Raw genomic sequence first — 143,650 nt, forward strand, 5'->3', positions numbered from 1 at the left:
ACAGGCAGCCATCAGCTTCCTTCTGCAGAGACCACAGGACATGGCGTTGGAGGTGAAGGGCCGCGGAGCTGAGACGTCAAAACTCCCCTGGGCTCCACCTGGTGTCTCTTGAGAACCCCTTCCCGCCCCGCCTCTCTTTCAAGATCTGGAGCGTGGGGCCAGGGAATCCCCCATAGCAGTGTGGATGAAGACGTGATGAGGGGAGAAAGGGAGCCACATCCCTGTGGCCTCGCAGTTAACATGTGGGGGGCGGGATTGTCAGACCTCTCTCTCCCACCACTCAGCTTCACAGCCACACTCTGTCTCCCTTCTGTCCTGTTGGGAGCCCTGTTGTGTAGCCATCTCTCAGATGTGCCCTTGAAGCCAGATGTGTCTGGCTCCTCTTCTGGGACCATCACTAAGGCTGGACCATCACTCCCACCCCGCTGGGGAGACGCCGTGGCAAAGGGAAAGGAATAAAGTCTGCGGGTCTAAGTCAGATCCAGAAACCACCACCCAGATCTATCCCTCCAAACATCATAGGTGAAGGGAATCTAGGAAAACAGTGTCGTGTGCTCCTTTGGTCTTCCAGTAATTCTGACCGCAGACCCCATGGGGCACATCGGAAAGGCCCGGAGAAGGGGCCGTGTTTCCCCCAGGTGTGTGACATTACGGGACGCAGCCGGTGACAGGCAGGAGGGAAGAAGGTGTCCTCTCGACAGCATCCATCCTTAACGTCCATAATCTTAGCACAGCCCAGAACCACACCCTAACGCCACATAGTGGGGATCCTGAGGCCCATTTTACAGATGAGGACACTGACACCAGAATGGTGAGGTGGACTGCTCCGGATCACACAGCTCATTACCAGATTCAGTCTCAGGACGACCCAATTCTTGGTCTCCACCAGCTGAGGGACATTTGCCCACTCCCTTCCAATGCCTGTATTCAGCATTGGCACTAGACGCCTTAGGCTTTACCCCGGAGCTAGGAGAGGTAGGCAGCTAATTTCCATCAGAGCTAATGGAAAAAAGAGCGAGCCCTTTTTTTATAACTGGAAGAGAATTCAACCGTCACAGCCAGAGTCTAATATCTCAGATTACGTAACAAAAGAAAGAGAACAGCAAATAGATTTAGTTAGGGAAGAGAAGAAACCATTTGGATTCCTGGCCGCAGAAGTGAGGAGGTGAAGGTATAGTGCGATTCCAGACAAAAGTACTTTTCTGCTAGGGATTTCAAATCCGCATCACGGTCAAAGCCGCCACCTGTAGAGGACCCGTGGGGTCCCAGCTCTGCACAATAGCCCTGGGGACAGGCTATTCCTATGCCCATTTCAGAGATGAAGGACTGAGGTTCAGAGAAGTAACAGGCTTCACCGATCAAAGCCAAACGCAGTCTATCATTCAACACCCACCCATCGGGTGCCGGATGTATGCCAGGCACACGCCAGGAGCACCACAGGCGCTCAGGACAGCAGAGACGATCCGGGAGCCAACCCTGCACCTGTCTCACACCCAATCCGCTCCCTTCAGAGCAGGAACTCAATCACTGTTTGTTGAATGGATGAATTCCTTCCAAGTGTTCATTCCACAGCTACTTTATTGCTGGCAAGAGCTCCTGGCCGAGGGCAGCTGGAATGAGGTGTCCCAGGCAGCCATCAGCAACTCATGCCCCAGAGACGGCTGCTGCTGAAGGAGCGGGGGGCTAGGTCCTGGTCCTGCAGCCCCAGGGATCCGCCCCCCACCCCCATCCCCTGTGGCCTGCGTCAGGCAGCCCATGAAAGGTGTTACCTCATGGAGTACTGACTTTTATTTTTTTAAGAAGCCAAAAGCACAGCTGTTACAGCAATCGATAGCCAAGGAGAGGGGGTGAAAAGGCAGCCCCCCGAGATCCTCCAGCATGCTCCCCCAGCTCTCCCAGCCCCCTGCGCTCCTCTCTCCGGGTGAGGTCCTGGGAACCAGACGAAGCAAGGGGCAGGAAGTGTGGCAGCAGAGAGGCGGTGCAGACGATGTTCCAGCTGCCCCAATATAAACAGCCTTAGAGTGGAGTCCCACCTGTCTTAGAGATGAGGGAACCCACGTGGGAAGGGGCTGGTCCCCTGCCCAAGGTCACACAGCCACCGAGTGATGGCAAGCCCCAGCACGCAGACCCTTAGGAGAGCTTAAGAATAGCACGTGTTGTCGGGGCGCCTGGGTGGCTCAGTCACTTGAGTGTCTGACTCTTGATCCCAGGGTTCTGGGATCGAGCCCTACATCAGGCTCTGCACAGAGCATGGAGCCTGCTTGGGATTCTCTCTCTCCCCAACCTGTGCCCCTCCCCACCCACCATGCACACACATGCTCTCTCCATAAAAAAAAAACATTTAATTAAAAAAAAAAAAAAGGCTGCTTCTAAGGAAGACCAGCACAGCCAAATCTGAGCCCTGCAGGCAAACAGGCAAGATCCAAAAGCTGGAGGAATAATAAGCACAGTGCATATATCAACAGATATTGACTGCTTACTGTATGCCAGGCACAGGACATGCACTGGAGAGACAGGAATAAGCAGAAATAAACACCCTCCCTGCCTTTGTGGAGCTCATGGCTCAGTGGGCGACACCAGTTAATCAAAGGAGGACACGAATGAATGTAAAATACCAACCATTACCAGGCTCAGAACGGAGAAGTACGGGAACCATCAGAGCAGGTACCAAGGCAAACAGACCCCATTTGGGGTTTCCTTGAGGAAACGACGCTTGAACTGAGACCTCTAGGGTACAGTGGAGTTAACTGGGCCAGAGAGCATTTGGCACAAAGGGAGACACATGTGCAAAGGTCCTGAGGCAGGATGTGTGTATTGGCGAGGGCAAGAATTTGGAAAAAGGCCAGTACAGTTGGAGTTGAGGGAGCAAAGTGGAAGCTGGGCATAGCCTGAGGCTGAGAGGTAGGCAGGGGCCAGATCACAAAGGGCCATGAAGTCCTTTGAAGACATTTTGTCTTTATCCCAAGAGAAAAGGGAGTCCATTGAACTGTTTCAAGCCAGGGAGCGGGGTGGGAATTTCCATGATCGAACGATCCCACGATCAGGCTGCTGAGTTGAGAGGGAGCCCAGTGACCCGGAACAGAGATAAGAGGGAAAGAGCAGAAATGCTAACACAGGGGCTCAGACAGCCTTATACCACGCTCTCCGGGCCCACCTGATGGGCCCAGGCGGTGAGGGGCGCCAGCCACATCCCACATCCTTCCTCGGGTGTACACGGAGGTGTCACTCTGTGTTCTGTGGTTCCTCCAGAATCCCAGCAAGGCGAGCCCGGGGCGCACAGCACCTCACCAGCAACAAGACCTTGTCCTGGTCACTTAACCTATCTGTGCCCAAGCCCCTGCAAGTCAGGCTCCACTTTGGGGAATGTTCAAAGCTAGTCAGGTCATGGTGTGAGAACTGGGTTTGGAGCAAAAGCCCAGAAAAGCAGGAGTTCACCAGCATTGCTGACTCACTCACTAACTGACCCATTCTGTCCTCACCTTGTCACTCAATCATCCCTGCACCGCCTCACCCCTCCTGCCATTCCCGAGGGGATTCCTGTCACTGAAGGAGCATTCCCCTTGGGCACAGGGTATGCCCTCCAAGTCACATCTCCATTTTATGCAGGAAAAATCCTCATTCCAGTCTGGAGGCAATGAAAGTCCATTAAGGAGCCTTTGAGAGAGGGGCTTAAAAGCACAGATTTCCCCAGGAGTCTGGAGGGGAGTCTCAGCCCGGTGTAGCCTGCCTGACCTCAATTAAATAATCAAGCACAGCCTCCTTCCTGCAGGGCAGGCGGATTCTTGAGAGCGTGAGGTTGCATTTCCTACTTCAAAGTCCACTGCTCACCTCCTCTCAACTCCGAAACGCCTGTAAAATCTGAAGAGACATCTTGGCGAGATCAGAAAACCATTCTGTTTCTCAACGCACAGGTTTGAATCTATCAGCTTGAGTGTGCTCACCCTACCCACCGTCTCCTACCCCCTCTACCCCCAAAGTTGTAAGAGCTGCATTTATTGAGCACCTACTGTGTGCTAAACGTTTTATGTTAACTCATTCACTGAATCTGTAAAACAGTCCCGTGGGTACACGCCATGATCACTGCCCCACCCGTCTTATTTTGAAGGGGCAGGAGGCTGGCGTTTGAACTTGAAGTTCAAGGTCCTGGTTATGACACTGCTCTGTGCTGGGGGCCAGGGGACCCAGAATTGGGATCCAGACCCACACGACTTTACTGTATGACTGGGGGCAGGTCACCGGTTTCTCTGGTCGTCAGCATCCCCAGCAGACTGTCCAGGCTGTGGCCCTACTGACCCATCCATCCTCCTCCCCCTTCCTCTACTCCCTCCGTCACACTGCGGAAACACTGTGCCTTCTTCATTGCTGGTGCCTGGTGCCTCCCTCCCAGCAGTGCCTGTCACCCGCGATGCCACTCCCCAGGCTTTATCTGAGCTCATTTTTCAAACCACTGCTTGGGTATCACTGTGGACAACTGTCGTGGAGCATCATAAGGAGGTCTGACTTTATTTTATTTTTATTTTTTTAATGTTAATTTATTTTTGAGAGAGAGACAGAGGGTGAGCAGGAGAGAAACAGAGAGAGAGGGAGACACAGAATCCAAAGCTGGTTCCAGGCTCCCAGCTGTCAGCACAGAGCCCGACGCATGGCTCGAACTCACAGACGGGGAGGTCATGACCTGAGCCAAAGTCATGAGCCGAAGTCAGACGCTCAACTGACTGAGCCACCCAGGCGCCCCAAGGAGGTCTGATTTTTTTTTAACGTTTATTTATTTTTGAGACAGAAAGAGACAGAGCATGAACGGGGGCGGGTCAGAGAGAGAGGGAGACACAGAAACCGAAGCAGGCTCCAAGCTCCGAGCCATCAGCCCAGAGCCCGACGCGGGGCTCAAACTCACGGACCGCAAGATCGTGACCTGAGTGGAAGTCGGACGCTTAACCGACTGAGCCACCCAGGCGCCCCAGGGAGGTCTGATTTCAAAACAGAACTGGAAGGGGTGCCTGGGTGGCTCAGTTGGTTAAGCGTCTGACTTCGGCTCAGGTCATGATCTCGCGGTCCGTGATTTCGAGCCCCACGTCGGGCTCTGTGCTGACGGCTCAGAGCCTGAAGCCTGCTTTGGATTCTGTGTCTCCCTCTCTCTCTGCCCCTCCCCTGCTCAGGCTCTGTCTCTCTCAAAAATAAATAAACATTAAAAAAATAAAATAAAATAAAATAAAATAAAATAAAATAAAATAAAATAAAATAAAATAAAACAGAACCAGAAGTGCAGGCAACAGGTAAAAAACCCTCTTCTCCATCCACAAAGCCAACAATGCTGGCGAGACATGTCCCTGTTTGGAGTATCCATTTCTAAGTCACAAACCATTCCAAAACTCAGTGGCTTCAGACGAGATTTATTTATTTTGCTCACAAATATATAATTTGGGGGGGTTCAGTGCGGACGACTGCTCCATTACGTGCAGGACCCACTGGGGCAGGCAGACCAAGGGCTTTCATGACAGACGGGTGTGGGCTATCTCCCTGCTGGGACGCCAGCCAGGGCTGGGGGCTGGGGACGTCCGTTCCGCCTCACCTGGGCCTCTCCATACGACGCCCAGGCATCCTTCCAGCCTGGTGGCTCATTTCCAAGAATGAAAACAGGTGGATGTGCCAAGCATTTTTATGACCTCAAGTCATATACCACCCTTTCCGCCATCCTCAGTTGGTCAGGACAGCCACCCATGCCCATGCAGGGTCATGGGGCTGGCAAGGTTCTAGCAGAGTCCATGGGCCAGGGGATGCCATCTTTGGAAAATAAAACCTGCCACAGTTTGCATAATGGCTTTCCTGTGATTTCCAGTTAATTGCTTCACAATTTCTAGTTACTTCCCCGCATCTCTTTGATGGGAATCGTGGTACCATTCCAGTAACCCAGGGTATTCAACACACAATGCTGCACTCCCAAAGGTGTTGGGTCTCAGGGAATATCAAAGGATGTGACAAAGGCCCAGGCAAGATAAGATCAAACGCCAGTCCTCCTGCCTTTTTTGTTTTGTGGGTTGCCATGGTGATGGGAAGGGCAGAATTACGAAGAAGACTAGACATTATCATAATATTGGAGCTTAGAATATCTAGGTTGGTTTACACACACACCTGCCAGAGACAATTGCCAGCACTCAGTATTTAGGATAAACAAAAAAAAAAAATCAATTAAATCTTTTAAGATTCTACTGACTAAAAAGCCTCCTGCAGAACCCCCAAGAAACACAGCCATTGGGATCGTAGGTCACTTCCTCCGGGAGGTCTTCCGTGATGCTCCAGAGGAGTCTGTGTTCTGCCTCCTGGCTTCCCAGAGTAGCTTTCACTGGCAGATGTATCCAGCTGGAGTCTAAGACCTTGTTTATTTTTTTTCTTGTTGTTCACACGTAAGCTTTTAGTTTGCAACTGTCAATTCATTTTTTTACTTTTTTCTTATTTATCTAATGGTCCAAAGGCTTGCAAATCTGTACTTAATTGCATTTGAACTGCCCATTTTTACATGTATTTTAACACACACACACACACACGCACCGACAGGACAGAAACCTACAGGAAACAAAACCCAAGGGGTATAAAGTCAATTGTCAAATGTTTTTAAAACATTGTATCTATTTTGCACCTACTGTTTACCTATCGTTTGTGATGTTGGCTTTCCATTTATAATAATGCTCTCAAGTTATCTGTTTAAAATGCAATGAATATATTAACTTAACTAATATATATGATCTATGTTACAAAAATTCTGGTACACATCAAATGCATATATTCATCACATTTTTTTATTTTTTTATTTTTTTTATTCATCACATTTTAAATGGGTTGGCTTTAATTAAGGAAATAATAGAACATGCACATGGTCACAACAGCACGGTGATGCAGGAAGGACTCGAGTTTGAGGAACACGGGGAAGCTTGATTCTTCCTCTAACACTTGGCTTGCTGAATTTTAACTTTTGGCGACAGGGGCCACGTCCTGTCTCAGGACAGGATGACTCAAATGCAGCTGGCTTTCGGGGAGCCTGGGTGGCTCAGTCTGTTAGGCGTTCAACTTCGGCTCAGGTCACGATCCCAGGGTTCATGAGTTCAAGCCCCGCATCGGGCCCTGTGCTGAAAGCCCAGAGCCTGGTGCCTGCTTTGGATTCTGTGTGTCCCTCTCTCTCTGTTCCTCTCCTGCTTGGTCTCTGCCTCTCTCTCAAAAGTAAAAAATTTTTTAAAAAGTAAAAAAAAAAAAAAAAAAAAAAAGCAGCTGGCTTTGGGTGGAAAGAGGGGGCGGGGGTGGGCAGGGCCAGGTGGAGCTGCATCCCTGCCAGGCTCCGGGGAAGTTTCTAGCCCCTTGGAGCCAGCAGTCCGCTTGTCAGGGTCCCCGCTCTCTGTTACAAAGCTGGGAGCAGACAGGGAACAATCATATGGATCAAGATGGAATATTATAGAAGAGGCTGTTTAATGAGCAGTGGTTTGAATTAGGACCAGTTTTTATGCCTTTTTTTGTTTTCCACCGACCGTCATTGAGAATTGCCACGAATGATGTGTTAATTCTGTTCCCTAGCGGGTCTCCGATATGGCGAAGGATGAATTTTAAATTGTTTGATCAGAATTAGCAACATTAGTCACTGCAAATAGCCTTTTAATTTCCACAGAGCTGCCAAGGGGAGCAGAAATAGACTCGGTGAGGAAGGTTCCAGCAGGCAGATGTGCTGGCGGCAGATGAGGCCGCGTGACTTCGTGTCTCCAGGTGCCCCCACCGGGTCTGAGCCCCAGCTTTCGACCTCCTGGAGGTGGGAGGGTTTGCCCTCCCCCCGGGGCAGCTCTGGGGTCTGAGGGCGATTCCTCGTGGCTCCTGCCCTCCCTCCGGGCTCAGATCGCATCTCCCCAGGTCCCCGCAGGCATCGGCCGTAGGAGCTGCTGGGGATGGTCCGTTCTCCCCCAGCACTGCCACAGAGAGACCTCGTCATCCTAAACCGGACAACAGCACCCCTCTGCTTCAAACTCTCCAAACGGCTCCTCCTTGCTCTCAGACTAAAGGTCAGCCTCCCGGCCTTCGCACACAAGTCCCCACCCACCTCCACTCCCCAGCTCCGGCCTCCCCACTCCTTCTAGAACAGCCCAAGTCATTCTTGCCAGAGAGATCTGTCACTGTAAAGTCCCCCCTCCCCAGGCTTCACCTGAACATCCCCTTCTCCTTCTACAGGCTTGGCTTAAAAGCCACCACCTCAGAGAGCACCCCTCCACGGCCACCCCACCTGGAGGAGGGTCCCCTTCACGCCCATCTGCCTCGAGGTCTCATTTCCCTCACAGAAAATGCCAGCACACCTCGGCGTTGCTGGGGTGGTTGGTTTGCTGCTTTGCTATATTTATTTTGTGTCTATCTCGTCCCACTAGATTATGAAGAGCATCATCCTGGTGCCTTAGGACAGCACCAGGCGCACAGAAACCCTCCGTCGAGAGCCATGAAATGAACAAGTGAACGGATGAACGGATGAATGAATGAATGGGCGGCCTCACTCTCCCAGGTAAGTTGCTTCTCCGTCGGGGAGTGTGGTAGCTTCTTCCTCCACGCCTGGGCTTTGGCATCGGTTTCCAGGCTGGCCTCCCTGCCCACAGCCTCGCTCGCCCACTGCGGATCCATCCTCCACCCCGGGGCCTCCGGGGTCACATTTCTTACGTGCAAATCTGGCCTGTCGCATCCTTAACACCCTCCAGTGGCCACCCAGTGCCTTTAGGACAAGCACAAACCCTTCAGATCTCCACCCCACAACTGAGCCCCTGCATGGACCTGGGCGACCTTCTTCACCTCTCTGTTGCCTCCACTTCCTGGTCTGTAAAATGGGGGTAACGATGAAACCGACATTGAAGGCTACTGACAAGATTAAAGCAGTTAATCCTGTTCAAGGCTTCGAACAGTGTCTGATACAGTAACCAGAATCAGCAATGACTCTAATGGTCACAACACCATCACTGTCATTGTCATTCCGACCCCAACACAAAGCTGTTTACGGGATCCCAGGGCCAAGAGCAAGGACATGGTCTTTGATTTCAACAATGTGGGTCATTGGTTCTCAGCGGGGGGCAGTATTGCACCCCAGGGACTGTTGGCAGTTTGGTCATTTGGTTGTCACCACTACGGAAAGAGGCAAACAGTGAGTAGAGACCAGGGATGTTGCTAACCGGCCTACAAGTGCGCAGGACCCCCCCTGCAACAGAGAGTGACCCAGCCCCAAGCGAAGAGGGCACAAGACTGAGAAACCACGATGTGTGTCAAAAAGAAAGTGCTGGTAAGACATGGTCTGAAGACTGGCATTTTTGTTAGTGGTGACGCATACATTTTTAAGACTGTCTTATAGGGGCGCCTGGGTGGCTCGGTCGGTTGGGCGTCCGACTTCGGCTCAGGTCATGATCTCACAGTCCGTGAGTTCGAGCCCCACATCAGGCTCTGTGCTGCCAGCTCAGAGCCTGGAGCCTGTTTCAGATTCTGTGTCTCCCTCTCTCTCTGACCCTCCCCCGTTCATGCTCTGTCTCTGTCTCAAAAATAAACGTAAAAAAAAAAATTAAAAAAAAAAAAAAAAAGACTGTCTTATAAAAAATACCAGCCTGTTATTGAAAAGAATCTGTACACAACCAGACATCGATTCCTACTGATTCTACTCTAAAACACACCTGCACCTTGGGGCGCCCGGGAGGCTCAGTCGGTTAGGCATCTGACTTCAGCTCAGGTCACGATCTCGCAGTCCATGAGTTCAAGCCCCACATCGGACTCTGGGCTGACGGCTCAGAGCCTGGAGCCCGCCTCGGATTCTGTGTCTCCCTCTGTCTCTGCCCCACCCTCACCCGTACTCTCTCTCTCTCAAAAATAAACAAACAGTAAAAATAATTTTTTTCAATAAATAAATAAAACATACCTGCATCTTGAAGTTAAACATTGGCTCTCCATTTCTACCACCTCCAGCCACCATCACCCCACACCTGTAGGACACCTGCTGCCTCCAATCCATGCAATACCCAGCAGCCAGGGTGGGCTTTTAAAAGCATGATTCTGGGGGCACCTGGGTGGCTCAGTCGGTTAAGCGTCCACTCTTGATCTCATCTCAGGTCATGATCCCACGGTTCATGGGATGGAGCCCCACAGTGGGTTCTGTGCTGACAGTGCAGAGCCTGCTTGGGATTCTTTCCCTCTTCCTGTCTCTGTCCCTCCCCAGCTGGTGTTGTTTCTCTCCGTCTATCAAAAAAATAATCTTTTAAAGAACAAAAATAAAAAAATAAAAGCATAATTCTGGTCAAGCCACTCACCTGCTTAAAATCCTTCAATGCACTCATCCATCTTACCTAGAATAAAATCTAAACTCCCACAAGCCACTGTATGACTGTTCCCTGCCTCCTTGTCCTGCTTCATCTTACAATGTCCTGTCTTCCTCACTCGCTACTTTTTATCCATTGCTAGAATAAGCTCATGTGTGCCCAGCCCCAGGGCCTTTGCACATGCCGTCTCCCTTTCCCCAACACTCCCATGACTGACTGCATCTCACCCTCTAGGCTTCATGTAAGTCTCCCTTCATAAAAGAGACTTCTCCCGATCACTCCTGCAAAAGCAGTTTCCCACCCCCCTTGACTCTAACACAGGGCATGTTACCCCAAAGAGCACTTATTAAGACATTGTTTTTCTGTGCTTATTCATTGTTTTTGTCTGTTTCCTGCATTAGACCAAAAGCTACTTGCTGTGGGACTCTGTCTCCCCCCTGGAGTCCCCCATTACAACAACACTGCCCACCTCACACACGGATTCACTGAACGTTCCCCACACCACGTGAGGTAAGCAGTCTCCCCCCACACCATCGATGCGAAAACTGAGCCTCGGAAAGACAAGGAAGTCGTTCAGTGCCCACGGCAGAGCCAGGATCCAAGCTCAGGTGTCTCTGACCCCAAAGCCCAAACCTTTCCCAAAGCGTCCTGTTAGAAATGGAAGACCTTTTGACACGAGGTCAGACCCAACACATCTTCACTTTGAACCTCTCTTTCTCATCATCTGCAAACTCAAAAGTAACTACATGCCAGCTCTTCAAGGCAGCTTCTGGGTATACAACACCGGCCTCCATGAAGAGGGGGAGGCGGCTATGGGAAATGTCATCATCTTTCTCCTTTTCCCAGAAAGAGCGGGCTCAGCAACGCTGCTCTGTGCAGTGGCAGTCGCTGACAGTTATAAACCACGGCAGTTTCCAGCTCTTTGCAAAACACACGGGAGGATCAGTCTTGGGCTCTGCCCGTTATCTGCTGCTTCTAGAGCCACCTGGCTTGCGAGAGTCAAAACGTGGCAACGGCCTCCCAGTTCCGTGCCAGACAGCGGGGGGTGCTCCTGAAGGCCCAGCCCAGTCCCTAACAGAGCCCACTGGTCAGAAGGGCTCGACCATTGCCCAGGTACTCACCCCAAGCCATCACCTCTGCCTCCTAGATGACTGGCTTATTTATTTGGCTCCTGGTCTAGTGTCCTCTCTCCAGACTATAAACGCCACGGCAATAGGGATCTCTGTCTACTATGTAGCAGGAGTCTCGGCAAATATTTCCACAATGCACCAAATGACTAGTCCTGAGGTCCCACCATTACACCCAAGTATGAGAGCATCCCTGCAGAAACAGCCACTTGTTCCCACCCAACAGGCAGGTTACGTCCACGTGTCGCTCTGTGAACATGGCTTTCCCAGGAGCGGTGGCGACATGCCAGGTAGGGGACACAACGGGTGGTTATGAGACCGTCTGCATCAGAACCCCGGCTCCCACAGTCCCCGCCTACAGGCTGTGCAGTTCTAAGCAAGTCACATAACCTCTCTGGGCCTATAAAATGGATGTGGGAGACAAACTAACAGCCCCCAAGGGGTCCATATCCTAATCCCCAGAACCTACGAATATGTTACCTTGGTGGCAAAAGAGAACGTGTTGATGTGTTTAAGTGAAGGATTCTGGGATGGGGAGATGACCTCGGATTACCCGATGGCCAGGGAAATCGCAAGGGTCCTTGAGAGGAGGCAGGAGGGTCAGAGCCAGAGAATAAAGAACTGTGAGGGTGCAATGCTGCTGGCTTTGAAGATGGAGGAAGTGGCCACAAGCCAAGGAGTCCGAGTGGAGAAGCTGGGAAAGGAGAAGAAACAAACTCTCCCGGGGGGTCCCCCGGAAGGAGCACAGCACTGCTGACACCCTGGTTTTAGTCCAGGGACACATTTCGGACTTCTGACCTTCAGAACCGTATCATAATAACTGTGTGTTGTCCAGGCCGCCAAGCGTGTGGTTTCTGTCGCCACAGAAAGCTAAGACCAAAGGCAGAAATAACGGTACCTGCCTCCTGGTGGTGTGGGAGAAATTAAACAGCAGAGCGGCCACAGAGTGCTTAGCACAGTACCCGGCACATGGCAGGTGCTCAATCAGGGTTACTCAGTACTGTCACACCAAGGGTCTGCCTTCTCCACCCTTCTGCTGTCACCCACCCGCCAGGGACAATGCCATTCTCCAAGGAGGCCGGGACTCACCTCCCCTCCATCTAGTACCCATCTGGGCACCTGTGTCCCGCAGCTAATTAATTCCCTTAAATAAACACCGAGGGCTTTAAAGTCAAACAAGCTGGGGGCGCCTGGGTGGCTCAGTCGGTTAAGCGTCCAACTTCAGCTCAGGTCATGATCTCACAGTCCGTGAATTCGAGCCCCGCATCGGGCTCTGTGCTGACTGCTCAGAGCCTGGAGCCTGCTTCAGATTCTGTGTCTCCCTCTCTCTCTGCCCCTCCCCTGCTCATGCTCTGTCTCTGTCTCAAAAATAATTAAACGCTTAAAAAAAATTTTTTTGTTTTAAATAAACTCAAACAAGCTGGAGTTAAAGTCCCAGTGCTGCCATTTCTTTGTCGGGCAGTCGTGGGCAAACTTCTTGACTTTTGTCAGCCTCGTCACACCTCCCTCGAGGCATCACCGTGAAGCCAAGAGGAATCATGCCACAGAGGACCCAGCAGCCCCAAAATGGTGCTCTTATTATTATCATCACCCACAAAGAAGGGGCTGCTCGAGAAGGTGGTGAGTTCCCTGGCACAAGAAGGGGCTGACCTACGTCCTGCCACCAACTCATCCCCGGACACCCACACGTTAGACGGTGGAGGGCAAGACCGGTATAAAATGTCAGAGTAGAACGGACAAGGGAGAGGGAGGTATATTCCAAACCGGCACCCCCATCTTACAGAGCGTTAAACTGGAGGCTACAGTGAGGAAGCAGAGGCCTGGCCAAGAGCCTTGCCCTCCCACCTTTCTGAACTGTGAGCGCTGTGTTCCGTGGGTGCTCCCCCCACCCCACCCCACCCCCCGCAACAACCGCACCCACAGCCAACTGTCTCCTGTTAATATTAACGTGGTGGAAAATTAAACCAGGCTCACACACGTTGCTTTCCAGGCTATGAGCCCTGGGCTGTGCCTACCAAGTCCTGAGTTAGGGGAAAAGGCGAGGTCTGACCTGTCTGAGGATGGGCAAGGAAGACAACAGGGAGGTCACACACGGGGAAAGCTCCCGAGCCACAGCCAAGAGGGCTATGCTTCCTCTTGATAGAGGCCTCTGCACTCTGGATCCTCAGCCCAGAGGCTCCCCTCTCGCCTTCCAGGAAGAATCATCACAACATCTCACTACCATCACCATCTTCATGCCAGCCTCCCCTTCAAAGGCCCACTGTCCAGTGGAGAAGCTCCTAGAATGAACAGCGAACAGATGAGCACTGGGACAGAGACCCCCAGTGAGGAACTGAGCGCAGGGGGTGAAGGAGAGTCTCCCTGGGAGAGTCAATACTGGCACAAGCAGAGGGTACCAACTGACCACCTTTGCTTGGAATCACGTGACAGGCACTGTGCCAAGGCTCTGGAGTCCAGAACTCAGGTCCTGGCTTGGCTCTAAGCATGTGACCTGAAGGCAGAGTATTGCTGTTTGTGGCTGGGTCATTCTTTGTGGTGGCAGCATCCTATGTGCTGTAAGTGCTTAGCGGGACCCCTGGCCTCCACCCGCTAGTATCCCTCATCCTGCCTGCCCCCCAAAGTTTCTCCTGACATTGCCAAATGTCCCGGGGGCCGGGAAGAACGAGCGCAAAATCACCCCTGATGATTCTGAAGGTCGAGAACCTTCAGGAACTAATAAGTCACTTGCTGTGTCTGCTTTGGCATGACAGATAATAAGTCACTTAACCTTTTAGTCCTGACTCTTCATCTGTTAAATGGCATTCGGAGTGTGGGTCCCCCACGTGGCCTGCTTGATTCTGAATCATGGCTTCACCAATTAATTGCTACTTCCATGGTCTCCTCCTCTGTACGGCGGAGACAATACTCATGCCCACCACACAGAGTCACTGTAAGAATTCAGGAGATGATGCATGGAGAGTGCTTAGCTCCACAAGAGCCCCATAAGTGTGAGCTACTATTCTCGTTATTACTACGCGACTCCCAGATGGAGACCAAGGATTTATGTGAACACAGGCTCCCAACACAGGCTCTCATCTCAGATATAGACCTCTCTGCCCTTTCTCTGCAGCTCAGCCGAAACTTCCGTGGCCAAGTTCCCCGGGGAACCACGGCAGGGCAGACAGAGCCCCTGGAGTTCACCTCCAAGCACTGGGCGGAGATAGTCTCTGATCCCCAGAGCCCTGCTCCCTGCCGACCCGTAAGAGTTAACAGTGCAGTATCCCCAGCCTGGGCTCCAGCCCTAGGAAAGAGACGCGGCAAACTGTCCAAGGTTTGAATATCCTGTGTCTGTTCACTATTATCGTCATGGTGCCTTTGGCCAGTGTGTTAATGCTTTTTACCCAGAGACCTGACAGCCACCCAGTCTGGGCCCAGCCACGGTCCCACGCCATCGTGGATGTGATACAGGAAGTGGTTTCAAGAGGCAAAAGATGAAGAGAGAGAAAGAGCACACGAACTCTGGAACGTGGAAATAATCCTTCAGAGGCAGGATAAAAAAAAAAAAAAAGGATGCTGCTTTCTTCTCAGTCTCAAGGAAGTCTCTCCTGGTCTCTGACAAGGATGGATGGGTGCAGGAGAAAGGAAGTGGTTTTGTGCTCAAAAGAATTGGGCTCGGTATTAATCATGCCTTTTTTTTTAGTCTATATTCTTGATGTTTTGACATCTTCGAGCCTTGCTGATTCAGAAGGGGCTGGCCCTCCAGGGTTAGTTGATTCCTAAAGGTAGCCAACAACTCACCTTGGAACACACATTCCGCAAGCAAACCAGCCAGTCCCGAGCCCATCCCCCAACCACCCCCCTCATCAGGCTCACACATTCCCTCCAGGCCACCACCCCTTGCCCGAATCACTCTACAGAGCCCAGTGAAATTATGCCACTGAAATTATCCCAGCCAACACTAAGCCTACTTACCCTGCCGCACTAATCCAGTTAAATGACTTTGGACAATCAACTTCTCCCATTGCCTGAATCTCTCCATCTACAAATACCAGCAACAGTCCCCTCCTGTTGGTGATGTAGTTTAAAATGGATACTGGGGCGCCCGGGTGGCTCAGTCGGCTGAGCATCCAACTCTTGATTTCAGCTCAGGTCATGATCTCAAGGTTCGTGAGTTTGAGTCCCGCATTGGGCTCTGCACTGATGGTGTGGAGCCTACCTGGGATTCTCTCTCCCCCCTCTCTCTGCCCCTCCCCTTCTTGGGCATATGCATGTTCTCTCTCTCTCTCTCTCTCTCTGTCTCTCTCTGTCTCTCTCTCTCTCTCAAAATAAATAAATGAACATTAAAAAAAAATAAAACAAAAAAGTAAAAAGGGATATAAAGTGCTCTGCACCACACCTGGCAGGTGGGGGGTGGGAGTGAACAGTCCTCCAGGTCCCCACTAAGGAAAGGAGGCAGTACGGGGTATGAGGAGGTGTGGAGGGAATAAATGAAATGCCTCATGAGCAGGGCGTGATGACTGGCAGGAAAGAGGCATGAGATGTGATGCCTAGGGAGCCCCGGAATGCCCCAACCTGTGACCAAGAGGGGTCCTCCCTGTGAGTCCTTCCTGAGACAACAACACCTCCTCCTAGACTGGAAGAAAGAGGCCCAGGCCACCATTAGGATGTGGGAAAGGGAGGGTGGGGGGCAAGCGCCCACCCCCCGCCACGTACTCATCTAGAGAAGCCCTGACGTTACACAACATCACCTCTCCGGGTCTCGGTTTTCTCATCCCTGGAGTGAACCATAAAATCTGCAACTGCTTACGTCACAGAGATGCTGCAGGGCCCAGGGGTCACGGGTGCAAAATCAACGTCTCGGTCAACCCCAGGGCGCCACGCCGATGAGGGGTATGCTGGCACCTCGTCCTGGAGCATTCTGCCGTCCCCAGCCGGTCCTCGGGTTCTGACAGTTCCAGACGCTCCTTTCAACACCCCAAAATTCAACTGCCTTTTCTGTGCACTGTCTCAGACCCATAAATGCTCCAGAAACCATCTGCCCACACTTGGCATTCGTTTACTTTCAGACCATACCGCCAGCCCGTTTTTATGAATTAGGTCTTCCTGGCACCTGCCATATTCAACAACCAGCCACCTAAAAATGGCACAAAGGAACCAGCCACAGCCTAATCATGTGGCACCTACCAGATGCCTGGAAATATTGGATTAACTGGACCGAGCCTCAGACACGTTCCATAATCCATTTGATTCCTTGGCTTGGCAAAATCCAGAGGAAAATTTTCTTTGTTTAAAAAAAAAAAAATCACTGCAAATAAAAGGAAACAAAAATCAATACAGGGGCGCCTGGGTGGCTCAGTCGGTTGAGCATCCAGCTTCGGCTCAGGTCATGATTTCACGGTTCACGAATTCAAGCTCCGCATCGGGCTCTGCGCTGGCAGCTCAGAGCCTGGAGCCTGCTTTGGATTCTGGGTCTCCCTCCCTCTCTCTCTCTCTCTCTCTCTCTCTCTCTCTCTGCCCCTACCCCACCCAGGTGCTCACGCTCTGTCTCTCAAAAATAAACAAACATTAAAAAAAATCAATGCAAGAATGCATGCTCTTGACCCTTAGCCAGGCCACAAATGCCTCCTTGTGCCTACAAACTACAGCAGTGACATTTAGAGCAGAGCAGAAGGAAAACTTACAAGATACGTGTTTCCAGCCCCACACACATGCGTGTGTACATGTGTATATACAAACATGCACACACGCTCACCATATGGAGAGAGACATCCTGGGGGAAAAATCCTTGAGCCCCAGAGTTGTTGCAGACGTCATTAGTCGAATTAAGATGAGGTCATAGTGGAGGGGGCTGGAGTGGTGTCCCCTAAGACGAGCAGAGGAGAGAACCAGACTGGCAGGGAGGAGGTGGCCATGTGGTGGGGGAAGCAGAGACCAGAGTGAGGCAGATAAAGCAACTCAAGGAGCCCCAGGGATTCCCAGGAACCACCAGACGCAAACACGGGCTCTCCCAGAGCCTTCAGAAAGAAGACGGCCTGGCTGACCCCGATTTAGGACTTCCTGCCTCCAAAACTGTGAGACAACACATTTCCGTTTTGTTAAGCTACTCGCCTTGTGCTGATCTGTTATGGAAGCCACAGGAAACCAATACATCTCACCGTGTAAAGAGTCAGGACGTCTGGCCTCCGTGACTTTGCCAGTGCTGTTCCCTCCACCTGGAAAGCCTACTTCTCCCTTAACGCACCCAACAAAATTCGACTTCATTGTCCAAAGCACAACTTGGATGGCGCTCTGTTCAAGAAACTTTTTCTGACCACCCGTGCTCCCATCGCCACCATGGTTCTTGGGCTTTCCATCGCTGCATCACATGTCCCCAGGGTGGGACAATTCTCTGTTCTCAAGTTACCTTCACTGTTCACTGATGTGTGAGCTCACAGAGGCCGGGGAACTCACGTATTCATACCGGTGACCCCGGTACCCACAAAAGACCACACATCAGAACCAAAATTCAGCTACGTTCTCGATTAAATAGCTCATCTGAGCTGGAACTAGAATATTTTTTTCTTCTTCTTGTAAAGGAGGGATCTGAAGCAAATATGACAAAATGTTGACATCTGTTCACTCCAGAGGGTGGGTACACGCGTGTCATATTATTTCCTGTACTTTTCTGAAGATTTGAAATATTTCGTAACGCAAATGTTCTCAACCTTAGAAACAGAATGTAGCGGGCAATCTTGGGACACTACCAGTTCATTGGAGAGTGATTTCTTTTTTTTTTTTTTTTTTTAATGTTTTATTTCTTTCTGAGAGACAGAGAGAGAGCATGAGCAGGGAAAGGGAAAAGACAGAAGGAGACAGAGGATCCCAATCAGGCTCCACGCTGACAGCAGACAGCCTCATGCAGGGCTCAAACTCACAAACTGCGAGATCATGACCTGAGCCCGAAGTCGGGTGCTCAATGGACTGAGCCACCCAAGAGCCCCTGGAGCCTGGTGTCTATTGGAAAAGCATTTCTAGTTCAAAACACGGCCTCTGAACACAATTTTAGACCTCAGCCCATCACGTGTTTGGTGAGGAGTAGTATTTCTTGAGTACCCACTGTGCAGTTCTTAATGGTGGTGGTCATGTTTTCACTGTTCCCGCAGTCCTATGAGATTATAGGACTGCTCCCTCTTCTCAGCAGAAGAAACCGAAGCTCTCCAGGACTTGCCCAAGGTCATACAGCTAAGGAACACTGGATGGGGGATCGAAACTGAGTCTGTGTTATTCCTAAACTAAATAACAGTAGCAGAAACGTAGTCTTCACTGGGTCTCAGACACACACATTAGCTTCTTTCAGCCATGCAACAACACCGTGTGACAGGTCCAGCTGTCATCACCGTCCCATGTTGTGGATGAAGGACATAAGGCACAGAGAGGCTGAGCACCTTCCTGGTGGCACAGCTCGTCCGTGGCAGGGCTGGGATTCCAACTTGTGCAAGCCTGTGCTCCTTCCCACCGTGGGAACAGGCTGCAGCTCCTCCAGGAAGGGCCCCCAACACCAGAGATGATGTCCCCCAACTCCTGGGGGTCTCTGGAGGTCACCAACATCCTTGGTTCTGCCTCCACACCCAAGAGCAACAGCCATGAGCAAACCTGCACTGGGGAGGAGGAAGTCGACGGGACTCCAGGCAGGAGGGTATTTACAGAGGGAAACCACCCAGCAGCAAACCCTCAGTCCTTCGCTGGTTACAGAACCCCATGTGAGCACGTTTCCAGAATGCACAGGGAAGAGAGGGAAGGGACCATCCCAGGGTCTTTCCCACCTTCCTGCCTGCTCACCTCCACATTTTCTTTTCAGATCCCCTGCCCCACATCTAAGGGCTGCAACCTGTATTAAAACTCCAGAAACCAGAGCACCTGGGTGGCTCAGTCAGTTAAGCGTCCAGCTTCTGCTCAGGTCATGATCTCACAGTTCGTGAGTTTGAGCCCCATGTTGGGCTCTGTGCTGACAGCTCAGAGCCTGGAGCCTGCTTCAGATTCTGTGCCTTCCCCCACTCACACTCTGTCTGTCTGTGTCTCTCTCTCTCTCGCTCTCAAATAAACATTAAAAATTAAAAAAAAGAAACTATAGAAACCTAATAGTCTAAGACTTTCTAAATTAATCCCACCAGTCAGCAACAATATTTAAAATTCTCAACTACCCTCCATTCCCTGCTAGGGATTTAGCAGACTCGATTGAATGACCAGACATGTGCCATTCAGACATCCCTTTGGTCTGTTCCATTGGTCCTGGGACATGGCGGCTAACTCCTCTTCCCTTCTAGATATATAGCCTTTATTCACCAAGATAAAGACCTAGAATGCCCTCTGGCATGAAGAGATTAAGATTGCAAACATGAAATCCTTCTCTCTGAGAGAGAAGGAAGCATCAGGAGTCCAGATGCCGACCACAGTGTCATCAAGAATCTGACTCCTGAGAACATGGTCTTCAGAGTCTTTAAATGTGAGAGGAGGTTGTGGGATATATAGAGACCCAAGCCAAAAGGTGCCCCTTTAGGCAAACTTGAAGTTCACTTGGCTCCTATTCACAGAGATAACATTCCAACCCAGCTCTGTCTCTTGTCTCATCTGGGTTGTTCCTGGGTCATATGGGAGATCGGACCTGCCAGGGGAAGGGTCTATGACCCATGTACATTGGAGAAATCGCAGCCCCTGACAATGACCTCTCACTAAGGTTTTTGGGACTTACTGAATCAGCAATCGAAAAGTCTCAGAAACTTGCGTTAATACCTTCTTCCCCAGAAAGAACCACTCTTCTGACTTCTATCACGTTCAATTACACACCTGAGGGAACTTTCTGAGGAAGGGGGAAGTATCCCATAGGCCATCCTGATCTGGTCTGTGCTTGCACAGGTGTATACATCCGTAAACATTCACCCAGCCACATACTAGGAGGCATGCACACTACATGTGTTATCCCTCGATCTCTCTTAAGCTTTTTTTAAAAAATGTTTAATGCCTATTTATTTCGGGAAGAGAAAGAGACAGGGCACAAGTGGGGGAGGGGCACCAAGAGCGGGAGACACAAAACCCAAAGCCGGTTCCAGGCTCCAAGCTGTCAGCACAGAGCCCAACACGGGGCTCGAACCCAGGAACCATGAGATCATGGCCCGAGCCAAAGTCGGATGCTTAACCGGCTGAGCCACCCAGGCACCCTTCTCTTAAGGAAGGAGATGGGTAATCAACCTCAGGCAAAAGATCATTGAAAGGCTAGAAAATGAGAAATTTCTAGAAATACTTTCATGTTGCTGAGAGAAGGAGACTGAGAATGAAGCAGACATTCAACTGGTCACAGATGGGGGCCACATCCAAAGAAAGCCCAGTTGTCACAGATAGAAAATTTGGATTTCTTTTCTTTTCTTTTCTTTTTTTTAATTTTGAGAGAGAGAGAGCAAGGGGAGGAGAAGACAGAGGGAGAGTGAGAAAGAGAGAGAGAGAGAGAGTGGGGGGGGGAGGAGAAGACAGAGGGAGAGAGAGAGAGAGAAAGAGAAAGAGAGAGAGAGAAAGAGAGAGAGAGCGGGGGGAGGATAAGACAGAGGAAGAGAGAGAGAAAGAGAGAGAGGGGGGAGGAGAAGAGAGAAGAAGAGAGAGAGAAAAAGAGAGAGAGAGAAAGAGAGAGAGCGGGGGGAAAAGACAGAGGGAGAGAGAGATAGAGCGGGGGGATGAGAAAACAGAGGGAGAGAGAGAGAGATAGGTGGGGGGAGGAGAAGACAGAGAGAGAGAGACAAAGAGAGAGAGAGGGGGGAGAAGACAGGGAGAGAGAGAGAGTGGGGAAGACAGAGGGAGAGAGAGAAAGAGAGAGAGAGAAAGGGAGAGAGATAGAGCGGGGGGAGGAGAAGACAGAGGGAGAGAGAGAAAGAGAGAGAGAGCGGGGGGAGGAGAAGACAGAGGAAGAGAGAGAGAGAAAGAGAGAGAGAGAGCAAGGGGAGGAGAAGACAGAGGGAGAGAGAGAGAAAGAGAGAGGGAGAGAAAGAGAGGAGAGAGAGCAGGGGAGAAGACAGAGGGAGAGAGAGAGAAAGAGAGAGAGATAGAGAGAGAAAGAGAGAAGGAGAGCAGGGTGAGAAGACAGAGGGAGAGAGAGAGAGAGAGAGAGAGAGAGAGAGAGAGAATCCCAAGCAGGCTCCACACTGGCAGTGCAGAGCCTGACGCAGGGCTTGAACTCACGAACCATGAGATCACGACCTGAGCTGAAATCAAGAGTCAGACGCTTAACCCACTGAGCAACCCGGGGGCTCCCCACATTTTAGATTTCAGAGTAGCTTTTGACAAAGTCCAAAATGCAAGCTTCCAACCTCTGAGAGCTGCCAGCCAGAAAGGACCCATCGAGTCAGTCTCTCGGAGGCATCCATCCATCAAAGCGCACAAGGAAACACGACAGGATCTAGGCGCAGGGGCAGGGAGAGAAACATGCTGGGGCCCGCGATGGATGGGGGCGGGGCGACGGGGACGGGTGACCCCCTGCTGCACGTTTATTCAACAAGCGTTCTGTCACGACCACGCAGAGGAAGGGTGACCCAGTGTGGGCAGGCGGAGGGGGGTCAGAGGGAAAGCTCCTCAATGTCTGTTCTGGTCCCACTGCACCGGGGCTGTTTACACGGCCCAGAACAACCCCTCCGCCGTCTCCCCACCGGGATCCCCTGCTGCTCGGTCCGGCTCATCTCTTCCTGACTGTGAACCAGCAGAGCAGCCTTTTTAATTAACAAGTCGTGTCTCTATCCCACTGTACATTTATCTCACTGCTCGACACACCAACCAGGTGCCTTCAGGGAAAGAGGAGAATTTTAAGAGGCTGGGAAGGGGGGGAGGGGTGAGCGGGGAGCTGTTAAAAGGTGTCAAATGAACAGGTGCAGGCTTGTTAGTCACGGGGAATGCATAAATCTTTGAAATTAATTTCACCGATGGTTCATTTTTCATTAATATTTTCCTGGCCATAAAAAAGTAACCCTCTGTTCTCCTGGACCCCAGGGGACAAAAGACACATTCTTGGAGAGAAGACCAGACTCAAACACCACACACACATTCTGGGAGAAGGACCCCAGGGGTCATTTCGGTGACGGGTGGGACCCACTGGGGGAAGACCCTGGAGACAGCAACAGATCCAAGTGCAAGCCTCCTCCAGGCCACCTGCCAGCCAGGGAGCCGAGGGCAAGCCCCGGCCCGTCTGATCCGCAGGGCCCTCCCAGGGAAGGGGGAGGAACAATACCTCACACCAGAGCGTTGTAAACACGAAGCAAAGCAAAAGTGGGGAAGGAGTGCTTCGTAAACCAAGCGCTGAGCACATATGCGTTAGCTAAGGTTTGGGTTTTCTGCATGTTCGGTTCTGGCGGATAATAAATATTGGCCAAAATTAGAGCGATTCTTCAAAAAGAAATGTATTTGGGAAGATCCAGGACAGCCAAGGCATGGGAGCACCTTAAGCTCACTGATTCTTTCTGTCGTTCATTTATCTCTCCATCCCGCCCATCCTCAGGGCATACGTTGCAGGACCCCCGGTGAACACCCCAAACCGCAGACAGCACTGAACCCTATACATACTATGTTTTTTCCCTATACACACATACCTTCGATAAAGTTAAATTCATAAATCAGGCACAGAAATGAACAACAAATACCTAATACTAAAATAGAACAGTTATAACAATGTACTCTGCTAAGTTATGTGAATGTGGTCTCTCTCAAAATACCCGACTGATCCGCACTCACGCTTCTTCCTGTGATGATGTCAGAGGATACAATGGGTACGTGACGAGATGAAATGAGGGGAATGACGCTGGCGTGTGATGTAGAGTCAGGCTACCACCAACCTTCTGGTGAAACAGTCTGGTGGCGATCTTGGAGAAGTAAGCAGATCGTTATAATGTCTCTTGGTAACAGAGATCATGGGGTAAAACATAGAAGGTGCAGGAGAGCACAGGAAAAAAGCTCTGTATCAGCCAGCTACTGCCGCTGAACAAGCATCCCTAGAGGCACACGGCACTAGCTGGAGCAGATCTGCTTCCAGCCGCAGGACTACAAGGGCCAGAAGTGACTCTGGTCCACGTGACTTCCACACGTGCCGTTACCCAGGGCGTGTTTTTCACAGCCATGCTGGAAAGCCTTGCCATCTCTCAGAGGAATTTTAGATTATAAAACATATTAAAGAAGGGCAGGTTATTTTCTCTTTCAAGTGCACGCAGTGGAAATAAACAACAAGGCACTGCCGAGTGGGAGCTGGTTCAGGCCTGCTGGATCCGTAATAACCTATTTACGTGTCACGGATCTGTCCCACTTCACCAGCTTAAAGTACAAAAATGAGGTCACAGTCCTTTTTAATATTCAAATTAAATTACTCCGGGAGCAAAAATTGGTTCAACCTTTTTGGAGGGCAACTGGATAATGCCTCCCCAAATTTTAAGTGTGCTTCCCTTTGAACTTGGGGATCCTACTTCCAAGAAGTTGTTCTACAGAAATCCTTGCACAAATACAAAAATACCTCCGTGTTTGTTACAATGTGTATGGTTGCAGCATTGTAGGGAAGAGCCACAGAAGACAAAGAAGCAACTTAACTGACAATTAACAGAGGACTGGATGAAAAGTACGAGGCGGGGACAGATGTTCGCGTTTCAGAAACCGTCCAAGACAACCGTCTAACAATAACGCAAAGTTGCCAGACCACACAGACAACACAACGATATGTAAATCTAAAAATACACTACCTAGGGGTGCTGGGGTGGCTCAGTCGGTTGAGCGTCAGAGTCCTGATTTTGTCTCAGATCATGATGATCCCAGGGCCGTGGGATCAAGCCCCACATCAGGCTCTGCGCTGAGCATGGAACCTGCTTAAGACTCTCTCTCCCAGGGCACTTAGGCTCAGTAGGCTGAGCGTCTGACTTTGGCTCAGGTCATGATCTCGCAGTTGGTGAGCTTGAGCCAAGCATCAGGCTCTCTGCTGTCAGCACCAAGCCTGCTTCAGGTTCTCTCTCTGTCCCCCTTTCTCTGCCCCTCCCCTGCTTGTGCTCACTCCCTCCCTATCGCTTTCAAATTAAAAAAATATTTTTTAAATACACTACCTACGTCTATGTATACCTACAGATATATCTAAGTGTTTATCCAAACCTGTATCCACACACATACGTATGTCTCTATGTGTATATCTTATCTACAGGTGCATCTGTCTGTACCTGTATCTGTCTGTGACGGTATCTATATCCAAATCAGTTAATAGTCAAGAAAGGAAATAGCAACAGACAAGGTGAAGGGCACCTCCACCTTTTTTAAAGTTTATTTATTTATTTTGAGAGAGAGAGAGAGAGAGAGAGAGAGAGAGCCTGTGCGCACGCATGCACATAAGCGGGGAGGGGCAGCGGAGAGAGAATCCCAAGCAGGCTCTGCTCTGTCAGCACGCAGCCCAACGCGGGGCTCAAACCCACAAACTGTGAGATCATGACCTGAGCTGGAACCAAGAGTCGGACGCTCAACCGACTGGGCCACCCAGGCGCATCTTGACTCCAAATGTTTCCATGTTGTTGTTTTCATATACTTGGATAACAGCGACGTAGTTTTCAAAATTCAAATCAGCCTGTGCCCCAGCATCTCTCAGCCACAATAGCACCAAGGACGTCAGTCCTGGCAAGTGTCCCAGGAGAGAGAGAACTGGGGACAGGGGAGCATAGGGTGGAGGGATCTCACGCTGCCCAGCAGCCCCGTGCCCTGCCGCTCTGTCTCCTCCAGGAAGACACTGATCACAGCCATGCAGGGATTGGAACACAGAGCTACCTTTCCCGCACACGGGAGGTTGTGAACGGCGTCTTTCCACCACACAGCGCGCACACACACGCACATGCACACACACGCGTGCACATGAGCGTACTACTATCAAGGCCTGTCTCAGAAGCAGACTCTGAGAAGAAAATTCTGGTGCAGGTTGCTCATCTGGGACATGATCCCAGGAAAACACAGGGAGGAGATGGGAAAAGAAGGACAGAGGTCAATACAGGACACGCCTGTCAACAGGTCTTGCTCTGGGCAAGTGGGCCTCGGCCCACACCACAGCAGGGGGCTCTTGGGGAAGCAGAGCATCCCTCCAGGGTACTTGTCCACCAATTCCTGTCCGCCCCTCCTGGAAGGAGGTTCCGTGGGGGCAGGAGTGTGTGAACTCCCCTACTGGTCTCCTGTGGCCACAGTAAGGAAGCACCACAAACCGAGCACTTCAACCATAGACATCTACTGTCTTCCAACCTGGATGCTGGAAGTGTGAACTCAAGGTGAGGACAGGGCTGGGTCCTTCTGAGGCTGGGAGGGGGATCTGCTCTGGGTGTCTGTCCCGGCCTCGCGGGCTTGCTAGCATCTTTTGCGTCCATTGGCCGGTGGGGGCATCATCCTGATCTCTGCCTCCTGGTTCAAACAGCATTTTTCCTGTCTGCCTCTGTGTCCAGATAACTGCCCCCCTCCTTTTTTTAATGTTTATTTATTTTTGAGCACGAGCCGGGGAGAGGCAGAAAGAGGGAGACACAGAATCTGAAGCAGGCTCCAGGCTCTGAGCCATCAGCCCAGAGCCCGACACAGGGCTCGAACTCACGGACCGCGAGATCATGACCTGAGCTGAAGTCAGACGCTTAACTGACTGAGCCACCCAGGCGCCCCAATGTTTATTTATTTTTGAGCACAAGCCGGGGAGAGGCAGAGAGAGGGAGACACAGAATCTGAAGCAGGCTCCAGGCTCTGAGCTGCGAGCACAGAGCCCGACGCGGGGCTCAAACCCTTGAACCGTCAGATCGTGACCTGAGCCAAAGTTGGGCGCTTGACCAACTGAGCCACCCAGGCGACCCCAGACTTCCCCCTTTTATAAGTACACGGTCATACGGGGTTAGGGCCCGCCCCAGTGACCTCACCTTAGCTTGATATCTGCAAAGCGCCTATTTCCTGGGGGTTAGGACTTCAACATCTTTGTGGGGGACACGAGTCAACTCCACATGACCCCCCACACTTCCAGCCGCGCCCGGGCCAGTGAGGGAAACCCTGCACAGAGTCTAGGGTGTCACAGGTACTCACAGATGGCAGACCCCGGGGCCAGGGGGTCATGGGCAGGACACCAACACGTCTGCCACAGCCTCTGAGCTCATGAGCCGTCTCCGGGCTGCACTTCTGGTGCAGAGCAAATTGGGTGAAAGCCGAAAAGGCCAGCAGCGATCCCTCAAGCATGACTGAAAGATGCAGCGTGGGGCCTGAAAACCAGGACCCAAGTGCTCGTTGGGCACGGCTCCGGCCGGCTCGGCTCGGCTGCCAGCTCAGTTATCGGTTTCGATGAGCTGCCTAATAATGGCAAGTGCCTCCAAATGGCCCTCCAGATCATTTCATTAAAAGCTGCGGCGACGTCTACAGCTGAACCCAAGTGGTGCTGGGAAGGCCATCAGGTTAATCAAAACACGAGGACAGCTCTCAATGCCTCTTAATTAACAAATTAGGTCCTGCTGCCAACTCAGCAAAAGCGAGACTGGGCCGCTGACTCTTGGGACATTTGGATTGCTCAGCCCTCGCTCTCCTCAATCTCTGACAGCCCATTGGAACTTAGGGGCGGCCGCAGTGGGGGGCGGGGGGGGGGGCATTCTCACTGTAAGCAAATCAAGAGAGTTCCAGAACCGCTGGTTTCCCACCAAAATATCTGCATCCCCTAACACCTGTTCTCCCGTCTTCCCTGTGCTGACATGCAAGTTCCATGGGGGACCCTCCCCACCCTAGGGTGTCTAGGACCAAGGGACACTCTTCACGGGGCTCAAATGGAATGTCCCGGCACACTCCAGCCACCTGAAAGCAAGGACTTGGTCTGCTTTGTTCAGAGCCGTTTCCCCAGAGCTGCAGTGCCCCTAAATAAATATTAAGTGAGGGGTGCCTGGGTGGCTCGGTGGGTTAAGCATCCAACTTCGGCTCAGGGCATGATCTCGCAGTCGGTGAGTTCGAGCCCCACCTCAGGCTCTGTGCTGACAGCTCAGAGCCTGGAGCCTGCATTGGGTTCTGTGTCTCCCTCTCTCTCTGCCCCTCCCCTGCTGGCGCTCTGTCTCTCTCTAAATAAATAAACATTAAACTTTTTTTTTAAATAAATAACTATGAATTGAACAAAACCATGAACGAAACGAATGAGTGAATGGGTTTCAGCCCTGCCTGCAATCCTACAAGGTAACATTCTTCATATTCTTCCATGCTCTGCTTATCTTTATTGCCCCCTCCTCCAAACCCTGTACCACACACACAAATGCACATATAACATGGAGGCTCTTTTTCCTCAAAAGAAAAAAAAAAAAAGGAATCATGTCACAGGCATGAATCAGCAAGTTGCTTTATTGCTGAGCAATAGATAGTGTGCCTCCCAGATCAATACAGGGAGATCTACCTAATTCTTCGTAATGACCCATGATGTTCCATAATACTGAATGTGCCAGAATTGATTCTATTATTCACCTATTGGTAAAGTAATGTTTCCAATTATTGCCAGGGCAGACGACACACCAATAAATATCTTTGCACACATATCCTAACATTCTGGCCATTTCGTTTGTACCAGGATAGATTCCTGAAGGTCAAGGGGACCGAGCGTTTGTCGTTTGAACAGACACCAGGGCTGACCTTAGTTAAGACGATGCAGAGAAAGGTGATCCTAGCCCATGGCAGCCGGGCTGTAAGGGAAGAAATCTGGTAGCTGAGCCTCTCACATGCCCACTTCCCCAGCTCTCTCCCAGCTGTGCAGGGCACACGCGATGAATTATTCCCTGGGGATGCAAAGAAAACTAGGATGTGGTCCCTGCTCTGGAAAAATCCCAGAGTCCAACAGAAGGGAGCAGAGACGAACCATCATGTACTGAACTCCCTCGGGGCACCAGGTTTTGTTCTAGGTGCTTCCATACACAGGACGCTTTGCTCAGTCCTCAAACAAATTCTGCCAGGCAGGAAAGAGGATTTCAATTGTCCAGCACAGGAAACTTCCTGGGGACCAGGAAAGGGGTGTGCCTTGCCCAGGGTCAAACAGCCAGCAAGTGAGAAAGCTGGGATTTGAACTTGAGTCTGGCTGACCCCAAAACCACCTTCCAGGGCACCACCGGGCTTGACCTTGGCTGGCTTCGAATCAACCACAGGTGCCGGTCCCAAGCCTGGAGAGCCTGATGCAATGGGTCTGAGGCGTGGTCCCCTTGTGGCTTGAAAGCCAAGAGGTTCCAATGTGCAGCCAAGGCTGAAAACAGCTACAGGTCACCCGTGATTCTCGCCCATGGTGCATGCATCCCACTCACCTGGAGGGCTTGTCAGGGGTCAGCTGCGGGCCCCCAAATGCAGTGTCTAATGCAGGGGGCCCTGGAAGGGGCGGGGTGGGCAGGACATACACTTCTGAGCAGCTCCTACTGGTCGGGATCCTTGCTGAGAAAGCCATGCTGAACACCACGGACCTGTGATCTTTTCTCCCTGTTGTAAAATAGGGACACGAAGAATCACAGAGCAGACCATATGCAGCACGGGCCCAGCCAGCACAGGCGGCCATTAGAGGTTTTCAGATGGTCTCACCTCTCGGCTTTCTCTGAGGTTTTCAAGACTAAGAGAGTGTCATTTGTGGGTCCTCAGCACCCAAAACAGCCCAATCTGACCGTTTCCTTTCTGCCTGGTGTTTGCCATGTGTCTCCTGGGCCTGCCTGTAATTTGAAGAAAGCCCTGGCTTCCCCCCCATTCCCACCCCGCCCCCACTAATCCCTCCATCAACACATACATACACACCAAAAGCTGTGGTCGCTGCGATTCTGAAACATTGAAACTCCAAGATGACAGACAGCCCCCTGCAACATGAGACGTGTTCTCATTTTATTGCATTTCTGGGGACAGGGGGCTGCTCCTGCAGAACTCACGGCTGCCAGCCAGCTCCGGGAAGTTCATCCCTGTGGATTCCTTCCTCGGCACAAAAAAAAAAAAAGCCAAGCTTCAATGGGCAGAAAAGACACTCGGAGGTCGTCTGGGCCATCCCCAGCATCTCCCACCTCCTGGCAGGGCGCCGCAGACAAGGCTTCCCGGCTGCCCGGACACGCAGAGGAAAGCGGTCCTCTAGCGCCCCCTGCTGGCTGAGTGGGGAGTGGCTGAGGAGCCAGGGCAGCTTCTCCAGAATTGCAGCAACTTCCAAGGTTGTTAGCTCTCCCTGCCTTCTCTCCTAAGATGCAAATTCCCCCCGGAAGGGACTTCTGTCTTTCCAGAACAACCTTCTGTACCGGCAACATGCCATGTTCACATTCATATCTCCAGCCAGTAGCCACATTACTATCTCTAAGAGGTAGCAAGACGTTCTCATTCACCAGCCATTTGCTGGATCTGCAGGGAGTCCGCTGAGAATATAAAGGAAATTGCTCGCGCTATGGAGGCTTTCACAGTCTAACCTGCGGGTCAGCAAACTACAGCCCACCGGCCAAATCTAGCCCGCTGTGTTTTTGTGCAACCACCTGTAAGTATGGTTTTTACATTTCTCGATTGTTTTAAAAATCCAAAGAGTACCCTTATCTATTATGATGAGCACTGAGAAATATATAGAATTGTTGAATCACTATATTGTACACTTGAAACTAATGTAACACTGTATATCAACTATACTGGAATCAAAATTAAAAACGTAATTAAAAAAAATCTAAAGAATATTTTGTGACACGTGAAAGAAGCTCAGAGGTCACTCGACTTACCCAAGGCCACACAGCTACAAGGCGGCAGAGCCGGGTTCAAACGCAGAACTGACTCCAAAACTCACGTTTATTCTACAAGGCGGCTTCTGGACTCACGCACAATCTCAGCACCTTGTGCCGCTTTACAGAGGAGAAAACGTGGCTCATAGAGCTCAGGTGACCTGTTCAAATGGCACTCGGCCAGGGAGTGGAGAGGAGGGACTTGAGCCCTGGCATGGGCCTGCAAACCCAGCGTTCCACTCTACACCGCATCGGCTGACTCTGGACTGCACTGATTCTCTGGAGCCATGAGGCATGTAGCAGCACCGAGAGGAAAAGAAGTAACACATTTCACGTTTTTCTGCAGAAGTTACTCTTCTGCAAAATGAGTAGCACTCTTCTGTGCAGCGCTGTTTACAGGGTCCTCTAAGGAAAGCGCCCGGGGCTGCAAGGGGGGTTGAGAATAAGGATGCTGAACAGCACAGCCAGAACACTCCCGCTTTTCTGTTACACATTTGAGGAGCGACATAGGGTTTCATGTGGAAAAATCAGCCGTGAGGTCAAGGAAATAAAGCTTGCAAACAAGTGCTACGTCATCGTGGGCTGGCCCCAAGGTCCCAGGGCCGGGTGGGAGCACGTGCCACTTACCGGGCTCGGGCCATCCCTGACCTGGCAGCTTGAACAACAGGGATTTCTCCTGTCCCGTCACAGTCCTGGAGGTTGGGAGTCCAGGAGCAAGGTGTCAGGCAGGCTGGTTTCTTCTGTGGCCTCTCTCTGTGGTGGGCAGACAGCCATCTGCGTGTTTCCATGACATTCTCCTTCTACACGTGTCTATGTCCAAATTTCCTCTTCTTTTTTTGTTTCTGTTTCTTTTTGAGACAGAGAGAGAGAGAAAGAGAGAGTATGAGCGGGCAAGAAGCAGAGAGAGAGGGAGACAGAGAATCTCAAGCAGGCTCCAGGATCTGAGCTGTCAGCACAGCCCCCGGACATGGGGCTCGAACTCACGAACCCGCAAGATCAGGACCTGAGTTGCAATGCTCAACCGACTGAGCCACCTAGGTGTCCCCACATTTCCTCTTCCCATAAGGACAACAATCCTACTGAATTAGGGCCCACCCTAGTGATCTCTTGTTACTTAATCACGTCTCTGAAAACCGCACCTCAACAGACAGCCACATTGGGAGGTGCTGGGAGCTAGGACTTCTGCCTATGAATGAGGTAGGGGAGGGGGGCACAATTTGGCCCAGAACAAAGCATTAGGGCACCTGGCTCCTCTGTCCTACAGAATCAGGGGCAGGAGGGTCTGCAAGGAAGAAGGCCCAGGGTCCACTCAGAAGGGAGGAGGCAGGGCCCAGCGTGCCCAGCATCCAGACTTGGGCGGACAGGATTTATCACTGCAGTCACCAGGGTAATTGGAAAGAAGCAGGCTGTCAGGGGCAGAGCCCAAGAACAGTATTTTAGCCATGCCCCCCCTGCCCAAGCACCCGATGCTGCATGAGTTATCACCCGGGGACCCTCAGCCCCCACTCTGGGCCCTGCAGAGGCGAGTATGTTTCCATACAATGGGCTTTTCAAGGTCACCTATGTGAGCAATCCACCCTGGCCCCCCGGGGGGTTGGGGTTGGGGGAGGCTGTGCAAGCCTTGCAGGGACTGGACCTCCAGCTCAGCCGTGCTCAGCCTCCCCTGCAAGATGCAGCCACCAGGACAGCCCGCCCCACCCCCACTCCCCTCCCCGGCAATTCTGGTTGCAAAGATCTGAGTGTGGGGCTGAGAACCGCTGCACCGACAGCACTCCTCCATGACCCACCTCCAGATCCCAGCGGAGAACTATCCCCGCCCAGAGAATATTCCAGCTTCAGATCCTGCCTCTCTGTCACTCTCTCATCACAAGCAGGAGCCACATGAAAAAGTGTCTCCAGCTGCCCTGCTGGCTTCCCATCCTAGCCCTGGACTTGGACCTGGACCCCGACCCCACCCGGGCTCTCCCTTCTCATCCCCTCCCCCCACCAAGCTACCATTTCATGGTCATCCGGCTCCCAGGCCTGGATCCTTGTGCCGCTGGATCCAAATGACCCCTCAGGGAAGCCACCTCATCAAGAGCCCTTTGCCCTGATGGGTCACGGAGAAGATTCGGGATGGGGATCAGGACGAGGTGGGGACTGGTATGGGTCGAAGAGGGTCCCCCACCAAAATTCAGGTCCACCTGGAACCTTAGAATGTGACCTGATTTGGAAATAGCATCTTCACAGGTGCAAGAGTTGAGATGAGACCTAAATTGAGGAGAGAGGCCTAAATCCAATGACGGGTGTCTGTATAAGACGGGAGGTTGGACAGAGTCATGGGGAGAGCTGGGGTGGGGTAGCTACAAGCCAAGACACCAGGGGCTGGGGGCACGAACCAGGAGCTGGTGGGTTGGAGCCAGAGTCCTGGGAGGGAGGACGTCCTGTGGAGACACTCTGGCCCCCAGACCGGTAGAGAATAACTTCCGGAGGTTTAAGCCACCCAATGCCTGGTCTTTTGTTCAGACCACCCCAGGAAACGGATGCAGGGCAAAAAGGACACCCAAGTGGATCTCCAACAAAGCCAGCCTCAGACTTCTAGGAGCCACGGGGTAGGTAGGCAGCTGGCCCGGAGCAACTGGCCTGCCTGGGACCAAGAGCTACCAGGGAGCCCCACAGGCACACACACAGACATACAATTCTGGGGAATCCAGGTGTCCAAATGTGGGGCGCCCCGGGACTCAGGAGCTGGGAGATTTGCACTGGGCATCCAGACGCCGTTCACTTAACATCAGCGTCTCTTCATCCCTGAAGTGGGGTGTGAGCCTGGGCCGTGCCAGGCGTGGTGCAGAGGGGAGGCTCTGGGACAGGGGAGGGGAGGGGGGCAGGGGTAGGCTGGAAGGGTGGGGTCACGATTTGATCCAGGGTTACTCTGGGACAGAGCCTTTTCCCACGTCACCGCCCCGGCCTAGCCTTAAATGCCTGGCTGTTCTGTTCCTTTCTGTGACATGTGGACACTTGGTCCCCGGAATTTACTTTGAGGACTTTAATAAAAAGGGGATCTTCCGTGAGCTCCCACCGATATCCCCAAAGTAGAAAGGCTCAGAGAAACGCGGGTTACTCTTTCTTCCCCAGCAAATTACACAGAAAAACAGCATGAAGTTCGATTCTTGAACATTCCATACACCTGTCCTGTTGGAGAAGGGTTTCAGACGGGAACACAATGACCTACACTTGCATGAGGACCACACCGAAGATGAGAAAATGCAGAAATTCCCAAACAGGCCGTGAAAACCCTGTCAATGGAAAGGCCATTAGCCCATACTGACCATGACAGAGGCGTCATCCATCAAATGCCCACGACACACAGTGAGCGCGCTGGGTCCTTCCTGCGAGTGAACGCTGACCCTCAATCCACAGCCTGGTGGGACGTGGGGTGGCCCCCCGGGGCAGACAATAAGGGGGCTACCTCATCTTTGCAAATAGCATTGAGTTTCTGCTGGAGACAGAGGGGGATTTCAATGTATTACTAAAGTACAGTTGACATACAGTATTGTATTAGTTTCAGGAGAACAACATAGTGACTCCCCATTCTATACATTACTCAGGGCTCCGCTGAGTTTTAATAATATATACCTAAACTTCAAATCAGCACATATTTATTACTCACCTTTTAATAAACATCGCATTCTCCAGAAGTGAATTTGGAGAATGCCCAGCTACACAGCCAAACAGACCCGGCTCCGTATTTGTTTGGAGAGAAAATTCCTGGTCTCTGGGGGCCCTCGGCGTTCTGTCAGGGGGCAATGCACATCTCCAACACCCGCGTGGCGCTCAGTGTCCCTGGGTCTGAGCAGCAGAGTCAACACGCTCAAGGAGGGCACAGTGACAGGGAGACAGAGCTGGACTTACTCCCATTCTGTCACTCTGTGTTTACAGCTGAGGACCTCGAAATGGTGGGATCTTCGGGGTGAGCTCTTTTTGCTCGGCAAGTGCGAATTCCAATTCACATACGGAACAATTTAGTGAATTCGAGTAACATGTTTAAAACTGAACTGGACGCTTCTCTTTTAGCTGTTAATCCTTTGGTGTTTTGTTTTGTTTTGTTTTGTTTTGAAGAGAGCGAGCGAGCACGAGTGGGGCAGAAGCAGAGAGAGAGGGAAAGAGAGAATCGCAAGTAGCCTCTGCACCATCAGCACAGAGCCTGACACAGGGCTGGAACTCACAGACCACAAGATCATGACCTGAGCTGAAGTCAGACACTCAGCCCACTGAGCCATCCAGGCGCCCTATTAATCCTTTGTTTCAAAAGGAAAGAAGCAGGGGAGTGGCAGGGACGGGTGAAATAGGGGACAGGGATGAAGAGGTACAAGCTTCTGGTTATAAAACAGATGAGTCACCGGGATGAAAAGTACAAGAGACAGAATGCAGCCAATAATGGTATACTAACATTCTATGGTGACAGGTGGTGACTACACTTTTCATGCTAAGTATTTCGTAATGTAGGTAAGTGTCAAATCTCTGTGCTGTCCACCTGAAACTAATATACTATTATATGTATAGTATATAATACATAATATACTATATTATACATATAATATAGTATAATATACATATAATACATATATACATAATATACATATAATAATAGTATATTATATGTATATAGTATATAACTGTACTTCTATACATGTATAGTATACATGTATAGTATACATGTATACTATATATGTATAGTATATAACTGTACTTCAATTAAAAATTTAATTTTTTAAGTGTTTCATGATATGAAGGGCAAATCAAGTGTCTGTGATTGCTACTATCACAGATCATTTTGTCCCTAATGTAACTAATGCCACTGATTTGCACACTTTGAAATGGTCAGTGTGGGAGGGCACCTGGGTGGCTTAGTTGGTTGAGTGCCTACTTCGGCTCAGGTCATGATCTCGTAGTTTGTGGGTTCAGGTCCCACGGTGGGCTCTGTGAGGATGGCTCAGAGGCTGGAGCCTGCTTCAGATTCTGTGTCTCCCTCTCTCTCTGCCCCTTCCCCTGCTCGCATTCTCTCTCCCTCCCTCAAAAATAAATAAACATTGGGGCGCCTGGGTGGCTCAGTCCGTTGAGCGTCCGACTTCGGCTCAGGTCACGGTCTCGCGGTCCGTGAGTTCGAGCCCCGCGTCGGGCTCTGGGCTGATGGCTCAGAGCCTGGAGCCTGCTTCCAATTCTGTGTCTCCCTCTCTCTGCCCCTCCCCCGTTCATGCTCTGTCTCTCTCTGTCTCAAAAATAAATAAACGTTAAAAAAAAAAAAATTAAATAAATAAATAAATAAATAAATAAACAAACAAACAGACATTTAAAAAAACTTTTTAGGGGTGCCTGAGTGGCTCAGTTGGTTGAACGTCCAACTTCGGCTCAGGTCATGATCTCACGGTCCGTGAGTTCAAGCCCCGCATCGGGGTCTGTGCTGACAGCTTGGAGCCTGGAGCCTGCTTCGGATTCTGTGTCTCCCTCTCTCCCTCTGACCCTCCCCCGTTCATGCTCTGTCTCTCTCTGTCTCAAAAATAAACATTAAAAAAAAAATTTTTTTTAACGGTCAGCATGGTAAATTTTATGTGATACATATTTTACCACAAATATTTAAATCAATAATGTAATATGCTCAAAACCATCAAATTATACTTTTAGTGGGTGAAGTATATGGCATGTGAATTGTATCTGAATAAAGCTGCCCCCAAAAAGAAAGTAAAAGGTGTTAAACGATCCACTCTGGGTGTACATAAGCCACATACACCACTGGGTGGTATTATTGCTATACTGTGGAAGAGGAAACAGGGGCACCTGGGTGGTTCAGTCGATTAAGCACCCGACTCTTGGTTTCGGCTCAGGTCACCATCTCAAGGTTTTATGAGCTTGATCCCGCACAGGGCTCTGCAGTGACAGCACGGAGCCTGCTTGGGATCCTCTCCCTCTCTCTCTCTCTCTCTCTCTCTCTCTCTCTCTCTCTCTCTCTCTCTCTGCCCCTCCCCCACTCGTGCAGTCTCTGCCTCTTCAAAATAAATAAACTTTAAAAAAAAAAAAAAGAAGAAACAGAAGCTCAGAGAGGTGAAGTGATCTGCTTAAGGTCACACAGCTGGTGAGCCGCAGAATCTGGATTCCAAGCGGGGTCTGTGAGTCCCCTGTCTGCTCTGCCATTGTGCAGTCTTCAGCACCTGCCTTGGCCCCTCCCTCTGTGGTTCAGGAACCCGAGGGTGCTCACAACCAAGACCCTCAGACCAGCCACTTCCCACCTCTCCTGGGATGGGAGTCAGGGCCAGATGTGGCAAGTAAGGGAGCAGGAGGTGACGGTGCTCTGGGAATGCCCTTGGCAGGGAGCATGTGCCCGCCCAGGGCACGGAGCAGGCACACACTTGGGTTTCTGGGCCAGCATGGCTCACGTGACAGCCCAGAATTTACCAGGGCCAGGCCAGCACCCACACCATGGGGGACTCAGGAGACACTTGGCACTTGATTTGTTCAGATTCGGGTTCCAGCAAGAGACAGGACAGCCCCAGTGCAGTAGTTACTCGACTGCTCGGACATCTTTTGGAATCCTGGACACAGGCCACAGGCCACTATCATGTGTCTATCCAAGCCCAATACGGTGGGTCTCGAACGGACCACCAGAGGCTGGAGAGCAGCCTGGGATCCTCCAGGTTCCCAGGTTCATGCAAGGAGAGACTCCCAAAGTTCCCGCGGGCCTCTGGCCTCACTCCTACTCCTCCACCAGCTCACGGCCCCACCGCATGGAAACTGAGGACGAGGCAGAGCACAGCCAAGAGACAGGGCACAGCCTGGCTTCCCAGGCCTGGGGACAGTTCCCCCCTAACTACCGGCTCGTGTTGGCCAGAGACAGAGAGAGAGAAAGTTAATCAGAGACACACACAGATGAGAAGGGGACAGACCAGGGGTTCTCGAGGCAACTGTGTCCCCCAGGGGACAGGTGACTGTGTCTGGCGATGTGTCATATTGTCACAACTGGGGAGGAGGTGCTACTGGCATCTAGTGCGTGGGGACCAGGGACGCCATTAACACAGCAGCATCCAGTCCCAATGTCGATATTGGTGGAGTCAACACAGAGACAAGGAGGCAGCGAAGAAACAGGGAAGGACACAGAGATAAAGACACAGGAACTGGCATCATCTGGAGTGAACAAAACCAGGAAGGGGCTGGGGGGGAAGGGGGAGGGGGCGGAGAACAGCTGAGTCCAGTGGCCCCATCTGATTCCAGTTCCAAATTCAATGGACTGACATCTTAAAGATTTGGAGAATAATAAAAATGCGCTTCATAAGAATATATTATCCGTGCCGGTCCCGAAGGCTGGCAGTGTTTTCCTGGAGGGCTACAGAAAAAGCAGACGAACCAAGCTCAGCCATCATCGGGGGCAGAAGAAAAAGAAAGCCAGGCAAGCAGGGGGGCTTCAGCCACCCCTAGGGAAAAAAATAAATTAAGTAATTTCTTTTTTTTTTTCTTTTTAATGTCGTATTTATTTTTGTGACAGGGGGAGACAGAGCATGAGCAGGGGAGGGGCAGAGAGAGAGGGAGACACAGAATCCGAAGCGGGCTCCAGGCTCTGAGCTGTCAGCACAGAGCCCGACGCGGGGCTCGAACCCACAAACCGCGAGATCATGACCTGAGCCGAAGTCAGATGCTTAACCAACTGAACCACCCAGGGGCCCCAATTAAGTCATTTCTAATAAATAAGCCACAAGATGTTGAAAGGGTGTATTTGTCCACTTCCAAAGGCTTTCAGAACACCCATTTCTGGTCGCAAAATAAGCAGACCCAGATGGAGACCCAAGGACTCCCCAGAAAGCTGCTTTGCAAACCCCCAGTGGTTCCAAGTGCAGGGCTGAGCTCTTCGAGGCCCCAACACCCAGCATAATCCCTGGGGCAAAGCAATGCCCCCAAAACATGTGCAGTGTTTCCAATGACTACACTTGACCTCTTTGTAGGACCAAGGTCCTTCCAGCAGCCTCTGTCCTTTTCTGCATTCACCTCCTCCTTTCCACTCCCCTGTTCTGTTCCAGCCACACCGGCTTCTATGCCTTCCTTCAAACCCACCAGGCACACCCCTGCCCCAGGACCTTTGCACTTCCTATTTCCTCATGAGTCACTCCCTCTTCCCCTTCAGGTCTTTGTCCAAAGGTCCCTTCACAAAATTGCCACTTTCTCTCTTCCCCAGTCTCTGCTTGGCTTTTCCCTATAGCACTTATGTCCCCCCAACTTGCTAAATAATTGCCTTGTGGATGTATTCAATATCTAGACAGACCCTAGGGTGTATAGAAAAGGACCACAGGAAGTATGTGTTGAAAGAAGGAATGGTCTTTACGCTTCACAATGGCTCTCTATGATTAGTAATACCATCGGCCCCATTTAAAGATGGGGAAACTGAGCCTCGGGGACCTGAAGCTTGCACATCCAAGAAGGGGAGAGGCCAGCATTCTGCCTCAGCACACCTGACTGCAAGCCCAATCCCCCACCCCGACCCGAGGCCCCACGATCAGGCCGGGCAGGACTGCAGGACAGGTTCACGACAGGAGGAATGAATGACCCTGAAAGTGACAACACCAAGCTAACCCTTAGTGGGCACTGTGTGTGTGTAGATGTGTGTGCAGGTGTGGCACAAGGCACCCCACATGTGTCCTCTTTTTATAAAATCATTTAATGTTTTATTTATTTTTGAGAGACAGAGAGAGACAGACCATGGGCAGGAGAGGGGCAGAGAGAGGGAGACACAAAATTGGAAGCAGGCTCCACGCTCTGAGCTGTCAGCACAGACCCAGATGCAGGGTTCGACCCGCAAACCAAGAGATCATGACTTGAGCTGAAGTCGGGTGCTCAACCGAGACACCCAGGCACCCTGAACGTATCCCGTCTTCTAACCCTCACGAGGTAGGTACCATCATAGAGCCATCTTACACGTGAGGAAATGGAGACACACAGAGGTCACATGACTTGCTCAAGGTCATTTAGCTACGAGTCCCAGAGCCGGATTCCAGCTCAGGCAGGTGTCCCCGAGGCCCTCCTTCTCCACCATGTGGCTGTGCAGCCTCCCAAAGACTTTCCTGAGAATCTTGTTCCGTCCCTGGGTCCCTGGGTCCAGGGAACCTTGGGCAGTTTCCTTGTCCTCCACCTTTTCACCCAGAATGGGGGCCATCTGGACTGGCTCAAAGATCCCTCACTGATTCCTGCACTAAACATTGCGTAAGACTGCCCCCCCACCCCCCCACCGCCCTGCATGGATAAATAGGGAGCTCAAACGTTTAGAAAGACACAATGTGCAAATATGGAAAGCCAGAGAGTGCAGGGGGCACCCCTGGCCGGCCACGCACCTGTGGGATCTCCCTTTGAAGGGGGTGGATGTTATGGGTTGCACTGGGCCCTGCTCCAAAAAAAAGCTGTTGAGACTCTGGAACATGACCATGTGTGGAGCTATGTGATCCACACAGGTAACCGGGTTCAGATAAGGGCGTGAGGGTGTGCCCTGAGTACAAGTGATGTCCTTATGGAAAGAGGAAATTTGGACACAAAGACGTGCACAGAGAGAAGATATCACCTACGAGCCAGGGAGTGCTTGCAGGAGGGCGGCCTGGGACAGATTCTCTCTCACTGTCCTCAGAAGGAACCAGCCGGGTCAGCACCTTGTTTCTGGCCATGTAGCCTCCAGAACTGTGAGAAGAGAAAAGTTTGTTTCAATGTATTCATGGTGCTTTGCAGCAGCAGGAGTCTCAGCAGACCACTATAGACAGCGCAAAGAAATGTGGGGTTCTGTGGAGAGTGTAGGACAAAGGACATGGTCACCGAGAGCACTCATTGCATACACACTAAAATCATTTCAATGCCGCCTGCCAGCTCCACTCTTGGTCTTTGACATGAGGTCCTGCCTGTATGTGAACTTCAGTTTTTTTTTTTTTTTTTTTAAGTTATTTACCTTGAGAGAGAGAGAAAGTGCAAGCAGGGGAGGGGCAGAGAGATGGGGAGAGAGAGAGAGACTCTGTTCTGTCAGCATGGACCCCGATTCAGGGCTCGATCCCACAACTGTGAGGTCATGATCTGAGCTGAAATCAAGAGGTGGATGCTTAACTGACTGATACACCCAGGTGCCTCTTATGTTTATTTATTTTTGAGAGACAGAGAGGGACAGGGTATGAGCAGGGGAGGGGCAGAGACAGGGAGACACAGAACCTGAGGCAAGCTCCAGGATCTGAGCTGTCAGCACAGAGCCCCACATGGGGCTCGAACTCACGGTGAGATCATGACCTGAGCCGAAGTCAGATGTCCAACCGAGGGAGCCACCCAGGTGCCCCAAGCCTTTTTCTTTTTTTTTTTTTTAAGTCAGCTCTATGCCCGACGTGGGGCTTAAACTCAACACCCTGAGATCGAGTCACATGCTCTACCAACTGAGCCAGCCAGGCACCCCAAACACAGTCCATGAAGTTCTACAGTCCTGCATGAAGTGTTTTCCCTGTACTGTAAACCGGAGTGGTACATGTAGTCGGTCAAGCATCCAAATCTTGATTTCGGCTCAGGTCATGATCTCACAGTTTCGTGAGTTCGAGCTCCACGTCGGGCTCTGTGCGGACAGCACAGAGCCTGCTTTGGATTATCTCTCTCCCTCACTCTTTCTGCCCCTTCCCCACTCATGCTGTCTCTCTCTCAAAATAAAGTTGAAAAAATAATAAAATAAAATAAAATGGAGTTAACATATAAAATGCTGTTTATGCAATAATAAAATAGTATACGTTATTTTTGTATTTATTAATATATTATAGTATTTTATATTATTCAATATTATTAACAATATAATGAAGTTATTATAAATTATATCATTTTTAAAAATTATATCAATGTAAAGTAGTATGGGCATCATCTTCCTCCCACACGTTATATTTAATATTGTTAAATTTTTGTATTAAAAAAAATTTTTTTTTAATGTTTATTTATTTTTGACAGAGAGAGAGACAGAGCATGAGCAGGGGAGGGGCAAAGAGAGAGGGAGACAGAATCCGAAGCAGGTTCCAGGCTCTGAGCTGTGTGCACAGAGCCCGACACGGGCTTGAACCTACAGACCACGAGATCGTGACCTGAGCCGAAGTCGGACGCTCAACTGACTGAGCCACCCAGGCGCCCCAATTTTTGTATTTTTTTAAACATTAAACAGTAACCCTCCCAGGGCACCAGGCTGACTCAGTCAGTAGAGTGTGCAACTCTTGATATTGGGGCTAGAAGTTCAAGCCCCCTATGGGATGTCGAGATTACTTAAATTAAAAAAACTTAAAAAAAAAAAAAAGAGTAACCATCTTGATCTTCCTCTTCTCTTTTCTTTCAACCATTGATAATAAACCTTGTGACAATTTTCTTCAGCTTGACTGTCCTTGCTTTTTTACCCTCGGGATTCCTTAGGAATCAAGGTTTGTGTCCTGAAGACTGGCAACATTTTGCTGAATCAGAGAACCTGACAGTTAAACAGGACCTTAGAATGATGGAGTCAAAAGACATTAACTTAAGGTCACCTGGGTGGTTCAGTCGGTTGAGCATCTGACTTCGGCTCAGGTCATGACCTTGCAGTCTGTGAGTTCAAGCCGTGCATCGGGCTCTGTGCTGACAGCTCAGAGCCTGGAGCCAGCTTCGGATTCTGTGTCTCCCTCTCTCTCTGCCCCTCCCCCGCTCATTCTCATTCTCTCTCTCTCTCTCCCTCTCTCTCAAAAATAAACATTAAAAAAAATTTAAAAAAACAGACATTAATTAGACACAGGAGAAATCATTAAACAGTCGATAAAGGGGACCATCTTAGAGCATAAAGTTGAACTGGGGGCCACCGACTCCCGGAAAATGTTCCGACTTGTGTTTTGAAAGAGAGAAAACCAAGAAGAATGGAACCAAATTGTTTTTAGAAGGCTGCATTTCAAATGTGGAACAACTGAGCTGCGTGTTTGTAAATACAGCTATTTAAAAGAACGTGTGACTTAGCTCCCAATGAAAATACCATACAAATTTGTGAGGCCTGGCTTTGTCAGCTAGAATGAGTAAACAGGAGAACAGAGGAGCTCAAAGTGAAGTCATTTCTAACTGAATTAGTTGTTTATGGTGATCCTGTTTTCCTTTTTGTAACTGTTTGGAAGCAAAAGGAAGGTAACAACACAATCTTGACCATTTTTCTTTCCAGAAGAACTCCTCTGTGGAGCTCTCACTGGAGATGAGGGACAGTTATTATAACTGAGCGCTACAGAAGCGACTAGTTTTCCGGAGTGTTTACAATGTGCCTGGTATTATGACATGTGCATTGCACACAATATCTCATTGAGTCTCCCCAAGAAATCTGTGAGGTCATGCATTTATTAAGACGAAGATCAGTTTACAAGTAACAGAGACCCAAAATGACAGTGACCTAAATAAGATATGTTTACTTCTCTGTGACATGAAAATCTGAGATAAAAGGGTCCAGGGCTGGTGTGACAGCTCCATGGTGTTAGGGAAGTGACTTTCTTCTATCTTGGAGAACTAATATGCACGCCTTCTATTCTCGACTCCTAAAAGGTCCTCGTGTTCCAGAGGGCTGCTCCAGCTCCAGCCATTACACCTATAATCCTCTTCAGGGGCAGGAGGAAAGAAGAGAAGGGCAACACTCCTTAGGAGTTTCCTTCCACTTTTACCTACGCCCCCTTGGCCAGAGCTTGGTCACATAGCCACACAGCTGTAGTTGCCAGGGAGGCTGCCTCTCCCTCTCAAAATAATAAAGAAACATTTCAAAATAATAAACAAACAAACAACACCAAGAGAATTAGGAAACAAGCCACAGACCAAGAGAAAATACTTGCAAGGAACCTATCTGATAAAAGACCATTATCTAAAATATACAAAGAACTCTTAAAATTCAACAATAAGGGGGCACCTGGCTGGCTCAGTCAGTGCAGCATTTGACTCTTGATCTCGGGGTTGAGCTTGAGCCCCACATTGAGTGTAAAGATTATTTAAAAATAAAATCTTAAAGGAGCACATGGGTGGCTCAGTCAGTTAAGCGACTTCGGCTCAGGTCATGATCTCACCGTTCATGAGTTCAAGCCCCCCATTGGGCTCTGTGCCGACAGCTTGGAACCTGGAGCCTGCTTCGGATTCTGTGTCTCCCTCTCTCTGTTCCTCCCCAACTCACACTCTTTCTCTTAAAAATAAATACACATTAAAAATTTAAAAAAAAAAAAATCTTAGGGGCACCTGGGTGGCTCAGTCGGTTAAGCGTCCGACTTTGGCTCAGATCATGACCTCATGGTTCGTGAGTTCGAGCCCTGCATCAGGCTCTGTGCTGACAGCTCAGAGCCTGGAGCCTGTTTCAGATTCTGTGTCTCCCTCTCTCTCTTCCCCTCCCCTACTTGCACTCTGTCTCTATCTGTCTCTCTCTAAAAAATAAACATTAAAAAAAAAACTTAAAAAAACTATGAGATCATGACCTGAGCCGAAGTCAGACATTCAACCAACTGAGCCACCCAAGTGCACCTAAAAAAAAAAAAATCTTAAAAAAATTCAACAATAAGGAAAGAAACAACCTGAATAAAAAATGGGCCAAAGACCTTAATAGACACCTCAGCAAAGAAGATACAGACTGCCAGTGAACATATGAAAACATGCTCCTCATCACATATCATCAGGAAATGCAAATTATACCAGTAAGATACCATCCAGTACCTGTGAAAATAGCCAAAATCTGAACACCAAAACCATCAAATACTAGCAAGGATATGGAGCATCTGGAACCCTTATTCCTTCACGAGAAGACAAAAACGGCAGGGCCACTTTGGAACACAGTCTAGCAGTTTCTTACAACACAAAACATACCCCCACCATATGATCCAGGAATGACACTCCTTGGTATTTACCAAAGGAGGTGAACCCTTATGTCTACACCAAATCCTGCACGGGATGTTTACAGCATCTCTATTCATAACCTGTGGTACACCCAGACAATGAAATCTTATTTGGCACGAAGAAGAGATGAGCTTTCCAGCCATGAAAAGAAACGGAGGAAAGTTAAATGCACGTTCCTAAGTGCAAGAAACCAGCCTGAAAAGGCTACGTGCTGTATGTCTCCAACTGTAGAACATTCTGGAAAAGGTAACAGGATGGAGGCAGTAAAAAGCTCAGTGGTTGCCCGAGGCTCATGAAGTACAAGGGATTCTCAGGGCAGTGAAACTAGTCTGTATGATGCCATCTAATGGATACATGTCATTAGATATGTGTCCAAATCCATGGAATTTCCACCACCAGAAGAACTCCTCTATAAACTATAAGCTTTTTTGACACCAGTTGTAACAAATGTCCCACTCTGGTAGGGATGTTGATAGTGGGGAAGGCTGTGCAGGTGTTGGGGGGAAGGAGGTTATGTGGGAAATCTGTGTACCCCCTCTCTCAACTTTCCTGTGAACCTAAAACTGCTCTAAAAAAATATTTTTTAATTTTTTTTTTTTTAACGTTTATTTATTTTTGAGACACCGAGAGACAGAGCATGAACAGGGGAGGGGCAGAGAGAGAAGGAGACACAGAATCTGAAACAGGCTCCAGGCTCTGAGCAGTCAGCACAGAGCCCGACGCGGGGCTCGAACTCACGGACCGTGAGATCATGACCTGAGCCGAAGTCGGACGCTTAACCGACCGAGCCACCCAGGCGCCCCTAAAAAAATATTTTAAAAATATATATATAATTTATTGTCGTTAGCTAACAGTGTATACAGTGTGCTCTTGACTTTGGTCAAGATTTGGTTTGATTCTGATGATTCGTCACTTACACACAACACCCAGTGCTCACCCCAACAAGTGTCCCTCTCAATGCCCGTCGCCTATGTTCCCCTCTCCCCTACCCCCATCAGCCCTCAGTTTGTTCTCAGTATTTAAGATTCTTTTATGATTTGCCTCCCTCTCTGTTTGAAACTAATTTTTTCTTAATCTTAAAATAGAGTCAAGGAACCTCTTGAAATGTATCTCTGTATGTTTTGAAGGAGAAAGTCAAAGGCTCTGTGCCCAGCTCCAGCCCCCTTTTAAATTATAAAATATCACTGCTCTGGGTGGCTGGCTCTAAAATTCCAGCCAGCATCAGAATAACCTGGGGAGTGTGGCAAAATTCTATACAGGGGCACCTGGGTGGATCAGTAGGTCGAGTCCAACTCTTGATTTTGGCTCAATTCATGATCTCTAGGTGTGTGAGTTCAAGCCCCGAGTCAGGCTCTCATTGACAGTGTGGAGCCTGCTTGGGATTCTCTCTCTCCCTCTCCCTCTGCCCCTGCTCTCAGTCTCTCTCAAAATAAACAAACTTAAAAAAAAAAAAAAAAAGCCTAGATATTCAGGACCCCTGCCTCCCTCCAGCAAGGTCTGATTCAGGGGCACTGGTATGGGTCCTAGATCTTTACTATTAAAGTTCCCCAGGGGTGCCTGGGTGGCTCAGTCAGTTCAGCATTCAACTTCGGCTCAGGTCATGATCTCACAGTTCATGGGTTCAAGTCCTGCACCGGGCTCTGTGCTGACAGCCTTGAGCCGGCTTCAGATTCTGTGTCTCCCTCTCTCTCTGCCCCTCCCCTGCTTGCACACTCTTTCTCTCTCAAAAATAAAAACATTAAAATATATCTATTAAAAAAAAAGTTCCCTACCCGCTGACACTAATGCAGGTTCAAGGACCACATTTTAAGAAACACTGCCCCAAAGGCTCCCTTGATCCATATAAAGATTTTGCCATAAGGGAGCTGGAAGGGCCCTTCTAGCGTTGACACTCTCAGAGGCTTCCAGAGAACAAGCAGCTCCCCCAGGGAGGGCATGTGCAGTGAGTGAGGGCCTTCATCAGCTGGGCCTGGGGTCAAAGTGAGGGGCTGCAAGGGACAGCCGCCCTGTAGGCCAGGAGCCTCTAGGTGGCAGTGCCTCGCCAGAAACAGAGCCTGTTTCCAGAAAGGCCGAACTGCAAGGAGGGAGAAGGCAGCTCAGATACTTGGTGGGATACTCAGATGCGTGTCAACTGAGGAATGAATGAACACACGAGCGAAAGATCACTTGAGGGGGTGAAGTTCTCAATAATGATTGTAGCTAATATTTATTGAAAACTTGCTGCCTGGCACTGTTCCAGTCAAACTAAGATCATATATCACACTGTACATGTTATGGGCATTCTCCCATGTTTTAAATAATTTTTTATTTATTTTTGAGACACAGAGTGGGGAGAGAGAGACGGCACGAGCAGAGGAGGGGTAGAAAGAGAGGGAGACAGAGGATCTGAAAGGGGCTCTGCGCGGACAGTGAGCCTAATGCAGGGCTCGAACTCACATACCGTGAGATCATGACCTGAGCCCAAGTCAGATGCTTAACTGACTGAGCCACCCAGGGGCCCCTCCCATCTCTTACCACATTCCTCAAGAACATGCTTTATACAGGCTTCACATTTTCCCAGCTAGTGAAACTGGTATGTTTAATCAGTCCCATGTCATGTGGTGTGTGTGTTGCCTTGTTCTGCAAATACTACACTTGATATTGTTGTGTAACAACCGGCTCCCGCAAGTCTGATTATTCCCCTGTTGGGATTAATACTTGGAAATATAGGATAGGAAACTGCGACTATATATATAATATATGCACATATGTATTACATATATATTCTCATTCTCTAACTCCGCCAGGGAACATCATCTCAGACTTCCCAGGGCTGAGTGCCAGCCACTCATCGTTTCAAAACTACTCGAGGGGAGGGGCACCTGGGTGGCTCAGTCAGTTAGGGGTCCGACTTCAGCTCAGGTGGTCTCCCGGATTGGGAGTTCGAGTCCTGCTGTGAGCACACAGCCCATTTGGGATTCTCTCTCCCTCTCTCTGCAGTTTGTGCACTCTTCGCTCTCTCGTTCTATTCAATTCAATTAATAAATAGAAAAAAAAACTGTATTCAAAACACAGTATCTCCTTCTCAAATCTGAGTTTCACAAAGGCTGAAATTTCTATTCATGTACGGGTTGGTCGGTCATTCTTATTTCTGTTTCTGAAAACTCCCTATTCATATTTTTTTTTATTTTTCCTTTTTGGCATACTACCTTCTTATTCAAGTATGTGCGTGGAGGTGTATATAAATATAGATATACATATATGGATATACAGAGATTAAATCTGTAATCCTTGCCACAGTTAGATTTTCCTTTCCATTTTGTTTATATCGAAGTTTAAATTTATTCTTACAGTCAAGCTTTTATTTTAAAAAATATTGTCCCCTGGGGCGCCTGGGTGGCTCAGTCGGTTAAGTGTCCAACTTCAGCCCGGGTCACGATCTCGCGGTCCGTGAGTTCGAGCCCAGCGTCAGGCTCTGGGCTGATGGCTCAGAGCCTGGAGCCTGCTTCCGATTCTGTGTTTCCCTCTCTCTCTGCCCCTCCCCCGTTCATGCTCTGTCTTTCTCTGTCTCAAAAATAAATAAACGTTAAAAAAAAAAAAATTTTAAAAATATTGTCCCCAGTAACTTGATGCTTATAAAGTTAAATACTCACATATATTTTCCTCCAGTTTTTCATGGCTTAGGTTTTACATTTAACTCTGTCAATTTACATTTAACTCTGTCAATATGTCAGGGAGCATGAAGTGATGCTCTAACAAAAATATTTCTCCAAATAGTCAATTTTTCTGATGCCACCTGTTGTGACCAGTCCATCCCCTGTCATTTTGCACTCTCTCCTCACGGACCACCAAGTTCTTATATAAACCAGACTATTTCCTGGAGCGTTCTATCCTGTCTTTATCCTGCTGCTAATACCTAACCTTTTTTTTTTTTTTTTTACTGTGTATTTTTGAGATGGAGCGTGTGCGTATAAGCAGGGGAGGGGCAGAGAAAGAGAATCCCAAGCAGGCTCCATGCTGTCCAGAGAGCCCAACACGGGGCTTGAACTCATGAATTGCGAGATCATGACTTGAGTCGAAATCAAGAGTCGGACACTTAACTGGCTGAGCCATCCAGGTGCCCCGATACCTAACTTTTAATTATTACTATTTGTTTTAATTTCTTTTGTTTCTCAAAATTGCCTTAGCTATTCTCAGCTGTGAATTCACTCAGCTGAACTTAAATACTGCTGACCCGTTTCCAAAAATCCCTTTGGACTTTTATTAGAAACATAAATCCAACTGTAAGTTAATTTGAAAAGAATCAGCACTCCAGGGCAAAGGCGGGGAAGTGGGTACTTGAGGACCGAGCCAGAGATAGTAAAAACTGGCCTTCGGGGAAGAAAACTGTATCGTCTCAATCATAAACTTTTATTTTAAGTTCTTATTTAAGGAATCTCTACACCCCAAGTGGGGCTCAAATTCACGACCCCAAGACCAAGAGTTACACCTTCCTCTGACTGAGCCAGCCAGGCGCCCCTCAATCATAAACTCTTAGATGGATGTATGCTTTGACCCAGAATGTCCACTTCTTGAGATCTAGAAGTCTCACACATGGGCATGAAAGGTGTTCACTGTAGCACTTTTTGCAACAGACTAGAAATAAACTAGATGACATCACGGAGGTGGGTAATAAGCTATGGTGTGGCCAAATCTGAAAGACCAGCAGCGGGCAGGCAGGGCACCATGTACAGAGAAGGAAGGAGGTTGTCGATCTAACATTAAGACAAGCAGACACGCTAAACAAATGCTTACGGTAGGAGTCCATCTATTTTTTGTTAGGCTTTTTTTTTTTTTTGATGTTTGTTTATTTTTGAGAGAGACAGAGCAGGAGTGGGGGAGGGGCAGAGAGAGAGGGAGACACAGAATTCGAAGCAGGCTCCTCCAGCTGTCTTGGGAATGGCGAGATCATGACCTGAGCTGAAGTTGGACACTTAACCTACTGAGCCGCCCAGGTGCCCCATGTTTATTTATTTGAGAGAGACAGAGCGCACAGGAGAGGGGCAGAGAGAAAGGGAGAGAATCCCAAGCAGGCCCTGTGCTGTCAGCACAAAGCCCGACATGGGGCTCCATCTCATGAATCATGAGATCATGACCTGAGCCAAAGTCAAGAGTCGGATGCTCAACCGACTGAGCCACCCAGGCGCCCCAGGCCATCTATTTTTTAAATCATAAGAAATGCTCCAGAAGAGAGGGCAGCAAACACTCTCTGTAAAGGACTAGATCGTCAATACTGTTGTCTCTGTGAAACATAAAGGTATCTGTCACCTAAGAAGACGACAGTGTGAACAGGTGTAAATAAAACTTGGCAAAACCAGGCAGTGGGCTGGACATGGCCCTCAGGCTGTAGTTTGTGGACTCCTGGCCTAGAAAAAAAAACTACCAAAATTGTATCAGAGGTTGCCTCTGCAAAAGAACTAGGATTGGGACTCGGGGGGACAAAGGAGGCCATTAGCTCTGCTCTGGGTCAAGGTCTGTACTAACTAGATGGCAAGTGCCATTCTAAAGAGTGTTTAAATATTAAGTCATTAAACTCATGTAAGCCTCATAGCAACTTAAATAAAAGCTATCATTCCCCACCACTTACAGATGACAAAACGGAGACCCAGAAAAGTCAAGCAGGTCTCCTCAAGGTCACACAGCTCGCCAGTGGATTCAAATCCAGACAGCCTACGTCCAGAGACTGTACATCAGCATTACTTATTTTTAGTCCTTCTACGGTGCTCCATTTCCTTAAATAATGGGCTTTAATATTCTAAACCAGCCACTTTAATAAAGAATCCCATTCTTGTAATAAAGAGCATGATTGCATGGGAGAAGAGGCGATGTTCTCTCTCTACGCCGAGACCACTAAATACCATTTAACTGGCGCGAATAAAAAGCAAAGTTAAACGCGTGAAATGATGCCAATGTCACGCTGCCTGCTGGATCACAAGTTCCAGGGAAATAAGGACTGTGCCTTTTTCGGGTAAGGGAAAGTCACACAGGAGAGGAGAGTCCAGACTTCAGAGAAACACAATCCCACAGTGGAGTCACCACTGGGCCTCTCCCACACAAGTCACACAACCTCTCTGAGCCCAGCTTCTCCACTGGCAGGACAGGCACACACACATGCCATCATCACACCATGGGATTTGCACATAAAGCACCCAAGAGGAAGTTGAGATATGCGCTTATCAGGACGCCTGGCCCCTCTCATGTGCCATCACATCAATTCCTCCAGGACTTGCAGACTTGATTCTATCTGTCTGGTCCCCAGCTTGTTCCACACTGAGAAGCCAGAGCCTGCTTTGTCCACAGCCGGGGTTCGCCTTCTGCCAAAGGCTAAAGGAAGAACTACAGCCATCACGGCGTCCCAGGAAGGGACTCTTGAGGCAGAGCCCTGAAGGCCAGGCCAAGGGCAACACCAGCACTCCATGTGGCACAGCCTGGGAACGCGAGGGAGTTAGAGGTACAGGAAGCAGGGTCTAAAGCCTGAGAACAAGTATCTGCAAGTAACAGTTCAGATTTCTCAGCACGCTGGACCCCAAATCCAGGGCTGGTGAGAGGGGCCATGTACAGGTGGACAAGCGGAGGCCCAGAGAACTGGGCAGCTGTTTCTGAAGGAGCCTAGAAAAGCATCCACCCGTTTGCTTCCCTCGGGTCCTGCCCCAAGGACAGCCTCATCCACAGGGGCTCGGATGGAAAGGCAGGGTCGGTGTTTAAACACATGAACTGGGTGTCCTTGGTGGGAAGTGCACTCTGCAGTTCACTGGGGACTCAGGGTTGCCAGATTCACTCACCTGTCCCCATCAACGTCCTGAGTGTGTGCCACCCCCAACAAACAGGATCCCCTGGAATTTTCACCGGCAGCCTGGGATACTGTCACTCAACTTAAGAGGAGAGGATACAGGGCAAGACAAGCAGCCAGCTTGACCAAATTATTCAGTGAGGTCTTGGCAGTGAGGGTCCTTCCAAACCAGATCAGCAACTGGAATGGGCATCAGAGAAGGGGGGTTGGGAGCGGGGGGGCTCCTTAGGGGGAAAGGGGAGGGCTGTGGGATCTGGCCGCAGACCCCATGGGTTCAAATCCTAACTTCATCAACACCCCGCTCACCACCAGGGCCCCCACCCACCCTCACCTCCACCCAGTCCTGCCCTGGGAGGACTGCCCCTTTAAGGCTCTGGTGGGCGGGCCCAGCAGTTTCCATGGAGCTCGCTGAGCTGTTTCACAGTCTTCCGAATTCCAGGCCCAAACAGGAAATGAGTCACCGCAGGAAAATGCAGGGCTCCCAGCCGTAGGGAGCTGCCGCTCAAGGGCGACCTCCGAGGTCCCCCTGTTGGGGTCAGGCATCGTTGGGGTGCTTGGCTCAGCAGGAAGTGTGACGAGATTTCAGCATCTGCTCATACTGCTTGGCTGGCTGGGGTGCAGCTGACACAAGATCTCACACTCCACCCAAGTTCATCGGAGTTGACCAGGGTCAGGCAGATCACTCAGGCATCTCTTTTTGGTTGCTGGCCGGACCCCCAACAGCAGGGGTTGTTGCACACATACTAAGACAGAGCTCAATCATTTACATGGGCATCCCTACTTTCCAGAAGAGCAAACTGAGGCTCGGGTGAAGATCACCTGCCCAAGTCCTACGCCACCCCACACTCCCCAGTCCTTAAGAATTTGAATTTTTTTTTAATGTTTGTTTATCTTTGATAGAGACAGAGACACAGAGCGCGAGCTGGGAAGGGGCAGAGAGACAGGGAGACACAGAATCCGAAGTAGGCTCCAGGCTGTCAGCACAGAGCCCGAAGCAGGGCTCGAACCCACAAACCTCGAGACCATGATCTCATGTTGAAGTCAGGCGCTCGACTGACTGAGCCACCCAGGTGCCCCTAATCCTCGTGAATTGGAACCCGAGTGCCAGTTCAACAAGAAATGTGTAAGTGCCTTCTAGGTAGGTCGGAAGCCAGGCAGACCCGGGGTTGGGATGTGGTTTGACCTGGTTTGGCCACTCCCTTCCCGTCTCAGTGGAGATGCCCTCATCCCTTCAGCCACTACTTACTGGTGGTCTACTTGGAGACAGGAGCGGAGATAAGCTAGAAGGAACACACTCAACCTTCAGGAAAGGCAGACCCCAAACAAAAGCAGACCAGTAAATAAACCTTCCAGGAATAAATGAGAGAGCAGAGAACAATGCAAGAGTCAGAGAGGGTCAGATGGGCTCTCCTGCAAGAGGATAAGGAAGATGAACCAGAAAATAAGGGGACAGCCTTTTCATAATGGGGGCAGAAAAACATCCCAGGGGCACACATAGAGAATTCCGAAGACTTCCAGTCTTCATAAACCTTGCAGCAGGAGCAAACGTTAGAAGGAGGGAGACACCTCTACAGGAGAAGGTCCCAGTGGGGTGGACCCCAGACACTGCCAGATCCTTCCCAGGGAAGGAAAATGGGAAATCCTCACTGATGGCACCCACTGAGAATGCCAGCAAGGGTGACAGCACCTGTGCCCCAAGCTTGGTCCCCCCGGCCTCAGACAGGGCGAGTTCCACGCTGGGGGACTGCAAACTGACCCCCACTCCCCCATCCTGCCTTCATGGGGCCTCCCCGCTGGCTGGGCTGGGAGGACTGCACACAAGCACTGGGGCCACCGACCCCCCCGGCCAGTTACCCATGCTGGGTTCATCTGTTGGCGCTCTGGCTTCCACAGCTGGAGGGAAGCCCACGCAGTGGACAGAAGCCGCCTGTTCCAGGAAGCTGAGTCAACTTGATCTTGATCTCTGGGCTGTTGGGTCCCAGGCAGCTCCGCAGGAACCCACCTGCTCGTGTTGTGGGCCAGTTGAGGGCACTGCTGGGAACAGTTCCTGCCTTTTGAGGCGGGTCCATGCCGAACCCGGGAGTGTCACCTAAACCCTTCCTGGTGACACTCGGCACCTAAACAGTCCACTGACCTCAACACACTCTGGTCCTCCCCCCAGAGCGCTCTCCTCTCGCTGAGGGCAACTTCCAACCCACCACTTACCAGCCTCAGGACCTCATCAGCTCCCCCGTGGAGAAATGGAGCACGTACGGTCTCACAGCCAACACATATTGCCAGGATTAAGACCTCTGGGCTCACCACATGCCAGGGATCCTCTAGGTTTAGGCATTACCTCATTTCATCCTCACAACCCCCCTTCTAGATGGGGAAACTGAAGCAGGGTGGCTAAAGAACTTGCCAAGACAGGTGACACCATGACCACGAGGCCCTAGGCTCCCCCAGCAGTGGCAACAGCACAAGGGCGGTGGCCACAAAGCCAGTCACCGAAGTCTCAGCTTCTCACCTGGTAAATGGACAGAAGAGTGGCTGTGTGGGCGAGCACCCAGGTGTCTCCAGCCCTTCCCCAAGTGCACAGTACAACATACACAGGCTGGGAAGGGCCACTTCGGGAAACACAAGTGCAGACTGGAGTGGCTTTGACCCCCTTCTGTATGCCTGTATGTGTGCACATACACAGCAATGTTTTATAAGGTATACCCAGCACCTCTAGACGAGATAGGGAGACTTGGGGGAGGGGGGTGGTGGGGACAGATCCGCCCTGATATCCTGGGATTGGTCCTCATGATACGTGTCTGTGACAGGGTTCCAGGTTTAGATGACACAATGGCCCACACACTGGAGGCCCAGGCTCTTCCCTGTCCTGTCAACCTCGGCCCCGGGCCCCACTCAGCTCCAGGCCACACGTGCACAGGTTAGTGCCAGGGAGACGGCTCCGGAGAGGACAACTCTTCACCCAGGACCTTTCTGTACAATCTCCCCCCAGGTGCACGTACTAGCAATGTAATTTTTTAAAAGTCAACAGAGGTGGCAGGACTTAGGATCCGTTTTAGGTATTCTTTCAGATACCCTGTCCCCAACTCAGACCCTTTGGGTTCAGTGTGTGTGTGTGGGAGGAGAGTCCAGGAATCTATCTGAAACCTCTCCCAAGGGGACACATTCCCAACCAGGTGGAGAGCCTGTCTTGGGGACGGCATACTTGCTGGGTCACTCCTGGTGAGCCAGGATGTGCCACGCCCCGAAGCCTTGTGGGTGCAAACTTCCTCCTGCCAAGCAAGCCCAGGAAAACACCCTGCCCCAGAGGAACGCACTGGTCAAGTCCAGACTTCCTCAAAGCCTGAGGGACCGAAGGTGGATGGGCAGGCAGCCCGCTGAGGGAGGGCGGGCAGAGTCCAATGTCACTGGACACCTGCCCAGTAAACAATCTGGAAAAGGGCCAGAGCAACACTCCCTTCTGCAGAACACATTGAGGCCCTCGGACAGTGTTTCTCTACTGGAGGGGCCTGGAAAATGCTGGTACCTATGGCCAACCCCAAGGAGTGCCATCTAGTTTGTCTCGGGTACAGCCTGAGCACAGCTGGTTCTGGTGTGCGCACAGATTGAGAACCACGAAATCTGAGGAAGAGAGGAAATTGGGGGGGGGCGGGGAACCAAGGCTGCAGGGGAGCACAGAGGTCAGGAGAGATCCCTCTCAGACTCTGAAAAGGGAATTTTATCCAACCAGATGGATGATGGTGACCATACTTAATGGTTAACGTGTGTGTGATTATTACTACGAGCCAGGGGTCATCTCAGGCACTTTAATCTCCCCAGACCCATGGCAGGGCCCGTCTACACCCCACTGACCCCAAAGTTCAGCTCTTAACCACCACACCCTGGTTCTGGAGACGCTGTGAAAGCCCAGAAGGAAAAATAGGGACTCTTCACGAAAACCTAGAAAATCTCAAGGCACCTTGTATCTGCTCACTCATTCAAGAAACGTCCAGGAACCTACTCTGCCAGCCACTGATGTCCAGAGAGCCTGGTTTTCAAGCTGCTGTGAAGTCAACGTAGTAGGATCACACACCACAATCTGTTTCGTGAACCTGCGAGAAACTGTGAAGTGCTGTGCACCGGACGGAAAGAGAGGAAGCGCTCTAACTTCTTTTGGTTACTGTGTGTTATGTGTATGTCTCCACACTAGGTCTCGATGCCACGGGTATTTCATACTGTGGATCGCAGCCCAAAACATCAGAGAAACACTGAAGATGGACAAGAGAAAAGCCTTAAGATACCAAATAAAAAGTGTAAGCGAACACGATTCCATAGGTTTATGTCAACCTAGGCCTCAAACACCAAATCAGAACTTCTTGGTAGTTGATTTCTAGATACACCTTGAAACCAACCTCACCACTGTGATCAGGAGCTTCGCCTTGAGAGAAGAGATGGGGGAAGCCACCAACCTCTGCCCACGGCACTCAAGGACAGTTTGGTAGGTGTTTCCCCGTCCCCCGAGGTATCTGAGCCCTGGCACCACCACCCCACGCCTAAAGAGAACCGATGGTCTGAGAATCTTCCTCGAATCCCAAACTCACAGTGACACATACCTTGGTGGATGTGTAGAGGACATCTGGATCGAGCATCCGTCCGCCGGCTCAGGTGCTGAAGGCGGCCGGGAACGCTGGTGGTGGCAGACTGCCCCGAGTCCCCCCAGGGCCACCTTTCTCCTGGTATTCAGGCTGCTGAGGCTCCTCACTGCTGAAGCTGAATAAAACCTAAGACTCCTGAAGCTGTCAGGTTTCAAACTGCACCAGAACACGGTGAAATCAGTCCACTTCCAAGACTGGAAATCCCAAGTTCATTTCCCACGACTGATGTCCCCAAGGTGGGTTACCCGACACTGACTCCTAAACACCTATCGATCAGCGTGCGTATTTTTAATGGTTACATACATAAAACACAAATACTAGGAAGGTTACTCTCCAAAACCATTCAGCTTTTACCTTTGGGGGGGAGAGATTAAAACAGCCTCTCTACTAAGGTCTGACATTTTAATTTTCCTTACAAAAATGCACGTGTTGGAGCACCCAGGTGGCTCATTTGGTTGAGTGTCCGACTTCAGCTCAAGTCATGATCTCATGGTTCGTTGAGTTTGAGCCCCACACAGGGTTCACCGATGTCAGTGAGGAGCCCGCTTCAGATCCTTGGATCCTCCAGCCCCTCCCTCCCCCTCCCCGACTTGTGTGCCATTTCAAAAACAAAAAACAAACCATGTGTTACGTTTTTCTTAACATGCCATTGCAAATATTATCAGCCACATTCCAGAGTGCTCAAGGTACCACTGATGAGAGGCAGATTATAGATGTAGATGTAAAGTACCCAAGAAATTCAAGTCACTGAGCTTCACATTGTTTTTTCCCCTAATACACCCCATTTCACAGATGATGAAACCAGCCCAGGGAGGCAAACTTACCCAGGTTCCCACACCTAGTAAGTGGTGGAGCCAGCGTTCAAATCCACGGGATTTCAAGCAAAGATTCTTCCTTCATGCAAGGGGGCAAAAAAGCAAATGAAAATGGTAAGATCACCCCTGCCTGCAAATAGTCCAGATACCCAATGCTGGCTCAGGGGCTGGGAGAACCGTGTTGGCGTGAGCCTTAACCAGCACTTTGCAGAAAGTCCTTTGGTAGGACCCATTAATATTTTAAATATGAATTCCTTTGAACCATTTTACCTGCAGAAACGTATCCTACAGAAACTTAACGAAACTAGAATATTCACTACTGCACAGCACCAATTTTGAGAAGCTAATACTATTTGTTCAGGTATCCGCATACGTACTCTGGCACAGAAAGATGTGTATACACGGTTAAGTGGCCGTGTGGCTGGATTTGGGGGAGTTTTAACTTTTTTTAAAGCATTAATGCAATACAACTGAAATGAGAGGCCACTGGAAACTCGCAACAGCATCAGTGGGACTTCCCGGCTTTACCAAGGGTCACAGGATGTGCGTCGGACCCTCCAAACCTGTGCGTGTCGAAGGCTGCCGTCTGCTGAACTCCGCGAAGATGGTGCACGTCTTGTAGGAAGAAGTCCAATGCGTCAGTACAACACACGGAGTGATGGGACGGCCAGCCTGGGCGCGAAGGCCTGGTCCTCTCTCAAAATACGGTCCCCTCTCGACCATCACACAGCTCGGAAACCCTGAAGTATGGCGCTTGCAAGCTGGCCAGCATGAGGTTAGGTCACCTGAACTGACCAGAAACGTAACAGCTTTCACGGCAGGGGGAGCGGGTACCATGAGCATCTGACCACATCAACCTCCTGTAACTCAATTAAAGGGATGAATCTTCAGTTTCTTTGAACCGTAAAGTAAAACTTCTTCTTCTGGCAGAACCTTTCGAGTCACCCCGCGACCCTTAGAGTCCGGGAATACATCTGTGAGGATTCCCCACCACCCTGCAACTGGACACCTGAGTCATGCATCTAATGAAGTGGCAAGCTCTAACAAACAATATGAAATCTGATGCAATGAGATAAGTACACTGACATAGTCACAATACCCCTCAAAAAAAATCATGACAAAAATTTAGTGATTCATTCATGGTAAGTTTCTAAAATTAACTATGTGGCCCATGTTCCCAACTAGGTCCCCACTCTCTCCATTTCCAGATCATCCCTCGGCCTCTTGTGTCCTCACTGCGCTGAGGCTGGCTCAACCCCCCCACACCCCCGCCCGCGTCAGGCCCTGGCCACCCCACCCCCAACCCCCGACCTACGGGGGGAGCCAGCCAGCCCAGCTCTCACTGCTGCAGGGAGCCCTTCTGGCACAAAGACACAGCTGTGCGAGTTTAATGGGTCTCAAAAGCCCTGGTGGGGGGGGTAGGGGGGGAATGGTAGGAAGGCTGGTTCTTTTCTAAAAGACTGAACTTGACTCGATCAAAAAAGTTAACTCGGATGTGGTGACCAAAACAAAACTGCAGACAAGCCCCATAGTTTTTTGGATTTTTAAATTATTTATTCATTGAATGATTTAAGGTGTGTACCATGACTCCAGTTGGGTAAACCACATTGAAGAATTTGACTGTGGGTCTTTAGTTCAGCCAAATGCTTTCCATTAATTTTGCTCTATAAAATACTAAACATTGTAATTAAGTTTTGAATGCTTCAGCCATGCTCGGAACACTGCAGGGTAAGTAAGGATGAGCTGAACCCACTCATGCCAAGTGAGGGCGACAGCAACAGGTCTCATGAGCCATGAGGTCTGAAAGAATCCGAGGATCTAGCTTAAGATGAAGGGAGGTTCTGTTCCCACAGAGTAAACCGTTCAGTTTTAAAATTCAGCCTACACTGTTCTCAAGAGACTGAAAAAAAGAAAATCAATGTCATTTAAAAAGTACCACACAATATGCAATCTTCCATGATTTGTCTGCATCTAAAATGGCACAATCAAAGGCTTCAAAATTCTAGCAGTCAGAACTAAGTTTTCCTATGAGAGAGAAATCGTTTCCCTTTCTACTCCTAAATGTGAAGAGTTATTCTGTGCTCAGGGGGCACGGGAGAGAGCAGGGGAGACAGAGCGGGGGTGGGGGGAGTTACGAGGAGGTTGACAAATCGCATTTGAGATTCAATGCAGTGGAAAAAAGTAACGAATGCTAAAGTTTTTAAAAAGTTTAATGGAGCCAATAAGGCATATAAATCGTGTTCTGGCAGACATTAAGACCTGCTTTCTCTAACCAAAGAAAATGGCACATGTTTTATCAAAATTTGACAATCGAGAGTAAAGGGTACTGAGATTCAGCGTCAGAGCACCAACTAAAACAAAAAACAACCAAAAATAAAAAATTTAAAAAAACCTGTTATTCTTCGGAAGGAGGAACTAGAGAACCAAGGCATAAAGGGAGGGTTATACAGGCGTTCCTCAATCTCAAAATCCTTCAGGAAGAGCGGGTCTGGCCACTTGTGAGCTACGCTTCACACCACACCAAACGCCAATTCCAGAATCTAAATTTACAACGATGGGGAAAAAAAAAAAAAACAATGGTAACTCCAAATGCATTTCTGGGCATATTCCAAAGGGAAGCTTAAAAGTATTCCTAATACACAGGCTCGTCTGTTTCAGGTATAATTCTTCCTGCTATTATATTCAAACAAAAAAGAATGATCCACTTTTTGCAAAAATTTTCAAATACCTCACTTTCAGTCCTAAGTTTTACTATGGAATTGACTTTTGTTCTGTTGGGGTTTTTTTTTTGTTTTAAATAGGGCTATATCTATATGAATACAGAACATTTCTAACATTCCATTCACCTCCCACCCAGTCCATGAATATTATGGTTAACTTAGCAAAGTTTCTTCACAGAAAGATATTATTAAATGGCTGAAGGAATTGCAAACTTTAACAAAGTGCTGTGAGTAATTACTGGAAAAACCCACTGATTTGCAGTGGTCTTTTAAGGATAAAAACAGAAAGTTAACTGATACTGGACTACAAGTTTGCAAGGAAACATTTTCACTGTCCTACTTGATATATAACATAATAATATGATAGAATAAATTACAGTACCTGGCAGGCTGACATCAGTTCTTCATCTAAAAAAGACTATCATTCAGTTCAAGATATTAAAAATGAAGGTGAAGCATGCTCTAAAACATTGTGGCTACAAGAGGTCTTATAAGGGACCAAAAGAGGAATCTACTCAGAACCTTTATTTAGGTCTAACTAACATCTAGAGAAGCCTCCATGCGATTCCATCTTTTCCAGAATGAGATTCCAAACTGCACTCTTTAGGGGAGGGGGGACTGGAGAGTGGGGGGGTTGCTACTTAAGTTGCGATCACATTATTGGCAGATCGAAGACCTTTATCTTCCACCAACTCCAATGGAAAACTGCACAAAGTAGGGCATTCGTGAAAAATGTAGATAGAAAAGGACATGAGAGACTGGAATACCTACCCTCCCCCACCATCCAACTCCCTCTCGCTAATGCTGAGCCAAAAAGGAAGCCCATCCTCCAAGTTCATGACCTCACTACTGTAGGTCCCCCTTGAATGCAGTCTACAAGTTTACATTTACCGTAAGGAACAGTACCCTGCGTGGGAAGTAGTACTTGTCTTAAAACAGGAGTATTTTAAGCCTACGGGGTCAATCGGGGGGGGGCACTTTAATAATCATATTGCTACTTTTAGAGCGCTAACACACACAAAGTGAATCCAATAAAGTTCTGTGTATTGATTCAATATTAAGTATTAATTGCATGACCATCATAGCACCTCTTTACATCACACAATCACCAGAATCAGAAACTGCTTGGAAAACTAAAACCAGGGCACAGTCCCATCATTAGAAGTTGCACACTGTGGACTACAGAGAGACCAGGTGCACGGTACAGGGCCGCTGCAAAAACTGGAAGCCTGCAGATTTGACGAGGAAGCCAAATCGTGGGTCTGAGATCATTTTAGGAACCTGGCAATACTGTTGAAGCAAAATACTCAACGCAGCAGGAAATGGACCAAAAAGAAGAAGAAGGGGAGTGGGGGTGGGAGGGGGTGGGGGAAGCATTCTATATAACCAAATAACATCTGATAGTTCCTTTCCCTTTGAGAATAAATACAGTTAAGGTCACTTTTAGCCTTGGAACGGATAATATGTTTGCCTATGATGATCTTGCTAATGACTACACGATGTCTGATGTCCTCTGCTAGGATTATAGTTTTAAGAAAGCCATGGTTACAAGAGGCATCTACTGTAAATACCTAGAGCTTCCTTTTATGGCAACCACTATAGAATTCACTTGTCTTAAACAGTGAACAAGGGAAGATGGCCTCATGTTTCCTTTGCAATAAGAGTATATGTGGAGGATCGAGTGGCTTTCAAGCAGCATGGTGGGTGTGAAAATGTCTGTAGTTTAGATCATTCTGTTGCGTTTATGGGTTGGTGAGTCTGTAATGACATCGCCACACTGGGCTGAGGTACGCTTTCTAGTTCCACCATTGTCCAAGTGGAGTGCCATTTCTTCTGATATGAAAGTGTTCAAATCGACATCATGGAGTCCATTTCTCCTTCGACTAGCATTCGATCCACTGCTTACATGTGTAGGAGAGCCTGGGGTACTCGAACGCACGCTTATACTAGCCATTGCACCACTAAGACCTAGGAAGAAGAAAAAAGGTTTTAGAGTTGCTCGATTATTTAACCCTCTTGAAAGCAACCCACTTTACTTTCAATGTTTCATAGTGTCAAAGGAGGTCTGCCTGTTTTCTTAAGGAGTCACCAGGGGGCAGTTATGTTTCCTTCTGGAAAAATGAATCGCCGGGCTTTTGGCGTAGATGTTTCATTGGGAAGACTACCACTATTTACAATATTGGTAATTACAACTCTGGGAAGCATACTCTGTCGCAAGCACCGTATAAGGTGGATACACAGATCACAAAACCCTCCCATCTACTCTACTGGGTATATACTGCTTATAATTTATGGCTGAGGACAGCAAGCGCATGCTTTAAATAGGACATTTTGGTTATCCAGAGTCACCACCCCCAATAGATCCCCCTATAGTGTGTGTACGTGCACGAAGGGGAGCGATGATTTCTAGGTCTGAGTGGGCTCATTCCGACTTCCCCCAAATGATCATCCAAAACCGTGCACGCTGCAGCCCCAAAAAGGGGTCACTACTGAAAAAGTACGCAGGGACCTCAAGCACAAAGTGAGTCTGCCCTTGGATGAAACAAGCTATACGATCGCCCAAGGTCTGGACTTGATTGGTCTCCTCGGGACAACCTCACTTATCATCATGGATGATCCCTCTGAGAAGGAGGTAGTGCCTATGGCGGTATAAAAAAATCCTGCTGCCTTCAAGGTTGAATTAAATCCAGAACAGACCCAGCACCCAACGCTGGACACTCATCCCTCAGATTCCTGAACAGTTAAGGAGGCAAACATATGTTCCACTCTGAAATGTTCAGGAAGAACCTGTGAAAGGCCCAAGAGACGCCAGGAAACATTAACCACAGCGTTGAATTTGAAAACCTAACATCACGAACGGTGGATTTCCCTTACGAACTTCCCCTTACGCTATTCTAGCCTCACACAGGGTTTTTGTTATTGCTTGACTAAATTCATAGACTATGACCTAGGATACTCCATGTTCCCAGAGAACAGAACTTCTCAGATTTTAAAATGAGCTTAGAGGTTGGTCTGGTAGGGGCCCATTCTAGTTTATACTGTTAATGTGATTCAAATTTGAATGTTGAGAAAAAAATTCTCTTTCTACCACATCAACTTTGACATTATTCTGACTCTACAAATACTCTGTGAACATTCTCAGGCTGCAGGCGTCAACAGCCTCCCTTATGCTGATTGTGTTCTGCAGCCCACACCTCTTCCTGCTCTCAAACTCCCTACCTGGTAGCCATCAGCCCCCTCCTTGCTCTGCCTGTGGAAGATGCGTCCTCCCTCCCACTGGTGGCGAGAGGAAGGGTGGGCATGTCACTCCTTAGCTCTAAGCCATTGCAAGGCTGGTGCCTATTTAAAAAAATATAATAGAGGCACTAATCTTGGGAGTACTTCCTGTGTGAGGCAGGTGCTACGTTAAGTACTTTTAATTTTCATCCTCACAGTGATCCTACGACATCCATATGGTCTGTTTGCGGATGGGAAACGGAGGTTAAAAGGTTAAGTAAGCGACCCAAGGTCACACAGCTAGTAAGCAAGAGCTGCGACTCAAAACTTAAGCACTATCTATGTTCCCCTTGACTGTTACACTCTTCAAGTCAACATGATTTTAGCATGAAGCGGCTACAGGGTCTTGCGCCTGGCCTCTCTCAGGCCTCGTGCTCCCACACCACCGGGAGAGCGGATGTGCACGGCCAAGCAGCTCTGGTAGGGTGGCCAGCGCCTCTCTTCCACCGTGTGCACCTGCTGACGCCTGGCCCCCAGCTCCTCCGGCACCTATTCTGCCCTGAGGCTCCTTTCCTGACTCTGCCACCTCTCTCCTATTTAGTCTCTGGCTGGCTCCGCTTCCCTCCTGCTTGAAACTCTCCACTCCTTCCTGTCTGCAGCCCGCCAGCTCCTTCCTCAGTGGCCTCTGCGGGGTTCACTTCCACCGGACAAGTTGGGTACCACGCAGGGTGGTGTCCTCGACCCCTTAGCTTACCGACGGGCATCGTTTTCCACAGCACAGGGGATCTCTCCTGTGCACATGGGCCCATCCACAGTTCTAACTGCCTGCTGGACCTCTCCCATTTAACATCAAAAAGGCGCTACACGCTGCTTCTTCCTCAGGCCATGCAGGTTTATTAAAAAATAAATAAAAGGGAAAGAAACATCTTGGGCTCATTTCATGCAACGCGGTACAATCGTGTAGCTTCATCTCCACCTAACGTACATGGTGCCTGGCACACAGCATTCGCTCAATTCTGCAAACAGGGGAGTGCTTCAAAGTCTATCCATTTTGAAATGCACTGAAACCCAAACCTGCTGGCATTCACCCCCTCTCCAAAGCCCGGAAATAAACCCAGGTGGCTCTTGTCTCTTAAATCTCTGCCATCAAGTTTTTAAAAACTTAAGTTATTCCCAAATTGCTGGCATGTTTTTTTTTCCCCCAAGTTCTATGTGCTGTGCTTTCTTTTTTCCAACCTAGCGGCCTGAAACAAACTACTAAAAGGTGTCCGTGAAATTAAAACAAGAACCTTTTCATAGCTGGTTCATAATACAGGAAGTCCTAAGATAATTAGACTGCAAAATTTAGGCCTTCGGCACGAAACTGGGCTAACTTCAGTAATTAATCCCCTTTATCATTTGAAACCATCAAAAGAACTCAACAACCCCCCCCACCCTGAACCCCTCTTGTTAACATAGCAACATGTTTATTAACACCTAAGGACAAATACCCAAGGCTCGCAGAATACTCCACCAGAAGTGAACAGGCACATCAAGCAAACACTTCTATTGTTTCCACTGCTATTCTCCATGAAAAAGAAGAGACATTAAATATCAATTTGGTCAATTTGAAAATTCCCCAGTAACTGCTGGGCAACTGCCATCTTTCTTCTGTTGAGTGTATGACTGGGGGCTTTAGTTGGGCAGCTCAAGTGCAACCACAATGTGCAACATGAGCTTCCTCCCACCTACTCTCAGCAGTGAAAATTCTTTTCAACATTTAACTAGCTGAAAATCTTCCCCAAAAACACTTTCGTGTCAAAAAAAAAAAAAAAATTAAGATTAACAACCAAAAAATATATATTTTAAACAGCCCAAATTTTATTTTACAAACCAATGACAGCTACTGGAAGATGCTTCAGGAAACCTTAGCTAAGCCACATGAACAATCAGGCCTATACAAGTACAGAGAGTCTGAACATGCTTCAGAACTAAAAACTAAGTTGTACAGCCCGAGGGCATACAACTTAATTTCTACCAAAACACACTTTTTCAAAAGGGCTATGGGAGTATCAGTTGACAAAAAGCAGAACAAGTAGTATGATTAGACAGAAAAGTCTCCATTGCTTAATACAAGATAAACTTAGCAGTTTTAAAGTTTCTGCATTCGTTTTAAATGATTAGTGCAGGAGGGAGGGGAAAAAAAAAAGATTAGGATGATTTAATCATACTTTAAAAAGAAAGCTCCCACTGGAGCTAAAACAGTTACAGTCCAGGTTATAGGTATCTAGGTTACATGGTCAAATGTTAAGAGCAGCACATAACTATTATTTTCATACCAAGTTCATGCTTCAGATAATAAGATAATCCTGTTTTCAGAATTAATTACATGTAATTCCAGTTTACCAGCACATAGTTAGATCACATATCGGCACAGAAAGAGCAAATGCAGACCGATGCACCCCCCCCCTTCCTCCGTCCAGCAGCCCGTGGCCTGGAGGCCGCCTCTACACTCTCTACCTGCTCCCCAACTCCCTAAGACTGAGAGCAGAGGGCCAGCCCCAGAGGAGAAAAGGCGGAGGACTGTCATTGTCGATCCACTCAGCACAGGCTCAGAATGCTCGGCAGATACGCTCCACCAGTTTTTTTCATCTGCAGCATGAGAGGGGATTTGAAATCCCCACAATTTGAACCAAGTGAGAACTTCCTGACTGGAACCCTAGGAAACTGGCATTCTTGCATTTCAAATGAATTGCACTATTCAAATGGCCAGAGCTCCCTGTGCACAAAGTGGTGTTCTGAGGTTTTGAAGCAAGCAAGCACTTGTGTGTAAATGTTGTGTTTGAAATGCACCAAGGAAGGAGTTCAAATCACTGAAAAAAGAATTCTACTAAGATTTTAGTAATTTGAAGTAGATACCACTCCCCACCCCAATATGTAAATTGTAATACTGAATTTTTATTGAAGTAAAGCACACTAAATCAAACCAATTACAAAGATACATGTGTCACACCAAGAAAACATTTTCAGTTATGCTGACAGCCCAATGCTTTCAGTTTTTCAAAGACAATTTTAATGCCATGGGAAAAATGCTCACGACGTTAAAATGAAAAAAAGATACAGTACCATATATGCAGTATGATCTCAACTATGAAATAATTTTAATATTTATACATTGAAAAAAAAAGACTGAAAGAAAATGCACCAAACATTTAACTGTGGTTATCTCTGTATAGTCAGATAACAAGATACTGAATTTTTTACTTTTCGGAAATTTTCAAACTTTCCAAGAGAATGTTATTTGTAAATCAGAAGACTAGTGGAAAATTTAAACTCAAATGTTCAAGTGCTTCGTAAACTACCGGAGGACATTAAGTACTAGGTGCACGAACTGGCTTTGAGGCATGGCTGCATGGACTCCTTTTTCACATCAATGAAAAACTGTCCAAGAAAATTTTACTGCAACTTCCAAACAATTTCGTATCATTGATGGTAGCTTTAGTGAAGTCCTACCCCAGAAACTTCAGCAGCTAATATCTAATCTTAACATAAAGAAATGCCAAGTTTTCATCAAAAATTTTAATGCTGTTAATTGCCTTCATTTTCCTCATTCCCAAAAGCTGGTTTGAACAAAGGCCGTAATTTAGAGATTCCAGCCTTCAGAGATGAATTTTAATTAAAGAAGCTTCTTTGAAATAATCATTTTTCTAAGCATTTAAGAGAGGTGATTGTTTTGGTGCATTAAATCTCTTACATCTTTATTTCCAAATAAGTTTTTAAAAAAATATTTTGCTGTTAAAATAACTACTGACAGTTCTGTTATTTCAGGAAGATGCAGACACGCACACAGTAAAGTCTCTAGCACTGTCCCACACGCTGCACAGGGAGTGTGGGCAAGAGAAGGGAGCACCTTGACAGGTACATGGATTTCCAGTTAGTCCTCTGCAGTGTTACAAGAGTCTCCTTTACACTACTCCACCAGTGTAAAATCGCTTAACCTAAGCACCGGTGCGGTCAGAATATTTCTAAACATTTACCTCTAGGATGGAAGGGGACAAGAATCCTTAAGGAAGAGACAGAACCAAGCACAATTACTTAACTTCTTCTTAAATGTACTGGATCTCAGGTGAAATTGTATCAAGAAGCTTTGCTCTCACTGGAATTTCCTAACTTCTCTTCTGTACCACTCTAGAGCACACAGGCCAAACGAAGTGCTGACCAAATTAACCAAAGCTACAAAAACCTGTGCTCAGAGGAGTACGAAAACCCGACTGGTTCAAGCTGCCTGGAATCACAGCTTTCCATAAACCCTAGGAGAAGGTGGTATCAGTTTTATACCCTGAGTATGACAAACTAGGAATAGGCCCTACATTTTTCCTAAGTTAAATTCCTACCTGACCTTACACAATTTTCTAAAAAGCCCTACACCCAGTTTTCTCCATGTCCAAGAATCTGTCAAGCAACTTAATGATTTAAGAGAACAAGAATCACCATGTACATAGTCCAGAGAAGACTAAAGGCAAAAAAAGCAAGTAGCCATAAATGGAGTCTATGAACTCCAAAGGCAATGTACCGTGCCTCAATCTGACTGCCTAGGTTTGAACACTTCAAATGCTCTCATAGAAATCTATCAGGCTAGAAATTCCTCAAAGACATTACCTAACTCCTCTTTGTATCACACAGGCCCCTGCCACTAGTCTCTAATAGACTGCATGGTATTTACTTTCAGTAAAATGCTGGGCAATAGAAAAGGCTGCATAATGACAATATATACTTTATTTTTAAATGACCACCCCTTCCACGGAAGGATATGAACTGCAGAAATCAGAACTCATAAGACTACAGCCACAAAAAAAAAAAAAAAAAAAGGCAGGATTTCAAACTAAAAAGGATTCAGACTTCAGACTTCAATACTTAAAGAGCTGCTGGCTTAACTCACAAAATGCTTTCTTTGAAAAAACAAACTTTCCTTTGTTTGAAATTCTCCAGGGTCATGGAAATGCTGGGTTGCCTAAGCCTCTTTCAGTACTTACACTGGTGAATGTAGCATCCCACTGCCTTTTTAAAACTTCCTATTTTAAACACCAAAGGAACTTAAAACTGGACAATGGGAGATCCTAAAGCCAAATGCCAATGACAGCAACGGCAGTGCCTATTATGACACGACACCCTGCATGCTAGGGGCCTGAGTCTGAACTGATGAATTTTACAGGACGACCCAGGCCCAGTGATGTTAATTCCTAGTACTTCAGTCAAGAATGCCATCAAAATGACCTCTGGAACACAAACCAAGTGTTTCTGATTTTTACAGAACAGTCTGAACCAGGGCCAGAACCTACAAAGACCATCCACAAGATGATGTGAGGAGGCTTTAATGCTGGTATCAAAAGAGCGAGCGAAGTGACTTGGTATCCAGCTCCTTCTCCTCATCAGCTCTCTCCCCCCTTCCAGGAATGTATGCCCCAATCTATGCCCCAATCTTACTCTCGACCCTTTCCTAACCCGCATGATAATGAACAGAACTCAGAACGAGGAGACCAGATTTCATCTAAGGCTTTCCAGATATAACACTAGCTTGGGCAAGTCAAGTCAAAGTCTGTCCATCCAGTAGAAAGAGAACCTCACTAACTCCACAGATTTATATCAAGATAAAAAAAAAAGCACAAGATCCTAGCAAGGAACATAAGTTATAAACATTAAGTTTTAAATTATCCTTCCCCTCTGGAGTAATATATGCAATTTAAAAGGGCATCCTTACTGAAAAGAGGAGGGAAAAAGTACCCTCAAAGGCTACCTGATCTCCAGGTCTACTTTTGCAATAAAATGCCACCCAGAGGCAAAGAGAACACTCTTTGCACAGGACTCAGAACTAACCGAAAATCCCGCTTCTCCCAAGGTAAAAAGGTGTTGTGAAAGGGTAAGTACCTTGCTTGTTTCTCATTTAATCTAACACCTTACAAAGACGACTGCCTTGGGAAAGTAAACCATCTTGCCCAAGGTCATACCGGGAATGTAGCCTACACACAAAAGCCTAAATAAATATTCTTCCTACTAAATGAAGCAGAAATACAGGCCCCGAACCATTCACCTTCAAGCCTACTTCTCAAGGTTCACCCATGGCGAAAACCCCAAGATACAAAATTCATGTATTTTCTGATGTCTTTAGAGAAGAAAAGTAAGCCTAGGGATCTTTCCCACCCCACTCCACCCCTAACCCCATGGGGGAAGGACCATAAATGCACAAATATGGAGGCACAGTGGTTAAGAGTGTGTATACAGGCAGATCCGGAATACCTATTCTACCAGTTACTCATCTGTTCCATCACGGCCAGATACGCCCTTTCTTCGTCAACAAAATGGTAGTAACTCCAGGCAAGTGTAAGGTTAAATGAGAACGTCCCAAGCTGAGTTGCTTGCACTAAGTAAACACTAAAATAGCTGTAATGGTACATCATCCTCAAACCCCATTCGAGTCTTGGTTGTTCTAATTAAAGAGTTTACTTTGTAGCTCTCCTAAGGTACACCATTACTTCTACCCTTATTATAGTCATCTGGGGATCTTGATCCTCAACTCTTTCTAAAGGTTCTCTGCACCCACTGTACTATATATTTTCACATAACAGACCTCTGAACTCTGTGTTCAACTTAGAATACATCTAACACCAGGTTCTTTGCCAGGTTCTGGTAAAGGCAGAAACTTTAAGACCAGGCCCTGCCCTAAGGTAGCCCCATGTTGGAAAGGACAGCCAAAGAAGCAAATCTAAAGAGAAAGAGCAGATTAACAGCTCAAGGAAGGCTTCAGAAGGGAGAACGAAAGCTTCGTTACGGAAGAAGCGTTTGATCAGTCTTAAAGTATGAGCAGGCGAAGGGAAAGAACTGGAAAAGAGCACGGAGCTATTTCACACATGAGACAGTATAGCTAAGATATCTGACCCACGGTGAAGATCCAATCAGAAGGGCCCTTCAGTGCTGGGTTCTGACTTCAACGTATTTCTCCATCGACAAAAGTCATTTTTCAGTCAAGTGACGAGACGGAAAGGACTGCTCCAGAGGCCTCAGGAAACACGGACTGGCAACTGGGTCATCTCAGGGCCAGGAAGCAAGAGCAGGAAGATTATTCCAAGAGCCCAGGGTTTATCCTCTCCAAAGAGCCTTCCCTTAACGTACAGCCAGTGTGCACTGTAAAATGTCCCTTTCTGCCCTTAGAACATCATACACAAACCATGCTCAGGACATTAAATTTTCCAAGTATGTGTTGGCCTCAGTAAAAAAGGAAGCACTCACTCTTCATTTATAGATTCCCAGAGACAGCACAGAATCTGCCATGTACGCATCTGGATGGCTCCATGAGGAAAAGCCAGGTATTTGCTGACGGGGCGGGAAGGGGAGTCCGCGTGAAGCCCTGTGTGAGAGCCCTGCCTGCAGGGGTGGCGTGGTGGACAGGAGAGAACACGCGCGCCCGGCAGGCCCAAAGTGGGCGAAACTGCAAGCAAGGGGCCTGCAGAAGGCGGCGAGGGCTCGAAACCGCGGGAGTGAAATCTAAGTCAGTCAAGAACCTGAGGAAACGTCAGAGGCTGAAGGAGCAGACAAAGAAAAGACCAAAGAAAAGGAAAACTCCAGATGAGAAGGCATGCCTAAGCCACATCATCAGAAAGGGAGACGGAGAACCACCACAACGGTCCAGAGGATTTTAGGTCCACCTGAAATCTTCTATTACGTTAAAAATGAGGCGGCAGGTCCTAGCTGCACGTGTAGCCCATGCCTGTGTTTCCCGGACTTCTTGGTGAGTTTAAGATCCAGATGACTAGATGCCATGGTACTCAGAAAAAAAGCGACCTATGCTGCAGACAAGAGCCAGAACAAAGCACAGGACTGATTATGTTCTGTAAGCTTCAGTAACCAACAGATCTGACTGAAACTGCTTGCTAACCATCTGATGGATGTATGACTGAAACTGGGTTCGGTCTGAGGCAGATGAGGTACTAATCAGAGGATCTTACTATCACACACAGTGTAAGAAATAAATGTACTGTAAGTACCTTACATCTTTGCCATTTTTCTTCAAATAAAAATGCGTATTTTAGATAGATTTAGGGTGCTTGGTACAGGTGTTTCGGAACTGATAAAGAAAAACTATGGGGGGGGGGGGGGAACCGTCCTGTCTTATAAAAAGGGATAGAATGGTGTGAATCCCCTACACTCATGCTTGCGGTTTATAAACTTAAGAAGTTTGCTTCAATACACAGTGCTTCTCCTATGCACCCCTCCCCCACCAACCCATACCCTAAAACTTCATAAATTTAGACTCTCCTTCCAATGCAGATTCCTAAGAACTTCAATTTGACTTCAATTACATTTCACAGATCTGGTTAAGCAAATTATATGCAAAACTAAATTCTGACAAGTATGTGCCCTAATTGAGATGTCTCCAAATATGTTTTCAAAGATCATCTAAACAGCTTTCACTTCAATTTATAGACTATCCAATAAATCAGATCACTAGGACCGCTGGTTACAAAGTTGGTCATTAATCTGCCTTACAACTTAGTTAACAATGCCCTATTACTAGAAATCATTCCAGTCATAACCAGACTAGCATTCTCAACACATCGATGTCCTCTATAAACCACTATAGGACAAAACACGATGCAATTTATGTTTCTGTACACTCTTTCAAGAGGCCATATTACTAGACTGTTTTAAGACACAAATTCAGGGTATGAACCTTAGGAGTAAGAGTAAAGAGTACACTGAGTCTCCACTATATTCTGGACTTGTGCTGATGGGAAACTTTATTGAAGGGAAAGATTATTTTTCTACATAGCTTTATAATTATGAACTTTCTCAAACCTCACAATTTAAACTTAAGTCAAAATTATAAATATAATCTCTTCTTAAAACTACATTGTTACTAAAACTCCAACAGAAGTTCAGGAAAATAATAAACCACAAGTTGAACAGTCTAAAGAGGGGTTGGGGGAAGCTGGCCCTTTTTACAAGGTATACAATTGCACTAAGATTTCATAACAGGAGTGGCATCTGTGTGTCTTAAAACTATCTTCTTAAGTATAGTAGAATAGAGAAAAAGGAAATCTTAACGAGACAGGTATGGAATGAATCTTAAATTGCACTTGACGATAAGGAAAATCAGAATGCTTAGAGAGACAACCGCATACGGCCCTACCATGCGCAGACAGGACAGCCACCTGACACTACACACGCTTCCAATCATTTGTTCCAAACTTAACGGTAAAAGATGTGAACTCTGTAACAAAGACCAGATGGACCTCTTTTTTGCCTGAGTTTCAGAGGTTCTGATGCATGACTATTCCACTACATGAGACAGTGGCAGTCCTAAGTACTGCATCCATATATCAGGGACTTTCTCTTGCAACAGATGTATTTTTAACTTATCAAACTATCAAAAGGGAAAAACACTGTTTCCAACCCCAGGTTCTGATGAAGGGTGTAGGTAAAGAATCAAGGTCCGCCAAAGAGAACAAGAACATAAGCATTAAAGCTTCAAGGATATAGATGTCCTCTGCATATATATCCCACCCTTTTTACTACCAGGTTACTTGGTTTTTTAGATGGCCTATACTGTGGCCCAGAAATGTTGACTTCTAACAGGACTCCTGACCTAATTCACTAATTGCTTCTCTCTGCTCAGTCACCTGCACCATTCAAGTTTTCTTTTCTGTATCTACTAAGTCTCATTATTTTGTTGTTCTTTTATTTTCACAGCAGTATTAAATGTCCTGTAAGTACCTCTCCCAGTTCTATCTGGAAATCTGTATTAGAGAGGAACAAACAACAGACTTGTTGACTGCATATCCCAGGCTTCTCCAATAATACTTAAACCCCTTGGCCAAGAATGCCGCCTTCTGGCAGGTCTGGCCTGGGGAGATAGTGATGGACTGTCCTGACAGTCCTGACTATCAAATCAAGGACCTAAGGGACAAGAGACATAAGGAAAATCAATCATTCTTACATTTGTCCATTCCCACCTGGGTCATCAACTCTCACCTTTGACAGGCACACTCAGTAACTTGCAGGGCCAAAGGGAGTCCCCAGGAGAACAGCCCAACAATTTCCTGCCTCACTTGCCTGCTGCTAACCAGGTTCTCCAGGCAATTGGAAATATAACAGAATTCTGAAGACACAAGAACTTCCTGTTTGACTCAGAATAATAGGAAAACATGTACAATAAGAAGTATAAAGCAATAAATTCTAATCAACGTTGCAAGATTCTGTTACTGTGACACTGATAAGCTCAAACTAACTTTCTAAAAACATTTTTTAGGATAGGCTAGCTAACATTCAAAAATGGCCCAGGTAAGTTCTTAGCTTACATTCTGCGTAAACATTTCTGGAGCATTTAGTTACTAATAAGAGACAAAAGACAAGACAATATATCTGGACCTAAACCTAAATGTGTAAAGGGGTCGACAGGCACACTCTTAACCACTTTTCCAAAGAAATATGTTTAAACGGCTTTACCATGCAGAGCTATGGCTTCCCGGAAGGGTTGCAAATCAGTCTCTACAGATGAGCTAGTTTCCGTTGAAGTAGCTCGGTTAGGGGACACTACAGTCAGTCTTGGGGGAGCTCTAGAGTTTCGTGGTGGAGGAACTTTCCCACACAGGAAGCTGATCAAATCTTCTCTACGAATAGTTCTTCTGCGCTTTTTAACCCAAGCCAACACATCCTTATTGCGTCGTTGATAGCCAATCTGAATTCCAATATCAAAACTTCGCTGATGAGTATCCACGCTTTCTGTTAGGAAAAAAGAACAAGAAAAAAGATACATCATGATCAGCAGAGCCATGCAGCATTCTCTCCTAAGAGAAAACTATTTCAGGAGCTAACCAAAATGAGCATCATGAAGATTGGGGTTCTGGAGGTCTATCAGTAATTTAGTCAACTGAATGGTATTTCATCCATGTTTCAAGTGTTATACGTGGCATTAAATCTTCACGGTCTAAATTCAGAGCTAACATCACACAGTCCTAGAGCTTCTGCCTTGTTCCTTAAAAAAATAATAGTTTTATTCGTTACTTTAAAAAAATTATTTTAATGTTTATTTTCGAGACAGAGCATGGGTGGGGAAGTGGCAAAGAAAGACAGAGACACAGACTCCGAAGCAGACTCCAGGCTCTGAGCTGTCAGCACAGAGCCCAACGCGGCACTGGAAGGCACTGGAACTTACAAACTCAGAGATCATGACCTAAGCTGAAGTCAGACGCTTAACTGACTGAGCCACCCAGGAGCTCTGATGGATACGTTATTAAACGTCTATCAGTACTATACTCAGCTTCACTTTAGGAAAAAAAATATCAAGACGACCTTGAAAATGGTACTATGGTCCCCCTGGTGCAAATGAGGAAACAAGGAAGTGAATTACACCGAGGAACTCTACCAAGGTGTAAGAATACATATGAGAGCTGGAATTTTGCTCCAGAGTCCATGATTCTTAACCACTAAGCTTCTACACTCTTTCAGAAAAGAGTGAATTCCTGGGGTGCCTGGGTGGCTCAGTCAGCTAAACATCTGACTCTTGGTTTTGGCTCAGTGAGATCGATCCCCACGTTGAGCTCTGCAATGACAGGGTGGAGACTGCCTGGGAATCTCTCTACCTTTGCCCCTCCCCTGGTCGTGCTCTCTCTCTCAAAATTCACTTTAAAAAAGAATAAAAGGAAGGAGTGAATTCTCACAATTATAAATAGGAGCATCACATCATTCAACAGAGAACTAAATATTACAAAGCACTCAGGCCACCTACATTTACCATGTCATTTTGGGGATACACTCTTACAGATCAGTTCAGCACCAAGAACTGGGAACACACTGAAAGCCGCAGCAAACAATTTAGAAGTGAGGAAAAATTAATTCTGATTGACCAGTCAACACCAACACCAAACAGCACAGTGGAAACAGAAAAGGCTTCCTTTCCCTAGTATACACTTGGATTCTGCTTCCAGTCCCCCAAAAGTTTCCCATCATTCATAATCATTCCCAAAAGACCTTGCAACTAAAATCTCCGACTGGCCTCCCAGTCTCCCTGTAAGTACTACCCCTCCCTGTATATACTAAGCCCAAGTTTTCAAAAAAACAATCCCTGCTCTTCCCATGATTTTACACAGTTGGAAAAAGAACTGGGAAATTTAAGCCACTGCAATTTATTTTTAGTTGGACTGCTCTGCTAGCAGAAAATCATGAGTATACTTCTAGTGACATTAAAGAAAATGGTTTCGGGGTGCTTGGGTGGCTCAGTTGGTTAAGCATCCGACTTCAGCTCAGGTCATGATCTCATAGCTCATGAGTTCGAGCCCTGAGTCAGGCTCTGTGCTGACAGCTCAGAGTCTGGAGCCTGCTTCAGATTTTGTCTCCATCTCTCTGTCCCTCCCCTGCTTGTGCTCTGTCTCTCTCTCAAAAATAAATACATAAATAAAAAGTTTAAAGAAAAGAAGATGGTTCCAAGGCACCTGGGTGGATCAGTCAGTTAAGTGTCCAACTCTTTTTTTTTTTTTTTTTTTTTTAATTTTTTTTTTTAACGTTTATTTATTTTTGAGACAGAGAGAGACAGAGCATGAACGGGGGAGGGTCAGAGAGAGGGAGACACAGAATCTGAAACAGGCTCCAGGCTCTGAGCTGTGAGCACAGAGCCCGACGCGGGGCTTGAACTCACTGACCGCGAGATCATGACCTGAGCCGAAGTCGGACGCTCAACCGACTGAGCCACCCAGGCGCCCCAAGTGTCCAACTCTTGATTTCAGCTCAGGTCATGATCTCAGTTTGGGAGTTTGATCCCTGCATCGGACTCCACGTTGATGGAGTGGGAAGAGCCTGCTTGGGATTCTCTCTGCCCCTCCTCTGCTCTCTCCTTCTCTCTCAAGAAAAGAAAAGAAAAGAAAAGAAAAGAAAAGAAAAGAAAAGAAAAGAAAAGAAAAGAAAAGAAAAGAAAAAAAGAGAAAAGAGAGGGAAGGGAAGGGAAGGGAAGGGAAGGGAAGAAAAGAGAAAAAGAAAAAGAAAACAGGAAAGAAAAGGAAAGAAAAGAGGAAGGAAGGAAGGAAGGAAGGAAGGAAGGAAGGAAGGAAGGAAGGGGGAGGGAGGGAGGGAGGGAAGAAAGGAAGAAAAAGAAAAAAGAGCTGTGTTCCAGAAAGAAACACAATAATCCAGACATCACAGAGAATCCCAAACTGCCATGAATTTGCATTATTAAACAAGATGGCAAGAGGACAGCACAAGCAGAACTTTATAACAAGGCCTGTTCTTTAGATGACAAATCCCTGTTGTTAAAAAAAAAAAGTTTTTTTAATGGAAGAATCTGTCCATGGGAGCACGCTTGAAAAATAGTAAACTCCAAGGGCGCCTGGGTGGCTCAGTCAGTTAAGGGTCTGACTTCAGCTCAGGTCCTGATCTCACAGTCCATGAGTTTGAGCCCCACATCAGGCTCTGTGGTGACAGCTCAGAGCCTGGAGCCTGCTTCGTATTGTGTCTCCTTCTCTCTCTCTGCCCCTTCCCTGCTCGCACTCTGTCTCTGTCTCAAAAATAAATAAAAACATTTAAAATTTTTTTTAAAAAAAGTAAACTCCATCACAACTTTGAGAAGAAGATTATTCTTATTTTAAAGATAGAGAAAGCAGCTTGGGAACGAAGTAATTTCTCTAGTATCTCATACTTGAACACCAAGTTACAATGTGAACGAACAGCTTCTGATTTCTCCTTTCATCAGAAACAAAGCAAGCGTGAAATTCATTTTAAAGATAAACAGCATTTAGGAGTATACTATAGCACTTTCCATCTCTTAAAGACTCTACTGAAGCTAATCTCAGGACTAGGTAAACTCTAAGATGACCTTGGGAAAGCCAGATCTAAAAAGAAGAGATTCTGAAAGCACCGGAAGCATTTTCAGAGAAATCATGTCTTTGAGCAAAAACTGATCCCATGCCACAGCACCAAACATACGTGTGTACCTAGAAGCAACCAGGTTTCTACAAACCCACCCTACCTAAAAGAATGATTATACTCAAGCTCATAACTGGAGAAGGGGGTTTCCAAACAGAGCGAGGAAATTTTATTTTTCAAGAACCAAATGGAAGCAGGCCCAGAATTGGAAGTACAGAGGGGGGAAAAGTTGGAAGTGCAAAAGGAGTACAAAAAACAAGTGCAAAGGAGGACTGCACAGCGCAAACCAAGATGAAGTAGTCGTGTAAATGTACACCTGGCAAACCAGACACCAAAAAATTCTCCATAAACTGGATACAAAACTCAAGGGCCAAAGGGAGGGGGCCACCAGAAGCGGTTATTTAAAAAAAAAAAAAATGACAATTCAGGGAAGAAAGCTAAATTTTGGTTTGTTCTGATGGAGGACACAAGGAAATCCCAAAAATCAGATCTGCAAGGGCCTGACTTTTTTTTCTTTTTTGAAGTAGGCTCCACACCCAACATGGGGCCTGAACTCACAACCTTGACATCAAGAGCTGTATGCTCTACGAACTGAGCCAGCCAGGCTCCCCCAAGGAGGGCCTGATGCTTCAATCACAGATTTGAACAAAGCTGGAAAACGCAATTATTCACTGGTTTAGATGAAAGACAGTTATGTAAGTTGTGAAGCTCTTTTAAAATTTACACGACTAAAAAAAATGTCTTCCTAATTGACCAATTATTTCACCTCAGAAATTGAGCCTGAAACAACAGAACCAACCAAGAACACACTAAATATGAGGCACTTTCTAAAACATGGACTTTTACAGGTTAGAAGGTACAGGAAGAGAAAAGCAAAAAGTGACATTTAAGGTCTTCAGGTACACCCTTTTGCAATGCCGGGCCCAACTTGGTTTTGTACCATTAACAGCATATCCTGAAAGGCGAATCCAATCACCTCACCACCCAGATTAACCCAATCTCAGTTACTTCCCTAAACAGAAAACGTCACATTGACTGACCCTAAAGCATTTCAAATACAGTCCTTATGTTTAGGACTTATAAACTGTTGCTTGGTTGAAAATAAAATCCTCCCATCATACCTTGCACTAAACAGGAGACACATGAATACTTACTGGAGCATCTTAGGCCTGACTAGGCTAGATTTTAACGTCATCACAGGTTGATTTAGTGAACAGCAGCACCATAAACATGCGCAAGGATGGCTTTCTGAAGGCTCTCAGCCCAAGACTGCTGTGACTACATCTGAACCTTGACAGACAGACATCCAAATTCTAGAAATGCAGAGCACAGAAACTGTGGGGACAGTCTTATGTGCAAAGCTATTTTACTGAAGCCAAAAAGCCTCTGTGCAGCAGGGCCAGAAGCTTGAAGGTTAGGCAAACCCCAAGGGCATCAAAATGTCAACCCAACCTTTAAGCACAACACATTCATTTCCTTATTCAAAACACAAATGGACTCGGACAAGTCATGGTAGATGTCCCATGTTTCATATTTTTAAAAAAAAAAAAAAGGGTTTTATATAAGCAGCTGAAACAGAATTCCAGATTTTTACAGGTCCAATCCTGTCCCCACTGGCAGGGGACAAGAGGCACAGAATCATCTGATTACCGAGATGAAGACCAAATGCACAATTTTGTTACTTGCGACACCGACAAGATTAACCCAATCTCACTGTTTATAGCTTTTTGACACTCACAAACCTTATGGGAGTTAGCCAGAGCAGACCTCCCCATTTCAGAGACAAGGAACTGGAGCTGAGGCTCAGAGGGCCGTGCCTGGGAGTCAGGTGAAGGGACACAGTTCTTCCCCAACCAAAGAGAAACCGTCTCCCACTCTCCTTAGAGGGTCTACACACTGTGAGAACACACTGCTAGACCAAAGTAACATTTGCAAGGAATACTAACGACTAAATATCTGAACTTAGAAACGCGTCGGCACTAACCAACCAGTCTGCCACAGGGCAAATAAGTATGAAAAAGGTTTCATTACATACAAAGATCTGAGCTACAGGCAAAATAAAAGCCTTTTCCAACAGTTTTGAGAAAAGGACTCCTATATTCCCTAACAAAGCAGTGTATCCAAAAAGAAGCACTCCCTTGTAGCTACTTAGATACTCAATTTTCACCCAGCACACACAACAATGGAAAGGAGCCAGGGAAGAAATGCAGTGGCCTCATCTGCCTGGCATCCAGTCCTCACCCTGCCTCTCCGAAAGGGATTCCAAAGTTTCTGTTTGGAGAGCTGTAGGGAGAGCTTTCTTCACATTCACTCAAGAGGTGGAACACGTGGTTTAGTGCTCATCTCATCTGCACAGCCCCAAACAGTACCTATGATACTGGTTCAGATTAAGCATGTGACCCAACTCTGGCCAAGAGCCGGTAGAAAGAAGTCATCTGCTGGCAGCTCCGGGAAAAGAAGCGCCAGGGCTCGTCAGCGTCAGTGAGTGACCCGAAGACGCAAGCTGCCAACGAACTGAAACTAGCCCCAAAACAAAGCTCGTGCTTTGCACATGCACGTGCACACACACAGTGTAGAGAGCTGAGAGCAGGACAGACTGAATTAAATCCATCCTATCCTCAGCCTTCCAGCCAGAGAGGAGCCAAACCATGCCCACACCACTGAAGCCTGTCTGCCTTGTAATTTCTGCTTTATTTGCAACCAAAACATCCTTTTACAGAAAAGTTGTATATAAGAAAAAGATTGTCGGGGTGCCTGGGTGGCTCAGACAGTTAAGGGTCCGACTCGGTTTCAGCTCAGGTCCTGATCTTGCGGTTTGTACGGCCAATACCTGCATCTGGCTCTGGGCTGGCAGTGTGGAGCCTGCTTGGGATTCTCTCTCTATGCCCCTCCCCTGCTCGCGCTCTCTCAAAATAAATAAACTTAAGGAAAAAAAAGACTGTCTTCTACAAAAACTGACAGAATCCACAAGGGATATTAGTGATTGAGGCCACTACTCCTTATATTAAAAATAAAACTTAAGACTTAGAGAACAATAATCCATATTAAGGCGTTTCTGAACAAAGCTTCAAAGGTCAATAATGGGTTTTTTACAGGTGAGTCACAAACCAAGTCCACAAAGTCAAATTTTAAGGAGATGAAATTCTATTTATCTCCAAGTAGAACATGCTTTCTCTGACCACTGATTTAGACACCAACTGCTCACCACTGGGCCCAAATTCTCAGTACATCCTGCTCACCCTCACTCCACATATGGTCTAAGATTGCTACACGGAAGTGAGACAGCATATTATAAAAAGGATTTGGCATCAAGATATCTCAAAAATAAGGACTTAAAGGGCATCGTGCTATTTTTCTCACCTGCCAATCCAATTTACATTTAGTACTTTTAGGGAAAGATAAAAAAGGAAAGTACTTCCCACTAAGCTTTTTTCAACACAAGAAAAAAATGCAAAGGCATGGGGCACCTGGGTGGTTCAGTCAGTTAAGTCTGACTTAGGCCCAGGTCATAATCTCACGGTTCGTGAGCTCAAGCCCCACGTCAGGCTCTGTGCTGATGGCTCAAAGCCTGGACCCTGCTTCGGATTCTGTCTTCCTCTCTCTCCACCCCTCCCCCATTCATGCTGTCTCTCAAAAACAAAGGCGAAAAAAATTTTAAATTTTTAAAGATTAAAAAAAAAAAAAAAGAAAAATTCAAAGGCAAAAAATAACCTAGAATTTCTTCCCTTTATCTTAAGGACTTCCCAGAGCCAGAAAAAGCTGAAAAACAGAACTTTAATACCAACAAGGTCAACACTCACCTTGCCCCAGATACCCTAGCACTAAACTCAGATCTTGTCCTCTAAGGTTTGGGTAACGTATCCCCAGTTACAGGGGAAAAAATGAAGGAGCACAAATGGTGAAGCATCTCCCTCCATTACCTGTCTTCAGAACCATACAGCTAAGTACTGACAGCCCAAAATCCAAACTCCGACAATAGCAGCAGTGCTGCTTGCAGTGCGGGCTTTCTTTAAGCACTGCTAGAGTAGACATGCCCCCTGGGCAAACAGTGCTCAAGGGGAGAACCAGAAACATTTTTAACCCCCGAAGAGCATCAAGAGAAACCTCCCAACACAGATGATAGAACTCACTATGCAACTCAAGTTTGTGATGCAGTTTTTAAAAGTCAACACAAGGGCACCTAGCTGGTTTAGCCGGTGAAACATGTGACTCTCGACCTCAGGGTCATGAGTTCAAGCCCTACACTGGGTGTAGAGCTAACTTTAAAAAATTAAAATTAAAAACTATTTTAAGGGGCACCTGGGTGGCTCAGGCAGTTAGGCATCCCACTTCAGTTCAGGTCATGATCTCACGGTTAGTGGATTCGAGCCCCACATTGGGCTCTGTGCTGACAGCTCAGCGCCTGGAGCCTGCTTCAGATTCTGTCTCCCTCTCTGGCCCTCTCCTGCTCACACTCTCAAAAATAAACACTAAAAAATTTAAAATTTAAAAAAAAAAAAAAAACTATTTTAAAGATAAACGGGAAGGGCATCTGGGTGATTCCATAGATTAAGGCTCTAACTTCACCTCAAGTCATGATCTCGCAGTTCATGGGTTCAAGCCCCACATTAAGCTTTGTGCGGACAGCATTGAGCCTGCTTCGGATTCTTTTTCTCTCTCTGCCCCTCCTCCACTCACTCTCTCTCAAAAACATTAAAGAAGAAAAGTCAGCTAGGGAAATGCTGAGAAGTGGCCCTGTAGGGTGAGAGCAAGCATTGGCTCAAGGGCTCTGCTGAAGAGCTAAGGTACCTGCAGCCACTTTAGACTCACCACTGAGGCCCATGGGATTAGCCTTATCCCAGGACAACCACCAGTCCAACCTCTCTTCTGGGCAAGGACCCCCCCCCCCTCCCCAAAACAGAAAGAAGTTAGCATTAGGTAAGGAGACCAGTACTTTCCTACTGAGGAATCAGGAGACAGATTGCGACTGGCACCCAGGAAAATGCAGGGGTATTTATATTAATATTTCAGTATTTATACTGAAAAAACTTCAGTAACTTTTCGCTCCCCTCTTCAGTTGCAGACATCAGAAACTGTACCAGGCCAGGAACAGAACCTGACTGAAAAGTAAACAAACATCGCCCTCTTTATATTTACCAAAACAAGATAGAGATGAGAACCGACCATCAAGATTTTTTCTTCCCCTTTCCAAAAGAGGATACCCAAGTCTGGCCCTACTCAGTGGAGTAGAAGGAGCCACACACTCCATTTTGCTGAATCCTGTCCACGATGAGGGACAACTCACTCTCCTCTAAATCCTTCGAGCCGAGCCAAACCAAACTGACACTTGATTTTTCAAAAAGCCCACAAGCAACCAAAAGATCCTCAGTTAAGCTTTTACCACCATTCTGAGCTTCCAATGTGCTCCCTTTAGGGGTTATCAAGAACCTGGTACAAGTGCCAACCTCTCTGTCCCCGGACTGGAAAAGGAGCCATTTTTAGCTTTAGCTTTAGTCTTTCATCATATAAAATACTGAAGCAGTGTCCACTTAAAGAGACCCTCCAAATCTTTCCCCTTGTAAATTACATGTAAACGTTTAATCAGAGCTATGAAGGATGATTTAGATTTACCACTACTCCAGGCTGTATGCACTGGTGACACTACCTTGCTAATTGTACCAGTTCTATTTAAGGTACCTAATTATTCCTACAGCTGCATTCCTGGTCCCCAAGCACTTCACCCTGAAAAAGAGGAACGTGAGGCTCTGCAGAGCATGATCCTTTCTGTCAATCAGTTAAGACTATGCTGCCACACTACCAAATACCACAAACCACAGCTTACCTTTCCTAACAGGTAAAGAAAGATAGATTTACCTTTACAGTAACACAACACAAAATACGAGTTCTAACAATCTAATATTCACAATAACCCAAGAACATCACGTGATTTTATTTTTTAAAAAACTGAAGCGCTCTCATTAAATCTTCTGAACAGAAACAGTATATTACAAAAAGTAATTTCAAATCCAGTAATCAAATTAGGGATAATTTCAGAGTTCAGCTTTTGAACGCATCTTCTAACCTAAGGCAATATACAAAACCGCCAGCTTTAATTCTAAAGAGATACATCATAAAAACACACAACAGCACCAAAAACTGAACAGAAAATCTAGGGGACATTCGTATTTTTGCATGACCTAGGCAAAGAGCTTGGCATACAGAAGCACCAAAAATGGTGCCATCCCCCAGCTTCAAACAAAAAGCAACTGCAACAAACAAATGAACGAACTGTAGTACCTCTCACAAAACAAAATGCTACTCAGCAAAAAATAAGTAAAAAATAAAAAAGGAGGGGCAGAATTCACACCTTCAGTATGAACTCAAGGGATCAATCTCGGAAACATGGGAAGTGGATGAAGCCAGGCACAAAAGACCACATACCATAAAGCTCTACTCATGACCTAATGGACGTGAGAAACTATATACTACACACGGCAATCAGATCAGCGGGGCCGCGGGCTTGGGTTGGAGGTAGATGCTTTCTCTCAATGTAGGTTTGTCAAATTTGAGCTACGATTCTTAAGAAGACTGACTACACAATATCCAAACTATACTCCAAGAAAGGAGTTTTTAAAACAGGTACTAAATAGTTCAAAATTCTCTGGATGAAAACAAGAGCCATTCCAGACAATGCTTAACACCCTCAAGCACTGATAAATGTTAGAGTAATTCACTCAAAAGCCAAAATTTAAGGAACTCACCTACATAGAATCAAAGCTGACCACTGAGACAACATTTAATCGTTTCCTTTTTCTCGCAAGCCTAGACTGAGTTCCTCCTTCCCTGGAATTAACACTCCATTCACCAGTTTGTTTTCAAATTACTGTCCCCCAAAACTGCAAATTCCACCCAGGAAATCTCACAAGAAGGGACATTTTTCCTATAGAATGCTGCCACCATTTCCACATTCTTACACAAAAATGAGAACCTGAAAAGGCAGTCCACAGCCTGTGCTTCAACTTGTTTTGACAATTCTGAAGTGCACATAGTCCATTACTGTTACCAGCAGCTTCTACAAGTTTGAAAACGTTTGATTTAATTACATTTTTCCTAAGATTAACAAATTCAAATCCTTTCTCCATAGGAACCTTAACCCCAAAAGACATCAAATCCAAATTTCCAAATCTTCAAAATCGTAAGACACAAAATCTAATGCCATGGTTACTGAGAACGCAAAGAACAAGAACCTTTACTTACAGATCTTCCGGTCACTGGGGGGCAGGAGATTAGCCCCCAAAAAACACTATCAATAAAGCACAAACCTACCGACACAAACTCTGGTAACACGTTTCCTGCCAACAATATACAATCAGATAGATGGCAGCTCTGCAAGCAATTATTCGAGGTTGCTAGGGAAGAACAGTACGTTAACGTGCACACAGATTACTCCCATCAGCTGATTTTCAACGCACTTAAATGCTACCAAAGTACCTTGGTCTGAGTTGCCTAACTCTCAAGAATCCTTTCCAGGAGCTGCTCACGTCGGTCTGTGGCACCAAACCATAAACCCTTTTCTTCCCTGGGCGACTTCTGCGATGAGAAGCTGCACCCCTCTCGGCTTCTCAACCTCAGCACTACTGACACTCGGGGACGGGGAGCACGGTCTCCTGCAGGGCAGGATATCCAGCAGCCCCCTCTCGGCGATGACATGACGTTCAAAACTGCCCCCAGCGTCAAACGTCCCCGAGGCAGGCGAAGAGGGGGTCAGACGCCCCAGCTGAGAATCCGTGCTCCGGCCAGGCCACCCCCGGAGCTCTCGCCCCACCAAGTGCTCCAGGCACTCGGCGGCCGGGTTCGGCCGCAGAAAAGGCTCGGGCAGTCCGGGCCGGGGTGTCTACCTCCCTGGCAACGGAGGACTCAAGCCCTGACGCAGGCTGCCCTTCCCCTCAGGCGGCAATGCAGCAAGGTTATCTTTACCTTTGTAGAGGTTGGTGACGGCGGTGGCTGCGTTTTGGAAGGGGACCCAGAGAGAAAGTCCTGGCTGCTGACACACTCGGTCTGAAAAAGTGGGTGAGGGGTGCAGGGGAGAAAAAAGAAACACAAAAGACACAGAGAGAGAGGGAGAGACACAGAGAAAGAGAGGTTATTTGGGCGTCGATCACTCCGAACGGCCATATTAGGTTTCGCCATTTTGTTCCAGGGTTTCGGGATCCCACACTCGCTGCGAGGACGGCGGGCAGGGGGTCGCGGCGGGGACGAGGCCGAGCCGCGGGGCTCAGAAGTGCAGCCCCCCGGGGCCGAGCCGCGCCCGCCGGAGGCGCCCCCTCCCGGTCCCCGCCCCGAGGCCGGCTCCGGGCACAATGGCCGGCCCCGCCGCCTGCCTTCGCCATTTTGTGAGTGGGAGCCCCTCCCCGGCCCCTCCCGGCCCGAGGGGCGCCGGCAGCCGGGCCCGAGGCGCGGGCGGGCCCCCGGCGGCCCCAAACGGGGGCGCCCCCAGCGCCGGCCCCTGCTCAGCCGCGGCCCGCCCGCCGGGCCCGCCCCCCGCGCCGCCATCTTGTGAGGAGGGGGCGGCGGGGCGGTGGCGCGGCGGCAGGGCCAGGGCGGCCACCCCCGGGGCTCTCCGCCGACCGGCCGGCCCCGAGGCGGCCGAGGCGGCGGCGGCGGGGCGGCGGCGGCAAGATGGCGGCGGCGGGCCTCACCTTTGTAGAGCTGGGCCACGGCGGTGGCCGAGTTCTGGAAGAGATGCCACAGCTTCTGCTGCTTGTGCTCGGGCTGCGCGGCGGCCGCCGCCTCCTCCTGCAGCTCAGGGGGCAGCTGCTCGTCCTGCTCGGCCTCGGCCAGGCACTGCCGCTCCCACTTGGAGAACCAGTGCTCGGGCCCGTGCTCCTGGATCTCGGCCTCGCCCTCCTCCTTCCGCTCCTCCATCCTCCGCGGCCTCCCGCGGCCTCGCCGCCGCCGCCGCGTCCTCCTCAGGCGGGGCCCCCGCGGGAGCGTCGTCGTCGAGCGGCCCGGCGGCGGGGCCCAGCGACCGGCGGCGGCTCCTCGCGGCGGCCCAGACCTCCTGCACCCCGACGGCCTGCGAGCCCCGCCCCGCGGCCCCACGCAGCCCGGGACGACCCCCGCCCCGGGCCTCCCCACCCCCGGGCTTCGCGGAAGGTCGCCGCGGCCCGGACGACTGCCACCGCACCTCGCGTCGCCGGCCCGAACCCGTCTACCGCCCGCCCATGGCGCCGCGGCCCTCCTAAGGCCGCCGCCGCTGACCGCCTAGCCCGCCGCACAGCCCGGCCTATGCCGCCGAGCCCACCCCGAAGACTGAGGAACGTCGTCGTCGCCGCCGCCGTCGACGCCTCTGCGGCTGCTGGTCTCCGCCCTCCCCCGCCCACATGCTGACTGGGGAAGCACCGCCCACTCGGCTTCAGCTCTCCGGCCCGGTTGGGGCGCGCCCGCTTCGAGGACCCCCATTGGCCCGATCAGACCGGTTCCGCGTGCCGGCCTCTGAATACAGCTCCGTGATTGGTTCTCCGGCCTGTCTGCCTGACGTAACCAATGGGCGGGGGAAAGGGAGTATATGTCGGGAAGGATGGAGGAGGAGGGGGAGGAGCTGACAGTGGTTGCGTCCAAGCCAACCGGGGGTGGGGTGGGGAGAGGTAAAAGGTACGCATGCGCACTCGCTTGCTCGCCGCTGGGCACAACCACCCCGCGGGGCGTCGAGTCGGGGTCACGTGACCCGCCCTAGCGACCGCGCCCCGCGGGGGCTTTTCAGGCGCTTCCCGGCCTCAGGGGAAGCAAAAGTAAGTCGGGCCTCTGCGCCTCGGAGTCGCTGGGGTGTCGGGGGTGGCAGCCAGCCTGCTCGAGCCCTTTGGGCTTCCAAAGGGGAGGAGGGACGTGGAGAAAGAGAAGGAAACGCCCAACTTGTGTCCAGCTTGGCAGAGTGCTCCCCCATCTGTTTATTTCAGTGTCCCATTTCTCTCACGGGCAATTTGGGCCTCCGAGCTCGAAGAAAAACTCGCAAGTGGCAAGGCCAGCGGGCTGGTCTTCGGGGACAGCGTCCCGTGTCGCGGCCGCCAGTCCACCCTGGAGGCCGCCAGCGCAACGGAGCGCGGGACGGGGAGCCCAAGCCGGGGTGGGTGGCGGCCCCGCACCTGTCCCGACAAGCACGCTGCGGGGCCACGTGCGGGCAGCCTGCGTCACGCGCCAGCCCCCGCCTCCCGCGGCCGGAACCCGCGTGGCCGCGCCGAGTGGACGGCGCGGCCTCCAGTTACCCCGCGCGGCGCGGTGACCCTGTTGCCCCTGTGACCCCTGGGCACCCCAGTGGAAGCAGCCACGCAAACGGGCGATGACCGCACAGAGGCAAACCCGCCACCCCAGACGCCGGCGTCAGGGGCAGGAGCCACCCACGGCTGGAGAAGTCGGCCAGGCCACCATCCCCCACTAGCTGCCACCTCGCGCACCCTCCTCACTTTGACCTACAGGATATGGGTCCGCCTCCTTTATTTTCACCTGACACCATCCCCTGCTTGTCTTGTGCTGCCCATTCACTCTGGCCTTCTTTATGTTTCCCCAGGACACTAAGCTCTTTTCTGCCACAGGGCCTTTGCTCTCATGGTACACTCTCTCTGGACTCTTCCCCCTCCCCCCGCCCCTCAGTTCTCAAGGCTCAGCTCAAACGGCCTCTAAGCACAGAGCTTTTGTCATACCAGCCTTGTTAAAGTAGAGCCCTCTACTCTCCTATTGCCTGGTTTTACAGTTTCATACCCCGTATCACTACATGAAATGATCTATTGATGCGTTTTCTTACAGGACTGCTGTCTCCAAAAAAAAAAAAAAAAAACTTCTTCAAGGTCAGAATCTTGGCAGCCTTCTTCCTGGTTGAATCTTTAAAAAGACAGGTAAGGTTTAGGAAGAAAGGGGGTTGGAGGCCACGCAGAAAGTACATGCCAGGCAAAAGTGGGTGTTAGAGGGGAACCCCAAGTTTTCAGGCAGCCAGAGTGGGAGCAGCAGGCCATGAATGCATTTTGTCCATCCACTATCAGAGGCACACAGCCTGGGGCTTACCTCTTTTGCACAAGCACAGCAAAAACTATCTGTTGATTCTATAATATTAAAAGAATTTTTTCAATGATTACAATAGAAAAACATCTGAAAATCTGTTATTTTTATGGCAAAGAAATTTTTTTTAACGTATTTTTTGAGAGACGGAGAGAGACAAAGCAGGAGCAGGGGAGGGGCAGAGAGAGGAAGGCATAGAATCCAAAGTAGGCTCCAGGCTCTGAGCTGTCACCACAGCCCTACACAGGGCTCGAACCCACAAACCTGGAGATCATGACCTGAGCCAAAGTTGGGCACTTAACCGACTGAGCCACCCAGGCGCCTGTATGGCAAAAAATGTTTAATTTGAGGGCATTTTCATAGAGATTTTTCTGAGACTTGCCAAGGTCTTAAATGAGTGTTCTCTCTCTCTCTCTCTTCCTCTCTTCCTCCCCCTCCCTGCCCCCAGACACACAGAGATGACTCTGGAGACCCAAGCTATTGGTCAGTTTCATTCTAAACTGCTGTTTATAAAACCTAAGCAGCATTATTACACGTCAATACCTGCTGGGTGCTCATAGCCAACCTGCAAGGGCTGTGGGATGAGGCTCACCTGTGGCTACTGTAAAAACAGCATATGGCCTATGCTATGATGGTGGAAAGTTAGATTTGTAAGGAGGATAAATGGGTATTTCCCAGGGGTGGAATTTCAGAGGACTTCCTGCGGGGGGAAGCATTGCTAGACCATGAAGCACAGCCAAGGCTCCTGGAAGGCAGAGGCCCCTCAGAGCACTGGGACACATAAGTTGAAAGGCACAGAGATACAAAGCACCTGGGTGGCTCAGTTGGTTAAGTGTCTGACTTCAGCACAGGCCATGGTCTCACAGCTTATGGGTTCAAGCCCCACATCAGGCTCTGTGCTGACAGATCAGAGCCTGGAGCCTGCTTCCGATTCTGTGTCTCCCTCTCTCTCTGCCCCTCCCCCGTTCATGCTCTGTCTCTCTCTGTCTCAAAAATAAATAAACGTTAAAAAAAAAAATTTTTTTTTTAATAAAAAATAAAAAAAAAAAAACGTTAAAAAAAATTTTTTTAATTAAATTAAATTAAATTAAATAAAGGGGTGCCTGGGTGGCTCAGTTGGTTAAGCGTCCGACTTCAGCTCAGGTCATGATCTCACAGTTTGTGGGTTTGAGCCCCGCGTCAGGCTCTGTGCTGACAGCTCAGAGCCTGGAGCCTGTCCCGGATTCTGTCTTCCTTTCTCTCTGCCCCTCCCCCATTCACACTCTGTCTCTGTCTTTCTCAAAAATAAACAAACATTTAAAAAAAATAATTAAATAAAATAAAAAGAAAGGCACAGACATGGAAAAGGCTTACAAAACCAGTAATAATCTAGTTTGACTTGAACCACATTTTTTTTTCTATTGATGAGATAGTGCCATCTAGTTTGGCTTTCTAAATAACTTTATAGGCACTTCCTGTCTGAGTGACCTTGGGCACATTAGTAAGACTCTTTGAGCATCAAAAATGGAGATGATAACAGAAATTCCTGAGGTTTGCTTTCAAGATTCAATGAGAATAAATGAGAAAAGAACTGAGTTCCTCACACATCCACAAAATTACTCAATAAAGACTGGCACTAAAAAAAAAAAAAAAAAAAAGTTAGTCCTCAAGGGGCCTGAGAAAGTGATCCTGGATTAACCTCCAACCTTGGAATTGGGAGGTCTATAGGAACCACAGTGCATGTGACATCTCTCAGCTAAACTCTGGAAACTTCACATCCATTTAAAGTAAGTAGCATTTGATGACTGAAAAAAATGTGAGTTAATGTATACTTTCTTTTTTTTTTTTTTTCATAGGCTCCATGCCCAACGTGGGGCTGGAACTCAGGACCCCAAGATCAAGAATCATGCTCCACAGACTAGGGCAGCCAGGTGACCCTGCACTTTGATTTTTAACACCTTCCAGACTTTTAGGTATGTATACATAAAGACTTTTTTTTTTAAGTTTTTTTTTTAACATTCATTTATTTTTGAGAGAGAGAGCGTGAGTGGGTGAGGGGCAGAGAGAGACGGAGACACAGAATCGGAAGCAGCCTCCATGCTCTGACCTGTCAGCACACAGCCCAATCAATGCAGGGCTCGAACAAACCTTGAGATCATGACCTGAACCAAAGTCGGATGCTTAACTGACTGAGCCACCCAGGCACCCCTGTATGTAAACACTTTTAAACACAAAAGATATATTACACAGCTTGTTATGAAACTGACCTTTTATTTTCCATTTTGTAATATATCTTGGACATCTTTCCCGTGCCAACAATATACAGTTGACCCTTGAATGATATGTAGGTTAAGGGTATGACCCCACACACAGTTGAAAATCCATGTGACTTTGTACACCCCTGAAACTTAACTACTGATAGCTTTTTTTTTTTAATTTTTTTTTTTAATGTTTATTTATTTTTGAGACAGAGAGAGACAGAGCATGAATGGGGGAGGGTCAGAGAGAGGGAGACACAGAATCCGAAACGGGCTCCAGGCTCTGAGCTGTCAGCACAGAGCCCGACGCGGGGCTCGAACTCACAGACCGTGAGATCATGACCTGAACCGAAGTCGGTCGCCTAACCGACTGAGCCACCCAGGCGCCCCCTGATAGCTTTCTATTGATTGGAAACCTCATCCATCATAACATATACAGTTGGTTAACATGTAGGTTTTATGCTATGTATGTATTATATACTGTGTTCTTACAATAAAGGAAGCTAGAGAGAAGAAAATGTGACTAAGAACATTACAAGGAAGAATAAATACATTCACAGAACTGTACTGTACTGAAAAAAATTTGCATATAAGTGGACCAACGCAGTTCAAACCCATGTTTCTTAAAGGTCAACAGCAGTCACCTGCTTACTTCTTATTAACAGTCACATAGTACCCCATGGTATAGGCCCATCATAATGTATCAGTTCATCACCACAAAGCATTTTGGCTGTTTTCAGTGTTTTAGTACTATAGGAACACGTACTCAGGGTCTCTGTACAACTAACTCATCTTGGCCATCCTTTAATTCCTCCTTTCCTATACATTCCATGAGGTAGAATCCCCTGTAAGAGCACCGTATTCTGTATTCACTGGTTCTAACAAGTACTCCTTCTTGTTTCAACAGACGAATTGCAATTGCACAGAACAGAAAGTAAGAAGTGAAAAGTTATTCCACCTACCTTGTCTGGCATGTGTCTCAATCCTATACTCAAGAGCTAACATGTAACCTTTGGAAATGGTGTCCTTGTGTATGTGTGTATGTAACTATACACATGTATGTCCCCCCTTTAAGGAAAAACACGCGACCATTTTATGAGTACTATCGCACTCTTCTTTCTCTTAACATAGTTTGACACCATTCCTTGTCAGTACATAAAGCCTTTTAAAATATTCTGAAAGGGACTCCTGGGTGGCTCACTCGGTTGAGCAGCCGACTCCTGACTTTGGCTCAGGTCATGATCTCATGGTTCATGGGATCAAGCCCCATGTCAGGCTCTGTCTCTCTCAAAAATAAATACACATAAAAAAAAATACAAAAAAAGAAAAAGAAAATGTGCTTCAGAAAGGCAGAGCAATTGGCACTGGCTCCCATAAATACATGCGTGCCATTTTTCCGTAGTCTTACTAATGGTATTAAAAAAAACCCAAAAACTCTGTACTTCGCTGATCAAAGAAATGAAAAAAGGTTATCTCCTTATGGCTGTACTTTGACTAGTCTAGTTTCCCAGGTTGTCATTGGCTTTCTGTTTCGTTTATCCTTTTCCATTTTTCTTGCTTTGAAAATTTTTTTAAAGAGTTCAGTCTTTGAATTTATAGCTCCTGAGTTTTGCATCAGGCTTAGAAAGGCTTTCCACACTCCCAAGATTATTTGTTCACATGATTGAATTAAAATTTTTTTATGCTTATTCATTTTTGAAAGACACAGAGAGACAGAGCACAAGCAGGGGTGGGGCAGAGAGAGTGGGGGACACAGGATCTGAAGCAGGCTCCGGGCTCTGAGCTGTCAGCACAGAGCCTGACGCGGGGCTCAAACTCATGAACCACAAGATTGTGACCTGAGCCAAAGTCGGACGCTCAACTGACTGAGCCACCCAGGCGCCCCCACGTGATTGAATTAAAACTGAAATGGAAGCCCATCTTTTTCCTTCTCTCCTGGACTACCACACAGCAACGTCAAGAGAATGGGTGATACCGACAGCTTCTCATGATACATGATGCGCGCATTCATCACAGTAGGCCATACACGTGGCCTCATAGATCAATTTCTGCCAGGAAAGCTCAAAGTTAGAATGAAGGGCATGAGTCAAAAGACATGAGAAAAGTCAAATAACATTGTGAGCACAAGAGGTCAATAAAAATAAGATAAAATCAAACATCTTTTACTTAACATTTCACCGCACATACATTTAAATAAAGGCAGTCCTTTTTGGGTTTTAATACGTTGCCTGCTCAAGTTTAGCACCAGTGTTGGCGTTATTAAGTACACTCTTGAGCTGGTTTCTGAATTTCACTTTTGCTACGAGACATGGCATCTGGTTCCCCCAGAGGGGGTGAGCTGAGGGAGAATGCCAGGAGGAAGTTCTCCTTTGTATGACCTAGCCTCAGAAGTCATACAGCATGTGTACAGCCTCTTCCATGGAAGCAAGCCACTAACTCTGGGTCGCGTTCAAGGCCAGGGGGATTGGCTCCACCTTTGAAGGGAGGCATGCCATAGAAATGGGGATACACTTTAAAACACCACATCTCGATTGTACCCGTGCTGCACTCAGCTTCCTACTGAGGGTGAGATTCTTTGACCGTGCAGTCCTGGACTCCAAAGGTGGGGTGGCTTGTTGGAGATGCAGGTGACTCCCCCCACTCACATTTCACTCACCGTGTATGGAAACAATGATCTGCTCTTCTGGGAGGTGAGGGAAGGAGTGTGGGAGGGATGTGTTCTGATTCCTTCTGATGCCTTTCCTGTGATCAAATGTGGTCACAACTCACCTCACTTGGTAAATTAAAGGGACGTGTTTCTCCCTAAACTCTTGTTTTCTGTAGAAACACAGAAAACAAATTGTGAAAGAAGATTTTCGACAGATTTGAAACCTTATATGTTCTCCTCCCCTTGCTATGAAATGCAGCTTACCTTGGGCAAATAATTCTACCTTTCTTAAGAAAAAGAGAAAATACTGCTAGTCTTGGGGTGCCTGGGTGACTCAGTTGATTGAGCATCCGACTCTTGATTTCAGCTCAGATCATGAACCCGGGGTCAATGGGATATAGCCAGCTTAAGATTCTCTCTCTCTCTGTCTCTGTCTCTCTCTGTCTCTCTCTCTCTGTCTCTCTCTCTCTCTCTCTCTCTCTCCTCTCCCCACCCAGAGAAAAAGAAAGAAAAAATACTGCTAGTCTGTTTATAACACAGAAAAAAGTGTCAGAGAATCTCAGACCTTGTGGGGGAAATTATAGATTCTCCCAAAGGTCTCTCAAAACTGAGCACAGAATGGGATAAGGTAAGCATGTTGGAGACTGCATGCTTCTCTCCCAATATCCATTCCACAGTTATTTTTTGCAAACAGAGCCTAAATTGTATTCAAGTGGGCAGTGTGCCCAGCTTAAGGACTACATTTCCCAGCCTCCTTTGCAAGGAAGGGAGGATGATGAAATCATAAGAGGAAGTCATTGGGTGGGGCTTCCAGGAAAGCTATTTAAAAGGAAGTGACTTAGCTTGGTCTCTTGCTACTTCCTCCTTCCTGTTGCCTGGAACTCAAACAAGGTAGCCAGGGCTGCAGCAGCCATCTTTGACCATGAGGTAACCTTGAGGAAGGAAGCCATATGCCGAGAATAGTGGAGCAGAAAGGAGGAAGTCTGATGAATTTGTAGATGTCCTCAGACCACTATTTAAGTAAAAGAAAAGCCCTCTAGTTTATATGAGCAGCTGTGGTTGGGTCTCTGCACCAACAGCTAAACGCAATCCATTGCTCGTTATATGTAAAGGACGTAGTAATCTGCGCAGTGCTAAATAAATGCAATCTCCTGTAGCTTGGGGAAATTTGAGGTTGCTGGTTGTGCTTCCTCTTTGCTTTTACCCACCTTTTATGCAACTTTGCCCCATTACAACAGCGTGTTCCTTCCAGGGCTGGTGTTCAGTAGCTGCAAGTTGCTGCCAGTTATCAGTACTCCGGTTAGGAACGATCTCTCTTTCTGGCTCCTCTCTGAGGGGTGAATCACAGGCAATTAAGTGCATTCAGAAAGACAGCCCGTGGCCTTTCCGACTTGTGAGAACTCTGCCTGTGGTGCCCAGGGCTTGGGCTGAAGGTACGCTTCAGCCCAGTGGTGATGTCACTGTGAAAAGTCTCACGATAACGCTGTTTCTCAGGCCTCCAGCTTCTGCCTGCTAAGTGATTCCTTCACTTTCCCAAAATCTGTGGGGGTTTTTTAAATGTTTGTTTTTGAGAGAGAGGGAAAGAGAACATGAGCCGGGGGGGGGGGGGGGGGGGGGGCAGAGAGAGAGAGGGAGACAGAGAATCCCAAGAAGGCTCTATGCTGTCCACGCACAGCCCAACACAGGACCCAAACTCACGAACCATGAGATCATGACCTGAGCTGAAACCAAGAGTCAGATGCCTAACAGACTGAGACACTCAGGTGCCCCCCAAAACCAGTTTTAAAATGGCACAGCTCTCAGGGGCGCTGGGGTGGCTCATTCGGTTCAGCATCCAACTTCAGCTCAGCCCTCAGAGCCTGGAGCCGCTTCAGATTCTGTGTCTCCCTTTCCCTCTCTCTACCCATCCTCTACTTGTATGTGTGCTCTCCTCTCTCTCTCAAAAATAAACATTTAAAAAATAAAATAAAATAAAATAAAATAAAATAAAATAAAATAAAATAAAGTAATAAAATGGCACAGCTCTGAAAAACAAAGGCTCAGTTCCGTTTGCCAGCCTGGGTCTCACTAGAGAAACAGCTTCTCATTGAGGCGAGATGTCTATGCAGTGGAGTCACAGTATCTGACCGAAACCAGCATCCTGAAACAGTAATGCAGGCTCTCGAATTCAATCCCCAGCTCTGTGATTCTCACCTGAATCCCCCCCTGTCGATCTCATTCAAATGCACAATCCAGTTCCTCACAGCTGGGGTGCGCCCTGGGTGGGTGCCCGTCCAATAAGCCCCCAGCGATGCCCGTGCCCCAATGCGCAGACGGCATCTTGAGTGGGAAGGCATTTGCTGGCTGTTCTCAAAACACAGTCCCAGGCTGTCAGGCACCTTCTTGTCATTTAGGTCTCAGTTCACATGTCACTTCCTCTGAGCAGTCCTCCTTGACCGAGCGTTCCACAGCAGAGTCTCCCAGCCCCCATCACTTCTACCTCACCCACATTTCACCTGCAGCACATGCCCCCCCCCTCCATGCACCGTATGTTTATATGCATCTTCCCCCCGCCCCCAACCTCCACTACAATTGACATAGGATCATGTCAACTGATTCTCTCAGTCACAAATTTAGAATTTGGGTGGAGACCAGAAATTGGGAGCTAAGTAACATTAATGGCTAGGTGATTCTTTTTCTTTTTTTTTTTTAATTTATTGTCAGATTGGTTTCCATACAACACCCAGTGCTCATCCCAACAGGCGTCCTCGTCAATGCCCATCACCCACTTTCCCCTCTCCCCCACCCCCCCATCAACCCTCACTTTGTTCTCAGTATCCAAGAGTCTCTTATGGTTTGCCTCCCTCCCTCTCTGTGACTTTTTTTCCCCTTCCCCTCCCCCATGGTCTTCTGTTAAGTTTCTCAGGATCCACCTATGAGTGAAAACATGGTATCTGTCTTTCTCTGCCTGGCTTATTTCACTCAGCATAATACCCTCCGGTTCCATCCATGTTGCTGCAAAAGGCCAGATTTCATTCTTTCTCATTGCCAAGTACTATTCCATTGTATATATAAACCACATCTTCTTTATCCGTTTGTCAGTTGATGGACCTTTAGGATCTTTCCATAATTTACCTATTGTTGAAAGTGCTGCTATAAGCATTGGGGTACATATACCCCTATGCATCAGCACTCCTATATCCCTTGGGTAAATGCCTGGTAGCACTATTGCTCGGTCATAGGATAATTGTATTCTTAATTTTTTGAGGAACCTCCACACTGTTTTCCAGAGTGGCTGCACCAGTTTGCATTCCCACCAGCACTGCAAGAGGGTTCCCATTTCTTCGCATCCTTGCCAACACCTATAGTCTCCTGATTTGTTCATTTTAGCCACTCTGGCTGGTGTGAGGTGGTATCTGAGTGTGGTTTTGACTTGTGTTTCCCTGACGAGGAGTGACACTGAGCATCTTTTCATGTGCCTGTTGGCCATCTGGATGTCTTCTTTGGAAAAGTGTCTGTTCATGTCTTCTGCCCATTTTTTGACTGGATTATTTATTTTGGGAGTGTGGAGTTTGTGAGTTCTTTATAGATTTTGGATGCTAGCCCTTTATCCGATAGGTCATTTGCAAATATCTTTTCCCATTCCATCGATTGAATGGCTAGGTGATTCTGTTCCTCCATAACCCAGGACATAACCCAGCCTAGGAGCCACCTCTGTTTCCCTACCCACCCACCCCCCCCCCCCCGCTCTCAAATTCATTTCATATTAAGCTGGAGCTTCATAGTTTCTGTTTGCATAATCCCAGTGTACTACTATTAGTCTTTTGGCATTTTTTCTTCCAGTCTTTTAATACTTTTTTCCAGTCTTGGGGCTCTTGGATGGCTCAGTCAGTTGAGCATTCTGCCACTTCAGCTCAGGTCATGATCTCATGGTTCGTGGGTTCGAGCCCTGCGTTGGGCTGTGTGCTGACAGCTCGGAGCCTGGAGCCTGCTTCAGATTTGTATCTCCCTCTGTCTTTGTCCCTCCCCCACTCGTTCTCTCTTTCTCTCTCAAAAATAAACATTAAAAAATGTATATATTTTTCAAGTCTTTTATATTAACATAATTATTTCCATAATTAACAGCAGGGCCCCTGGCTCCTATGGGCTTGGCCAGCCAGTTGTGCTCATCTACCCAACTCCTGCTCCGGTGACATCATGAGGTGGCTTGAAATCAGCCACGGGGGGTGGGGGGGGGGGGATGTTTACAGCATGAAAATCAGCAAATACCGCAAACCAGAGCTTTTCTTTTCAGGGAGTCAGTTGTTAAGAACCTGTCAACTCGCCATTGATCTGACTTATAAGACATTGGGTTTCCCCAGCCACGTATCCACCGACTAGTTAACACTCTCCTAAAGTGTTAGGTCCTTTTAAATGGAGACAGATGCCATATAAATAAACACAGAAACAAGAAACTTCTAGGAAGTGATAAAGTATAAAGAAAATTAATGAAACCACTGATAATGTTGAACGTATTCCTTTTCTCCCCTGCCCCCCATCACAAACAATTCCTCAAGTTTCAAAAAGGTCTAAGAAAATGGGACACCTGGCTTGCTCAGTCAGTTAAGCATCCGACTCACTGGTCCATGAGTTCAAGCCCCAAGTCGGGCTCTGTGCTGACAGAGTGGAGCCTGCTTGGGATTCTCTGCCCCCCTCTCTTTGTCCTCCCCTGCTCATACTCCCTCTGTCTCTCTTAAAAATACATAAATAAACATTTTTTAAAATGCCTAAGAAAAAAAGAAATAAAAGGTCTAAAGGGCATTCTTCCTAATGGGTGCGTATTATTTACTCCTTGTGATAATAATCTTCTGATGTATTCATGCTTTCCTCGGCAGTTCAGAGTTTCTCAGCCTCAGCACTGTTGATATTCTGGGCCGAATAACTCGTGTGGGGGGCTGTCTCATGCTTTGAGACGTGGCTTTTACCCACTAGATGCCAGTAGCAATGCCCACTGCACACCAGCTGTGGCAACCAGAAATGTCTCCAAGTCTCGCCCCCTGGTGGTGAAAATCACCCCAGCTGAAGGTCACTGACTCAGCTGGACTTGACCTTAGCAAAGACCTCCAGGAAGGAAGCGCGTCTCAGAGAGTGGCCCCATGATCAGTAGCAGATGTGCCAACTGGGAACTTACTAGAAACGAAGATTCTCTAAAATAAAAACTATAATTAATTAATTAATTAATTAATATAATAAGTTTTAATAAATAAAAAATAAAAATTTTTAAAATTTGTTTTCATTTTTGAGAAAGAGTGTGCATGAGAGCTGGGGAAGGGCAGAGAGAAAGGGAGACAGAGGATCCCAAGTGGGCAGTGACAGCAGAGAGCCTGATGTGGGGCTCAGACTCACGAACTGCAAGGTCATGATCTGAGCCAAAGTTGGACGCTTAACTGACTGAGCCACGCAGGCACCCCTAAAAAATCTTTTTTAATTTTTTAAAAAGGGGGGGGTGGAGGAATCAGTTAAGCATCTGACTCTTGATCTCAGCTCAGGTTTTGATCTCAGGGTTGTGAGTTCAAGCCCCACTTTGGGCTCCACGTGGAACATACTGAAAGGAAGGAAGGAAGGGAAGAAAGAAAGAAATGACAATTCTCAGGCACCTCTCCAGACACCTGAAATCAGAATCTCTGGGGTGGGACCAGGCAGTCTCTCCTGGGGATTCTGATGCACACTCCAGCTTGATAAGGTCCAGGGATGAAGGTTTTCAGAATCAGAACACTGTTCCATGCCGTCCTGCAGTGCGTGGTTGTGGTTGCATCATAATCATGCCCCCCCCCCCAAGCCCCCCGCACCCGCTGATCCTTGGCTGGTACAGGTGATTAGAGAAAATTAGCTGAGTTCAGGTGTACTTTTGACTTAAGTACCACCTTTCAGCCCGAGATTACCAAACACCACTTATTTTTACCCCAGGGAGGCTCTGGGAGGCTCCAGGGCCAGAGGCAAAGTTAAGAATAGAAAGCAAACGGGTCCTGACTGTAAGTTCCAACCACCACGGGGGTGTTTCTCCACTACATGTAAACCGTGGTTTTCTAAATAAAGAGCAGTTTGGTCTTTTCAGAAACCAAAGAACCACAAAATGCAAAGCCAAGCCAAGATGTAGTAGCCAACTAGTAGCTACCTCCTGCTCTTCTTACCGTCTTGTACATTGGCCACCATGAACTCAGTTTGGAAATATGGGTTCACAGGGGCACCTGGGTGGCTCCGTTGGTTGAGCCTCCGGTTCTAGATTTCAGCTCAGGTCATGATCCCAGGGCCGTGGGATCAAGCCCCATGTCAGGATTCATCTACACCGCGCAGCATGGAAGCTGCTTAGGATTCTCTCTCTCTCTCTCTCTCTCCCTCTACCCCTTCTCCCTTGCTCATGCGCGCTCTCTTTCTTAAAATAAAAAATAAAAAAAAGAAGAAGTAAAAAAAAGAAATATGGGTTCACAAGCTTTCTCCCATGGTTCATAAATGGGGGTTCCTACCACTGGAACAAGAATGCCTCTGGTCTAGCAGAGGTGGGGGTATCGCCCCATTCTGGGAAGCATTTGGAATGGGGGGTGGTGGGAGATGGCTGTCACAGACACTGGGACTTCTGGTGTTTACTGGTTAGTTCCAGAATGGTTAAACATCTTACAGAGTAGTTTGTGGGACTGTAGAGTGGTACAATCACTTTGAAAAATAAGCCAAGAGTTTCTTTTAAAATTCAACATACAGGGGGTGCCTGGATGACTCAGCCCATTAAGAACCTGACACTTAGTTTAGGCTTAGGTCATGATCTCATGGTTGATGAGTTTGAGCCCATCAGGATCCATGCTGATGGTGCAGAGCCTGCTTGGGATCCTCTCTTCCTCTATCCCTGCCCCTCCCGTAGTCTCTCTCTCTCTCTCAAAATAAGTGAATAAACTTTAAAAAAAAATGTTAATTCAGTATACAGGATGCCTGGCTGCCTCAGTTGGTAGGGAATCTTACTCTTGATCTTGGGATTGTGAGTTTAGAGACTTAGGTAATATCCAACTGTGTGGAGATTACTTTAAAAATAAAAACATAGGGGAACCTGGGTGGCTCAGTCAGTTAAGAGTCCGACTTCAGTTCAGATCATGATCTCACACTCCGTGAGTTCGAGCCCCAATGTTGGGGTCTTTGCTGACAGCTCAGAGCCCGGAGCCTGTTTCCAATTCTGTGTCTCCCTCTCTCTCTGCCCCTCCCCCGCTGGTACTCTGTCTCTCAAAAATAAAAATAAACATAAAAAATAATAAAAATAAACTTCACAAAATAAAATAAAATTCAACATACACTCACGATAATACTCTACCATTTCCAATACCATTTCCACCAATACTCCTAGGTATTTACCAAAGAGAAAAGAAAGCCTATATCCGCCCTTATACTTACATGCTCTTTTTTAAAATATTTTTTTTTGTTTAGTATTTATTTATTTGGGTGAGGGAGGGCCAGAGAGAGCCAGAGACACAGGATCTGAAGCAGGCTCTGTACTGAAGGCAGCAAGCTGGAAGCGGGGCTTGAACTCATGAAGTGTGAGATCATGACCTGATCTGAAATCAGATGCTTAACCAACAGAGCCACCCAGGCACCCCCCTGTGTTTCTCTGCAATAGGCAGAAACTGGAAGCAACCCGAATGTCCAACAGGTGGAAAGATAAACAGACCATGGTGCATCCATACAGGGGACTGCTATGCAGCAGTGAGAAGAAATGAACTCTTGGTCCACAGTACAACACGGTTGAATCTCCGAATAACTATGCTAAGTAGAGGAAGCCAGACCCCCCCCCTCAAAAAAAAAAGTGTGTGCCTTATGATTCATTCCCTTTACAGAAAAAGCAAACTAATCTATAGCCACAGAAAACAGATGAAAGGTTGCCTGGGGATGTCGGGGAGGACAGGGAAGGACCAGAAGGAGGGATTACAAGAAGATTCTATTGTAATCTCCTTTGGGAAAGGAAAGAGTTTGGGTGATAGTTATGTTAATTAAGCCTCTATGGGCAGCTCAGGACCTGGCAGCTGGATTCTTTTCAGCAGAGGAAAAGAAAGGAGGTGCCCAAGACAGAAATGACAGTTTTTTATAACCTACCCTTGGAGGTGACGTCCATCACTTCGGCTGTATTCTATTCATTGGAGGCAAGTCAGTGAGTTCAGCCCCCACCATGGGGAAGGGAATTACACAAGGGCATGAATACCAGGAGGTGTGGATCTTTGGGGACCCCCTCAGAGGCTGCCCAGCACAAGGAACAGGTGCAAATATGTGCATCTTCCCTAGCTCTTCCCAAACGGGGGTGCGTTAACCATGGCGCTGGCAGACCACAATCCCAAAATCACAGGGACATTTTCTTTCCTTCTTAAAAAATACAGCACTTGTATAGCATGGAGACTAGAGTTAATGATACCGTGTCGTACATTGGAAAGTTGTTGAAACAGTAAATCTTACAAGTTCTATTCACAAGGAGAAAGGGTCTGTAAAGCTGTGCGGTGATGGATGTTAACTAAATTTACTGTGGTGATCATTTAACAATATATACAAATATTGAATCGTTATGTTGCATACCTAGAACTAATACAGTGTTACATGTCAACTGCCAGTTAGATCTCAATTGAAAAAAAAAATTAGAATCATGTCCCCTGTACCCCAGGGGTGCTAAGAGCTGATGGTACCAATATGTTTGGCAGACTGTGTTTCCGTGAATTCTCCCAGCAGCTGAAGCAACAGCCTTTTGTAAGAGAACAGGAGAGGCCCAGGCTCAGGGTGGGGTGAAGGATTCGAGGGGCGGTACGCTGCATCCTCCAAATGCACTGTGTGGGTTATTGTCTGGGAGCATTCAAACATCTGTTCTAGTAGTCAGGCTACTGCCAGTGACTGAACCACAGTGACAAGAAAGAAGATCGAATCAGCTAAACCTCACGGAAGTGAATTCCTTGCTCAGGCAGAGCCTGCTCTGGGTCCAGGCAACAATCCATCACAGCTGCTGCCCTCCACGGGATGATGCACAGTGACTCAGGGATGCAGGCAGCTTCTGTCTTGTGACTCCACCCTCCGCGAAGGGGAAGACGAAGCCTGGAGAGTCTTACTTACGGTGGCTTTTTGCTCCCTCAGATAGGAAGTGACACATCACTTCTGATCATAATCTGTTGGCCAGAGCCAGTCATATGACCCTGCCTAACACTATCTCCTGACACCCAAGAACAAAGACCTGGATATTGCGGCAATCCTTAATAACATTTTCATAGAAGGTCGCCCAGCCACACATATGATTTCACATGTGTTTGTTTTATTTTATTTTATTTAGGTTTTTTTTAATTTATTTATTTTGAGAGAGACAGAGACAGTGTGAGCGGGGGAGGGGTGCGGAGAGAGAATCCCAAGCAGCTTCATGCTCAGTGCAGAGCCCCACGTGGGTTTCAAACCCACGAAAGCGTGAGATCATGGCCTGTGAAACCAAGAGTCGGATGCTCAGCTGACGGAGCCACCCAGGCTCCCCTATTTTATTTAAATCCAAGTTAGTTAACGTATAGTGTAGTCATGATTTCAGGAATAGAAATTAGTGATTCATCGACAATAAAACACCTGGGGCTTATTCCAACAAGCACCTCCTTCATGCCCATCGCCCATTTAGCCCATTCCCCCACCCAACACCCTGCCAGCAACCCTCAGTTTGTTCTCTGTATTTAAGAGTCTCTTATGGTTTGCCTCCCTCTCTGTTTTTAACCTTATTTTTCCTTCCCTTCCTCTGTGTTCATCTGTTGTGTTTCTTAAATTCCACATATGAGTGAAATCATATATTTGTCTTTCTCTGACTTATTTCGCTCACCATAATATACTCTAGTTCTATCCACGTTTTACAAATGGCAAGGTTTCATTCTTTTTCATTGCCGAGTAATACTCCATTGTACCACATCTTCTTTATCCATTCATCAGTCGATGGGCATGTGGGCTCTTTTGATACTTTGGCTATTGGCTGTAAACATTGGGGTGCATGTGCCCCTTCGAATCAGCATTTTTTTTGTATCCTTTGGATAAATACCTAGTAGTGCAATTGCTGGGTCTAGGGTAGTTCTATTTTTAATTTTCTGAGGAACCTCACACTGTTTTCCCAAGTAGCTACACCAGTTTGCATTCCCACCAGCAGTACAAAAGTGTTCCCTTTCCTCTGCATTCTCACCAATGTCTGTTGTTTCCTGAGTTGTTAATTTTGATTCTACATGTGTTGATATTTATCATAACGCCTTTGTATTAACTTATTTGATCCCCATAATTCCTCAAGGAGGTTGATATTTTTATTCCTATTTTAAAGAGGAATTGAGGCACAATGAAGTTCCTATCCACAGAACACTTGTTTTTGTTTATGATATTTCTTTAAAAAATTTTTTTTAATGTTTGTGTATTTTTGAGAGAGACAGAGACAGAAACAGAGTGTGAGTAGGCAAGGGGCAGAGGGAGAGGGAGACACAGATTCTGAAGCAGGATCCAGGCTCCGAGCTGTCAGCACAGAGCCTGATGCGGGGCTCGAACTCACAAACTGCGAGATCACGATCTGAGCCAAAGTCGGACTCTTAACCAACTGAGCCACCCAGGCGCCCCAATAAATAAAAACATTAAAAAAAAATTTTTTTTAAATCACACCAAAGCAATCTGCACAGATTTTTAAACAACTATTTAATATGCGGTGTTGGTGGGGATATAGAGAAATCGGCATTTCATACGCTGTCCGGGGTGAGAGTGGAAATGCGGAGGGCGTTCGGCAGTTCGCATCCAAAGATTTCAAATATGTCACCCTAACCCTTCGATTCTATGTTTAGAAGTTTATGTGAAGAAAACAGATCTGTATGCAAAGATTTGGTTAGCAGAAAACCCAACCTAGCTTATTACAAAATTATTTGTAGGACCCAAAACTGAAAATAACCTAAGTGCCCCAAATAGGAAATTAGCTTTAAAATCGACAACCCTACAGTTCAATGGCATCTGGTGTCGCTGTTGGTGGGTTCGGACCCCATGTCAGGCTCTGTGCTGACAGCTCAGAGCCTGGTGCCTGTTTCAGATTCTGTGTCTCCCTCTCTCTGCCCCTCTCCCTGCTCACACATGGTCTCTTGCTCTCTCCCTCAAAAGTAAACATTGAAAAAAATTCCACAAAATAAATAAAAACATTGGTCAATTGTGACAAATACATGATAATAATGTAAGGTGTTTGTAATATGGGAAAATCATGCGGGAAACGCAGACGGTGTGGGGTATATGGAGAATTGCTGGCACTATCTTCACAACTTTTCTGTAAATTTAAAACTGTTCTAAAACTTTATTATTAAAAAAAAAAAATCACCCAGGGTGCCTAGGTGGATCAGTTGATTGAGCATCTGGCTCTTGATTTTGGCTCAGGTTATGATGTCACGGCTGGTGGGATCGAGTCCACATCAGGACTGTTAGGGATTCTCTCTCTGTCTCTCTCCGCCCCTCCCTTGTGCAAGCTCTCTCTCTCTCTCAAAAGTAAATAAACATTAAAAAAAAAAAATCACAACCAATTGTGATCATTTGGTCCACTTTAAAAAAAAAACACACAAGGGTTCTTGCCTCTAGCTGTAAGGACACAAGGCTCTTCCGATTTTGTCATCAGGAAAACTGCCGTTTGGAAACAGAGCCTGGCTGTGGCCTGTGGGGGCACCAGGGAAGTTATTGGCTGAGCTGAGGATAAACACCAGGGATTCTATTCTCAGTAAGTGGCTCTCACCCCTAACCATCCTTCCTTCCCCTTCAGTGTGTATCATGTCTGGGCCTGAATTATCCTGTCTGGCTAAGTCCTGATTCTCGGAGACTTCTGGTGTTGGAAAACATTGGGAAATTTCAGTGGATTTGGCTGCAAAGGGACTTTGTGCTTTTTTTTTAAACGGGTGACTGACTTCAACATTAATGCCAATGCTTATGACCGGAAATCAGATGATGCAACGCAAAGCAGGAGCATCAGATTTTCAGATGACACGGGGCTTCAGGTGACAGCCAAGCCACTGGTTTGCCAGCCTGGATGGGTGCAGCCCTGAGAAGGTGCTCTTGCAGAAACACCTAGGATACTGACTTATTCAGTGCAGAGAATAACCACCCCAGAGTTGGAAGTTAGGATCTGGCGAGAGTTTAAATTAGGAGAAATGGTAGTTGAAGAGCTTAAAAACATAGGGAAAAAAACCAGGGTTGGCGGGGGGGAGGGGCGCCTGGGTGGTCAGTTAAGCATCGAACTCTTGCTTTAGGCTCAGGTCATGTTCTTGCTGTGTGTGAGTTTGAGCCTTGAACCAGACTCTGCGGTAACAGTGTGGAGCCTGCTTGGGATTCTCTGTCTCCCTCTCTCTCTGCCCCTCTCTGGCACTCATTTCTCTCTCTCTCTCTCTCTCACTCAAAATAAATACACTTAAAATAAAATTTAAAAAATAATAATACAAAAGAAGAACAAAGGAGTGGCCATCACATCTGTGAGTGTTCTGAGAAATCATTGAAATTCACTAAAATTATTCTGACAACAAAAATAGCAATGACTAGCATGTTTTGCACACGCAGCAATGCTATGTTTGTTCCCTTTATAAAAGAAACCCTCTGACCCCTCTCCCCACAAAACCCAGTCCTGAGGTTGAGGCCTGAATCATTACACATCCCTTGGGCAGGCTTGACCCAAACCAATTCAAACAAAGAAAGCAGAAAGTGGCCAAACAGCCAAATTCTTGGCTTTCACCAAGTTCCTAAACGGGCTTTTGAAACTCATGGCAGAGATGATAATCTTGAAAGCCAAGGCTTTTGATGTGCAAGATTCACAAAAGAGACTTTTTTTTTTAATGTCTCTTGGATTGGCTAGACTTGGTAAAACAGCATCGACCGTGAGCTGATGAGCTAGTCCATTTTTCTATTCTTTCTACTTGTTTTGTTTTTTTTTCTTTTTTAAATTTTTAAAATTTTATTTTAGAGAGGAGAGGAGGGAGTGGGAGGGGCAGAGAGAGAGAGAGGAAGAGAGAGAATCCCAAGCAGGCTCTGTACTGTCGGCACAGAGCCCGACGAGGGGGTCGGTCTCACAGCTGTGAGATCGTGACTTGAGCTGAAATCAAGTCAGACTCAACTGACTCAGCCACCCAGGTGCCCCCGTTTTTTTCTTTAAGTAAACTCTACACCCAACGTGGGGCTCAGCCTCAAGATGCTGAGATCCAGAGTCACATGCTCGACCAACTAAGCCAGCCAGGTGCCCTTATTCCCTCTAAAATTTTCAGAATAAAAATTCTGCTACGGTTAGTTTTAATCTGGAAGCCGGTAAACCTGCAAGAAGGTTATTGCAATTCGGCAGCAAACAGCCGTTTGGGGAGGGGTGGCCGAGATGGGGAAGATTCAGGAGGTTGGAGAGAAACAGAGGGATATCTGGTGGTAGCCCACTGGACTGTTTCCACATCTCAGGCCTGAAATCCCCATGCATTTCGCTCCTCCTTCACTCTGGGAGCTTCAAGCCTGGAGCTGGGCCCTTGGGGAGATGCAGAGAGAATACAATCCTAGGTTAGCCACTGCGGTGGTTTCCGAGAAGGGTCTCTGCCCTGGACACCACCTGCTGCGAGGGGACTTGAGGTACATCCAGATGTCTTTGGGCTTCAGTCCAGGTGCCCTGGGTACCTCAAAAGGTTTTCAGTAGGCCGTGGACTGAGCTGGTTTTCAAAGTCCCCTCTACTCCAGCTCCTGTACGGGGCAAGTTGGAGCGGGCTGCCTATGAAAATGGACCAGTTAGGAAGCACCTCAGCATTCCTAGTGCTTAGTATAGTCACCCTTTCTTCTTTCTTTTTTTAAGTTTATTTATTTTTGAGAGATACAGAGAGAGCACGAGCGGGAGAGGTACAGAAAGAGTCTGAAATCTGAAGCACACTCCAGGCACTGAGCTGTCAGCACAGAGCCCGACGTGGGGCTCAAACTCACAAACTGTGAGATCATGACCTGAGCCAAAGTCAGACGTTCATGCAACTGAGCTACACAGGCTCCCCACACCCTTTCTTATTTCTGAAAGCAACCCTGTGCAATGGGAATTGGTTTCCTCATTGGGAAAGCAGGGAATCTGAGATCAGAGAGATTGAGTGAAGGACCCAAGGTCACACAGCAATTAATTACCTGTAAGGTTGCCAGATGAAATGCAACACACGCATGGAACATACTTATACTAAGAAGTTATTCACTGTTTATCTGAAAGTCAGATGTAACTGTGTGACCTATGCTTTGATTTGCTAAATCTGGCAACCCTAATTACTGACCCAGCCAGGATTTGAGGCCAGGGTCCCACTCCAAAGTCCTGGTCCTTCCTCCAAATGGCCCCAACTCTAAGGCAAGCATTGGCTTTGGTTCATCTCCATATCCCTACTCATTGCCTTACTGGGGCCTTGCCATCAGCCAGAGGGTCCCCCGGAAATGTTTGTCTTGTGAGTATAGAAGTGGGTGAGCAGGGGCACCTGGGGGGGCTCAGTCAGTTGAGTAATGCTCAGGTCATGATCTCAAGGTTGTGAGTTCGAGGCCCGTGTCAGACTCTGTGCTGACACTGGGGGAGCCTGCTTGGGATTCTCTGTCTCCCTCTCTCTCTGCCCCTCCCTCTAAATAAATAAATAAAACAGAAAAAGAAGTGGGTGTACAATGTCAGAGAATTTGGAGACCTTTCTGGAGAATCCAAAATATTGGTATAGTGAGCCTGGTATAGTGGGTAAGAGCACCCATTCTGAAGACTGGGTTCAGGTCCTGCCACTGTCACTTACCTACCAACTGTGTGAATTTGGGCAAGTCACTTAAGCCCCCATGCATCTGTAAAACGGGGGCGGTAATCCTAGCACTAATAGTAATAACCTTCTTCATAGGACTATTTCTAGGACTGTTTCTAGTAAACTCACATAACACCACGCATCATATAGAGGAAGATCATGGGAAATGCTAGCTGCGATGACGAGCCAAGAGTAAGATAAAGAGGAAACCAAAATGCGTAAACCCTCCTCACCCTGCCAAGGGACGCCCTGAGAATTCTTTTCCAGGGTGGGAATCGTTTTACTCCCTGTTGGCTCTGTTGGGGGTGCATAGACCTCTGCTCCCAGAAGGGGGCGCAGTAAATATCGCTTCAATAAGCGAAGGAGCCAGGAGAGGAGTTTCTCAGGGACCAGAGTCCACCTCTTACAATAACCCCAAGCCAAAAGAATCCCACAAAGGCAAAAGCTGTGTCAGAGGGCAGTAATCTGAGGGACGACTCCAGAATGTGACAGTGGGTGAGGCCAAGCATCTCTTATTGAAAAGGGTGTGTGCGTGTGTGAGTTTTCTAAAGATTTTATTTTATTTTATTTTATTTTATTTTATTTTATTTTATTTTATTTTATTTTATTTTTATTTTGAGAGAGAGAGAGCACGAGTGGGTGAAGGACAGAGGGAGAGAGAGAATCCTAACCAGACTCCATGCTCCACGTGGAGCCTGACATGGGGTTCGGTCACACGACCCTGGGATCGTGACCTGAGCCTAAATCAAGAGTCATTCACTCAGACGACTGAGCCACCCAGGTGCCCCTAAAGGTTTTATTTCCAAGTACGCTCCACACCCAATGTGGGGCTCGGACTCAAAACCCCAAGACTGAGATCAAGAGTCACATGCTCTACCGACTCGGCCAGCCAGATGCCCCCAAAAGATTGTGTTTTGAGACAAATGTTTGTTTGCTCAGAAAAAGCAGAGAAGGGGTGTGGGTGGCAAGCCACAACAAATCCTGCCATTAAAGCAAAATTAGTACAGGTCTTAAATTCCAGAGGTTACAAAACAGCCTGGCTGAGGTCATTCATGCCTAATTATTGTGCCTAATAATTACCTTGACTAATTAGAGCAAAGGTTTTGGAGTGTGTTTCTATTCCCAGACATTGAGTCACCAGTGACCCAGAATAAATCATTTCGCTCTATTTGTGTCCTGCATCTTCCACATGGAAGCACCCTCGGCCAACCCCTCAGGGAAATTCCAAAGGCCCCATTAATTAATATTTGGAAAACAATGCAATGTGTATATGTCAGGCCTATAGAAACATGACGTCAATATATTTTGTATGTTGGGTTCATTTATTTAATTATTCAACTACTCTCCAGGGGCACATACTATTTATTAAGCTCCTACACGGAGCCAGTCCCTGAGATAAGAAGTAGGAATTCAAAGTGAACAAGACAGATGGGCCCCTGTCCTCATGAAGCTTATAGTCGCAGATGGTAAGTAAGTAAAGCAACAGAGAAAATTATTACAAACTGTTAAGTGCTATGAGGAAAACAAACAGATCTCTGCCAAAGGTACTAGTAGGAGAGGTGATCACGGTCGCTTCTTGGAGGAGGTGGTCCGCAAGCTGAGACCTGAAGGAAATAGGCGGCTGAATCTATATGGGAGACCCGACAGGAGGGAAAACACAATGGGCGGGCAAGGGTGGTGAAGCACTCACGACCAGCATAGACTTTCTGGGTTTGAATCCCGCTCTGCCATTGACTTACGGGAGGATCTTGTGTGAGTTGTTCGCCATTCCTCCACGCCTCAGTTTCTCCATCTGTAGAGCGGGGATGACGACACTTGTCTCGTGGGGCTGTCATGGAGAGTCAGCGAAGGGATATTTGTGAAGCACTTAAAGCTTTGCCCTGCACGGATCACACGCTGGGTGCAGGGCGGAGAGACTGAGGCCTCAACCCCCAACTGCTGTCCACACCTGATGGGTGTAACGTTGGAACTTCAGCTCCCCGGGGTTTCCAGGCTGAGCCAGAGCGCGCCCCCGCGTGGACAGGAGGGATGCAGGTCCTGCAGGGCGGAAGCAGGGAGAGAACAGGAAACCATCTGGCTGCAGGACAGCCAGGGGAGCGAGGGGATGTGTCGCATCGACACCCTTACGTCCACGGTGATGTGTGAGAGAGAGAGAGAATCCCGTGCAGGCTCCACACTGTCAACGCAGAGCCTGATGTGGGGCTCGAACTCACGAAATGTGAGATTTTGACCTGAGCCGAAATCAAGAGTTGAATGCTTAACCGACTGAGCCACCCAGATGCCCCTCTGGAGAGTCACACTTGTGGAGGCCCTTCACCTGAGGAAGAAGGAATCAGCAATGTGGTCCATCCCTATGATGGAATAGCATTCAACCGTAAAAAGGAAAGAAGGTCTGATACTTGCTACAAGGCAGACTGAGGCTCCAGAACATTACCATAAGTGAGGGAAGCCAGACACAAGAGGTCCGCTGGTTCTGTACTTCCGTTTATGTGAAATATTTAGTTGTTTATTTTAAATGTTTATTTACTTTTGAGAGAGAGAGAGAATGTAAGCAGGGACGGGGGAGGGGCAGAGAGAGAGGGAGTGGCACAGAACTCCAAGTGGGCTCCAGGCTCTGAGCTGTCAGCATAGAGCCCGACTTGGGGCTCAAACTCACCGGCTGTGAGATCACGACCTGAGCCGAAGTCAGACGCTTAACCGACTGAGCCACCCAGGTGCCCCTATATGAAATATAAAATATTTCAGGATTCAAACCCAGAAATACATAATACACAGAGTCAGAAAGCAGACTTTTGGTTGTAGGGGATGGGGGAGTTTGGAGAACAGGGAAATGAGGGGTGACTGCTTGGTGGGTTAAGGGTTTCCTTTTGGGGTGATGACACCTTGGTGGGGTGCCTGGGTGGCTCAGTCAGTTGAGCATCCGGCTTCGGCTCAGGTCATGATCTCACAGCTCCTGAGTTCAAGCCCCGCATCGGGCTCTGTGCTGACAACTCAGAGCCTGGAGCCTGCTTCGGAATCTGTGTCTCCCTCACTCTCTGCCCCTCCCCCGTTCACACTCTGTCTCTCTCTCAAAAATAAACATTTTTTAAAAATTAAAAAAATAAAAAATAAAATAGTTTGGAAGCAGATGCAGGTGATGGTTGCACAGGAGTGTGAATGCACCAAACATCACTGAACTGTTCACTTTATTTTTTTAATGTGTATTTATTTTTGAGAGAGAGAGAGAGAGCCAGAGCATGAGCGGGGGTGGAGCAGAGAGAGGGACACACAGGATCGGAAACAGACTCCAGGCTCTGAGCTGTCAGCACAGAGCCCGACACGGGGCTCGAACTCATGGACCACGAGATCATGGCCTGAGCCGAAGTCGGATGCTTAACCGACTGAGCCACCCAGGCACCCCTGAATTGTTCACTTTAAAGCGATTAACACTGGGGTGCCTGCATGGCTCAGTGAGTTGAGCGAGTGACTCTTGGCTTCGGCTCAGGTCATGATCCCACAGTTTGTGAGTTCCAGCCCTGCACTGTGCTGACAGTGTGGAGCCTGCCTGGGATGCTCTCTCCCTCTCTCTCTGCCCCTCCCCTGCTAGTTTATAGAACTGTCTCCATCAACCCTCTTGACCCTCTGTCCTGCCTCACCGTTGGATTCTTCACCCTTGCAGACCTCTGCTGGTCTCCAGCTGATAGTACAATGTCATATGTTACAATGTGACCTATACGTTACAATGTAATGTATACATTACAATGTGACATACACAAATTTGTTCATTGTTGTTTTTTCTCCCTGGAATGTAAGCTTCATGGGGGCAGGACTTTTGTCTGTTTTATTTACTACCACATCCCCTTGCCTGGCGCATAGTAGGTGCTCAGTGAATCCTGATTAGGTGGAGGAACCTAGCAAGATAGGCGTTAGCATCTGCAGTTCACAGACGGGGAAATGCAGGCTCAGTGATTTGCTAAGGTCCCACGATTAGTAAGTGGAAGACAGAATTTGAAGTCGGGCCATCTGGGGCCACGGCCCATGCTGCAGGGAGCTTTCCTTCATCAGCTTCCCATTCCCTGCTGGGATGAGTTAGAAGTCAGAAAATTAAAGACGTACAGGCCATGACTCATGTCTCAGGCAAGGAAGAGGGAAATCATGACCCGGAGCTGAGTCATCGTTTCTGCTTCCCTGTGTGCTGACTCTTTCATACTCTGGTTCTTGGCCTCGCCAGGCTCTTCCCTGGGGTGAAGCCAGGGGCTCAACATAGTCCAAGGTTCCTTTCTCATCTTGACTCTGCCCTCTTGGCTGGGACAGTCTGACCCAGGCAAAACCACACATTCGGTCCAGGCCAGCAGGGCCCAGAGAGACACGTAGATCCGGGATGCAAGAATCCGAGGCTCCTGTAAGGTCTGAACCCTGGCAGCGGTAAAACCTCAGAGAGCAGTCCAGCTTTTAGGTTTTCTTGGATGGATGGTGCCGGGAGTAACTTATTTTAAAATGCTAATTAAATCTAAAAAAACAAAAAAAAAACCCTGGGGTGCCTGGGTGGCTCAGTCACTTAAGCATCCGATTTCAGCTCAGGTCATGATCTCAAGGTTTGTGGGTTGGAGCCCCGCATCGGGCTCTGTGCTGACAGCTCAGAGCCTTGGAGCATGCTTCGGATTCTGTGTCTCCCTCTCTCTCTGTTCCTTCCTTGCTCAGTCTCTCTCCCTCAAAAATAAATAAACATTTAAAAAAAATTTTTTAAACTTATTTAGCAAAACATGGAAATAAAAATAAGGATAGTAAAAAATAAAAAAAAAACCACTAATTAAGTCACTTTTTAAAAAAGAACACAGCCTTAACATCAGAAAGAGATGGCTGTGAAACCCAGCTCTGCTGCTTATTAGCTGTGTGCCCTTGGCATGCTACGTGACTATTCTGTTCTCCAATTTCCTCACCTGAAAAATGAGGAAATATTGTCTGCTTCCCAGGTTTGGCAAGAGGACAGAACAGGACATTTCTTTCTTTCTTTTTTTTTTTTTTTTTCATTTAAAAAAATGTTTATGTGTTTATGTATTTTTGAGAGAGAGAGAGAGAGGGGGCGGGGGCAGAGGCAGGGAACAGAGTATCCAAAGCAGAAAGAGGGACAGAGGATCCAAAGAAAGTGGGCTCCACGCTGACAGCAGTGAGGCTGACGTGGGGCTCGAAATCACGAACCACGAGATCAGGACCTGAGCCAAAGTCGGATACTCAACTGAGTGAGCCACCCAGGTGCCCCTCTTTTTTTTTTTTTTTTTTAAGTTTATTTATTTTGAGAGGTAGGGGAGGGGCAGAGGGAGGGAGAGAAAGAATCCCAAGCAGGCTCTGCACCATCAGCACAGAGCCCGCTGTGGGGCTCAATCTCACGAACCATGAGACCATGACCTGAGCTGAAATCAAGCTTAACCAACCGAGCCACCCAGGCTCTGCTACAACAGAACATTTGGAGTGAGGGCCATTTAGCCAGTTTGTTCAGCCTAAAGAAGGAGGAAAATGTGACTTAAGGGCATAAAGAGCATGGACTGCTGAGGCCTGAGGCCCAAGGCAGAAATGGGAGGGGGGGGGCAGTTGGAGGTAACAGGATTCTGGGCGTGGGCCCCTGTCTGGCCAGTGAGTCAAAGCTTGAGGCTGGACAAGTGGTTTAACCTCTGGCAGCTTTCCTTTCTCCACCCCCACAAGAGTGGGGGTTGGGCCTCCACTAGAGGCCAGTCCCTGCTAGACCCTGCCCTGTCCCTCACAGAATGACAGTATTCCACAAAAGGAAGCCTGTGAAGGGACATCACGGTGGGGGATCTGAGGGCAGGGGGTTAAAACTATTACTCTGGTCATACACAAACATATTTTTGTGAAAGACTCTAACGATTCAAATCGATGTACAGCAAAGTACGAAGTTCCTTGCTATCAGCTTCTGCCATCAACAGTTTGGAGCATATCCTTACGGCCTCTTTGCTCTGCATTTATGTGGATTTGTGCACAGGGCTATCAGCTCACGCCAACTGGGCACTGACTACATGTCAGGCACTGCTGAAAGCAATTTACATAGGTGAACTGATTTAATCTACATGACCATATGCCACGAATTCCATAATCTCTCTTTTACACAGGAGGAAACACCAACCCATAGGGGTGAGGTAACCTCCCCAAAGCCACATGGCTTCAGAGACGAGGGGCTGGGATTCGAACCCAGATAGCCCGGCCCCAGATTCTATACACATGACCATTGCATTCTACTCTCTCTTTTTAGAAATTTTTTAAAGTTTTTTTTTTTTTTTTAAGTTTATATATTTTGAAAGAGAGACAGCACAAGTGGGGGAGGAGCAGAGAGAAAGAGCGAGAGAGAGAATCCCAAGCAGACTCCGAGCTGCCTGTGAACTCACTGCTCAAACTCACGAAACCCTGAGATCATGACCGGAGTCGAAACCATGAGTCAGACACCTAACTGACCCAGCCACCCAGACCGTCTCTTAAATATTTTCTCTTTTCCACAAATGGGATCATACCTCCTGCATTTTTTGCATGTTGCTGTTTGCACTTGATACATTGTACTTACTTACTTGCTTGCTTGCTTATTTATTTACTTACTTCAGAGGGTGGGGAGGGGAGAGGCAGGGACAGAAAGGGACAGATGACCTGAAGCGGGCTCTGCATGGACAGCAGAGAGCCTGATGCAGGGCTCGAACCCACGAACTGTAAGATCATGACCTGAGCCGAAGGCAGACACTTAACCGACTGAGCCACCCAGGCGCCCCCGTTCCTGTACTCTTACCAACGCTAGCTGGGTACAGCTTTCACTTATCACCCCTGGATGGGAGAGGTGGGAATGTTATTTCTTGTTTGATGTTTTACTTTGCATTTCCCAGATTACCAGTGAGCTCAGGCATCTTTTCAAGTGTTCATAAGGACCATTTCCGCATCATCTTCTGTGAGTGTAATCTTCTATGAGAGTCTGTGGATATTTAACGTGTCTTTCTCAGAGCATCCTAATTCCATCCGGTAGTGGCCACTTGTGTTCTGTTTTATCAGTCTCCTGTAAAGTCAGATTCACAGCCTTTGACCTAAAGGAAGCCAACAGGTGGACTCCTCCGGGCCATGCTGATTGGTTGAGGACAGGGCTCATGACCCAGGAAGGGTCAGCCAGAGAAAACAAGTCCCCATTCCTTGATGTCTTTTCAAGCTATTGGACAGAGAAACTCTGCCTTCCTCTACATTTGATTCAGTGAAGTGGCCATGTAACACCCAGAGGAGCCAGGAAATGAAACCCCACAGAGAAGGCAAAGCTGACGAATGCAGAGATTCTGAGTCCGGATGGTATTATCTGAGCTGCTGGGTCCAGCCTCGTCCAGAGACAAACTACGCTTGAATTCCCTGGTGGTGTATAAATGAATACATTCTTTGTTTCAATTATCCTTATTTTTTGTTGTTGTTTTAATTATCATTATTTTTAAAGAGCTTAGGACGAGATGGTTGGGTTCTTTCTTTCTTTCTTTCTTTCTTTCTTTCTTTCTTTCTTTCTTTCTTTCTTTTTTCATTTCCCATCTTGCAATGCATCCTAATGGATCTTCATGCCCGGAAGGAAGAAAACAGATTCACATTCAGCCAAACTGGGCTCTCCAGCCTGAAGGCTCACAGATGCGCTTCTAGGCCTGCCCAGGAAAAGTTAAGTGCAATTTTTTTTTTTTTAATGCTACACCAAATGGAAGGAAGAAGCCCCACTGTTTTGGAGGGAGGTAAGGTGGGCATAGAAAAGAGAATGCTTGCCTTGGCAGATGCTTAGAGACTTATTAAACACGGCAACAACAACAAAAAAGGAGCCTTTGTGATCGGAGCAAACGGCAAGGGCGGCAGGCACGAACAGACGTTCTCATTACTTTTTGTTTGACTCAGGTTTTCTGGCATGGGGGTGGGCCATCCGTGGGCTGGAGCCTCTCCTTTCTGGAAAGAACCAGAGCTCTCACCAAAGACAGGAGAGCCTCTTCCACATTCTGTGAACAACTGTCTTTGGATTCTGATTTTTCTTCTCCAAATATAAATGACTGCTCTTGAGATTAGTCGGAGGTCCCCAGGCTGGGAGATGGGAGCCTGCCGACTTGCTGAGAACACTGCTGGTGGTTCAGCAGGTAGCAAGAGCTGGGAAAGGGCGGAAGTAGAGCGGAAAGAGCCGGGGAGTCCCGATTTCAACCCCTGACGTGTTAGCTGCTCCCCAGTGCCCCCCAACTTCCTGCCACCGGGACGCTGCGTACTTTGCTCCCAGGTGCCGTGGCTCAGGAGTTCAGAAGGCGCGTCAGCCACGAGGACTTGTGTCTGCTCCTCCTTATCCAGGGCTTCCGCTAGAAGACGCCTGAAGGCTCCCTCACTCCCACGTTCGGTGGTCGAAGCTGCATGCAGGCTGGTCCTCAGTTTCTCTCCACATGGGTCTCTCTGCGTGGTTGGTTTGGGTCTTCAAACAGCGTCGTGGCTGGGTTGCAGGGCCAAACATGCCGAGAGAGAGAGAGAGAGAGAGAGGAAAGAGAGAGAGAGAGAGAGTCAGCTGGAAGTTGTATCATGTTCATGACCTAGTGTTGGAAGTTAAATAACATCACTTCCCCCGTGTTGTATTAATTGAGGCAGTTACAAGGTTCTGCCTAAGGTCAGATGGAAAGGAAATAGATCCTGTTTCTTGCCAGAGAGCCAGAAGGTTCTGGAAAGGCACATGGGACCAGAGATATTGCTGTGACCATTTTTGGAAATTATAGTCTGCCACGCTGACTGCATGAGATACCAGGCAAGTTGATTTATCTCAATGGCCTCAGTTTCGTCATCAGTAAAATGGGGATAATAATGGTATCTACTGTGTAAAGAAAGAATCACACAAAATAACGTATTTATAGTCCTTAGCACTGTGCCTGTGATACAGCAACTGGTCAGTGAAAATCAGAGTTTATTGGTGGCCACCTGGGTGGTTCAGTCGGTTAAGTGTCCGACTTCAGCTTAGGTCACGACCTTGTGGTTTGTGAATCGGAGCCCCGCGTCAGGCTCCATGCTGACATCTCAGAGCCTGGAGCTGCTTTGGATTCTGTGTCTCCCTCTCTCTCTGCCCCTACCCCGCTCGTGCTCGCTCTCTCTCTCTCTCTCTCCCTGAAAAATGAATAAATTTTTAAAAATTTAAAAATTAAAGAAAGAATAAAATCTTAAAAAAAAAAAATAATGTAGAGGCTATCGTTAAAACAATAAAAAAACACCACCACCAAAGAGCGTGAGTCACTAAGAGCAAAGCTCTCGCTGTCACCAATCCCGCTGTAACGTGACAAACACCATTAACAGTTTGATATACATCCTTCTATATATTTCTATAAATTCTAATAAATATCTATTTATTTCTATAAACTTGTTCGATGAGTTGTGCCCAATGTGTGTTCTACAAAAATGAATGTGCACACAACGTGTGTCTTTCCACAGCGAGATCATCCCGTGTGTGCTATTTCACTACACGTTAGCATGTCTGGGAGATCAGGGACACCGTGTTGCATCACTCCAGAGGGCATCTGGGCGGAGAACGCCATGCGAGATGTGAATGGGTCCAAGAGGAGGCATCACAGGCCACACCCACACCAGGAAGATTCAGCACTGTGGACAGGGGCAGGCTCCCTCCTCCACTCTCCCTCCCGGAAGTAGGTTTATGGCAGACACAGATGACTGAGATGTAGACGTTGCTCTCAGGTACTCTTGAACAATAAGTTAATAATACATGTAGGGGCGCCCGGGCGTCTCAGTTGGTTAAGTGTCCGAATCTTGATTTCAGCTCAGGCCACGATCTCACGGTTCATGAGATCAAGCCCCACGTCAGGCTCCACACTGACAGCACGGAGCCTGCTTGGGATTCTCTCTCTCCCTCTCTTTCTGTCCCTCCCCAGCTTGTGCTTTCTCTTTCTCTCTCTCAAAAATAAAAATAAGCTTAAAAAAAAAAAACAATGATATAGGGGCTCCTAGGTGGCTCAGTCGGTTGGGCGTCCGACTACGGCTCAGGTCATGATCTCGCAGAGCGTGGGTTTGAGCCCTGCATCGGGCTCCATGCTGACAGCTCAGAGCCTGGAGCCTGCTTCGGATGCTGTGTCTCCTCTCTCTGTTCCTCCCCTGCTCACGCTCTGTCTCTCTCTCTCTCTCAAAAATAAAGATTAAAAAACATTTTTTAATTAAAAAATAATATATATGGATGACATCCTTACTCGAGAAAAGAAAACAATGCCCATAAAGAGAATCATTAACATTTCTTGAGTGCACTGGGCTAAGCACTCTGATGCGTTGCCTCAGCGAATCCTCATACCCACACTATGGTGGAAATGGCGATCTGATTTTATGGACGAAGAAACAGAAGCTCTGAAAGGTGAATTAACAGGAGCGAAAGGTTGTGACCTTACAAGTACACACCATGCTGCCTTCCAGGAAAATCTCGAGACACGGTATCTGGGAGGTCAGTGCCTGTGGCCAGGTATGACACTGGGCCAACTGGCCTCAGAGGTTAAACCACATCCTCCCAACAGATTCGCCTGTTGTCTGACTGTTTATTCATGCTGCAGCAAGACTCTGCTGAAACCCACTCATCTTTTACTTTTTTTAGCACTGGGACAATGAACACGTGTCTCGTGGCGCGACGTGGCTGTAACACCCTCGAGGGCCACAACCACATCTTACATCGGCATTTGTGTGTGGAGGCATCCAGAGCAGGACGCACTTGTTCAGGGTGTCCAGCCTGTTTGCCTGAGGACATCCCAGGATGACCTCTGCTGGCCTCCTCTCGCCCCCTGCTGTCTGCTTTCCGTATTGCAGCCAGCATCTTTTTTTTTTTTTTTTTTAACTTCGTTTTTTTCTTTTATTTTTTAAGAGACAGAGTGACAGAGCATGAGCAGGGGAGCAGCAGAGAGAGAGGGAGACACAGAATCTCCAAAGTAGGCTCCAGGCTCTGAGCTGTCAGCACAGAGTCTGAGAGCTCGATGCGGGGCTCGAACCCCAGGAACCGTGGGATCATAACCTGAGCCAAAGTCACACGTTCAACCGACTGAGCCACCCAGGTGCCCCAGCATCATCGCTCTTAAGCAAATGCTTATCTGACCCTCCTCAGGCCACCTGCCAGACTTGGGGGGGGCACTCAGAGCATCCTGCCCCTTCCCCCTGCTTGGTGTTCAGGCCCCCCTCGTGCACTGAGCCTGCCAACCGCTCCAGATCCCTGTTCTGCTCCCACTTGAGAGTTTGGGGATGCCAGGCTGCTGAGGGCTCCTGTGCCCCACCACGGTCAGCCGCGTCCAGCTAGCCTGTCTCCTGATGCGGACGCTTTCTCTGCAGCTCCTGGCAGGTCTCCCGGCTAATCTCACCTGGCACCTCTTGTCATCTTTCCCATGCCCGTCCATAGCAGTAGGACATTGCTCTGCTGGTGCCCTCCCAGAGCTACAAGTCATTCTCCAGGAGGCCCTGAAACACCCTTCACCTTCCCTGGGTGAACTGGGAGAGCCCCAAGACTCTGATGACCACAGCCTCCCCTGTGCTCTTCCTTTCTTCTCCACCTTGTAGAAGTGTCTCCTAACCTGCCTCTACAGACACACCAAATCTTCAGAGGCCTCAGATCCCAAGGTACATAGAAGCAAAGGCCAGACCTCTCCCTACCCGAGCAAGAAAACAAGAAGTGGGACCGGGGCGCCTGGGTGGCTCAGTCGGTTAAGGGTCCGACTTCAACTCAGGTCACGATCTCGCGGTCCATGAGTTTGAGCCCCGCGTCGGGCTCTGTGCTGACAGCTCAGAGCCTGGAGCCCGCTTCGGATTCTGTGTCTCCCTCTCTCTCTGCTCATGCTCTGTCTCTCTTTCTCTCTCTCAAAAATGAATAAACATTAAAAAAAAAAAAACTTAAGAAAAAAAGAAGTGAGACAGAATTGGAGCCGTATGGGCTATCTTAGTCCGTTCGTGCCACTATGACAAAAATACCGCAGCCTGGGGAGCTTATACGCATTTACTTGTTGCGGTTCTGGAGGCTGGGGGGTCCAGGATCAAGGCGCTGGCACATCCAGTGTCTGGAGAGGGGCTCTTACTGGTCCCCAGACGGTGTCTTCCCTCTGTGTCCACACCTGGTGGAGAGACAGCTCTCAGGGTCCCCTTTACGAGAACACTAATCCCAGTCACGGGGTCTCCACCCTTCGTGACCAATCACCTCCCAAAGGCCCACCTCCTAACACCATCACATTATGGGGCAAGATTTCAGCTTACGAATTTGGGGAGGACACAAACATTGTCTTCTTTCTCATACTGAGTTGTGAAATCCTGTGTGTTTCTTATACCATCAGCACATCTCACTTTAGGGGACTCCCCACATTTCAAGGGCTAGGTTGGTTCTTGGCTCCCATACGGGGTAAGCACAGCTCTAAAAGACTGATTTTCAATGAGAAGTGGCTGCCCCTCCCAGGGAACATTTGGGAAATTTGAGGAGCCCTTTTTGGTTCCATAGTCATTGGGGCACCACCAATATTCAGTAGGCATCAGCTGGGGATGGGAAATGTCTTGCAATGCATCAGACACTGCCACAAAATGAAGAGTTGTTCTGGGTCCCCTATGTGACTTCTGAACATCCCACTGACCCTTCATGAAGGTGGTAAAAAAAAAAAAAACAAAAAAAAAAACAAAAAAAAAAACTCAAAAAAATCCTGTAAGCTTTGAACCTACTTCTGTTGTATGCGTAATCACAAAGTATCTTTTGTACTGTTTCTTTTTTTTTTTTAATGTTTACTTATTTTTGAGAGAAAGCAAGGTAGGTGCAGAGAGGGGGTGGGGACAGAGATCCAAAGCAGGCTACTCATTCACAGCAGACAACCCAATGCAGGGGATGAGCTCATGAACCATGAGATCACGACTGGAGTCGAAGTCGGACACTCAATGGACTGAGCCACCCAGGCGCCCCTGTCCTGTTTCATTATATCGGGAATTTTGCAGAAAGTTAAATCCTGGAAAGATCATGTTCTGTTTTGTTTTTGTGGGGGGGAATTTTACCAAGAGTCGTCCACCATTTTGGAAACTCATATCCCCAAACATGAGATATAGAAATATATAACATTAAAAAATATATTATATTGTATATGTACATATACTTTCCCAAATGTGATATTTGAGTGGCTACAAGACACATCCCTATCACTTGGAGCATCTGACTGCTTCTCTTAAGTCTTTCAGAACAGTTGTGGCTAAGCATTTACTTATACAGGCACCTGGCTCGCTCAGTCAGAAGAGCATGTGGCTCTGGATCTTAGTGTCATGTGTTTGAGACCCACATTGAGTATAGAGATTATTAAAATAAATAGATAGAGGGGCGCCTGGGTGGCTCAGTCGGTTAAGGGTCCGACTTCAACTCAGGTCACGATCTCGCGGTCCATGAGTTCGAGCCCCGCGTCGGGCTCTGGGCTGATGGCTCAGAGCCTGGAGCCTGCTTCCAATTCTGTGTCTCCCTCTCTCTCTGCCCCTCCCCCGTTCATGCTCTGTCTCTCTCTGTCTCAAAAATAAATAAATATTAAAAAAATTAAAAAAAAATAGATAAACTCTAAGTGTTTACTTAAAAAAAATACATGTTCTTGGGGCACCTGGGTGTCTCAGTTGGTTAAGTGTCCGACTTCAGCTCAGGTCATGATCTCACATTCATGGGTTCAAGGCCCACATCGGGCTCTGTGCTGACAGCTCAGTGCCTGGAGCCTGCTTCAGATTCTGGGTCTCCCTCTCTCTCTGCCCCTCCCCTGCTCATGTTCTGTCAGTCTCTGTCTTTCTCTCAAAAAAAAATTAAAAATGCATGTTCTTGATGCACCTGGGTGGCTCAGTCAGTTAAGCATCCAGCTCTTGATTTGGGCTCAGGTCATGATTTCATGGTTCATGGAATCGAGCCCCTTGTCAGCTCGGTTCAGCATGGAGGCTGCTTGGGATTCTCTGTCTCCCCTTCTCTTTCCCCTTCCCCTGCTCACATTTTCAGGTGCGTGCTATCTCTCTCAAAATAAATATATAAACATTAAAAAAAAACTCATCTCTTAAAAAAATGCATGTTCTTTTTATTATAAATGGCTTTATTTTTTAAAATGGCTTTCTTTTAATTTTTCTTTTTAAATTTTTTTTAAAGTTTATATTTTTGAGTCAGAGAGTGAGCAGAGAGGGGCAGAGAGAGAGGGAGACACAGAAATCGAAGCAGGCTCCAGGCTCTGGGTTCGAACCCATGAGCTGAGATCATGACCTGAGCTGAAGTCGGACGCTTAACCGACTGAGCCACCCAGATGGCCCTAAGTTTTTCCTTTTTAGAATGTAGTTGGGGCCTTATAATGTTTTGTAAATTGTGTGTGGAGAAAGTCTACATTATTCACAGATTTTCTTTCAGTAAAGTGAGGTTACAAAATGTTGTGTTAAAAGGGAACTGTGGATCTGATGAGCTGTCCCCATGACCCGGGCTCTGACCCAGCCCAGCTCTCTGATTGGCCTCGAGGAACACGACTCTTAACTGTCTTTCACCACCTGGGTTTCTAGGGTGTCTACTGATGGGACACTTTGATTGTGTGTTCCAAACCCTGAATGATCTGGGAACAGTAGTCAGACCAGGTCAGGAGGGACCTCGAATGCCATCCTGAGGGCTTTGAACTGAATCCTGAAGGCAGCATGAAGACATTGAAAGGTTGCTATTTTTTTTCTTTGTCTTGTTTGTTTATTTCAAAAACCCCATGCCCAAAGTAGTCCTTCAGTTTTTCCCCACTTTTTTATTAAAAAAAATTTTTTTTCAACGTTTTTTATTTATTTTTGGGACAGAGAGAGACAGAGCATGAACGGGGGAGGGGCAGAGAGAGAGGGAGACACAGAATCAGAAACAGGCTCCAGGCTCCGAGCCATCAGCCCAGAGCCTGACGCGGGGCTCGAACTCACGGACCGCGAGATCGTGACCTGGCTGAAGTCGGACACTTAACCGACTGCGCCACCCAGGCGCCCCTTCCCCACTTTTTTAAATGTATTTTTTATTTTTGTAGGTAATCTCTACACTCAATATGGGGCTCAAACTCACGACCCTGAAATCAAGAGTCGCAGGCTCCACCAACTGAGCCTGCATTCCTCCCCATTTTTAAAAAAAAGTTTATTTATTTTGAGGGGCGGGAGGGGCAGAAAGAGAGGGAGACAGTGTGAGCACGGAGCCCAACATGGGGCTCTATCCCAGGAACCGTGAGATCATGACCTGAATGGAAGCCGAGAGTTGGACGCTCAACCAACTGAGCCACCCGGGCGCCCCTCCTCCCCATTTTCAATAAAGCCTTTATTTAGAAATAATTTTAGACTCACAAAAGGTTGCAAAAAAATAGTACAGAGATTTCCCGAATACCTTCCACCCAGTTTCCCCTAGTGATAACATCTCACATAAATAAATGTTGTCTGTTATCAAAACCAGGAAATGAACACCTGATATGATGCTCTTCAGCGAACTGCAAACCTCGTCCACTTTCCAGCTTTTGCACACATTCTGTGTGTGTGCTCCATTCTATGGAATTCTATCACGCGTGCACAGATTCGTGTAACCACCACCACAATCAGGGTCCAGAACTGCTTCTCCCCCACAAAATGCGTGACTCGGTCTCTTTAAAATATTTTATTTATTTATTTAAAAATTTTTTTAAGAATTTTTTTTAAATTTCTTTTTATTAAGTTTATTTATTTTTGACAGAGACATTGTGAGAGCATGAGCTGGGGAGGGGCAGAGAGAGAGGGAGACAGAATCCGAAGCAGGCTCCAGGCTCTGAGCCGTCAGCATAGAGCCCAACACGGGGCTCAAACCCATGAACCATTAGATCATGACCTGAGCTGAAGTTGGACACTTAACCCACCGAGCCACCCAGGCGCCCCCAGATTTATTTTTTAAAGGGTTAGGAGCGTTGCTTTCACATTTTGTGAAACTAAAGCTCCATTTGCTACTGAGCAATAATAACCGTGTTGCCTCCACGTCCCTTATCCTCATCAGAGGACTTCAAAGTAGAAAGGGAATTATGCGGGACCTGGAGATACATCCCTTGCTGCTGCTGTATCTTTTTTAAAAGGAATCATAAGAATAATTTGTGAAATAATTTTGATTAATGATCCAGTAAAGTGAATCTCAGTCTTGACTGCACACGAGGAACACGACACCGAACAGATTTTGTTTTTTTAAGTAACCTTTACATCCAATGTGGGGCTCGAACCTACAACCCCAAGATCGAGAGTCACACACTCTTCCGACCGAACCAGGCAGGCACCCCAGAGACATTTATCTAACAGGTTCACCTAGACGCTGTAATACAGGGAGGGGAACCACCAGGTACATAGGTAGACAAGCAACCAATAGGTTGGGACAACTGGATATCCATATGCAAAAGAATGAAGGCGCATCCCTATTTCACACCATATACAAAAGGTCGATTCAAAGACTCATTGACCCGGAGGTGCCTTGGTGGCTCAGTCCTGGTGGCTCAGGTGCTGTTGAGCATCTGACTCTTGATTTCAGCTCAAGTAATGATCTCACGGTCGGGAGATCGAGCCCTGTGTCAGGCTCCGCGCTGAGACTACAGCTTGCTCTGAATTCTCTCTCTCCTTCTCACTGTGCCCCTTCCCTGCTTGTGGTCTCTCTCTCAAAATAAATAAATAAACATTAAAAAAAAAAAATCAATGACCTTACCTGGATCACTGTTGTTCCTTCCACACAGCAATATTCCTTAGTACCCACTTCTTTATCAAAAACAAGAAAGAAACTTAGATGACAAGGCGTTTTGGCATTTGAAAAGTAACCCTAAGAATTGTATTATGCAAAGCGAGATTACTCAAGGCTTCCTGGCATTGAGTTCCATGAACTTGTCTTTCTGAACTTTAGATTCTGACAAGATGAGGAGGAGGGGCGGGGTGTGGAGAGAGGAGGGAGAGCACGGAGGAGTTTCCAGGATTCAAATGTGCATCGCTGCTACAAAATCGCATGTTGGGGCAGGAAAGCCAGCTCCCGGAGGCTCTGGGAGCAGGAGCTGCACAAACACCAGAAGAGGCATTTCTCAGCAACGTGCGTTACAATGTAACTAGTTGATTCTCTGCATTTTCCTCCTCTCCAATGAGAAGTAGTCGTATTAACGCTGCTAAGAATTATTGAATTCAAAGGTATGTTTTTGTAGACAGCAGGAAAGAACAAATCAGAAGGATGGGATTAATCATTTATCTGATCACCTAGTTCACGTGCTGTGAGCTTTACATACCCTGGGTTTTTTCCCTGGGTCTCCCCGCCTTCCTCTTCCCTGAATTCACACTGAAGTCAGCCTGTTGCTCACTGCCTGAGGGGGGTTGGGGGTGGGGCATAGCAGGGGGTAAAGTAGAAGAAATCCTCAGAGCTTTTGTTTTCCAAAGTCAGTTATGGGGACCGAAGATGCACCGTGTTGTCAAACTGCAGAATGGCTTCATTTGTTTGCTAGAGTTTGTGTAGAAAAAAGAAAGCTGTGTAACCCTAGTGGCCAAATGGCTCCTTGGAGAAACGGCTGATTTTAGGTCTGGAGCAGTAAGCGTGCCTGGGGAGCACGGCGACAGGAGCCATGGCAAACGGTGCCAAGTTCAAGAGTCTCCCATGGGGCGCCTGGGTGGCTCAGTCGGTTGAGCGTCTGACTTCGGCTTAGGTCATGATCTCACAGTTCTTGGGTTCGAGCCCTGCGTCCGGCTCTTTGCTGACAGCTCAGAGCCTGGAGCCTGCCTCGGACTCTGTGTCTCCCTCTCTCTGCCCCTCCCCTGCTCATGCTCTGTCTCTCTCTCTCTCAAAAACAAATAAGCCGGGGCGCCTGGGTGGCGCAGTCGGTTAAGCGTCCGACTTCAGCCAGGTCACGATCTTGGGGTCCGTGAGTTCGAGCCCCGCGTCAGGCTCTGGGCTGATGGCTCGGAGCCTGGAGCCTGTTTCCGATTCTGTGTCTCCCTCTCTCTCTGCCCCTCCCCCGTTCATGCTCTGTCTCTCTCTGTCCCAAAAACAAATAAAAAACGTTGAAAAAAAAAATTAAAAAAAAAAACAACAAAAAACAAATAAGCCAAAAAAAAAAAAAAAAAGTCTCCCATAGGCCAATGAGGGGATGATGTGAGTATCCAATAGGAGAACTGAAACAGGGTGAAAGATAGCAAATATATTTAAATCTATAAACTCAGGGGCACCTGGGTGGCTCAGTTGAGCATCCGACTTCGGCTCAGGTCATGATCTCACAGTCTGTGAGTTTGAGCTCCACATCGGGCTCTGTGCTGACAGCTCAGAGCCTGGAGTCTGCTTCAGATTCTGGGTCTCGCTCTCTCTCTGTTCTTCCCCTCAAAAATAAATAAATAAACTTAAAAAAAAAAAAAAGAAGGCAAGACATGCCTTTGTCCTTTAAAAAATAATAATAAATAATGCAATCTACAAACTCAAGGGCGCCTGGGTGGCTCAGTCGGTTAAAGCTTCCGATTCTTGGTTTCAGCTCAGGTCAACATGGTTCATGAGTTCAAGCCACACGTCGGGATCCTTGCTGACAGCTCGGAGCCTGCTTGGGATTCTGTCTTGCCCTCCCTCTCTCTGCCCCTCCCCTGCTTGCTCCCTCGGTCTCTCTCAAAAATAAATAAATTTTTAAAATCTATAATCTCATAATCAGACAAAAAAAAAAAAAAGCCTCACCTTGGCAGATGCTAAGAAACCAACTCATTATTTTGGAAACTGCCAAATAAAGGGGAAGAAACAAGTATTTGTTCTGTCTTCTGAGAGTAACCCTGCCTAACGCGGGGGGCCGAAGCAGAAAACCCCGGGCTTGTGCCGCAGCAGCAGAGACCTGGGTGATTTATTCCCACATCTTTGCATCCCTTTGCAAGAAAAGTTGCTGAGAGTATCTTCCCTCCTCTGTTTTGGGGTGTTTTTTTTTTTTTTTTTTTTTTTTTTCCTTCCACTAGGACTCCCACCAGGTGAGAAACCAGAGTCGGGCTTGGCTGGGCGGGCAGGCAGGCATCTGCTGGGGCCGCCTCCTCCCTGGAGCCAGCTCCTAATCCCGATGCCCACGGTGGTCCAACCCCCATTCCCACTCACCCCCCCCCCCCCGCGGAGGCTGTGCAGATGGAGTGCTACCCAGCTCACCTCCTCCGCCCGCCCGCCTGGTGGCCCCCAGCCCGCCCAGTGTCGGGAAGGAAAACCTGCGAACCAGCCCTCTGGCTGCTGTGCATACAGCATGAATTCTGCATCCCAGGAAGCCAAGCAGCTGGCCCCAAGGACTCTCCTTTTCTGGAGCCATCGGGAGGAAAATGTCCCCCAATTCAGGCAATATGGGACTCCCACCTCCAATTAAAGGTGTAACAAGGGCTGCAGGGATGCCTGGGTGGCTCAGTCTGTTAAGCGTCCGACTTTTGATGCTTTTGGCTCAGGTCATGATCTCACAGTTGTGGGATCGAGCCCCTCATCAGGCTCCTAGCCTGGTTGGGACTCTCTCTCTCTCTCCCTCTCTCTCTCTGTCCCTTCCCTGCTCGGTGCTCTGTCTCTCTCAAAATAAATAAATAAATAAACTTAAAAAAAAGAAAAAGGTGTAATAGGCTGCAGTCCGCTTCTTCAGGAGCTGGTGGCTCATGCACCTGCTGTCCCTTCTCACCTACTCGGGGTCCCTGTCTCTCTGCTTCATTCCCATGTGACACCGTAAACCCAACATGATTGTCTGGACCAGAGTGCTCCTCCAGCTTTCAGGGTGACCCGAGGGAAGGGCAGCCCAGGGCGGACAGGCTTAAACTAAAAAGGGAAGGGATTGATTCACATAACTGGAATGCCCAAGGGAGGGATTTCAGGTCTGGCTGGATCCAGCACTCATGTGAGGCTTGGCACTTCCCCCACCCGCGCCCCCCCCCACATCTGTCTCTTCTTCTCTCTGTTCTCATTTTGTGTCTCTTATCTCTTCTAGCCTCTCTTCCCCATCCCCAGTCTCCTCCTGTTTCCTCCCTCTCTTCCCCCCTCAGTCCCCTCCTCTACTCAGTAGATTCGAACAGCACACAGAAACACTAGTTGTGGCTACCCAAAATGCACTTGAAGCATTGCCAGAATGGATGTGTGTGTGAATCATCCCTCCTTCTCCCCCACCCCTATTTGAGAACCACTGGCCTAAAGGAAGAACCTTTACCTGTGAGATAAAGGAATAGTGGGAGAAGGAGTGTATGGATCCCGAATCTGGAGATCAGATTCCTGGTGCTGATTTTGTGAAACCCTGCGATGAAACCCCTTCTTCTCAGTCCCTGAAGATTTCTGGGTCTTTGCTATTGTTTGTTTATATTTTTTTTTAAATTTTTTTTGACGTTTATTTATTTTTGAGACAGAGAGAGACAGAGCATGAACAGGGGAGAAGCAGAGAGAGAGGGAGACACAGAATTTGAAACAGGCTCCAGGCTCTGAGCTGTCAGCACAGAGCCCAACGCGGGGCTCGAACTCACGGACCGCGAGATCGTGACCTGAGCCGAAGTCAGACGCTCAACCGACCAAGCCACCCAGGCGCCCCTGTTTGTTTATATTTTAATGCTGTGAGAATAAAAGAGACATATATTTGAAAATGTAAAGCAAGGCACAAAAATGACAGGACCTTGTTTAAGGTCAAGCAAACCAGTTGTGGGAGCAGGGTTGAATGGTCGCCTCTGCATCGAATTAGTGGCTTTTAAAGATGCATTTAAAAAAATAAAATTAAGGGGCGCCTGGGTGGCGCAGTCGGCTAAGCGTCCGACTTCAGCCAGGTCACGATCTCGCGGTCCGTGAGTTCGAGCCCCGCGTCAGGCTCTGGGCTGATGGCTCAGAGCCTGGAGCCTGTTTCCGATTCTGTGTCTCCCTCTCTCTCTGCCCCTCCCCCGTTCATGCTCTGTCTCTCTCTGTGCCAAAAATAAATTAAAAAAAAAACGTTGAAAAAAAAATAAAATTAAGATGCATCGAACTGTGCCTTTGAACTAATAATTGCCTTTTGCTGTGGTGATGTCTCACTGCTGGAACCGAAAGTCACTCTTATTTCCTCCAGCTTAAAGGAAAATGAGATTTTTCTAGGAGCCAAAGTTTAGAAAATGACAGCTCACCCAGACTTGGGTTTAACGGGACCATTTTCTTCCTGAATTTGGGTTGAGGGTGACATCTGGCTCTCCTTCTGAACTTAATTCCTTTTATCTGACTGCAAAAAAGCCTACACTCTGAGTTTTCCTTTTTACCCCAGATTTCTGGAAACAACTGAACTTAAGTACAGAGACCATCAAATTCATTGATTATCTTGTCTTGGGCTCCCAGTACATGGATCCTGTCTTCCTTTTAAGAGGTTAGAGGTGACTCTTTTTTCTTTATTTTGACATCTTTGCCCTCTCTGGGTCATAATATTTCAGGAAGGAGTATCTGTAGATACCTTTGGGGAAATAAGTAAATATGTCAATTGTTGGATTCTTAAGCTGAATCATATGAAACTGACTTTTCACGGGTCAAAAATAACTGAATATAGGCAATTTCATATGCCACAACTTAGTTTTTATGGAGCTTTGGAGAAGCCACAGGAGGGGCGCCTGGGTGGCTTAGTTGGTTAAGCACCTAACTTTGGCTCTGGTCATGATCTTGCAGTTCATGAGTTCGAGCCCCGCGTTGTGCTCTGTGCTGACAGCTCAGAGCCTGGGGCCTGCTTTTGATTCTGTGTCTCCCTCTCTCTCTCTGCCCCTCCCCTGCTTCTGTCTCTCTGTCTCTCTCTCAAAAATAAATAGACAGCAACAACAACAAAAAGCCATCAGAAACACAGCATCTCGAGGCCAGAGGATGCTCTGGGCCAAGCATAGGCCCAGACTGGGACTGCGGGGGGTGGGATGGGTGCCGCAAAGCCCACCTGGGATCCTGAGACGAGGGGCTTTGCCTCCTTCCTCTGACGTGGTAACCTCCCTCAAGAGGCCGGCTCTGCTGCTGGTCAATTTGGCAATTTCAAGTTGTCCCCCAGTCCAGTGTGGCTCAGCCAGGGGGGCTGGGAGGGGGAACCTCGATTACAAGCAAAGAGACTCACCAGTCCTTCACTCTGCAGCAGTCACTGGGGTCCTGCTCTGGGCCAGGTACCGTGCTCGGCACCAGAGGCGTCCAACAACCAGCGGATGCAGCCGCCTGGTCTCGGGGCGCCTGGGGGACAGCCCCAGAAACGAGCCATGTCTACAACACAGTGATTTTTTATTTTATTTTACGTATCTTGAGAGAGGAAGAGAGAGCGAGCACGAGCAGGGGAGGGGCAGGGGGAGAGAGAATCCCAAGCAGGCTCCATACTGCCAGTGTGGAGCCCAATGCAGGGCTCGAACCCGCAAACCGGAAGATCATGACCTGAGCCCAAACCGAGACGACACGGTGATTTGATGGAGGAGACGACACGAGAGGTATCTGCCTCTCTGCTCCACCAACTTTGGTCTGTGGACCAGCGGCACCGGGGCAAGTGTTAGAAATTAAGAATTCCAGGGGCGCCTGGGTGACCCCGTAGGTTGAGCATCCGACTGCGGCTCAGGTCATGATCTCGTGGTTCCTGAGTGCGAACACCGCATGGGGCTCCCTGCTGTCAGCGCAGAGCCCCTCTGTCCACGTTCCCCACCCCCCACCGTGCATCCCTCCCCCGCCGGTGCTCTCTATCTAAAAGAAATAAATGAACATTAAAATAAAAAAGAAGTGCAGAATTCTAGGCGCCCCTCCAGACTTACTGACTCAGAATCTGCATTTTCTCAAGGTCCCACAGTGGTTTGACTGCACACCGAAGTTTGAAGAGCATGAATCTAACCGAATCAGGGGCAAGGCAGGCTGAGGCGTGATGTGTGCATGGGGGAGGGGGGGCGGGCATTGAACACACTGCCTGGAGATGACAGGTGAGCTGAACGTGTGAGTAGGAGGCAGCCACGGGCGGCAGAGACCCGGTGGTTGCTCTGCCAACCTGCTTCTTCCTTTGGGGCCAGACCACATTCCCAGCTTCCCTTGCGAGTGTCGTCTTGTCGGTGGAATGCGTAGGGAAGCCTGGGGCACCATTTGCAAGCCTGGCCCATGAAAACCTCCAACGTGCTGATCCTCCTTACTCTTTCTCCGTCGGCCAACCAAATGGAGAGGACACTGAGGAGATCAGAGCCACCGAGGACGGACAGAACGTGGGGCCCTGACAGATGGGGTGGCCCCTAGCCAGGGGGCTCCCAACTGGCCAAGGAGCCAGAAATAAATTTCTCTGGGTAAGCCCTGAGATGGTGGGGGGGGGGGGGGGGGGGGGAGGGGTGGATTTACACAGTTGTCCTCTCCCCACTAGTACAGCAGCCAAGAAAGGAGGGTGACTTCTGTTTCTCTGTTTTGGTTTTAGGAAGGTGACCAGAGGTAGGAACAGGCAGAGGCCACATTAGGAAACCAGGACTTTCAGCAATTTTCTTCAGCTTTTTGGAGTCAGACAACCGCCGCCCCCCCCCCCCCACCACTAGCAACTGATGAAGATTACAGACCCTCTTCTTCCCCAGATCCACTCAAACAATTTAACAGATGATTTCAGAGGATTCTCTCTGCAAAGCCCATCTGTGGATACACAGGTGCTCCGTGGGCTCCAGATTAAGAAAGGTTTTGGGTGATGGGAAACCACTATTTATTTATTTTTAAGTTTATTTATTTATTTGGAGAGAGAGAATGCGTGGAGGAGGGGCAGAGAGAGAGGAGGGAGAGAGGATCTGAAGCAGGCTCTGTGCTGACAGCAGAGAGCCCAATGTGGGGCTTGAGTTCACGAGCCGCAGGATCATGACCTGAGCTGAAGCTGGACGCCCAACCGACTGAGCCGCCCAGGCATCCGGGGGAGCCACTTTTAAAAAGGAAAGTCATGTCAGAGGTACCTAGAGAACCTTTTCCTAGTAGTCAACTAAGGGTTTTGAATTTGTTTTTTAAGACAGCATGGTCGTTCCCCACAACACTAAACACACTCCTACCGTACAACCCAGTAATCGCACTCCTTTGTATTTGCTCAAATGAGTTGAAAACTCATGTCCACACAAAGACCTGCACACAGATGTGTGCAGCAGCTTTTCTCATCGTTGCCCAAACTGGGAAGCAACCGATTCGTCCTTCAGCAAGTGGCGAATGGAGAAACTGTGTACAACCTGATGAGGGAATGTTTATTCAGCACTGAAAAGAAAGCATGGAGGTGGCTCAATCGGTTAAGCGTCCAACTTTGGCTCAGGGGCTGATCTCACGGTTTGTGAGTTTGAGCCCTGAGTTGGGCTCTGTGCTGACAGCTCAGAGTCCACTTTGGATCCTCTGTCCCCCTCTCGCTCGGCCCCTCTCCCCATTCTCTCTCTCTCAAAAATAAATAAACATTAAAAAAAAAAGAAGAGGGTGCCTGGATGGCTCAGTCGTCAAGCACCTGACTTTGACTCAGGTCAGGATCTCACAGTTCCTGAGTTTGAGTCCCACGTTAGGTGAGTACAAGCCCCACTTCGGGTGAACATGAGCCCCAGGTGAGCTCCACTTCTCTCTCTCTCCTCTTTCTCTCTCTTCCCCTTGTGGAATTCTTTCTGCCGCCCCTTCTCGCTTCTCCCTCCCTCTCTCTCTCTCTCAAAAAAAAAAAAAAAAAGGATTAAAAAAAAGAATAAGAAGAAAGTATCTAGCCATGAAAAGACACGGAGGAACCTTAAATGTACATCACTAAGAGAAAGAAGCCAGACTAAAAAAGCTATATACCGTCTGATTCTAACTCTGTGACAAGCTAGAAAAGGCAAAGACTATGGAGACAGTGAGAACAATCCCAGTTGCCACGGTGGGGAGGAGGGAGGGATGAACGGATATTTAGGGCAGCGAAACTAGTCTGTATGATACCATAGTGATGGACTCCTGTCATTATACATCTGTCCAAACCCACGGAATGTACACTACGTAGAGTGAACCCCGATGGAAACTACGGACTCTGGGTGATGATGTGTCCATGCAGGTTCATCCACTGTGACAGATGCCCCACTCTGGCAGGGATATTGATAATGGCTGTGCATGCATAGGGGCACAGGGTGTAGGAGAAATCTCTGTAGCTTCTCCTCAATTTTTCCGTGGCCCTTAAACTGCTCTAAAAATACTAAATAATACAGTCTTAAGAAAAAACGGTGAAAGGGGTGCCTGGGTGGCTCAGACGGTTAAGGACCTGGCTTCGGCTCAGGTCATGATTTCATGGTTCGTGGGTTCGAGCCCCACGTCGGGCTCTTTGCTGACAGCTCAGAACCTGCAACCTGCCTCAGATTCTCTGTCTCCCTCTCTCTCTGCCGTCTCCTGCTCGTGCTCTCTGTGTCTGTCTGTCTCTCTTAAAAATAAACATTAAAAAATTAAAAAAAAAAACAGTGAGAAAGCAAGATTTTTTCGTAGCTAATATGGCTGGAACACACCTATCTGATAAGGCCACGCACACCTGCATTTACTGAATGAAGACAGGAGAGTCTGACTTTCCAACGTCAGCTGGAACCTAGCTCCCCAGTCTCCGCCCACCGCTTCCGAAGCGGCTCTTTTCTCCCCACGGCCACTAGAGGGTGCCAGACCTTGACGCTGCCCAGGCAGCTGGGGTCGAGGCCCGGGGCGAGCGATCAGCCCCGGGAGGCCCTCCCTGCCCTCCGGGGGAAGGAACAGCAGTCTCTGGAAAGCCCCAGGACTGCAGGTAAACACTCCGCGTCCGAGCACCTGCTGGCCGCTGTTCCAGCCACGCTGACGACCGTCTGGGGAGGCAGTTTCAGGAGACCCAGAGCAACGGCCACCGAGGGCCTGTGGTCCCCTCCCTCTGCATGCCTGAGCCTTGACCCCCCCCCCCTCCCCCAGCAGCCACGGGGTAGCTCGAAACCCTCCCAGCCCCTCTCCAGACAGTCTGGCTGTGTCTGAGAGCGTGCAGGTCCATTACAGGCTAGAATAACCCTGTAATGGATCAGGCTGCGCTTCCTGTACAAGTCTTGGTTTTCACTTACTGTAAGTAATCCCGCTTCTCCTCCGATGAGACTTGAGAGCAAGAGGAGGAAAAGGGCAGGAGGTTAGCAATGAGTTTGCCTGAACCAACATGGCGGCCGACAATGGCGGCCAAAGCAGTGACTGGGGCCCACCTAGGCCTCCAAGTATAATCCAGAGAGCTCTGAGGAGAGCTGGCTCTGGCAGGTGCTAAGGGCCTGGGGCTCAGGAGGTGGAAGGACTTGGGTTTAAACCCAGCTCTCCCATCTACCAGCCACTCTCCTTACCTTCCCTCTCAGGGCCTCGGTTTCTTCATCTTGAAAGTGGGGGTGATATTCAGGACAGTGTTAGGAGCTGATGGCTTCCTAGCACTCACCACAGAAGGGCCTCAACTTAACTCATGGCAGCTAAAATTAGACAGTGGCTTAAAGGAACCGTGTTATTATCCCTCCATTTCTGTGGGTGGACCGGGCTGGCTGGGCTGTGCCATAGCTGATCTTGCCTGGGGGCTCTCTCACGTGGTGGCTGCCGGAGGGGCTGGGGTCACCTGGAGGCTAAACGGAGACCCCCCCCCCCAGAAGACTGGGCCTCCCTCCCCTCTAAGCTCTTCTGGCCTCTCCTCTCTGCACAGCCTTCTCTGACACGACCCCAGAGCTTGAACTATTGCATCCTGGGACTCCCAAAAGTGCAAGCCAGCCCTCCTGAGGCTTGGGTCTGGAGCTGACAGCAATTCTCATGTGTCATTGCCCACTGGTAAGCCCCAGGCAGCACAGACCCCCTGTGGGAGGGAACTACCCGGAGGGGCGGCTCCCAGAGAAGCGCTGTGGGGTCTGGACCCTGTGGGGTCTGGTGTATCCGTGTCCCAGGGCCGCCTTAACAAGTCCCCATGAACGTTAACGGCTTAAAATAACACGCATTTAACGTCTGACAACCGTGAAGGTCCGAAGTCCAAAATAGGTCTCACCGGGCTAAATTCAGACTGTGCCCCGGAAGCCTCCCTTTCTGGAGCCTCTAGGAGAGAATCCTTTTTCTTGGCTTTCCCAGCTTCTAGAGACCACCGACATTCCTTGCTTTGTGGCCCCTTCCCCGTCTTTTTTTTTTTTTTTTTAATTTTGTTAATGTTTATTTATTTTGAGAGAGAGAGAGAGAGACACAGAGCACGTATGGGGGAGGGGCAGAGAGAGAGGGAGACAAAGAATCTGAAGCAGGCTCCAGGCTCCATGCTGTCAGCACAGAGCCCAAGGCGGGGCTCAAACTCACAAACTGTGAGATCATGACTGAGCACCCCCACCCCCACCCCCGCCCCGCCCCCTGCAGACCATTTCTCTTTTTTCAGGTTCACAGCATTCCTGATGCCTCGTTGGTTTGGGCCAGGGGCAGAAAACTATGGCTCACAGGTCAAGTTCAGCCCGCCACCTGCCTTTGTAAATGAAGTTTTATTGGAACACAGCCACAGCAGTTCATTCAGTACTGTCTGTGGCTGCTTTTGTGCTGTAACAGCAGAATTGAATAGTTGCAGGGAAAACTGGCCTACGAAGCCAAAGAAATTTATTCTCTGGCCCAATGTAGAAAAATGTGCTAACCCTCGGTTTAAGTCAGTGGTTTTCAACCCCAGTTGTACATTAGAATCATTTGGGGAAACTATCCTTTGAAAAATGCCAGGGGGCGCCTGGGTGGGTCAGTTGGTTGAGAGTCTGACTTCAGCTCAGGTCATGATCTCACCGTTCATGAGTTTGAGCCCCGCGTCGGGCTCTGTGCTGACAGGTGGGAGCCTGGAGCCTGCTTCAGATTCTGGGTCTCCCTCTCTCTCTGCCCCTCCCCTGCTCATGCTCTGTCTGTCTCTGTGTCTCTCTCTATCAAAAATAAAATAAACTTAAAAAAAATTTGTTTAAATGCTGGAGGGTACCTGGTTGGCTCAGTCGGTTGGGCATCTGTCTCTTGGTTTTAGTTCAGGTCATGATCTCCCGGTTTGTGGGTTTGAGCCCCACTTGGGGTTCTGGGCTGACAGCTCTGAGCCTGCATGGGCATTAGTATTTATTAAAAGCTACTAAGGTGATTTTATTAGGCTACTAAGACTGAGACTGGTCTAAGCCAGTCATAGCAATTCTGTTGTTCTTTAATAAGAATTGGCTTGGGTGTGGAGTGGGGATGAAAATCAACTCTGGTCAATGAATTATAATGGAAAGTCCACCGGGGGGATTCCGGGAAAACTTTCTCACCCGGACATAATGACCATGAGGAAGGAGTGGCTGTATTTGCTGCCTTCTTTCCCTTCCTGCTGTGAGTGGTATGTAAGAGTCTGATGGTTGGAGCTGTGGCAGCCATTTTGTGACCATGAGAAGATGAACTCAAAGTTGAAAAGCCACAGTACTGAAGGTGGTGAAGTAGAAGGAGGGCAGGAGGCTGGGTCCTTGCCGACAGCACTCAGCTTCCAAATGAACCCTGGGTGGCCTCTGTCCGCACTTCTTGTTAAACAATAAATGCCCTTGTGACTTGAGCCCCACTGGTGGGGTTTTCTATCACTTGCAGCTAATATATTCCTAAGTGACACAATGCTGTAATGGGGAGACAGAGAGAAAAGCAAGAGTTACAGTGGGGTGGGTGTAGTGAGTTGAATGGTAGTCTCCCAAAAGATATGTTCACACCTACATCTCCAGAGCCTTTGAATGTGATGCGCCCTAAATCCAGTGCCACATATCCTAATCAGAGATGCGCAGAGGACAGACACAAAGAGGTGAAGGCTGTGTTCAGACAGAGGTGGGGGCTTGGACTGGCACAGGCACAAGCCCAGGAAGGCCATGCCAGAAGTCACTAGAAACTGGAAGAAGCAAGGAATAGAGCTTGCCCCACAGCCCCTGGAGGGAACACACCTCCGCTAGATTTCAGACTGCTGGCCCCACAACCCTGGGGAAATAGATTCCTATTGTTTTAAACCACCCAGTTTGGGGAAATGTGTCGTAGCAACACGACAGTGGAGTTCTGAAGCGGCAAGGCATAGCAATCAGGCTATATTTCCACGAACAGTTCATTCTGAAACTCATCTGTTTCTCGACGAACATTTAGTGAACTGATGCTCTGGCCTAATAGTGTGACTGTCCCAGGGCATGTGGCAGCAGACAAGAGAGACTCCATTCCTGAAGTCACAGAGGCAGACGGCATGTTGAACGAGCAGTTAGAGCACCATGGCGAGAACCGTGATGAGGGGCTGTGGAACTACACAGAGGCACACCCGGTGTGTGGTGGTCAGGGAGGGCTTCCTGGAGGAGGTGATAGCTGAGCTGAGAAATTTACAAGTAGCAGTCAACTGGTGAGGGGGGGGACAGGTGCATCCTTCATTTTGTGTCTGTGTCTGGCCTTTGATGAATGAAGAGAAGTGGATCACATGGCAAAACTCCAACCATAACAAAGCACATAGTCCCGTCCAAAGCACCAGGCAGGCACTTGGTGCATCCAGAGTGCTCGGCTTCCTAGGGCTTAGCTGGGGATTCAGGGAAACCGGAGTTCAGGTCCCAGGCCTGCTTGCTACTGCCAGCGAGGAAGCTGGGCATGTCATTTAACCTCAGGGCGCTCTGGCCCCTTCTTTGATTATTCTTTCTTGGGCCTACTGTGCTCCCAGGTCACATATCCTCCAGGGTCTAGACACAGACACTGGATTTCGCTTGATCCAAACCAAGGCCATCAAGGCCAATGACCTGTTTTTACAGAGGTGGATACTGACCTAGGGAGAGAAAGAGCTTCCGGTCAGTAGTGGGGCTGGGGACTAAGTGTCTTGCGTTCTAGAACTGAGCTTGTCCACTACCAATTGCTGCTTCCCAGCCCCCCGCCGGAAAGGGGGAGCCCCGTGGGATCTGACAAAGGGGTGGCATGTTTTCAGATCATTCTGTCAAGCTATGGCCACTTTTAGGGAGACCAGCTTCCTTCTAGAATCATGTCTGCCTAGGAAGACAGTGACAACTTTTGAAAATAGCAAAAATCATGAATCGGCCATACAAAGGAGTACCATGCAGTCATTTAAAAACTGATGTGGTACAAGATGTCCATAATGTATTGAAAAAAATAGGGGCTCCTGGGTGGCTCAGTCGGTTGAGCATCCGACTTCGGCTCACCTCATGATCTCGCGGTCTGTGAGTTCGAGCCCCGCGTCAGGCTCTGTCCTGGCAGCTCAGAGCCTGGAGCCTGTTTCGGATTCTGTGTCTCCCTCTCTCTCTGCCTCTCCCCAACTCGTGCTCTGTCTCTCTTTCTCTTTCTCTGTCAAAAATAAATAAACATTAAATTGCATGCTGCTATTTAAAAAACTTTTTTAGGGGCGCCTGGGTGGCTCAGTTGGTTGGGCGTCCGACTTCGGCTCAGGTCAGGATCTCGCGGTCCGTGAGTTCGAGCCCCGCGTCGGGCTCTGTGCTGACAGCTCAGAGCCTGGAGCCTGTTTCAGATTCTGTGTCTCCCTCTCTCTCTGACCCTCCCCCATTCATGCTCTGTCTCTCTCTGTCTCAAAAATAAAATAAACGTTAAAAAAAAATTAAAAAAAAAAAATAAAAATAAATAAATTTTTTAATAAATAAATAAATAAAATAAAATTTATGGGGCACCTGGGTGGCTCAGCCGGTGAAGCATCTGACTCTTGATTTCGGCTCGGTCATGACTCACGGTTCGTGAGACTGAGCCCTGGAGACTGAGCCCCGCGTCGGACTCTGAGCTGACAGCGTAGAGCCTGTTTGGGATTCTCTCCCCCTCTCTCTGCCCCTCCCCCACTCTCTCTCAAAATAAATAAACTTTAAAAAAATTTAAAAATTTACTTAGATATGCAGAAAAATTGCAAAGCTGTCACAAAGAGTTCCCATCCACCTGCACTCCAATTCTCCTCTCCCTATTTTACATTAGTATCATGTAATTGTTGCAGTTAGTGAACCAATACTGATCCATTATTATTACCTAAAATCTACACTTTGTTCACAATTTTCTTAGTTTTTTTTTTTTTTTTAATTTTTTTTTCAACGTTTTTTTTTATTTTTGGGACAGAGAGAGACAGAGCATGAACGGGGGAGGGGCAGAGAGAGAGGGAGACACAGAATCAGAAACAGGCTCCAGGCTCCGAGCCATCAGCCCAGAGCCTGACGCGGGGCTCGAACTCACGGACCGCGAGATCGTGACCTGGCCGAAGTCGGACGCCTAACCGACTGCGCCACCCAGGCGCCCCCACAATTTTCTTGGTTTTTACCTAACGTCCTTTTTCTGCCCCAGGGTCCCATCCAGAACACTGCTTTACGTTGATTTGTCATTTTTCCTTTTCTCCCCTCAGGTCTTTTCCTTGTCTTTGGTGACCTTGACAGTTTTGAGGAGTACTGGTCAGATATGTGCAGAACACGACGAGCCTGAGATGATGCAGCTGGGGAGGAAGACCACACAGGTGGAAGTGCCATGCTCATCACACCAAATCAAGGAGGCAGATTACCAACATAGCTTCTCGCCCTTGGTGTTGACCTTGACCACGACCTGGATGAGGTAATGTCTCTCAGGTTTCTCTACTGTCTGATTTTGTTTTGTCTACGATATATATTTTTTGTCTACCTTTATTGAGATATAACTCAGTGGTATCTTAGTGAATGAACAATGTTAGTCTCCAAAAAAGATGTAAAGTATGGATGGTTAAATATATATGTAATGTATACATATGTGTCCTACAAATGTTCTTTTTATCCGTCCTGCATTGAGTCTTCTTTCTTCTGTTAATACCCTCCCAAATTTTCTTCGGGGCATGACCAGTCCTTCATTCTTAGCTCATGTGGTTTATGTGGGGCTGCTCTGCCATTCCTAGATTCCCAGGGTGGGCACATGACCCAGTGTAACCAATCAGGGCATCCTATCCTCACGGTTCAGGGATGAACATGTGACCCGAGTGTCCAATGAGCATCAGCCCTGGAAAGAGGTGTTGTCTGTGTGCTAGGCTAGGCTAGCTGATAGGGTATGAACTCGGAGAACAAATTTGAGCAGAGCAGAGCTGGGAGATGGAGAAAGACAGATTGCTGACACGTTATTTGAGCACATGTATCCAACTGCTCCTGAAGCTAGTGGATTCCTCTCCGGTTGTGTGGGTCCGTTCTTCAGCTCCTCCTTTAAAAATTATGTTTTCTGGGGCGCCTGGGTGGCGCAGTCGGTTAAGCGTCCGACTTCAGCCAGGTCACGATCTCGCGGTCCGTGAGTTCGAGCCCCGCGTCAGGCTCTGGGCTGATGGCTCGGAGCCTGGAGCCTGTTTCCGATTCTGCATCTCCCTCTCTCTCTGCCCCTCCCCCATTCATGCTCTGTCTCTCTCTGTCCCAAAAAAAATAAATAAAAAACGTTGAAAAAAAACTTAAAAAAAAAAAATTATGTTTTCTACATTTTTCTTAGATCTCTCTGTTATATTTATCTATTACTATCTATCATCTATCTATATGTCTATCTATCTAGCATCTATCTATCTAGCATCTATCTATCTATCTATCTATCTATCTATCTCTTTATATTTATCTATCATCTATCTAGTATCTGTCTCTGGGTATTTATTACTGAATCCTGTCATCTGACAATGACTTAGTCTTATCACACTTTCATCCTAAATCCTTCAATATTTACCTCCTAAAAGCAAGGACTTTATCCTATACAACTCCAATTCGATTATCATATTTGAGAAATTTAACATTGGGGAGGACACCTGGGTTTTTGCAGTCAGTTAAGCATCCGACTTCGGCTCATGTTATGATCTCATGGTTCGTGAATTTGAGCCCCACTTTGGGCTCTGCTCTCTCTCTTTCTCTCTCTGCCCCTTATTTGCTCTCTCTCTCTCTCTCTGAAGAAAAGAAAGAAAGAAAGAAAGAAAGAAAGAAAGAAAGAAAGAAAGAAAGAAAGAAAGAAATCTTAAAAAAAAGAAAGAAAAGAAAGGAAAAGAAAAGAAACGAAAAGAAAAGAAGGGAAAAGGAAAGGAACGGAAAGGAAAGGAAAGAAATTTAACACCGGGGTACCTGGCTGGCTCAGTCAGAAGAGCATGAGACTCTTGATCACAGGGCTGAGTTCGAGCCTCATGTTGGGTGTAGAGATTACTGAAAATAAATAAATTCACTTGAAAAAACTTTTCTGATATATGGCCCATGTGCAGTTTACCCCAGTTGTTCCAATAATGTCCTTGTCTCACAATTCAGGATCACACATTGCACTGTTGCCGGATCCCCGGTCTCCTTCAACCTAGAACTGTTCTCCAACCATTTTTGCTTTTTATGACATTGACGTTTCTGTCCAGACAGTTATTTTGTAGAATATCTCAGTTTGGATTTGTGAAATTGGTTTCCACTGCTCGGATTCTTTTTTTTTTTTTTTTTTTAATTTATTTATTATTTTTTTCAGTAATCTCTACCCCGAACACGAGACTCGAATTCGTGACCTTGAGATCAACACTCACACACTCCACCAAGACTGAGCTGGCTAGGTGCCCCTCCACTGTTTACATTCTGATGAAATATTTTTTTTAATCACGTTTTTTATTTTTGAGAGAAATAGACAGAGTGAGAGCAGGGGAGGAGCAGAGAGAGAGACACAGACTCTGAAGTAGGCTCCAGGCTCTGAGCTGTCAGCGCAGAGCCCAACGTGGGGCTCCAACTCACACACCGTGAGATCATGACCGAAGCTGAAATTGGAACGAGCCACCCAGGCACCCCCTGATGAAATGTTTTTGGTGAGAGTCCTTCCTAAGTGATGTTGTGTCCCTCAGTTCCTCACCAACACAGGGCACTTGGTGTTGGTTTTTCTTATCATTGGTGGCGTTAAATTTGATCATTGTTTTAAGGTAGCATCTTCTAGATTTATCCACCATAGAGGCCCCTTCTGTCATTTGTACTTGATAGGTAATCTGTGGGGCGATGCTTTTAAGACTGTGTATACCTCCACTCCTACACACAAATACACATAACTTTTGAAAAAGCAGGTTTGAATGGGATATCTGTCCCTTGCATCCAGAAGAATCCGCATCATTATAGTGTATGCCCGCTACCAAAATTCATCCTTTTTTACCTGCTCTGTGAAAATGGATCTGGGCCCTTTAAAACTTTTCTTCCTGTGGCGCCTGGGGGGGTCAGTCTCTTAAGTGTCCAACATCCGACTTCGGCTCAGGTCATGATCTGGCAGTTTATGAGTTCGAGCCCCACGTCAGGCTCTCTGCTGTCAGTGCAGAGCCCGCTTCTGATCCTCTGTCCCCCTCTCTCTCTCTGCCCCCGCCCAGCTCTCTCTCTCAAAAATAAACAAACATTTAAAACAAATTAAAAAAAAACAACTTTTTTTCCTGCGCCAGCTGGCCCTGAAGCTTTGTCAGTAGAGGGCGCCAGAGAGAGAGAGAGAGAGAGAGAGAGAGAGAGACGTTTCAGGAGCAAAGGGTTTTACTTCCTGGTGCCCTGTGCTTACCAGGCAGGCGCTTAGAGTGTGTCTGGACATCTCCCCAGGGCCCCGGCTCCTCCACGGCTTGTCTCCAGCCACGCATGTAGCTTTAGCCAGAGTCCAGCTCCTTTGGTGTGGGCAGTTTTCCAGGCACCTGCCGTGCACTGTGGTCAGCAGCACCCAACTTCCCCTTGACATCCCCCCCAACCCCCGCCCCGTCAGATGGTTCTGTGGTGAGAGCCTCCAGGGAGACTCTCCCCGGCATCCCAGGTAGCAAATTTCCAGCAAGTTCCAGAGGCAACACCTCACTAACAAGGTCTGGCTGCTGCCAAGAGCAGTAGAGAGAGACTCTTCTTTGGGCATTGTGTCTCATCCCTAGCATCCGATCCGTCACTACACCAATCGCCCATGGGAGTTAATAATTCTTTAAATTAAACTTTTGCTATGCTAATTGCCATATGGCTTTGCTGTCCTGGCTGGGTCCGGACTTATGCCTCAAGTGTCATGAGAGAGGTGGTTTTTTTACTTGTAATTCAAACACTATTATCACGATTGCATTTTTTTATTATTTTATTTTATTTTTTTAACGTTTCTATTTATTTTTGAGAGAGAGAGAGAGAGAGAGAGAGAGCATGCACAAGCGGGGGAGGGGCACAGAGTGAGAGGGAGACACAGAATCAGAAGCAGGCTCCAAGCTCTGAGCTGTCAGGACAGAGCCTGATATGGGGTTTGAGCCACCCAGGTGCCCCATATAATTTATAATTTTCTAGCAGCCACATTTGTAAGGTAACATAAAGAAAAAAAGAAGAAGAGGCAGAAGAAGCAAAAATTTACAAAAAAAGTTAAAAATGGGGCACTTTACCTGCTTTCACAGAGCAGGTAAAAAAGGATGAATTTTGGTAATTCAGTTGGTTAAGCGTCCAACTTCGGATCCAGTGATGATCTCATGGTTCATGGGTTCAAGCCCCACGTCGGGCTCTGTGCTGACAGCTCGGAGCCTGGAGCCTGCTTCAGATTCTGCGTCTCCCTCTCTTTCTCTCTGTATCTCCCCCACTCATGCTCTGTCTCCCTCCCTCTAAATAATAAACATTAAAAAATTTAAAAAAATAAAAAAGCAACAGAGTAAGAAGAAGCAGTTGAAAATAATTTTAGCAATACATTTTGCTTCACTCCATACGTGCAAAATATTGTCATTTCAACTTGTAATCAATACGAAAATTATCGAAATTGTATTTCATCCTGATACGAAGTTTTTGAAATCTAGCATGCACTGAATGTTCACAGCACCTCTCAATTTGGACTAGCCCCTCTAAAGGTTCTCTAGCAGCCACAGGTGGCTGACAGCTTTCATGTGGGACCGCCCAGCTCCGGAAGGATGAGAGAGCCAATGAGAAAGCCTGCAAAGAGCATTCATTTTAAGCTGAGGAAATCAGGCTGAGGACAGAGGGTCAGGTTGAAAAGATTGGGTCTGAGTTGATATAATTCTCTGCTTGACGGAATCTTCAACAAACACAGGATTGGCCTGGCGGGGGGTGGGGTGGCACGCTTTAATATTTCGAAAGTTCTCTGATACCATACAAGTAGCCATTTCCCCCCTAGTAAGTGCAATGCCAAGGGCCGCCGTAATCAGACTTTCGACATTCAAGTCTTTTTGCTGTGGTTTGTATTGCTGTGTGACCTTGGCAGATCACTTAATTTCTCTGTGTCTCAGGTTTTTTTTTCCGTTCCCAAAGGGTGGATGATAACAATAGAACAATTCAGAGGTTGTTTCAAGGAGCATTAATGTTAAGCACTCAGAACGTGCTGGGCCTTTGGTAAGCATCCTTTGGACACTGGCTATAGACTTGGAATTGTTTTCAGCTCCTAAGTCGATAACGTGCAAGAAGAAACAAGTTGGAGGCGAACCTATCGCCAGCTGGGTTTACTGAGCTTCAGACGGGAGAGGGAGGAAGGGAGGTGAATGTGCCAAGAATGTAATTCATTTAAAGTCGTAGCATAAGGAAGTGGGTGGCAGTGCAGATAGAAAAGCAAACTGGAGAAAGTTAGCCAACAAGCAAAATAAACCGGGAAATAAATGGATATAGCAAAGTAATGGCCGTTAGTCTTTGCTGCCCTGCTGTGCCCCAAGGTTTGGAAATTCTGTGCCTACAGGAGCTAGGCTGGTTTTGCAAAGAAGTGAAGCAGCCCGCGTGTAACAACAGGGTGTTGGTGGGGTCTGTGGCAACCAGTTTCTCCAACTGAAGTCGGTACTAAAATGCATCACTTTATTTAACGTAGTGGGTAAGAGCATGGATGATTGGAATCTCCTATGAACTTGGACAGGTTGCTTAAATCCTCTGCTTCGGTTTCCTCATCTGTTAAATGGGGATACTGGTAACAGTGAATCACTTCGAACAGTATCTGACACAGACATTCATCAAGTGTTAGCTACCATTATTACAGTTGTTGTTGATGTGTCATTGGTTGCACTGCAGAAACGGGGGCAGTGGGGCAGGATGTTCAGGCTAAGCCTCAAACTGGTATGACGAAAGGCGCTAGTATGGCAGTCAGACCCAGGTCTGCTACTTACTCGTTGACTGACTCACTTGCGTT

The 143,650-nt window shown here is 47.9% G+C and overlaps 1 protein-coding gene and 2 long non-coding RNA genes across 6 annotated transcripts; 1 reads left to right on the top strand and 2 right to left on the bottom strand.

The window, feature by feature from the left end:
• Window positions 1-27,509: 27,509 nt before the first annotated feature.
• On the bottom strand, window positions 27,510-40,067 carry LOC122234539. 2 transcript variants are annotated; one of them, XR_006212308.1, is made up of 6 exons: window positions 39,705-40,067; window positions 33,779-33,951; window positions 33,438-33,607; window positions 30,130-30,977; window positions 29,186-29,353; window positions 27,510-28,879 (listed from the first exon to the last, which is right to left on the bottom strand). It is a non-coding gene; the product is annotated as an uncharacterized LOC122234539 (long non-coding RNA). The 2 variants fall into 2 exon arrangements; XR_006212307.1 differs by having other exon boundaries at window positions 29,186-29,343; window positions 33,438-33,951.
• An 18,380-nt stretch (window positions 40,068-58,447) lies between these two features.
• CE3H16orf72 (chromosome E3 C16orf72 homolog) lies at window positions 58,448-85,337 on the bottom strand. The gene is made up of 4 exons (XM_042972374.1): window positions 84,757-85,337; window positions 84,035-84,115; window positions 72,671-72,946; window positions 58,448-60,943 (listed from the first exon to the last, which is right to left on the bottom strand). Exons 1-4 carry the CDS (start codon window positions 84,980-84,982, stop codon window positions 60,699-60,701), a joined length of 828 nt encoding a protein of 275 aa, XP_042828308.1. The 5' UTR covers window positions 84,983-85,337; the 3' UTR covers window positions 58,448-60,698.
• Window positions 85,338-86,256: 919 nt separating this feature from the next.
• On the top strand, window positions 86,257-114,164 carry LOC102969423. Of its 3 annotated transcripts, XR_006212686.1 has the most exons (5): window positions 86,257-86,536; window positions 86,858-86,946; window positions 88,942-89,058; window positions 103,608-103,706; window positions 113,607-114,164. It is a non-coding gene; the product is annotated as an uncharacterized LOC102969423 (long non-coding RNA). The 3 variants fall into 3 exon arrangements; XR_006212687.1 differs by lacking the exon at window positions 103,608-103,706 and having other exon boundaries at window positions 86,262-86,536; window positions 113,607-114,162; XR_006212685.1 differs by lacking the exons at window positions 103,608-103,706; window positions 113,607-114,164 and adding an exon at window positions 90,251-90,445 and having other exon boundaries at window positions 86,267-86,536.
• Window positions 114,165-143,650: the final 29,486 nt, after the last annotated feature.

The sequence above is a fragment of the Panthera tigris genome, chromosome E3, assembly GCF_018350195.1.
Source record: "Panthera tigris isolate Pti1 chromosome E3, P.tigris_Pti1_mat1.1, whole genome shotgun sequence".
Lineage (NCBI taxonomy): Eukaryota > Metazoa > Chordata > Mammalia > Carnivora > Felidae > Panthera > Panthera tigris.

Excerpts from the sequence above, each read along its gene's own strand:
- CE3H16orf72 (XM_042972374.1), bottom strand. The coding sequence starts at position 84,982 with ATGGAGGAGCGGAAGGAGGAGGGCGAGGCCGAGATCCAGGAGCACGGG. Across the intron at positions 84,116-84,756 it reads CGTGGCCCAGCTCTACAAAG|ACCGAGTGTGTCAGCAGCCA; the intron begins GTGAGGCCCGCC and ends CCACTTTTTCAG. Across the intron at positions 72,947-84,034 it reads CGTCACCAACCTCTACAAAG|AAAGCGTGGATACTCATCAG; the intron begins GTAAAGATAACC and ends TTTTCCTAACAG.